Source organism: Mustela putorius, unplaced genomic scaffold, assembly GCF_011764305.1.
Source record: "Mustela putorius furo isolate JIRA1106 unplaced genomic scaffold, ASM1176430v1.1 tig00000765_pilon_pilon_pilon, whole genome shotgun sequence".
Taxonomy (NCBI): domain Eukaryota; kingdom Metazoa; phylum Chordata; class Mammalia; order Carnivora; family Mustelidae; genus Mustela; species Mustela putorius.
In genome coordinates, this window is record NW_025421470.1 from 2,980,916 (window position 1) to 3,121,452 (window position 140,537).

Here is a 140,537-nt window from a genome sequence, read left to right on the forward strand (position 1 = left end):
CATTGAAATGATCCAGTCTGACAAACAGAAGGAAAAAAGATTGAAGACCAGTGGACAGAGCCTATGGAACAGGGACCATAGAATGCATCAAATACAATTTTGTGGCATCTGGGCACTGACAGAGCCATAAAGGAGCAGGGGGTTTTGTGTGTGACTGGAAGTTAACCTGTTATAAATTCCAATTAGGGGTTATAACTTTAGGATGGGAAATGCCATCTCCATGGTAACCACAAAGAAATTAGCTATAGAATATACACAAAAGAAAACGAGAGAGGAACTTAAGTACACTGTGACCAAAAAAGGTCAGTCAAACACAAAAGAAGAGAGTGTTGCGGGAAATTAGCAAAAAGCTATAAGGCATGTAGAAAACAATACCAGAACGCAGAAGTCCCTTTTTTTATCAATAATTACTTTAAATATAAATGGATTAAACTCTCCAATCAAAAGACAAAGATTGGCAGAATAGATAAAAAACGCAGCCAACTACCCGCAGTCCACAAGTCACGTCTAAAGTCACAGAGATAGTCCATGTGAACGGTAATCAAAAGAGAGCAGAGAGCGGGAGGGGCTGCTAGTATCAGACAAAATAGACTTTAAATCAGAAAAGGTTAGAAGACATGGGAAGGATGTTCCAGGTTAATGAAGAGTTCAGTACAGCAAGAAGATACAACAATTGTAAACACTTAGGCACCAATGACAGAGAATCAAAATCCGTAAAGCAAAAACAGAGAGGATTAAAGAAGCGCTTGTCCAGTGCCAGTAGGAGACTCCAGTGTGCGCTCACGGTGAGGGCAGGACGCTCGCAGCGCGGTGCAGTGACCATCCCAGCGGCCCATGCGGAACGCTCCCCAGCAACTGCTCACACGTCCTTCTCTCGGGCACACGGACGTGCTCCAGGATGAATCACTTGGTAGGACACAGGTCTCAACAGATGTAACAAGATACACGGGCTGTGAAGTGTCTTCTCTGTACTGGGATGACGTTAGACGTTCCTGACAGAGGGACCGGAAGGCTCACAGAACTGCGGAACTTGCACAACGCGTTCCCGAACCATCAGTGCATCAGAGAAGAAATGACAAGGGGAATTAGACAATAGTCAGGGACGAAAGAAAATGAGAACACACGAAAGCTTATAGGATGCAGCGACAGTGCTGCTAAGGGGGAGTTTGTAGCTCTCAGTGCCTGCATTGAACACCAAAGATCGGGGTGCCTGGGGGGCTCAGTGGGTTAAGCCGCTGCCTTCAGCTCAGGTCATGATCTCAGGGTCCTGGGATCAAGCACCGCATCGAGCTCTCTGCTCAGCGGGAGCCTGCTTCTCCCTTTGCCCCTTCCCCTACGAGTGCTCGCTCTCTCTCTTTCTCTTCTCTCTTTCAAATAAATAAAATCTAAAAAAAAAAAAAAAAAAAAAAAAAAAAAGCCCAAACATTTCAAATCAACAATCTAAGTTTCTAGGAAAAAAACAGGTAAACGCAAAGCTGGCGGAGGGAAGAAAGTAATAAGGGTTAGAGCGGTGATAACTGAAATGGGGAATAGAAAACCAGTAGAGAAAACGAACGGCACCATTTTAGCTGGACAGACTGAGAAAAAAAGAGAAGACTCAACCTGTGAAAGCAGAAGTGAACGTAGGGGCTTTGCTGCTGATTCGATGGGAATAGAAGGGATTATAAGAGAGTGCCATGAACAGTTGTGCACCAATGAACTGGCCATGTAGGTGGGCAAGTTCCTAGACACACAAAACCTCCTAAGACAAAATCACAAAGAAATAGAAAATCTGAACAGACCTATAACTCGTAGGGAAGTTGAAGCAGTAATAATAATAAAAAATCTCCCAAGACAGAAAAGCTATGGACCCTGATAACTTCTACCTGAAAAATTTCCGTGGTAAATTCTACCAAACAAGTAAAGAAGAACCAGTGTTAGTCCTTCCGAGACATTTTCAGACAACTGAAGAAGTGAGAGCACATCCTAATGCGTTCTGTGAGGCCAGCATCCCTCAGATACCAAAACCAGACACTGTGGGGGAAAAAAACTACAAACCAATATCCCTTGTGAACGTAGATGCAAAAATCCTCAACAAAACACAAACAAACCAAACTCATCATGAGAGGATTATACACCATGACCAAGTGTGCTTTAATCCTGGGATGCAAGAAGCTTTAACATGAAAACTGATCAATGTCATAAACTATTGAACGAAGGGAAAAACCCCACATGATTATCCCAGTGTGGAAAAAGCATGTGACAAAATTTGACACCCTTTTATAGTAAAACACTCAACAAACTGGAGATAGAAGGGAACACCCTCAACACCATAAAGGCCATTTGTGAGAAACCCACATTGAACATCGTACTCAGTGGGGAAAGATTAAAGCGTTTCCTCGAAGACCAGGATCAGGCGAGGAGACCCGCTTTTGCCTCTTTTATTCAACGAATACTGGAAATTCTAACTGGAGCAGTTAGGCGAGAAAAAGAAAAGTATTGGAAGTATTGGAATAAAAATTGGAAAAGAAGTAAAATTATCTCAGTTCACAGATGTATGGTGTTCTATGTAAAAAACCCCCAAGTTTCCATAAAGAAACAAAAACAAAAAAACAACTGTGGGAACTAAAAAAAAATGAAGTCAGCGAAGTAGCAAGATTGAAGGTCAACACACACGAGTCAGGTGCGTTTCTGTGCTCTTACAGTGAGCAGCCTGAAAAGGAAGATACAAAGGCAGTACAGTTACAGCAACATCAAAGAGAGTAAAATACTTAGGAGCGTAACCCGGAGAGGAAGAGACTTGAACAATGAAGCATTTTTGAAAAGAACGTTTTCATCACTTGAACATTTATTTTTGAAAGACATTAAAGAAGACATAAATAATTGGGAACACTGTCCATGATCATGGATCAGAACGTGTTAATACGTCCGTACTATCGTCTACAGAACCCAGTGCAGAAATAGAAAAGCTGATTGTAAAATTCACATGGAATCTCGGGGGACCCTTCCTAGCCAAAACAATGTTGAGAAGGAACGGAGCCAGAGGACTCACTCTCACCGATTCCAAAACTTCTTATAAAGCCACAGTAATCAAAACGCTATGGTATTGGCATAAAGATGGACACACAGACCAATGGAATAGAATAAAGAGCCCAGAAATTACTTTTGCCAGAAATGACCCTTGCACTTATGGTCAGATGTTTTCTGATAAGGGAGCCAAGTCCATTCAACGGGGAAAGGACAGTCTTTTCCACAAATGGTGCTGGGAAATTGGACATCCACGTGCAAGAGAAGGAAGCTGGACCCCTATCTCACACCATATCCTGAAATTAAGTCAATACAGATCAAAGACCAGGAAGTAAGACCTGAAACAGTAATGCTCTTAGAAGAAGACAGTAGGGGTAAGATTTCATGACCTTGGACTTGGCAGTGATTTCTTGGATGTGGCGTCAAAGGCGTTGGCAACAAAAGGACAAACGGGCAAATCAAAGTTCATGGAAAATTTTAAAAAAAATTTTGTATCAGAAGACACGATCAACAGAGTAAAAAGACGGCTACTACAATGGGAGAACATATTTGCAAATCCAATATCTGATAAGGGAGTCCTGTAAAACGACCCAGTTAAAAAACAAAGGACTCGAACAGACCTGTGTCCAGGGCAGACACACAGACATCCCACAGCACATGAGAAGACGCCCCACCACTCATCAGTAGCGCAAGGCAGACCACACCCACTAAGATACCACCGCACCCCCATTAGGAGGGCCGCTCGAAAAAGTAAGTGTGGGCCCCGGAGGGAGCCTGGTTCTTTATCCGTTCGCTTCTGACATGTCCCGTCACTCTGAGCCTCTTGTACTGTCCGTACACGGAGATCTCAGGCTTATCTGCTGCCTCCCCTGCCCACGCCCTAGTGTCCGTGTCTCTCCAGGGAGGCCGGTTCCGTAGGTTGGGGACGGGCATCTGGAAACCAAACCTGGGTTTCAGCAGGGTCTGAGCCCTGCCCTTCACGGCCGCATGCCCCGGGCTCCACCCCAGCCCTGCCTGCTGCCGCTTCTTGATGGACTGCTGAGCGAGGGTCCTGATGGACTGCTGAGCGAGGGAAGGACATGAGGAGGGTCTGTTCATTCCTTCTTGTATTTTGGCTTCACATGCTTTTTTGAAAACGTCACCGAGCCGTCCACAGGCTCAAGCTGTGTGTGTCATTCCTAGGAACTGTTCCTTTGCTACGACTGACGCATTCATGATCCCCGGTAAGGCTCTTTGCCTCCAAGACAGCTTGACCTGGTCTCACAGTTGCCGCATCACCCTCTCCTGTGTCCCCCGTCCCCTTCCTCACTCCTTCTTGTTTCCTTATGGTTTTGGTGCATCTCCTGTAAATGGCCGGTGGCTGCAGTTTTTTCTTAAGAAGTCGGTCTTGCCATTGATGAGCCGAGCGCGGTTCTCTGAACAGTGATTACTGGTCTGCCAGCCCCAAGTTGACCCCTCTTGTCTGTGTTTCCTGTTGGCTGTATCCCAGGCCGTGGGCGCCTCCTCCCGCCCCCCTCCTTCCAGGGGACGGCGCTCCCCCAGCCCCTTGCGCTCTGCCCCCGCCCCCTTCTGCCGCTCATATTCGACTGGACTTCTCAGGGCGCAGTCTGGTAAAACAGAGGACGCCTGTTAGAGACGGAGACCGTAGCAGGTTAGCAAGCTCTTCCTGGATGCGAGTGATCCCTCCGTCACCCTGAGCCTGGGGTGACCGCCGCCCCCCGTAAGCCCTGGGAAGACGGGATGGATGCGTGGGGCCAGGCTCAGCCTCGGCAAACCTCTCCCACCGGGCGCGCCCCTCCACATGACAAGGACGTGGAAATCCATCTTCTGCCTCCCCCTGGAGTCGGCCTTGGAAGCTGGATGAGGCTGGGGATGGCGTGGGCTGGTCTGCGGAGAGGGTGGGAGTGGGTGGGTGTGGACGGGCACACGGGATCGTTGCTCCGGCATCATCTTCCTGGAGAAGGAGGAACAAACGGCTCAGGGGCCAGGTCCTGACAAAGCCGTGATTCACTTGTTTAAACAAAGGTGTTTTCATTTGTCAGAGAGAGGGCGAGCGCTTGTGAGTGCACAAGCGGGGGAGCGTCAGGTAGAGGGAGAAGCAGGCTTCCTGCCCAGCAGGGGAGCGGATGTGGGGTTGATCCCAGGACCCCGCATCATGACCTGAGTCGAAGGCAGACGCTTCACAGACTGAGCCCCCGAGGCGCCCCTGCACGTTTATTCTTGGTGATGGAATCTTGCTTTCAGCGAGGCACGTTTTCCAAACATGAGGGGAAATGTGTTCTCTCTTCCTTCACGGCATGCGGTGCTATGGCTGGCGCTCTAGCAGCTATCTTGGCCCATGAGGCACTGCACAAGGATGGCAGAGCAGGAAGACGCTTATTTAATAAATACGTGTCTGGGCCCCCTAGGTGGCTCAGTCGGTTAAGCGTCCAACTCCTGACCTCAGCTCAGGGTTGTGAGTTCAAGCCCCACGTTGTGCCTGCTTAAAAAAACAACAAAACATAAATATGTGTATCTTTTTATGGGGTCTGCTGTTCTCTGGACCACTTCCTCCCAGCCCGAAGTAACTCGATGAGCTACAGAGAAGAGCCTGGCAGGTGGAGGCAGGGGCACCCTACTCCCCCCCAGTCTTTGCCCGTACCTACTTCTGTCTCCATCTTTTCTGCGCCGGCTCCTCTTCAGATGGGGAATGTGAGTCCGTCTTATCCTTACGTTCGTCTCCCATTTCTTCTCTTGCCTGATCTCTGCCTGAAGCTCCGCGTGCCCCCTGCTTCCACTTACCAATTGGGAGACAAAAATAAGATCCTAAAAGCACACAGAGAGCAAAGCTGAATGTTGACTCAGCTGTGGGCTAGCAGCTGGCATCTCCGGGGCCGTGAGGACGGTGGGGATGTGGTGCGGTGATCGAGGTGCAAACCGAGGGTTGGTAGACGTGGCTCAGTGATCGTGAATGAAATACAGACATTTTCGAACAAGCAAAAGCAGAGGGGGCTCGGCAAGACAGAAACGGTGAAGCCAGAGCAGGCAAGCTGCGGTGCAGAGAGGAGTGGGTGTGTAGGGGCGCGTGGACTGTAGGGCCCGGGCAAAGGCCCCGAGCTGTTCACGGGCTGCAGGACGGTGAGCTCGTGATGTCACACGTGTTGAATCTAAGCAGACAGTTAAAAATATACGTGGTCCCACTGGGAAACTAGGGAGAGGACAAGGGTATGACTCTCAAAGAGTAGACAGATGGAGAGAAAAACTTTTAATCCAGACAGTGAGAGGACGACACGGGGAGAAAGTCCCTGTGAGGAGGTGGGGGAAGGCCTGTGAGCGTCTGTGCGTGCTGGACCGGCCGATGCTCTGTCTTCTTACAGACTTAGCACCAGTGATGGGGGTCCGTCTGCCCCGGGCTCAGTGGGTGCTCTGTTCTGCAGACTTAGGACTAATGATGAGGGTCTGTTTGCCCCGGGCTCAGCGGATGCTCTGTTCTCCTGCAGACTCAGGACCAGTGATGGGAGTCCGTTTGCCCCGGGCTCACAGGATGCTCTGTTCTGCAGACTTAGGACCAGTGACGGGGGTCCATTTGCCCCAGGCTCACAGGATGCCCTGTTCTCCTGCAGACTTAGGACCAGTGACGGGAGTCCGTTTGCCCCGGGCTCACAGGATGCCCTGTTCTCCTGCAGACTTAGGACCAGTGACGGGAGTCCGTTTGCCCCGGGCTCAGCGGATGCTCTGTTCTCCTGCAGACTTAGGACCAGTGATGGGAGTCCATTTGCCCCGGGCTCAGCGGATGCTCTGTTCTCCTGCAGACTTAGGACCAGTGACGGGGTTCCATTTGCCCCGGGCTCACAGGATGCCCTGTTCTCCTGAAGACTTAGGACCAGTGACGGGAGTCCGTTTGCCCCGGGCTCAGCGGATGCTCTGTTCTCCTGCAGACTTAGGACCAGTGACGGGAGTCCATTTGCCCCGGGCTCAGCGGATGCTCTGTTCTCCTGCAGACTTAGGACCAGTGATGGGAGTCCGTTTGCCCCAGGCTCACAGGATGCCCTGCTCTCCTGCAAACTTAGGACTGGTGACAGGGGTGTGTTTGCCCCGGGCTCAGAGCATGTTCTGTTCTCCTGTGGACTTAGGACCAGTGACGGGGGTCCATTTCCCCCGGGCCCAGAGGATGCCCTGTTCTCCTCCTGTTTTGGGACTAGACATAATGGGGGTCTGTGTTCTCCGGGCCTAGTGGATGCCCTGTTCTCCTGTTTTGGGACTAGACATGATGGCGGTCTGCAGTCTCTGGGCCACGCGGACGCTCTCTTCTCTGCTGGTGTTAGGCAGGGTGATGGGCACTGAGGCCACAGCTGGAGACGGGGTGGACGTGGCATGGATCCCTTCTGCCTCCTGCAATGATAAAAGCTGTGTCATGAGTCTCTGTGTTTGCTGCTCAACTAGACGGAGACTTGAAAGCAGGGACATATTAAAAATGTGTATTTATATAAATCATCTCTCAAAGACTGCCCTGGAGCGCCGTTCGAACATACAGCGTTGGGCCGGCGTGTGAGTGTGTGGGGAACGTCAAATACACAACTGGGTTTTGAAAACTTCGTGTGGAGAAAGGAATGTAAAATATCATTAATAATTTCTATATTGATGTTATGTTTTCCGAGATAAAATTTACATAACATAAAATTCACTGTTGTAACGTGTCTAAGTTCAGTAATTTTTGGTAGGTTCGTCTTGTTGTACGTCCCTTCCTACTAACTCCAGACTGTTTCCGTCACCCCGAAAGGGAACCGGCACCCGCTCAGCAGTCGCTCTGGTCCCCCTCCCCGCGCCCCAGCACCCGCCGGTCAGCTTTCTGCCTCTGCTTGGAAATCAGCGTCTGCTGGACACGCTCATCTTTACTTCTGAGGCCACAGCAAATCACTCTCCAGGCTGGATGCCGGGGCACGTCCCACAGTTGAGTTCAAGGCCGGTACTGGCCAGGGCTTGGTCCCACGGACTGCCCTCCAGCCAGCAGGGCGTCCCCAGTGTCGGGGTGCGCCACCCGCCTGGCGGGGGCCTGCAGTCAGCAACCTGGAAGGTCTCTGAACTTCAGCGAGGGTTTTTTACAGAAGCGTCAGTGCAAGGTCCCTGTTGATTAAATCATGGGCCATCGGTGATCACCCTTGACCCCTCAAGGATGGCCGCAGGTGATTCTTCCTCCTCTTTCAAGCCCTAGAGCTGAAGCCCAGGAGGTCAGCAAAGGACGACCCTGAACTTGGACCCAGTTATCACTGTCCCGTGGCTGCACCAGGGAGCCCCTCTCCCCGCCCCATCCCCGCTCCCCAGGTCCCTTCCCACTGAGAGCCAGCAGTGTCCCGAGGAGGTCATTTCAAGGGCATGTGAAGAAGCGCATTTCCAGGCCCTTCCCGAGGCGGCAGGATGATGGATCTGTCTCCTGAGAAGCCCTTTCTTGTCAGCAGCAGGCAGACGTGATCGGAGGACTAATCCCCATTAAAGTGTCAGTGATGCATCAATTTCCATTTCTTTTTAACCACGAAAAAGTTTCCAGTCTGAGAATTTCCTGTTCTTCCTTCCGTGTGTTCTAGCTTCTCACTGCGCAGTGAAAGCAGGATCCGGCCTGCCCTTGCTCCTCTGCCCCCCGCCCCGCCCCGGGGTTTTCAGTTTCTCCTGGAAGGGATTAGAGAAGCTTTCAGTTTTTCCTGTGTGCACTGGGAGGCACCACTGGCTGGGAGAACCCCGGGTCTGGTGGGGGTGACCCTTCCTTTGTGGGGGGCTGGCTGCGGGCCGTGCGGAGCGGGTCCTCCGGAGTAGGGGTGGGAGGCACCTTCTCACCAGGCCGGCCGCGGAGAAGACAGAGCCCCGGGAAGGAAGGGCAGGAGGCATGAGCGTGTGCGTACAAGTGCGTGTGCCGATGGGCGTGCACACACGTGGGCCTGGGCGTGCACCGCATGGACATGTGTGTGCATGGGTGTGCACCTGCGCATGTGTGGGCGTGCACGTGTGCACACCTGCGTGCCTGTTTGCAATGTCTGGACCCTTTGCTGGGGAGGAAACGCACATGGCAGCCTTCTCAGTTCCTGAGGACTCGGATACGTTGGAAGAAGGGCCCCAGAGCTCTGGAGGGGCTTTGAAGCCCCCTGTGCTTGCTCCTTCCTGCCACACCAGTGTCTCCCCAGTAAGACTCCTGCTTGGCCCCGCTGCCGAGGGGCTGTCCCGACGGCACATCTGGTCTCCCGTATGCAAAGGACCCGCGTCCATGCATTTCCGGAGAACGGAGAACACCGTCTCGCTCCCGAACTCCGTGATCTTCCCGTGTGGCTTTCATTTCCTCCTTTCCCGGGGACGTAACTCCGCATTTCCACGGGCGCGAGTATTACCGGCAGAGGCAGGGCTCCCTCCCGGGACGGCCTGAGTCTGGTGGAGAAGAGAAGCCACCATCCCCGCTCGGAAGCCCCGAGGGTCTTCATGGACACGCCCACCCTGTCGAGGTGTGCTTCTGCTTGAACGGCTTTGCACTTGGGTGAACTTGGCACTAAACGCCAGTTCTCTGAGAAGCCCATGGGCCAGGCGACCGACTCCCTGCTCTACTGTCTCCCGGAAATGACTCGCCTTGGCCGAGCAGGTTTCAGTGCGCGCTCGTACCCCATCTTCGGACTGCTCCCTTCAGTCTCTGCCTCAGTACGCTGGAGACGGAGGGACAGGGCCGGGGGTCGGGGTTAGGAAGGCACCGGGAAGCACGTTTTCTGCATATAACGTTGGGTATAAAGAGTTCTCATCAGCTGGTTCTTTACTGGAAGAGTCGTCATAAAAACTTCCTCATTGAAGAGTATATTCTTAGAAATGTATCCCTCCCCCTTTTCCATCTGAGAAAGAGGTTGCGGGGCACCTGGCCATTGTCCATACTCCCTTTTACCTTTAACAGAAGCCCCCTCTTTGGTGGGGGGCATCACTCTTCTCCATAAAGAGGTCTCATCTCCCGGCTGCAGGGACCTCCCAGTTATAGTGGGGTGCGGTACTGGAGGGGACAGTCTTTCTCAGGGCTCCCGGACCCTTCAGCTTTTAGCTGTCCCTATAGGATGGACCCATGGAGGGAAGGTTCCTCTGGAGGCTCTCACGTCCCCTGAGAACCCCCGCGGTCTGCCTACGCCCTGGGGGTGTGACTGTTTGACGCCTTTCCCTCTGCTAAAGGCTTTTGCCTGTGAGAGTCTGGGAAGCCTGTGGGGCCTGAGGAGCTACTGGTCACTCCATGCACTCCTGTGTCACCCAGAGGTCTCTCTGTTCAGGACTGCCATCTCTTACCAACGGTGATAGGATCAGCCTGTTAGGACGTCTCAAAATTTACCTGAATTTTTCTTGTCCATCTGTGTGGTGGTCACATCTTTTTTCGGTGTCCCATCAAAGATGAAACGGTTCCTGCCCTTTCTCTCTCTCTCTCTCCTTGAAGGGTCTCATTCCTTTTCGGAATTCAGTTACTTTGTTCCTTTGTGACTCATCATCTGACTTTCACCGTTGCCAGCGTGGGAGGAATGTTCTGTGCAGCTTTTGGCATTCTGAGTAGAAATGTAAGTCTCTTATGTGCTTTATTGGAGCCCAAAGCTAACTATTTCACTCTCTGAGTTCATTTTTGGTGGGAATTTCCGCTGTAGGAGTCCAGGGTAATTGCAGTATCCCTCTGAGATATGGATCTTATCACGAGGCCACAGCAGGAAACAGATGGCATGGAAAACTGGGTCACGGAGGGAAGTGACAATGAGGGGGCAGGGTTAGAGAGCCCGGTATCCTAGGGCTCCCAAGAACACGTGCTGTGGCATCTGGAAGGGTAAGCTCTGCCAGGATGAGGGAGGGAACTTTCTGGGCTCCAGGGGTATAGCCACACAGAGAGGACTGGCAGCAGCTGTGGCCCTCCGTGAAAGATCTCAGCCAGTTTGAGGCAAGACATAAAACAAGGGAGGATATAGAACTCAACTCTACTACCAACCAAGAGGACCCAGTCAGCATTCACAGACCGCTTCCCCCAACCAACAGCACAGAACACATGCTTCTCAAATGTTCATGGGACATACCCCAAAGGAGATGACATCATGAGCCATTAAACACACCTCAACGAATTAGAACAAATCAGAGCTAAAATTAGGACAGAGTGTGTTCTTGTGCCACGGCACAATCAAATGCAGCATCAGTGACGGAAAGCCAATGGGAGACTCTCCAGACAATTGGAATAAACCAACACACCGCCGAAGAACACATGGGTCACAGAAGTTTCAAGGGAAATAAGAGAGACACTGGACTGAATGAAAGTGGAAATACAACACATCAAAGCAGGGTCAAGAAGGGAACTTTTCAGCACTAAATCCTTACATTAGAAGAGAGGGAAAATCTTAATAGTCTGGGCTCCACCCTCAGCAAGAAGAGCAAAATAAACCCGGAAACAAGCAGAAGGAAAGAGACGACAAAGAGATGAAATCAGTGAAACTGGAGTTAAACAATAGAGAAGGTCAACAGAACCAAGCTGGTCCTTTAAAAAAGATCTCAAAACCTATAGCGAGACTGATAAAGACCCAAGGAGAGAAGACACAGCAGAGTCCAGGACAGAAGTGGGGACATCACTACAGACCCTGTGGACATGAGAAGGATAATAAGGAACACTTCAAACCATTCCACGCAGTTTCACAACTTGTATGAAATGGACCACTTCTTTGAAAAATACAAACAAGCAAACTACTCCATTATGAAATATATACTTTGAATAGCTCTGTAACTATTAATTTATTAATAGTTAATACTGATTTCTTAATTTTAATACTGATTCAATTAAACCAGTATTAAAATATCTCCCCACCCAAATTCCCAGACCCAGATGTTTACATTGAAGAATTCTTCCAGGCTTTTAAAGAAGGGTGAACACTAGTTCTATGCAGTCTCCAGGAGAAAATCACAAGAAGGAGGCTCTTCCTAACTCATTTTATGAAGTTAAACAAAAACCAGACAGACAGCACGAAACAGGAAAGCGACAGACCAACATCCCTTAGAAATACAGATGCAAAAGTTTCTAACAAAGTATTAGCACATACAATCCAGCAATATGTAAAAAGAATTAATCACCACGACCAAGTGGAATTTATTCCAGGGATGCAAGGCCGGTTTAATATTCCAAAACTGATCAATATAATCCACCACTTTAACAGAAGAAAAGAAATCATGCAGAAGAAAAGAATCATGATCATATCAGCTGATGTGACAGAAGTATTTGAGAGAATCTAACAGCCATTCTTGATCACGGCTCTCCAAGGAAGAGGAATAGAGAGGAACTTTCTCAAGCTAATTAAGAATGTCTACAGAAATTACCCTTACTGCTGAAAGACTGTACGCTTTTCCCTAAGATCTGAAAAAAGGCAAGGATGTCTTTTCTCACCGCTGTTATTCAACGTAGTTTTGGACACTCGTGATAGTACAATAAGGCAAGAACATGAAAGAGGGACCCTCGCTTCCAAGTGGCGTCCCGGGGACTCCAGTGGCAGCTACTGTGCCAGTGTCTCCTGGGGCACAACAACGGAGAGACAGCAGGGTTCCTTCTGCAGAACTGGCCCGGCCTGGGAGGGACCCAAGGTGCAGCGTACCAAGTCTACACTGAGTGTTCAACTCTGACCCGATGACCATGGGCACCTACGAGAGTGCTCGAGCTTGACCCCCGTGAGCACACCGGCAGAGCCCCGCACCTGCCACCTCTCTGCCTCCACCCAAGCCCCAGCAGGCCCCGGCAGGTGGGTGTGAGCTCTGTCCCATGATCTCACCCTGAGGGGCCTCCATCCAGCACCTGACCCTGGGCCCTGCCAGCAAGCCCTTGGGCCTCCTACACCCAGGGGCCCTACTGTCACCTCCACTGCCACCTTACCTCAGAGGGCTCTGGCCACGCCAAAGCCCCCAGTCCTTGCCCCACCCCTGATGAGTTCCGTGCCGCCCCTAGCGCTGCCTCTTCTGCCCCCAGCCCTGAGCCTCCAAAATGCACCCCCTCCCAACGTGGCTGTTTGCCTGAATTATTGATATAAAACAGAAAAAAGCCAACTAACAAGGAAAAGAGAAGCCCTCAAATCACAAATACCTGTACATAGAACTCTTTTGTACAAATGTAGCTATTTTCTTCTCCGTGAAGCTGGGACACGAAGAACTTGACAGTACAACTTGAACCCCAGCCCGCAGGGTATTTCTGGAGTGACGCGGAGAGAGGCAGGGGCACCTTGAGGAGCTGTGTCTGCAGACTTGTCCCGCCTGAGACAGAAGCACAAAACTTGGCAGGCTGCCCTCCTACTCAGCCTCCCACTGAACTTGCTGGTTTTGACAAAGATCAAAATCCCAACTCGGAGGCATTGTGCGATTTTACCGATCCAAGAAAACAGGAGTTGCTTTACTTCGTAGATGCTTATGTGCATTTAATATCTTTTTCTGCAAAAAAAGACTCAGCGCCATGTTCAATAAAGGTTGTTTTTAAACACAAAAAACAGGGCGCCTGGGTGGCTCAGTCAGTGAAGCGTCTGCCTTCGGCTCAGGTCATGATCCTGGGGTCCTGGGATTGAGTTCCATATCGGGCTCCGTGATCAGTGGGGAGCCTGCTTCTCCCTCTCCCCCTCCCCCTTCTCGTGTTCTCTCTCAGTCACACACTCTCTCTTTTGTAAATAAATAAAAATCTTCAACCCCCCCGCAAACAAACAAAAGGCATACAGTTCAGAAAGGAAGAAAAAATTAAACTCTGTTTGCTGATGACTTGATTGTCTATAGGGAAAATCCTAAGATATCGATAAAAATGGCTTAGAACTAGTATGGGAGTTAGTCAAGGTCATAGGGTACAAGATTAATACATAAAAAGCGACTGTATTTTTGTAGACTAACAGCAACACGTGAACGCTGGAATTAAAAATATAGTACCATTTACAATCATGCAAAACCAAAAAGAAGTACTTTGGTGCCATCTTCCCAAACAGAACTTGCGTCCTCAGAAGGACGGAGCTCCACTGGAGGATATTCGGAGACCCAAGATAGGGATGCACCATGTTCATGGATGGGGAGACACCGCTAGTTCTTCCTAAATCGAAATACATATTTAAAAAAATTTTTTAAAATTTCTTTTCAGTTCCAGAATTCATTGTTCATGCACCACACCCAGTGCTCCATGCAGTACGTGCCCTCTGTAATACCCACCACCAGGCTCTCCCAACCCCCCACTCCCTGCCCCTCCAAAACCCTCAGATTGTTTCTCAGAATCCACAGTCTCTCATGGTTCATCTCCCCCTCCAGTTTCCCCCAACTTCCTCGAAATACACATTTAATGCTCCCCCTGTCAGAGTCCCAGCAAGATGTCCTGGGTCCCGACAAGATCACTGTCGCATTTATATGGAAATGAAAGAACCTGCAGGAGCTAAACACTTTAGAGAATGCAGATAACAGGAGAAGATTCAGCCTGTCTGGTTTTAAGAGTCATTGTTACAGTGACCACAGTGAAGGCTGCGTGACATTGCCAGAGGGACAGACAGCGGTCAGTGGGGCCCCAGAAGACCCAGGCGGAGGCCCACACCAGCGTGGTCAGCTGACTGTCGGGAATGGTGCAGAGCCAGTTCCCAGGAGGAGGGGACAGCCTTGTCCCCGAGGAGCGCTAGAGGCCCGGGTATCCAGAGGCAAAGACACCAACCTCAACCGCAGCCTCACACTTACACAGAAGTTGGATTGTGGTTTAAAAAGCAAAACTGTAAGACTTCTAGAAAAATCCCACAGGAGAGCTGTGGGACCCAGAGTCAGGCACACAGTTTCTAGGCCTGATACCAAAGCAGGTTGGCAAGAGGGACAGCAACAAATCCAACTGAACCAAAGAAGTATCTGCCCTTTGGAAAGCGCTGGGAGGGGGCTACAACGTTAGGTCAGAGACCAGGGAGAACCTTTGCAGGCGGCTCGGGGGGCAGAAGAGTCGTATTCGGGATACACAAAGCTCTCTCGAAAGTCGACAGTGAAAACAGTGAAAAAACCCAACAGCCCCCAGGTTTGAGAGTGGGCGAAAGAGAACAGCACGTGTTTCCCCCACGAGGATTTACTTCTCTGCAGGTTCAACATCTCAGCCCTCACGGAGACGCAGATCAGAGCTCTCCTGGGCTTGTGTTTCACGCCTGTCGGAATGGCTAAAATCAAAGTGACAGCCCCAGGAACTCACGGAAACACGGAGAAACGGCCTCGCTTTGGGGACAGGAAAGTGGGCCATTCTGGAAAATGATTTGGCAGTTTCTTTTTTAAAAGATTTTATTTATTTATCAGAGAGAGGGAGGGAGCACAGAAGCAGGGGGGAGCAGCAGAGGCAGAGGGAGAAGCAGGCTCTCCACTGAGCCGGGAGCCCGACGAGGGGCTCTATCCCAGGACCCCAAGATCACGACCTGAGCCGAAGGCAGACGCTCAACTGACTGAGTCCCCCGGGGTCCGCAGATCTGATAGTGTCTTGAAAGAGTAAACATGCAGTTGCCCCGTGACCTGGTGATCACCCGCCGGGCGTCCCTCCCGGAGAGGCGGGAAGTGCCGTGCACACACAAGCTGTTGACGGGGGTGCACAGCAGCTCTGCAGAACCAAGCCAGAGGCAGCCCCCATGTCCTTCAGCTGGTGAATGGTTAAACACCCCACGACCTCAGTGACAAAAGGGAACGCGTTCCTGATACACGCAGCAGCCCGGATGGATGTCCAGACAACGGCTCCGTGGGCAGAGCCGCCCCCCAAAGGTCACACACACCGTCACCCCATTTATAGAACATTCAGGAAATCACGAAACTACAGAGACGAGGAAGAGATAGTGGTGGCCGGCACAGGTGGAATGACAGGGGTGCGGCCTCAAGGAGGCGGGCGGCGGGAGGGACCCCGCGGGAGTGGGGTGCTCTGTACCTGCGCCGTGTCGCGTCAGCATCCCGGACTTAGAGCTCTGCAAGGTGTCGCCGCTGGGCAGAGGGCACGTGGGATTACTCCAGCTGCATGGGGACCTACGGTTATCTCAGAATGGAAAGTTGAATGTAAAAGATCATTTTCTTGGCTATAACGAGACGTGTTGAAGAGAAGTTAACGGATTAGACTTTGGTGTGTTTCCCAAGCATCCCCGTGCCGTGCGGACGCTGTAAGCGCCACTGAATCCCTCTCCCGTGCCAGGCACCTGCTCATCCGGTCCTGCCCTCAGCGGTTCAAGCAGGAGTCGGGCCGGACCGTGGGGACAGGAGTGAAGCGGGGACACTGCAGAGAATACAGTTCACTTCTTGACTTCCATGGTGTTTCCCAGGATTCGGGGATGGTGGGGACAGTCTGTGCCCTGGGTCTGTGGGACGCAGTCTGCGGAGGTGTTGGTCCCTGAACCCCCTGCCTTGCCAAGGAGGGTCTCTTGTGCCCAAGTCAGCATAGACTGTCCTTTGGGGAATTTACGAGAACCACAGAGGATCCCGCGGGAGGGGATCCTAGGGGCTTGGCCCGCTGCCACGGATGCTCCAAGGGGCTCCAGGCTCGTGCCCAGAGTCACCGCGAGAAACAGCGCAGGAAGGACAGACCCGGCGTGTCGCCTGGAGTGGGGGGCTCTGGCTCCCCAGGACGCAGTGCCGGGTAGAAGTGGCGAGTGGCACCGAGGTCCTCCGTTACCCTCCTTGGGGACACAGCCGGTGGGCGTGGTGACTCACTGACTGGGCTGACCCCGCTGATCTGCGACGGTGCAGAGACCTCATGGGTTGGCTCACTGCCCACCTCCCCCAAGGGGCTGTGTGACCCCACCAGCCCCCCGCGCGTCGGACTGTTGTGGGGGGTGGCAGGAGGCCCCACATGGCGTGGGCCCAGTGGAACCAGCTTTGTGGCTGCGAGCCTCTGTCCTGTTCCCTTGTCCCCACTGTGGCTTCTCCACTGCTGACGGTACTGCCTCCTTTTGCCCTGGAAATGACCCTTTACGACCAGGAGAAAAGCCCCCCCCCATTCTGCAGTAGCCCTGACATCCTCCCCCCTCTCGTCCTTCCTTCCGGACCAGAGCCCATGTATTTTCCCGAAGACAAGTTGAGCATCTACTTAGGGACATGGCGGACAGTGGCCCGTCACAGCGGATCAAGATAATACGGCGGGGGGTGGGGGTGGCGGGGCACGTGGGTGGCTCAGTGGGTTAAGCGTTTGCTTTTGGCTCAGGTCATGATGTTGCAGGGTGGCGGTGGGGGGGGGGTCCCTGCTGAGCAGGGATCCTGCTTCTCCCTCAAGCTCTGCCCCTCCCCCGCTTGTGCACGCGTGCTCTCTTGAATAAATATCTTAAAAACAGTAATACGGCACGCTTTTCCGCAGGGACCTTGCGGACTTCTCCCAGAGCCGGCCGGTCTGATGTGCGGGAGCCGCAGCCTCCGCTCACGTCTGATTTGCAGGCATCTCCAGTCCCAGAGAGAAGCATCAGGATTTCAGAGGGCCCAGGGCCCAGCCGGGGCGGCGATCGGCCTCAGAGTAGGGCTGCCTTTACCTTTGTGGGGGCGGGGGTCTCTCGGACAATAAACATAAAGAAAAAATCTCGTTACCGCCCAACCGGAGATGTGAGTCTTACCGTCCTCGCTCGGTGCTGGCGCCCATCACAGGGGCTGAGCGCGGGATTTGCAGCCTCTTGTCTGGGACCTAGTCTGACCTCTGACCCCCGCGCCTTTGGCGAGGCTCCCCGGGAAAACAGAATATTGCTCTCGGTTACATCTTCTGCCTAAACAGACTCTACAAGCCGTTCTGCATCCACTTCACCCAATGTAGCATGACCTTTTTTCTCTTTGTTTTTAAGATCGGTTTATTCGAGAGAGAGAGAGCCCACGTGGGAGGGACAGAGGGAGAGGGAGAAGCAGGCTCCCCGCTGAGCACAGAGCCCAACCTTGAGACCTTGACCTAAGCCGAAACCAAGGATGGACACTTAAGTGGCGGTGCCACCCAGGCGCCCCCTCCGGCGTTACGTAATGAACACTTTTCAGTGACACGAAATGCCCTTGAAACACACATCAACTGCTTTGGCCATGGTGGTCCCCACCTTCCTCAGAGCTGCCCGAAAACTCCAACCTCCCCCGAACGTCTTGGAAGGCGGAGGGGCCCCGCTGTCCCACCGCTGGAAAGACCAAACATGACACTTTCCGTGAGCTCTTAGGCTCAGAATGCAGCCGTGGCCTCACGTGGAGAATCCCGTGGTGGTACACCGTCGCCGCAGGGGCAGTGGTTAAAGCAGTGGTTAAAGATTGGGCCACGTTAGGTACGTCTGCGGGCTCGGTACTGTGCGTAACCATGTGTAGACGTGGCGACAGCACCGGAGATGAGGAAAGTGCCTTCTGCCTGCTCGGCATGTCTCGGCAGGTTGCTGTCCCCGACCTCCCGTGGTGGGACAGACGTTGCCCAGAGCCGGCGGGAAAGCTGGTGACAGCCCACGAGGTATGTCTGGGCAGCCCTTGAGGACCACACGGAAGCTTTTGAGAACATTGGAGCTGAGCCCCTTCCGTGGGAGTGGAGGGATCACAGCAACGGGATGTCAGAGAAACGGTTCGGCTGCTGCCCATGGGGGTTGCACGTGCCTTTAGTCCTGAGGTCACGCAGGAGAGGAGGAGGGGTTAAAACAGGCAGCCAGAGGCCCCTGGGACAAGGCTGCTCGTGCTGTGTTTAGACTGTGGGCCTCCTCACCCCAACAGATGGCCATGTGCGTGTCCCTCTGTCATGAAGTGGGGTCCTTCCCTGCCCCCCTTGACCCTCTCCTCCACACCTGTCCCTTGTCCCGGGACGCAGCCCGAATGACCCCTGAGCATCGGGTCTGCAAACGGAGCCCCGCACGAAAGCTGGCGCTCGCCATCGTTTCAATGTCCTCTCTCCACTGGGAGCAAAGCCGGGTGCACGAGAGGCGCTTGTAGGCCTACAAACGTGCATGCGCACGCCCTCACACAACTACACACCCCTGCAAAAATGCCCCCGCCCCCCGTGAGTGCCCACGTGCACACACAGACACACGCACTTTGCAGCGTGATTTCTTACGCGATTCTTCAGGTTCGCGACCCCACACTCCGACCCACCCACTCTGGCCGCCGCCCGAGGTCCTGGAACGTATGTCACCAGCTCTGTCCCTCCAGTGCGTGGAGTCCTAGAGATCACTCGCGTAGGGTGTCTGTCTTTATCAACAGCTCGAGTCACCCCGACCCAGCTTCTGGGTCTCTGGGACGTCACCAGGAGCCAGGCTCCTCCTGTGTGTCCGGGCCACGGAAGGCCAGTGCACAGCAGGGCCCGGTCACCCCTGGTCAAGCCCGCTCGGTGGTGACCGCAGGTGGGCACCTCCCTTGTTCTCATAAGTGACCGCCTCAGTGACCCCTCGGACCCCGCCTCCCTCTTTCCCTGATGACACGGGGAGTCTCCCTCTCCGGCCTGTGGCGTCTCTGTGTAACTGTTGCGCGCAGACGCGTTCCAGAAGGCTGGCGGCCCAGGCCCCGCCCTGCCCCCCGTCTCGCCGCTCTCTCTGGCGGCCCTCCCCGCGCACCCCAGCTTCACAAGCCCGCTGCTTGTCCCGGCTGCGGGGCCCCTGTCCCAGCGAGGCCCCGGCGTGGATGCCGGCCCGTCGGATCTTCGCCTGGGGCCTGGCGTTCCTCACCCCACAGGACACAGGGCCGGCGGCAAAGCTGAGGAACCAGGGGACGCTGTGTGAGTCCCTAACATCCTCGCCCGGCTCCTCTTGGCTGCTGATCGTGAACAGCCCCCCCCAAATCCAGAGCGACAGTTTTCTCTGCCCCCTAGACTACAGTAAATTCTTGTGATTTTAGCTTTAAAAACTCTCCCAGGCGATCCACACTGGAAGAGCCCGCCCCGGAGCGAAGCCTCTTGTCCAGCGCGTCTGCCGGGCGCGTTGTCCCTCGTCAGCCCTTCCCAGGCTGGGGGCCGCGGTGGTGCCTGGAGACAGGACGGAGTCGGGCCACTCCTGCGGGGGCACCGGCCGGGCTGCTCCGTGGCCCTTGGCTCGTGCAGCGGCAGCGAGCCAATGGCTGTTAGCCGGAGATTAAGTGTTTTCTGTGTTTAGTGCTCATTCAGGCGTCCTGAGAATTGGTTTTCTGACGTGACCGGGTTAAAGATGCCAGAAGCCGAGACGGTCACGTTGGTTTGGGATAGTGTGAGCGGGGGAAGACGCAGAAGGTGCCAGTGGTCGGACACAGGACAGGCAGTGTGGGGTGGGCATCGTGGGGACGTCGGGCCTGGGGGTCCCCATCCCAGGTGGGAATGACAGAGGTTTCTCCATCCGTCGCTCCTTACCCTTGAGGTCAGTGCTGAAGCCGTGGAAGGCGTGCTGGCCTCTGCTCAGGGGAGACACGGGGCGTGGGGCGCTGGAGCTGCATTCCCAAGGCGGCCTCTCTCCAGCGCCCAGCCGGCACGTGTGAGACGTGTGCGCTCTGTCCTGTCCCGTTCTGGACACACGCATCACTCCTTCAATTGCTAGAGATCGGTGGGGAGAGAAACAACAGAGAACAGCATGTTCTTGTCTCCTTGGGTGAACACGGGGACGGAGGCGTGGCCGGTTTGCAGGAAGGTGCGGGTGTCTCCCTGAGACGTGGTCCATAGGACTGTGGCCGTGGCCGGCTCTGTCAGGTTCTGGAAAGCGCAGGGCATTGTGTGTCTCTCGATGGGCAGTGCAGCTCTGGACCTTTTGTCCTTCACGCTGACTTGACGCTTGTCCGCATCTGACCCCTCAGCCTCCAGTCCCGAAGCCGTCCCTGACTTGGCCCCATGTGTAGGGTCTCCTGGGGCAGGGCTGCTTGGGCTCTGGGTGAGCAGGCTGAGCCGGGTGGCCCCGTCCATGGCCTCCAGGGCTGGCCCGTGTGACAGAGGCTGACCGGCGGTGAAGGGGGGGCGTGCCCATACGGCCGGTGACTCAGGCTGGGGCGGCGTCCCCACGGGCTCAGCTAACTGGGTGCACACGACCCGAGTACAGAGACGTTCTGGAGGCAGGAAGGTTGGAGGAAGCACTTTGCAGGGAGCAGACGGGTGGTCTCTGCGGATGGAAACCGGCTGCCAGCGGGGGTGGGGACTGTCACAGAGGTGCTGTCCTTACCTGCGCCTCTGAGATGCTGAGCTCCGCGTTCCAGGACTAGTAGAACCTCAGCCCCGTCATGCAGACAAAGTGCATTGGAGTGTGTGTGTGTGTGTGACTGTGTGTGTCGTGCACGGACGTGTGCACGTGTGCACACACGCATGTGCATGTGGTTGTGTGTGTGTGTGTGCAGCAGAAGCACGGACTTCAGTGAGGTGGGCCCCGGGCACGGCCCAGCGGGTGGGGGGCGTTGGTCGGAGAGGCTCTCGCTGGGGGAGCGAGTCACAAACCTCTCGAGGGGGCGGCGTGCGGCGGGAGTGCCTGGCCTGCTGGGGTCGTGTACGGTCACTGGAGCTGCCCCCGCACTGGCTTTAGCGGGATGGAAATGAGACACAAGACCGTGAGGGGAGAGCCCGAGGCCCCGCTCCTACAGCCCTGGATTCAAGAAGGGACGCCAAAGGTCACAAAATGTCACAGAAGAAATGAAACTCGGGGACGGGGAGCAGTGTGCGGAGTTTGCCGAGAGGGAGTGAATGTGTGGTGGACGCTAGTTACACCGGAGGTAATGCCCGCAGAGCTCAGAATATGCGGGGCCTTTCCAGACTTCTCAGAGCGGAGCCTCCTCCGTCCGGGGAGGGGGCAGAGGGCACGTGCGAGGCCCAGGACGCACCGAGGCTCTGAGCGCACGCGGGGCTCTGGGGAGGGCTCAGGGGTGTGCTGCCCCTCAGAGCCTGCCTGCTGTTCTGCGGGGGTCGAGTCTCCCTTTATGCTCACAAAGCCACCCCGAATGTCCCCAGTGCTTGTCCCCAAAACAAAGGCAGGACGAAGGGACGGCTCTCCTCCCCTGAGACCCTCGAACGGGCTGAGCACAGTCTGTGGTTTGAGGTGGTCAGTGCCCACCTCCCCGTGCGCGGGCATCAGCCTGGTGGGGTGTTCACAGCCGGTCCCACAGCCGCCTCGGCCCCTCGCCTCCCCGCACACAGCCGCCGGCGCCCTCGCTGCTCACAAACAGGACACGCTCTGGGCACTGCCTGAGGTTTAATCGCGAATTTACACGGGATGGGGCAACACGTGACACGGGAGCGCAGGTCTGGGATACACGTGTGGGGGAAGCACAGTTCCTCGTCTCCGCGTGGGGCTGGGGGCTAGGGGGGGTCCGGGGACTGCCGGAAGGAGCCCCAGGATGCAGAGCACTACCAAAAAAAAAGTACAATACCCGTTTCCGTATAAGAATATATTATTTAAAAGACAGTTTAAAAATAAAAATTCTGTACAGCATCATGAATTTCCTTTTTTTTTTTTTTTTTTTTTGTATCAGTGAACAAAACAGTTCTTAGAAAACACGGTCTTGTGGGGTCAGGCCCTCAGAGTCCGCTGCCCCTGCTCTGTCGGCTCCCACGAGGCTCGGCCGGCCTGGTCCGGAACCGCCACCCGTGACCGAAACGCCTTCTTCAGGCTCCGCCTGCTTGGAAAAGGAAGAGCGAAAAGCTTCTGTTGAGACTGAAAACGCCGTCGAGCACATTTAGGCCAAATAAAACAATTCTGATCCCTCTTCTGAACCCCCGGAAAATACGATGTGCCCGGGCGATGAAATGCCCGTGTTTACGAGCCCAGGAGGCGTCCCTGCGTTCTGCTCATTCAGTGGACAAAACCATAGTGATGAGATTATTCCCGCTGGAGGGGAGAGTCAGGCTCGGGGGCTCAGAGAGGTGGAGACATTTGTGCAGATCACTCTGCTTGTCCTAAGCTCAGTGGGGCCTGTTGGGGGCCCGTGCCTGTCCCTGCCCCTAGGTACAAAGTCAGACCCTGCCTCCCATGCCCTGTGCCCGGCATTCTGTGTAGCCGAGACACTCTCCAGTGACCGTCAGGCCGAAGGGGCTGGTAGCCGTGTAAGCGACACCGCGTTTCTGGGAAGCTTTCACGTGCTGTCCCTTGTAGGTGGCCTGTGTGTTCTGACCGATCCTGTGCTGAGAGCCAAAGCGTGTCCCCTTTCTTCAGAGCCGCGGTCTGTGAACTATAGGCGAGGAGTGAAAGTCTCGCTTATCTCAGTGCCGTCGGCCACTCGCGTTTTCCGCCCTCCCCTCCTGTCCGGCACGCCCCACAGACCGCCGCTGCCGCCCGTGTCTGTCTGAGTTACCGGAAGCACCAAGATATCAGTTCAGGATGGCCCTCTCTTCGCTCTTCCTCCTGTCTCTGCTTCCCTCCCTGGGTGCGTCGGTGTCCCCGGACGTCAGGCCCTGCGTCTTCTGTAAGCAGGACAGAGCAGGTGGCAATCAGGTTCCGGGAGCCCACGAGTGCCCCCTTATCTGCTGAAGAGCTTCCCGCTGACTGAAATGCTGACAAGTGTCACCGAGACGGATGTCGGCAGCCACCCACGCCCCCGCCGCGGGAGGCCTCGCCGACTCGGCCACGGTGCGGAGCTTGATCTGCTAGCTCGCCCGGCTGCGGAACCCCGAAGACTGGCAGGCAGGGTGATGACGGAGGCCGCAGCCCTTTCTCCTTTGTGGGCCTGTCCTTTCTGGGGATAGGAAAGCACCCTGGGGCCCGAGGGGCCTTTATAGTGAGGGCTCTGGGGCAGGGAGAGGAACGCCAAGGTGCTTTAGCAATCCTGCCGGGGGCCTTGCCAAGAACACCTGCTCCGACATCACTGTCTATACTGTTTGCTTTGGAGTCTCAGGACCTCTCCGCAACCTTCTGGTAGTGGGACCTGACGAGAGAAACCGGCTGCGGGTCTGGACGGCCCGTCGGCCAGCAGGCAGTTCCTGATGACGCACTGTACACAGCAGTTTAGGGGACGAGAGCGACACGGGGTGCCTGGGAGGCTGCCCGCTGCTCAGCGGCACAGGAGCTCCCAGCAGCAAGGCCGGGGGCACCATAACTAGGAGCCCTGGTGGATGGGAGCGGCAGAGACCGAATGTGGCGGGATGTGTGGCGCGGCCAAGGCCGGACCAGGACAAGTGTGGGGCAGCAGGGACACTGCTCAGGTTGCCTCAGGGCCCCCGGGGAGAGGGGCAGCGGTGGACCAATGCAGGCACACCGCGGGTGGCTGGACATCCGGTGGGGGGGGGTCCGTGTGGGTCTCAGGAAGCAGGGGTCCCCGAGCCCTGGCACACCCCGAGGCCCTGGCCGTGCAGCCGCCTCTGCACCGGCTCTGAGCATGTGAGCTGACCTTCCTGGACCCAGCACCGGACCTCACAGCGCCCTGACCCCGAGCCGCGGTGTGTGAGCTCCGGGATGCACGTAGTGGCTTCTGTCCTGCGGGGAGAGACTCGCCCCGCTGTCCTGTCCCTGAGCAAGGTCAGCCTGGGGCAGGGGGAGGACAGGGGACACACAGGGGACCAGGGCACTGCTCTGAGGGGGCCCGGGACGCAGAGAGATCCTGGCCCCTCCGGTGACAGCATGATGACTGGGGTGCCGTGACCCCTCCAAGGGCCGCGAGGCGTCAGGGGAGTTTGGTCTCATGAAGGGTATAGATTTCCTGGTTTTCCAGGGTCCGGATTTTGGGGGAATGGAGATGAGCTCCGGTCCAGGGGGCGCCCCCCACCGCGGCGCCCGGGCGAGGGGAGGAGCTCTTCCCCCGCCACGAGGAACGAGGAACGCCACCCTCCTCACGCGGCACGTGTTACCTCCTTGGCCGCGTCGTCCAGCTGCTTCAGCTCCTCGTAGCGATCTCTGGATTCCCACAGGGGCTGGAGCATGAGTTCCTCGGCCACAGGGAAGAGCTGGGAGAGAGACACGGGGTCACAGTCCATCGCTCTTAGGGCAGCAGAAAGCGTCTGGGACACCGGGGGTGGGGACCACACAGCGGCTGCCACCTGCCGCGGGGTCTCCGGTGACCGTGGTTCTGAGTCTGGCTGGTCTGTGGCTCCTGGAGACCCGCAGGCCTCCCCTCGCGGCACCCACCTCCAGGTCCCGCTCTGCTTCTGTCCTCTCACTTCCACGGACCTGCCCACGGCCCACCTGGCCCCGAACGTCCCTTGTCCAGATGCCAGCCTTGCCGCGAGTCTCCCGACAGCCCGTGGCTGGAGGAGCCAGACCCTTCCCGTGGCGCAGCCTCGACCGCCCTGCCATCCCTGCCCCGCGGAACCCTGCGCACGCAGCTCTCAGCCCTGGAATGGCTTCCGTGCGTCCCTGGTCACATCCCGGTCCTGCTGCGGGGGGAGGGCAGTGCCCATGTGGGTGGCAGTCCCGCGCCCCTGCACCTGCTGGCCGGGATAAAGGCCCGGAAGTCCAGGGAAGGAACGTATGGGGAGGCAGGTCCCCAGAGAAGGTGCAGTGAATGGGGTTTTCGGGAGGACGCACTGAGGTGGTTCTGGAAGGCTGGCAGAGGCCACAGGGCAGAGGCCACCGAACGGGCGCCCCCCGAGGTGGAGGCTTGAAGAAAGGGGAGGACTGTCCTGCAAGAGGCTTGCGGGGAGGGCGGGGACTGTGTGCGATGAGGGGGCGGGGACTGTGCGATGAGGGGGCGGGGACTGTGCGATGAGGGGGTGGGGACTGTGTGCGATGAGGGGGCGGGGACTGTGTGCGATGAGGGGGCGGGGACTGTGCGATGAGGGGGCGGGGACTGTGTGACGAGGGGGCGGGGACTGTGCGATGAGGGGGTGGGGACTGTGCGATGAGAGGGCGGGGACTGTGCGATGAGGGGGCGGGGACTGTGCGATGAGGGGGTGGGGACTGTGCGATGAGAGGGCGGGGACTGTGTGACGAGGGGGCGGGGACTGTGCGATGAGGGGGTGGGGACTGTGCGATGAGAGGGCGGGGACTGTGCGATGAGGGGGTGGGGACTGTGTGTGACGAGGGGGCGGAGACTGTGCGATGAGGGGCAGCTCTCCCTGGGTCGGGGGCATGGGGAGCCACGGAAGGTGCAGGGGAAAGGCAGAGACGGTCTCCTTGCTGAAATCCACCTGGGGACAGCCGTGTGCCAGGCAGAGTGGGGCCGGATAGAAGGGTCTTCTGAAGGCAAAGGGGCCCTGGGGGCAGAGGGCCTGTCGGTGGCTCCGGGGGGCACGAGCTGGGGAGGCCAGAGGGTGCGGGCTCCGGGGATGCTGGCGGAGGGGCCTCGGGTCCCACCTTAGATCGCACACGGGCGTGCATGGGAACATGTGTGCACACGCCGTGTGTCTCTCCATGCAGCGTCCTCAGCATGTGGGGACAGTCACTCACCTTGGTCACCATTTCGAACATTGGGATCAGGACAAACTTGATGAACCCGATTTGGGCCGTGGCTTTGGTCACTTTGTCCCGGTCCATGAAAGGGGCCACGGGAAGGCCCTCGGACTTCTCGCGGTCGCTCTGTGGGGTGCAGGGAGCCGGCCACAGCGTTAGAGAGAAACACCGTGGACTCTGGGGACCCAGGGCTCGGGGCGTGTTCCCGGGCCTCACCCGACCAGACTGCTCTGCTGGGGCCAAACTAGCGACAGGGAGGGAGGCGGGATCTGCTGCGGCCACCGGACCGTTCAGAGGGCATGTGGGGCGGCCGTGGAGATGAGGATGGGGACGGGGACGTGACACAAGCTGCTGCGTGGCAGAGGCGGCCTGCAGGCCCCCCGGCCTCCTTCTGGGGTCCACCTTGCTGGCCGGCTGGCACGGCCCATGTGGGCTGGCTGGGTTCTCCGAGGGCCTCCCCAGGGCTGGCAGAGACCGCCGACCTGCTTGGTGTCCCCTGCCCCTGGGGGCCCCTCCTGCCTCTGCCGCTTCTCTTTCAGGGCCACTCGCCAGACTTGTCCACCCCACGAGCCGCTCAGTTACTGGCAGGGGTGGCGGGTTCCAGCGCTCGCCTTCCCAGGCTGCCCCCGTCTTCCCCATGTCAGGGTGGACCCGGTCATCTCGGTGTGGCCCTGCTGCGAGGGCTTCCTGGAAGCTGGGGAAGCCGTCTGGGACCCGCTCCGCTCGTCCCCCTGGGCACCCCCTGTCGCTCTTCTAACACGGAGCCTAGAAAGGGCCAAGCTGGGCGGCCGGAGGTCCTGAGGGTGGGGGTCGCTCCTACCTGCATGAAGTACTCCTCCAACAAGCAGTCCACCCAGGGCTCCGCGACTTCCATCGGACGGACCTCGTTGGAGATGTCACAGCATTTGATCAGGATCATCTTCAGCTGGAGGAGAGATCTGGGATCAGGCGTGCAGCATGGAGCGGGTCTCGCTGCTGCTGTCTGGGTCTGGACTCGCCGCCCCCAGGAGAAGGCGCTGTGGGCTTCCGCCCTCTGCTCCCGGGCCCGTGTCTCCCCTGGGAACCCGCGCTCTCTGCCCGGCGCCCCTGCCCTTTCTGCCTGAGCCACACTCCGGAGAAGCCTTCCCTCCCCCAGCCGCCCCCTTCCATATCCTGCTCCTTCCAGCCTTCCTGGCCACCCCCCGGTGCCAGATGGTGTCCCCCAGCTCGGCCGCCTGCTGCCACTTCCTCCCGGGGGGTGACTTTCATCCCCGGAGACTGGCCCTCTGGGCCTGCTGAGGTTCGGGCCTGACGTGGGCCCTTTAGAATGACTGGTCGCGTCCACAGTGTGTTCACTAAGCCCGAAGGTGAGCGCCTTCAGGACTGGCCGGAAGGCTGGCTCGGTGTGGCCTGGCACGTGACGGTCCCCAGGCGTCACCGACGTCCCAGGACAGAGCGTGGGCCCCAATCAGGGTCTGAAGGTGACCCAGCAGGAAGTCCCCTGGACACACCAGCGAGGGCTTGTGGGCCCTGCGTGGGCCTGAGCTCTTTGCACCCGGTCTCTGGGAAGCCGCCGGGAAGCCTGACCTGGCAGTGCACCTCTCCGCTCAGCTCAGCGTCTGGCCCCGCCCCTAGCTGAACCCCAGGGTGACCAGTGGCCCTTTTCCCTGTCCCTGATCAGCCCCCTTCCTTATCGAGCCCAGGAGTTGATCCCCGGCTCTTCGAGGTGGCTCCGGAGCTCAGGCCGTGACAGGGCCCTGCTCGGCAGGCCTCAGGGGAGCTCGCCTGGGGCCGGGGACACGGCCCAGGCACTGTGTCCTGGAGGGAGCCGTGCCGGGACCTCGGGCCCCAGCCACACGGGGCGCAGCACCCAGGCCTGCTGCCGGGGGTGTCGGCAGAGGCCCTAAATCCATTCTGACCCTTTCCACTCTGGGGCCTTCCCCTCTTCCGCTGCCAGCCCCCAAGTCCACCAAGAAGGGGGTGCTTGGGGGGCTCCCTGGCCAACGCACGGGCCCCTGGTCTGCCCACAGGCCCTCGCTCTGTGAGGGGGCAGAGGGCACCCTGCTCCCCTTACATGAACAGCCGGCGGGAGGCAGTAAAGCAGTGATGGTCGCTCCGTGAGGCTCATCGTCCTGAAGGCTCGACCTCTGGCCTCCCGCCCGCGAGGGCCTTTCCTCACGTGTCACAGGGGGAACACGGAGGCCCCGAAGGGGCACGGCCTACTAGCCTTTCCTCCTCGCCCTGCCGTGGGGGACAGCACCTCCCACACGCCGCTGGCTTTTCAGGAGCCAGGCCGTCCCTCCAACATGACCGCGTCTCCCCGTGTCCGGCCCCATGAAGGGAAGCCTGGGGAGGCCCTGGCTCGTGGGGACACTTTCTCCTGCTGTTACTTATGGAAGACGTGAGGTCCTTGCCCCACACATTCTCTGTGTTAGCTAGAATCCCGGTTTGGGACGGGGTGGTCAGGGCAGCCCGATCTCAGAGGGCTGTCCTGTTTGTCCACCTCTAGGGACGGGAGGGGACCGCCAGTGATGCGGGAAGGAGGCCTCACACCCAGACCAGGCTCAGCGCCACCCCTTCCCTGCAGGCGGGGAAGGACGTTTCCCTGTGTTTTTCTCTTGAAAGGGCAGGCGCGGCGCAGACGTGGGTGGGCTGTCCTCACGGCGGAGCTCCCCTTCTCGGGACACCGGGCCCCCGCCGGGGAGGGGTGAGCCGGGAAGGGGCCCTGGGATCCCTGACCCGCCCGCCCGGAAGCTGGTGTGCAGAGGGCTTTCTGGGGCTGTGCCTTCGTGGGGGGACGGGCTTTACTCTCAGCAGCCAGAACAAGAAGGGCCGCCGTCACCACTCACCGCCTCAAGTCAGAACGAGAAGCAGCATCAGACATGCCGCCTCTCACCGGGACACGGGCTCGCGGGGGGCTTTCCAGGCCAGCCTGGGGCCGGGCGCCCACGTCAGTCACGCCTCGCTCCAGGGCCAAGCGAGGGTCGGGGTTCCTTGGTTCCCAGCCTGGGCCGGAGGGCGGGACCCCCACACCAGCCCCGAATGAGCTCAGACAAGCTACTTACGAGGGTCATGTGCTCCTCGTTGCTGTAGTCAAAATTCTCCATCGTTTCTTTGAAAGAATCCATGATTTCTGCGTGTCTTGCCATGTCAGTGGCTAAAATTAACGTGATCATCCCCTGAAAAGCGAAAGCAGAACGTTAATCCCGGAGACCGGCCCAGGATCTGTCTGCGAGTGTCGACTGCGGGCTGAGCCCCTGCGCCGGGGGGTCCCGGTTGATCCATGTGCCCACCCGACGTGTGTCTCCGAGAATCAGCGTCCTCATTTTCAGGATGAGGAAGCGGAGCCTGGAGGAGGCTGGGAGCCTCCCAGGCCACGGCTGGCGAATGGAGGTGGGGCTTGAAACCCGGGCGCGGCGAGCGAGCCCCGGATGCCGGGTCCAGGAGGAGGCAGCCCGGCCGGGCCTGCTTGCTTGGAGGCGGGAGGCTCAGCGCATTGCTTCCTGTGACGGCGGCTTTCAGGCAAGGACAAAGGCTTCCCTTCAATCCAGGAATCCAGGAATCCGGCTGTTCCTTTCCCATCGCCTCGTCGAGGTCCAGAACGATTTTCCGGGAGACTTTTCCCCGCTATCCAGTCCGTGCCTTTGCTGCTTGGGAGCATCAGAGTCCGGTCACACTGGTCAGCACTGTTCCACTAGCACAGTTGTGAATGACGACGCCATGATTCCTTAATTTTTTTTTTTTTCCAAGTAGTCTCCAGGCTCAGTGTGGAGCCCAACGCGGGCTTGAACTCACGACCCCGAGATCAAGACCTGAGCTGAGATCAGGACTCAGACCTCAATCGACTGAGCCACTCAGACATCTCAAGGATGTGGTGGGTTTTTAGGATATAAATATTTTATTACCTTGTTAGTAGAGGTAACAGGATGTGAAGCCGTGACCTTCCGTGCACCCTGAAAATGTGTGAGGACACACCTCTGTGCTGTACAGGGGCTGTACTTTCCCCAGAAACGGCTGCAGCATCTGGTGTGGAACTGAAATCGGGCGCCTGGGGGGCTGCACCGGCGAAGTGTCTGCCTTTGGGTCAAGTCATGATCTCAGGGTCACGATATCAGGGTCCCACGCTCGGCGCGAGGAGTCAGGTCTTGCTCTGATGGTCCCCCGGGGGCGGGTCGTGCATGAGGGGGACCCGGCTGCTGGGCGTCTCTAGGCCGGTCCCTGCAGGAGCTCCTCTCTGGGCTGCCACGTTGGGGGCTCTCCATGACCTGCCCCTTCTCACACTTTGGAGAAGGACACACCTCGGCTCATCCTGACTCTTGTGGCACCCGGCCGGGAGGCCCCAGAGCGGGGGAGAGAGGCGGGGTAGGCCCCAGAAGAAGGGGACACAGCTGTGCTGGGAATTGGTGACTTAAGGGTGACCGACCTTCGGCACTGCCCTGCGCTCTGAGCTCCCGGAAGCAGGGCCGACGGGTGACCCTGGTTTATGAGGCTGCGGTTCTCGATGGAGGGGCGTCATCAGATCTCCAGGAGGGAGAGCCCGGACTCCGTCTTCATCAGGTGCACCTTGAAGCCAGGCCCTGAGGCGTCGAGCCGGGGAGGGTCTCATCCGTGGGACCGCAGAGCCTGGCTCCTCCACGTGAGGTGGCTCCCGGCATGCGTATCCTGGGCTGCCACACACGTGCCACTCGCAGGGTGACGGGGACCCACAGGAAGGCCCCGCTCACAGTCCGGAGGCCAGAAGTCCCAAAGCTCCGCGAAGTGTCCTTCCTGACTTTTCCTGCTCCCGGCGGCCCTAGGTGCTCCCTGACTCGGGTCCACCTCTCCGCGCCGGGTTACGCGGCATTCCTCTCCACGCACGTCTGCCCTTCTGTCTCTTCTGAGGACACTTGTCATCGGGTTTAGGGACCACCTGGACAATCCAAGCTAATGCCCTCCAGAGACCTAACTCAGCTACCAGCAAGGGCTCTTCCCAAGCCCAGTCACATTCACGGGGTCCGGGGCAATGTCTTTGGCAGAAGGGGGCCACGGTTCAACCCACACACTCCTCTAAGGGGTCCTTCTGGTCTCTTCCCTCCCCCGGAAACATCAGAGGCAGCAGCACCCAGAGCTGTGTTCGGTGGGGAAGGGGGCGTCGCTCCCCAGGGAGTGGGACGATGCCTCAGGACCGGAGGGTGGCGTCCCCTCCCCCAGCATCCCTTGTCTGAACCTGCGGTGGGGCTGCCTGGGTCGAGGGGGGGGGTTCGGGAAGCGGCCAGTTGCTGGTAGGTCGGGTGCAGCAGGCGGTTCTGTCCAGGGCCTGCACGAACTCAGGGCGGCCGCCGGTGACTGACCGGCCTCTGGAGCCCTCCCTCTCCCGGGCTGCGGGCTGGAGAAAGGCCGGATCTCTTGGGATTCAGAGTCCGCAGGGTCCCGTGTATACGTGCGGAGGGCTCGCCTCTCCCAGGCGAGCCGCTGGCCTTGTTGGGGAGGGGTGGGGCCGGGAGGGCAGCCCTCTGCCGCCGGAGTGAGGGGCTGCCCTGGGGCTGTGCTCATTGTCTCCCCCACCCCGTGCCATCGGGGGCCCTTGGCCCCGCACACCTGTCGGATCTGCTTGAACCCGTCGGGCTGCACGTTGGCAAAGATGTTGCACTCGGGCCGGGCGAGGATCTGAAAGGCCACGGCACAGTGATGGTTCTCCAGGGGCGAGATGTCGTTGTAGCGGACGGCCAGCTCCGTGCGGGCGTTGATCTGGTACCTGCCACCGGAGGAGAGAACACACCAAGCCTAGGGCACCCGTGGGATCACGCTCCCCCGGGCTCTCCTGACTCCTGCCACCCCTTTCCCCAGATGCCCTCAAGGTCTAACAGCCCTGGAGCTGGACGTCCCCAGCAGCGTTCCCCTGCTCCAGGGACGGTGCCCCGAATGCGCTCCGCGGTTCCTTCTGGGCTCTCGCCACATCGTCACTCTGCGCAAAGGGCAGGTGTTTGGCGGGGGGAGGGGCACCAGGGCGTCTTCCCCTTTGAGCGGTGGCAGCGACCCTGGGCTGGACTGGGCTTCGCACATGGTCTCCGGTGTGAAGGGAGGGAGTGGACGTGCACGGAGCCCCCTCGTCGGAGGGGCACGAGTGCCCGTACTGTGGGGGTCTGCGCTCAGACAGACAGTGAGCTCTCGGCCACACAGATGCCCCTGCTCGAACAGCTGCGTCACCCGGCCACACGGCCTGGCAGTGATGCGGGGTGTCCCCCAGAAGTGGGGCCGGATGGCTGCTCTGTGGAGCCTGGCCTGTCTGCCTGGGACCCCTCCCACCCGCTTCCCCTCTGCGCTCCTTCTCCGCCTCGGTCCTACTGCAGACAGGCTGGGGAGGGGGATCTGGGGCAGGCATTATACCTGCTTCGGGTGGAGGGGAGGTCTGGCACTGCAGGGCTCTGGTCTGCTTGAGCAGATCACACGCCACTGCGGGTCCCACAGAGCAGCACGGCAGCCCCTGGGGGCTTGGGAAGCTGGAGTGTCTGTCCCAAGAGGCCGAGACCCTGGAACCAGCCAGCCCCAGAGTGTTAGCTGTGTCCTAGGAGGCGGGGGCAGGGGGAGCTCGGGGCTGCTGAGGCTTTGGCGCACAGCTCCAACCTGCCTCCGGCCTGCGTGGTAAGCTGGAAAGGCCACTCTGATAACCAGAGAGCCCTTTAAAGGGGAAAAATGAAAGATCGTGTACGTACGTGTTGTTGTACCCCGGGTGGTCCAAATCATGGCAGATGGCGGCGGTCATTAGAATCAAGATGTCCATTTGGGAAAACTTCTCCTGCAGAGAGGGTGGGCGCGGTTGAGAAGGAGGAAGACCCGGGGGCCGGGGGTTGGGGGGGGACCTGCCCCTCTCGCAGAGCAGCGGCCCCACGAGGGCGCCGACCGGGACGGGCGCAGGTGGGGGCCGCGTCCTGAGCACGGTACCCGCCCCCCGAAAGGGACCCACCTGGAGCCCGCAGAGCCAGACCATGCTGTACATCATCTGGGCCACGCAGAAGCAGTGCCGGAAGTTGTGGAAGGGGTTGTTCCTGTAGTTGTCCTGCACGCAGAGCTGCGGGAGACGGAGGCCCCGATGCCCATGGCCACGGCCCTCACCACCCAGCTGCCCCGGGTGGATCCCCCCGTCCGTGGGCCGGCTGGCGGCTGGTGATTCGGGGGCGCTCTCCCAGAGCCCAGCAGCGTTCCTGGGCTTGCTGGAGGTAGGGGCGAGGAGGCCCCGGGGGAGCCACCCTGCAGCCAAGGGCCGGGGCGACGGGCTTTCCCCCGGGCTCCCGGACACGAGGAGCCACGTGGGGACGGGATACCGCGGGCACGGCTGGGGGCTGTCGGGCGGCTCTGGGGCCCGGCCCTCCTCACACCTGTTCCCATTTTAGTGTTTAGCATCTAAGCTGTCCACGCTTGGTTCGAAGCAGCACTTGATTTAAAGTAATTTGTGGCTAAACACACACACACTCCTGCACGTGCCCCACCCGCACGCACACGGTCCCGCACTCACCGCACACATGCAGTCATCCGCACGCGCGCGTCCCACGACCCCTCACGCATACGCACGCACGTCCCACGACCCCTCACGCACACACGCGCGCCTCACGACCCCTCACGCACACGCACATGCGCATCCCACGACCCCTCACGCACACGCACGCTTCGTCGGTCCCTCCCAGTTCCCCCTATTTTCTCACGCCCCAGAGCAGCAGCCGAGGGGCCCCGTGTGCTCTGGTGGGAGCCGGATGGACACAGGCTGCCCGTCCTCATGGACTGCTCGTGGGCATGTCCCTCTGCGTGCGGGAGGCCCAGCGCCACCCGGATGGCTCCGCTGCTGAGCAACCGGACGACACTGTCCTCGAGGGGCACAGGGGGCCCGCACTTACCAGCCACCTCCGGAGCGTGATGGGGTTGATGGAGAAGTCTCTGACCAGGCCCAGGTCATGGTACATATGCTCCAAGCAGCTCAGCATCTGCGGACACAGCGGCAGAAGTGGGTCAAAGGCAGGGGCGGGCCTGCATGGCCACCAACCCAGCTGATGCCTGCAGGGCCCGGCGGTCCCTAGAGGGTGAGCCCCCGTCTCAGTGGCCCCGAGGGCGAAGCCATGTTGGCTGGGGGAGGGGGTCTCAGGACCCCCAGCAGGGACGTGGGAGCCTGAACGAGCAGCTGGGCCGAGAAGTGAAGGGGCTGTGGGCGAGGGGGCAGCGGTTGGGGGGGACCGCGTCGGAAGTGACTCTGAACTGGGCCGCGCGGGAAGCCAGGCCGAGGTGCTGGGACACGGCTCCATGGGACGCGCGCCCGCGAGCAGGTGTCTGGACGCCCTGTGCTTGCTGAGACTCAACGACCAGACACACGCTGGAAGGCGCCTCTCGTGCGGTCTGCGAGGTAAGCCGTGTTCCTGTCACAGAGCCGTCCTCTACAGAACTTTTGCTCAGGTTAAATGGATTTGTCTTCAGTCCCAAAGAGGAGTGATCATCGGCGCTACTGTCTATTTAAACGCCGCTCGGGACCGCGGCGCTAATTAAGCTGGGGCAGAAGGACCAACGTGAGTGTCTGAGAGCGCGGGCTCCGCTTCCCGGGAAGCCGGTCTCGGTCTCGGACGCAGGCCCCGGGAGACCGGAGACCCGCGAGGCGGGGACTGCTAGACACCGCCTGGTGGCATGGGGCATGACACCAGCCCACGCTCCCCGGCTCAGGTGTGTGGCCCTGCCCCCGTCCCGTCCGCCAGCTCCCTGGGGCCAGCGCGGCCACACTCCTGGGTTGCCCCTGGTCACTGTGTGACCTTCTCTTCCCAAAAAGGTATGTTATGGACGGAACCGCGGCGCCCAAATCAGTGTGTTTAAGCTCTAAACCCTGATGCGACTGTGTGGACAGAGGGCCTTTAAACCTGGTTAAGGTCCAGTGAGGTCATCCGGGTGGCCCTGGCCCATTAGGATCAGTGTCCCCATGAGGAGAGGAGACCGAGACAGACATGCACACAGGGACAACCATGTGAGGACACGGAAGGCGGCGTCTACATGCCGGGGGACAGGCCTGGGGGACGCCTGACCTCGGGCCTCCAGGAGTGCTCTTGGCCCGTTGTGCGTGTCGCAGCTGCCTGAGCTCAGGACTACAGGGCCACCAGAGACCCGTCCTCGTCACACGGCACTGGGACAGCTGGGAGCACGGAGAGCACGGGTTCTGCGGGTCCAGCCCCGTGCCTGGAGCGTCCCCGAGATGGTGGTGGAGGGAACGCCGCGGAGCAGAGACCTGTGGCATCGCCGAGTTCAGTGGGGGGATGGGAAGTACCCCACGCGGGCACATGCAGGAGCCCACGGTGTCACAGACGGGTCGTCCTTGAGGGGACAGGATGGACGCAGACTGCGTAGTGGGCAGGCCGCCAGGCTCTGCGGAGGAGTCCGCGGCCCTGGCGTGCGGTTGGCGTGATGGTGCCCATTGTCCTGGACGCTGGCGCTCGGGCCGTGGCCCCGCAGCACCCTCTGCTCTCCACCCCGCGTGCACACACGACTCCTGCAGGCCCCGTGAGCCATGGCGGTGGTGCTGAGGTTGGGAATCCACAGCTGGAGGTGACCGGCAGACGGGACCATCTGGTCCCACCCTGGGACGCGCACAACATTTCCTGGGCACCTGTTCCCGTGGACACTGGGCAGTCCCGGCCGGGTGGCCGCATGGAGGTGGCTACAGGCACTTGTCAGAGACTGTGGCCCCGCGGCCTGCGAGCCCCATGCTCTGGGCTGGTGGCCGTTCTAGGAATAGCTCTGGCACGTCAGCTAGTGGGGGACAAAAGCACAGGAAGCCATTTCCTCTGTTTCGTGATCCCGAGGACCCTGGCCGGGGCAGGGGCTGCTGGGCACAGCGATAGGCCCCCACGAAGAAAGACACGTTTCCGGACATGAGCTGCTTTGTGGGAGGCCAGAAGCAGCTCTGGGGGCCTTCACCGTCCACAGTCCCAAATCCCCGGCATCCCCAGGTTGGCCGGAGGCCGGGGCTCCTGTCTTTGGGCACCTCTGGCTTCTGGCCGCGTGCCGGCCGCCTGCCAGAAACCCCGAGACCGCTGAACAGCCCGCCCCGGGCACTGAGGGCCCACCCAGAGGCCGGGCCCACCCAGAGGCCGGCCCCACCTGCGGGCTTCACCCCGGCCCTGACGCCGTGGGCAGGCGGCCTTCCCCTCGTGGCTGCGTGACTCCTTCAGCCTCTCCGGCCACGCGGGACTCCGTGGGAGACGCAGACGGAGCGGGCAGCGAGGGCCTGGTTCCAGGCAGGCTCTACCCTTGGGGACTGGGCTCTGCCCTCACTCCCGCACGCAGAAGCCAGAGCGATTTCCAGCAGCGGTGTCTGTGCACCCGCCGGAAGCAGGAATCTGGGCGCCGAGCCATCCTGGGTGTCCTCTCGACCACGCGAGGCCTTCCCCGCCCGGGTCCCCTGCTTGGACCTTGGTCCTCGGACTGGTCTTCAAGGATCCACCTCCCGTTTCTCCCGGTCACGCCTCCTCCCACCCTCTCCAGTCCTGCAGGCTCCCGGGTGCCTGGAGGATTTGGGGCACACGGGTTTGGCCGGGCGTGTGCGGTGGGACGGTCCCTGGGCCGCGGGCCGGCCCGCACTGGGGTGGAGGCCCCTCTCGGTGCAGGAACGAAAGCTCGAGAGCCGGGACTTCAGGGACCCCAAGTCCTGGCTGGCGAGACGTGTCCACGCAGGGCGCAGAGCCCTCTCTGCCTGTCCCCTGCAGTGAGCTGGCTTGGGGGGGGGGGCTTTCTGCGTGTCTGTGTTACCAGAAAGCCGGAGGAGTCGCAGATTTGGTGGGCGTCGTGTCCTTGTGTTCTCGGGGATCAGGGATGGAGGAGTATGACTGATGTTACTACATTACACCGAACAGACGGAAATCTCCATGTTAACTGTTTTCTCAGCAAAAGGGGACACTGGGAGAACGGGCTTGCTGCGGCAGTCCTGGGTCTCCCCCTGGGGGACCCGGCAGCCCGGAGGGTGTGTGGGCTGGGGGTGCACCGGCCTGCCCGAGCCTCTGCTCTGACACCCCCTGCCTCAGTCCCGCGTCCACGCCCTCCTGAGCCCACCCAGAGTCAGACTCAGGGAGGGCCTGGGGACTTGAGGCCTTCAGCAGGTGGAGCTGCAGGGGCCCAGGCGGGTCCCCGTGACGCTGGCACTGGGGCACTCACTTACCTCGTTGGGCTCCCAGAGCCAGACGTCGAAGGTGGGTTTCCTGAGAGCTTCGATGGTCTCCGGAGAGAGCAGGTACTGGGGAGGACAGGGGGCTGGTTAGGCTCTGGGCTGGGACGAAGGCCGGTGACCTCGCGCGGGCCGTTTGCTCTGTGTCCTCCTGCCCCCGGTCACCTGCGCACGGACTCCAAGGCCACGCTCTACAAGGATTCTGTGAGGGCCGGGCTCAGACCTTCTGTCCGCGGCCAGACGCGGGGCCGTGGGGTGACAGATGTCCCCCACTCAACAGCTGCCTAAGTCTCTCCGAAGTCGCAGGGACAAACTCTGGGTGACTCTGGGTGAACCGCCTCTCCATAAACCCGACGGGAAAAGCACCAGAGTGAAGTCAAGGAAGAAGAATGAACTTGGCCTAGATTCAAATACTGGCCAGGAAGCGATTCGGAGTTTCTGCCTTTGGCTGCCGGCTAACACGGCACAGCCGGCTGGGGCGAGGGGCTGCGGATGGGGGAGCGCCAGAGTTCGGGTCAAACCGTCACAGGGAACAGGCTGTGACCTTAGATGTAAGACGGTCACGGCGCTCGGGGATGAGATGGGTCTTTGGTTTGCTTGGTTTTTCCTTCATTCATTATCATTATTATTACTCAGAGAGAGAGCGGGGGGGGGGCAGAGGAGCGAGAATCCCAAGCAGGCTCCTTGCTGACCTCGGAGCCCGAGGCAGGGCTCGATCCCGGGACCCTGAGCTAAAGCCAAGAGCTGGCTGCCCAACTGACCGAGCCACCCGGGCGCCCGTTTGGTTTCTTGTAAGGAGCTGCTACGGAGGACAGAGGACCGACACATTTTATTCTGGCCGTCGGCGGCCTCGTGGGCCCCGGGGCAGGATCGGGAGAGGCTGGTCATGTGTTCCCGTGAGATAGAGGCCCCAGTGCCCATCTGAATTCCTCGGGCGGTACGCCACACGCGTTTGGAACTGGGTTGGGAGAACCCCTCACAGGGCAGCTCTGGGAGGCTCTCTGTCCCCGCAAGGACTGTGGGCGGTGGTGGGGGGGTCTGCCCCACGCCAGGCCTGGGACGCCTGTCCCCGTGCCAGCACGCCAACCCTGACTCTAAGCGCAAGCCCGAGGGGACAGTCTGCCAGGCTAGGGTCTCGCGCACTCAGCTGAAGGCACGGCCGAGAGGGTCACCAACATCACAAGACCCTGCTCTGTGGTGGTTTGAAGCCCCCAGCCCCCCAACTCCCTGGTCACTGGGCCCTCCGCCAGGGCCTGGGCTCTCGCAATGGAGAAAATTTTAGAGGCAGAAAAGCGAAACTTCTCATGGTAACTACATACAGCTCAGGGCAGGAGACCCAAGGAGACGGAGGTTAGGTGATTTTAGAAACAGAAGCGCCTGGGGGCTCAGTGGGTTAAGCCTCTGCCTTCGGCTCAGGTCATGATCCCAGGGTCCTGGGATCGAGTCCCGCGTCGGACTCCCTGCTCAGCGGGGAGCCTGCTTCTCCCTCTGCCTACCTCTCTACCCGCTTGTGCTCTCTCTCTGTCAAATAAATAAAAACCATAAAAAAAAAAAGGAAGCTCCTTACAGTACAATCTGAGTGTAAACACCGTCACCCAGTGGGCGAGGGGCGGACAGCGGGGAGGGGCCGTGACCTGCTGGCCTGGGGTCCCCTGCGGCTAGCGCACGGCAGAGAGAGACAGCACTGGGCCTGAGAACGGTGAGGGGTGGGGGTCCCACAGCCTGGGGCCACGGCGGGAGCTGCGTTTGCAAACGTGCGGACAGACCAGATGGGGCCTGGCCAGGAAGTTGGGGTGGCCGAGGGTCGGGGGCCCGGCCGGGGGCACAGACCGCTTCTCCAGAGCCAGAACTTCCTCTCACCTTGGGGTACGTGGGGACATCACGCGGAGGGCTCAGCTTCTTGTCCACAAAACTGTACCTACAGGGACAGCTGGTCCTGCGGGAACAGTCAGAATTAGCTGCGGACGGGGTGTCCGGTGGGGGCCCCTCCGCAGAACGACACCAAAGAAGCCCCAGCCAAGCCCGGACGCCACGGCCCCGTGTCCTCGATTGTTACGGGAGCGTAAGTCGGCAAGCCTGTGATCTGTTGTGGCGAACCCGCAGGGACCCTGCCTGGACCCGGGGACACCGCTCTCTCAGAAAACACGTCAGCTCCGCTTCAGGCAAATACCTAAAAAATCTTTTAATGAGGGAAGTAAAACACTTTTATTCTAAAAAACTCAAACAAGAGGGAAGTCAGCAAATTAAAAAAAAAATTACCTACTTCTTTCCTCTTAATCTCACACCCTGGAGATACCTTCTGTTAAGTTCGGGGTATCCTTCCAGAATTTTCCTTGGGCACAGACACACAGGTTCAATGCCTTGGATTTTTAACAAAAATGGAAGTGTCCCAAACTCACTCGTTTGCTACTTGTTTCTTTCACCTCGCTCGCGGCAAACTCTCTGCTTTTGCCCCCAGAGCTCAGCTGCACACGAAGGCAGGTCCTTCTGGGGTGCTTCCCCGGGTGGGGGGGGTGCCGTGCTGCCATTCCGGTCCCCACCACGGACTTTTAGGATGTTTCGAGTTTCCCCTGGAAACTACCTTTGAGAGATGAATTTGCTCTCGGGCTCCTGACTGTTTTCCTTCACTTCTTAGTATCAAGGCACCTGCCCCCCAATAAGGTCAGACCACATCGAGCCAGGCATGCTGCGGAGGGAAGCCACCGTCCGGCGTCAGGGGGAGAGTGTGCTGACCTTGGTGGTACCCGGGGGCTGGATGTGGCCCCCTCCCTACCCGGGGACCCTACTTTCCTGGAAGGGAACGTCCTCCCCATCCTTGGACGTTACGCACTTTGTAGATCACGTCCTATCCCCTGCGAGACTGTAAGACCTCAGAGTCAGAGCCACGACCCATCCCTGTCCTGTAAGCCTGTGCGTCTGCGTCTACACCGGGAATGCATTTTAAGAAAAGAACCAGATGCAAGCAAACCCTTCCGTGCACGAAGGCATCCCCGGCAACGTCCCCTGTTGTTGAAAAACGCAACAACAAACCGGAAACCACCTCGCTGTTGCCGAGAGAGAAGGCATTTACACCCTTAGACCCCATCCAACAAGGACGGCTGTGTGTTAAGATGATGATGAGAATTATGTGACGTACGAAGGATTTGGGGGAACGGGGAAGAAGAAATGTCGCACCCAGGATAGACTGAACGGTAATGCAAAAAAAAAAAAAAATCTAGCAAGGTTCGAGGAGGAAAGGGCAGGTTTGCTGGGTGGAGATGCACACGCTTGTGCCCCCCGGGAAGACGTTGGGGCCGGATGTTGGTTCCACGTCGATCCGTGTATAGCTCACGGTATCGTGCGCGAAAAGAAGATCACGAAGCGGTTTTTCTTTTCAAAGTCTCCCTACAAGAAGCACGGTTGTTTCAGCTCGGCAGCCGGCTCTCTGTGGGGCTCACCCCCCCCCCCAGCTGTATCGTCTGGAGGTTTAACTCCGGGGGCCACACTGCCTGCAAACTCAGAATAACAGCTCTGTTTCCTTTCTGACAGAGGGGTCTCCAGTCCAGTTTTCTGGGGCTCCCACTGTTCTTCCCCTCAGTGCGATGCTTGCAAAACATCACGCTTCGTGCGTGGAGGGGATTTCAGCAGAGCTTCAGCAAAAGAGGAATCAAGGAACCGCTCAAGGGCACAAACCCGGTGCCTTCCATCGCGGCCCTATGAACGAGAAGTCACAGCCCGCAGCTTCCTGAGCAGTGACGAGCCTGGTCCGTGCGCACCATCGCCCGGTCCTCCCCACGCTTAGCCTCCTCCGTGCACGTGTGACATTCCCGGCAGGGTGGGAAGCTTGCACAAAGCAAGATGGTTTGCCTGCTGGAAGCCAGCTGCTTCCTTGAAAATCCCGGTGTCGGCAGCGTCTGCTGGGTGCCCGGGGACTCCCACCAGGCCCCCGTGCCCCTGCTCGGCCAGCCCCCCCCCACCCCCGCCTGCTCCCTCTGTGCCCCGTTGCCACGGGAACCGGCATCCTCCAGCGAGGGAGCAGCTGGCACGGTGCCTTTTCTTTTCATTCTATTTGGGGCTGATTCTGACTTTCATTTCCTGGGCTCCCAGCCCCCCCACCCCCATGGCACATCCAGTGGACAAGGCCACTTGTTTGGGATGAAAGCGGAGCCCTCGGGAACCCTCCCCGCCCAGGTCAAGCGGCCAGCTCTGCCCCGTGCGCAGCGAGGCCTGGCCCTGCCCTGGATGTGAGCTGGACACCGGACCAGGAGGAACAGCACGACCCCCATCCGCCGCTGTCCCCAGAGCGGGAAGGCGCCTGGTGCGGAGACCCCGCTGGCTGGGGCTCCTGTGCGGGTGAATGTGGGGCTGCCCTTAGGCCCGTCGCCATCTGTGTGGACACAGGCCTCCATCTGTCCTTCCAGACAGGCCGACGGCCGCCCAGCCGGGTTGCTCCCACCAGGAAGGGCTGTGCGGGGTGGTCATTTCTCCCGCCATGTCCGGGCATAGCCCTGCATGGAGGGGCCTGGTCCCAGGGGCGCGAACATGTTACATGGCGTCTCTGTGTGACGGAAATGGAACCTGACAGACAACACACAGAAGGGGGCACCTGCAGCCCCATTTGCCATCGGGGTTCACTTCTCCTTTGTGGGGGGCCCAGAAGGGGCTGCCGGGCTCCCGGAGCACGGCCTGGGGTGGGGGGCTGGGCTGTGGGTTAGACCCGGGCCCAGGCCACCGGGATTCTTTTTCCCAAACGTGTCAGCCATGCTGGAGAGTTTTACCCCATTCTGCGTGTGCCTGAAGAGTCCCATCTACCCGTCTCTCACCTCCGTGGGAGGCTGTGAAAACCGTCTGCCAAGAATATCGCCTCGAGAAGCAGTCAGGGCCCAGGGAAGGCTTCTCTTTGGATCACAGCACCGAGAGCTCTAAAAATGGACTTTCTGGGTGGTGAGGAGCAGCGCTTCAGCCCGTGGCTGGGCCCAGCACCCGCCACGCCTCGGCTCTGCCCACTGGGCCAGACGGGCGCCCGCGGGTCACGGTTTGCCTCTTGGCTCCCGCGGGGCTGCTTTCCTGTGCTCTAAAATGGGGGGTATCCTTCCCCGGTGCTGTGCTGTGGGGTGAATTGTGTCCCCGAAAGTGAGAAAACCCCCAGGACCCGGCACGTGACGTCCTTCGGAAGGAATGTCATCGCAGGTGTGATGACGTCACGTGTGGCCACAGTGGGGCACTGAGGGGACTGGTGTCCTTGCAGAAAGCGACGTCTGGACACAGAGGCACAGGGGGAAAGGCCACGTGAAGACGGAGATGGAGGAAGCATGGACCTGCCAGGAGCCCCCGGGGCTGCTGACAACCATCGAAGCTTGTGGGGGGCGCTGGGGGGGCTGGGGTAGATCCTCCCTGGAGGACGGGGCGTGGCCGTACGGACACCTGGATCTCCGGCTTCCGGCCCCGGGCCTTGGTGCCACTTTGGCTGCCTTGGGCCTCTGGGACTACCCAGGCTGGGGGAGCTCTCCCTCTGCAGCCCCAGTGGCCGGAGCAGGGCCGGCAGCCGCCCCGGGACGGCACACGCCCCCTTTCCCGGGATGGAGAGGGTGCCCGGCCCGGGACGCAGCAGGGGACAAGGCCAGCGAGGGCGCGGGGCTCGTGACTCAGGCCGGTGGCTTTGGGCAGGTGGCAGGCCTTAGTCATTCGAGAAGGGAAGAGAGGCTGCCTTCTAAAGACTCTCCCACGGGCCTCTGTGGGCTCCGCGGGTCGGCACGTCTGTGAGTGAGGAGATGCCCACAAAGGCAGGGAGGGACCTCGGGGACCCCACCCCCGCCTGGGAGACCCCCTTTTGGGCGGCATACGTGTCAGCCAGAGGGCGATCCCATGACCACCGCCGCGGAGGGCCCGAGTTGGGCCCAGCCGCCTGCCCCGGCCGACTCCAGCACCTGGATCCTGTCCCACAGGGGGCTCCGTCTCCGGCCCCCAAAGAGCCTCGTACTAGGGGGACGTCCGGGACGAGTCACTCACTTGCAGTTTTCTGCGAATTTTCACGAACGCTTTTGTCCGCCGTCCCCGAGTCCCAGGGGAGGGGACCTCCCCAAACCCGCATCAGGGGCCGTGAGGGCGTGACGTGAACGTGCGTGGTGCCCGTGAAACCACACTCCTGTGGCTTCGAGCCCACCGGAGGCCAGCCAGGCCCTCGGCGCCCACACGGGCCGTCAGCTTCCCCTTCACCTCCCGCCTCCCAAGAGCCTTTCCTGCCGCCTCCCTCCCTAAGCCGGTCACCCTCAGACCTTTAAGATCTGGGAATGATCTTCAAACCAGCAGCTGAGCTTTCGAAGGTGGCCTGGTGGGCGAGCGCAGGGCTGTTCTTGGGTTCCTCGTCCCCACTAAAACCACCCGCCCCGGCCCCGAGCCCGTGCTCTGCCCTCAGCGCTGCCTGGTGGGGCCCCATTGGACCCACGTGTCCTCCTGGGTGCACAGCCATGGGCGGGGGTTGGGGGATCCCGCCGAGCGGCAGGTGGACGCTCCCCACGGTGCTGAGCAGCAGGTGCGCGCTCCCCACGGTGCACGGGCTCCGAGCGCGCCCCTCCCTCGTCACCTCCACGGTCGCCCCGAGTGCTTGCTGGGACCCCAGTTTCAGCAGAGGTTCCTGCTGTGCCAACACCCACTTTCAAGCGGGGAATCGGGAAGCCTGGGGTGTTTTTCCCATGAATTTTGGGAAAAGAGCCCCAGGTTCTGCCCGACACCTGACCTGTGCGGACAGCGGTCGGAGGCCCCGTGGGATCTCTCCTGGGACCGGCTGCTCTGAGCTCTGGGCACGTCCACACAGGAGCCTCCGGGCACCGGGACACCCTCCCTCATACGCCAAACGCCTTTTCCTCTTATTGGGCCCCTTTTTTTAGAAATCGATGCCAACGTCTCTGGAGCTGGATAAGTGAGTCCTAACGCTTTGATCCGTGGGACGGTCACGTCCCCTTCACGTGAAGCCCGGCTCCTTGCCTCCGCAGGCCCTCGACTCTCTCTAGCCGTAAGAAGGCTGCGTGGCCGACAAGCAGACCCCAGCCAGAGCCCGGCCGCCTGTGCCCTGCGCTCCCCGGGGCCGGCTCTGGCTGTGCCTCTGGCTGGGAAGAACAGCTCAGAGCCTCCTCCGGGCGCACGCACGGGCCGTTCCTCCCAGGCCTGACTTACCTGCTGCTTCTGGCCGCCAGCTCCTCCCGCATCTTTTTGATGTCACTCTTGCATTTCTCGACCTCCAGCACTTTCAGGCCTTCCACTGGGACAAAGAAGCAAGGAAGTACCATGGAGACACGTGGAGGCCCTGGCGAGGCTGCTGACTGGGTCCGGCCCCGGGAGGAAAGCTGGAGCTGGGCTCCCTCCCGGGTCCCGCTGCCGAGGGCGCCGGCAGCCCAGGGACAGGGACTCTGGCCTGGCGGGCCTGTCTTGGCCCCGGGACAGGACAAACGCCGCACCTCTCCCGGAGGTTTCTGCAGGGCAGAGCCCCTACTCCTCTCTCCCGCATCCAGAGTCAGGCACCCACACCCCACTTTCTCTCTCCAGGCCTCTAAGCAGCAGCTGAAGACACGGGACAAAGAAATCTCTCCTCCCAGGAAGAAAAGGTGGGAACAAGGCCACCTCGCATGAAAACAAGACGAGAAGCCCAGCGGGGGAGAAGCCCGGGTTCGGGGGGAGCCCCAGCCTTCCCGGAAAGGATGAGCTCATATTGCGATAAAACCTTCGCATGTTAAGAGCCCGCTGGAGCAGTTAACAGGGAGGTGTGGGGGGACCTCCTGTGGGGGGACTCTGAACAGGCTGGGTCAAGGGGAGCCCAGCTCACTCGCATTCTTGAAGCCCCACTCCAGAGGAGGGCCGCGGAGTCCGGACACACTGTTCCCCCAGGAAGGCAGGGAGCCCATGCCTCCCAGCGAGCACTCCGCTTCCAGACCCTCCCTCTGGGGGTGCACTCACCACCCCAAAATACTGCTACTGAGCAAAACACCGGTTTCTGAGAGGCCTTCAGGTTCAAGTCAGTTTTTAGGAAACAAGAGAGGTTTGCTGTGCTACTCTGCAATCACACCTCAATTTTCAGGCAAAAAGAGACTTTCCCACGATACATCTCTAGCCCCTTTCCCTCAAGCGTGTTCTGATCCCTAACAATACGATGTGAATGATTTCTCCCGGAAAAATGCCCTGCCACCGGACGGCAGAGCGGAAGCCCCCGGCAGCCTGCCTGAACCCCAAGCCCCCCAGGGCAGCTTTCTAAGCCTTTCCAGGGTCAGGGCCCGAGGGGGCGGGCAGGGCTACTGAAGATATTGCTTCTTTCTGCCCAGAGTTGTGGGAATCTAGAGGATTTGATAGTGGGACATGGTCCTGGTGACTTGCTTCCGTGCCACGCGGGGATGTTGTGCTGAAGGTCCCCCACCAGGACACGGGACCAAAGCCCGGGGCTGTCAGTGCCAGGGGCTGGAACCAGCAGGTGGTGCTTCTGGAACAGGGTGTTCTTAGCCCTTCCTTGCCTCACGGGCCCATGGCAAGGTGCTGGAGACCACAGGTCCTCCTTGGAGGAAAGCCCACCAGCTCGCCCTCCTGCTGCTTCGGCCCCCCCAGAGGGCCGTGTCCAGACCCCGGGCCACACTGTGGGAGGCTGGTCCAGCTCCAGCTGCGTCTCTCACTCGGACGCTGACCTCAGCACAGGGCGGAAGCGACGTCCACGGGAAGGAGCTCGGTCTTGCTGACGATGAAGGGCAGATGATTCCAGAAGCAAGCCGATCGGGAGAAGAGTTGTGGTCTGTGGTATAGACTTTGATCCTCAGAGCAAATAGACATGCGTGTAGAGTCCACACCGGGTGGCTGTGCCCTGCTGAAGTCCACGGTTGCAATCACTATGTTTTAAACATACGCAGGAAATTCAGAGCATCTCCCAAGAAGAATGTTCTACGGTTTATCTACGGTCCTATTAGCCCAGAGAACAACGCGTTTATTATGGGGAGTGGTGTGGATCTTTCCAGGCGTTTCTCTCCCGCCCCCGTGAGCTCGAAATAACTCTCTGTCCAGCCGGAGTTTTGAAAAGACAAAATTGGGATCGTGCCGCGTGTTTTCTCGCTGCTTCTTACCATCATCAGTAAATGAAGGACCCGCCCGTGTTCGCAGCCGCCTCCCATGGCCTTGGGTGGGCGTGTCATGTTTGATTATTTGGTATCGGTTCCTGTAGATCAGATTTCTGGGCCATCTCCTGGGGCTGATGCTCAAATTAAGCCTTTTGGGCGGCACGGCACAGTGTCACTAATCCGAATCCCAGAGATTCAGAATTTATGGCGATTATGAAGGGCCTGGTTGCCAAGGAAATGGATCTTGAGTAACAAGACGGCAAAGCGGGGCATTAATCAATGGAGAGAAAAAACATGTCACAGGATTAAAGGCGGAACACGGCAGGGAGGGGCTGGGGAGCCTGGTTGGGGGGGCAGCTGGAGCACCCCACGCCCGCCACTGTGGCTCCTGTCCCTTCCAGGCCGCCTCTGGAAGATTCCACATTCGGCCGGTCCAAGCCCCCGTCCCACAGCGGGGAGAGGGCCCAGCCTAGGAGGGGAGCCCACCCCTGAGAAGTCCTGCACAGACCCTGGCGACAGCTCTCGAGTGAGGCTGGGTGTCAGGTCCCTACAGGGCAGGCCCACCCATCTCCCTGCGAAACGGGGGCCAGAGCAGAACCGGGAACCAGAGCCCCGGGGGCTGCTGGAGCCCCCCGACGAGGAGCTCTCCGCCCCCGCGAGCCGGTGGTCCCCTCTAGGGCGTGTTCTGAAAGTCCCAGGTCGCCCTGAAGGAGAACCTCTGGAAATGATTCTGGAAGACGGGTGCGGCTTCGGGGAAGGGGCTCAGGGGGCAGAGGCAATAGCATCCGCCCCAGAGGGGCTCTGTGCCCTCCTCTTATCCACCGCCTCGCTGGGCTGCCCCGGGAGGCCACCGCAGCCGCAACCCCTCCTGCAGCCGCAGAGCCATGGAAGCTGGTTAAAGACACGGACGGCCACGGCAGTGTTTGCAACACCTCCTCCAGAGGCTCCGGCAGAGAATGTGCCCAAGCCTCATGTCCCGAGGGGCTCAGAGCAGAGCGTGGGTTTGTGTGTCCTGGCGTTCCCCGCTGCCCCGTGGGCCAGCTCTGCCGGTGTTTGGGGTCTGGTCCAGGCCTGGGTCCAGGGCCACGGCCACATCACATCCGCAAACAAGGAAGGAAGAGGAGCCCCCGTGGGGTTTCTGAGGATCCGGGTGTCCCGTGTCCGGGACTTGAAGAAGGAAAACGACTTACATGAAAAGGGAGAGAAGCTTCTAAAGTGAACTAAGAGAAATTCAGATATTCGTATTTGATTCGGAGGAATTCTGTTCGAGAAGGTAAAAAAAGGGGGCAGGGGATTGCACTTAAGCAAGTCAAACCGGCGTCATATGGCTACACAGGACGGGCCCTGCCGCAGGGGCGGGAGCACGTGCGCGTGTGTCTCTGCACGTCCGTGCGTGTGTTCGCACAGCGCAAGCCCGCGTGCATGCGTGTAAGCAGCCGTGCCTGTCTCTGCGTGTTCATGCACTGCTGTGTTCGGTGGCTTTTTGGAGCTCACGGCCCCTGGGACTCAGCCCAGGTGAGGCACCCCGCTCCTCTGTGCTAGGGGACGGGGGGCTGGGGGGGCGCTTGGAGGCTGGGAAGGGGCCAGCCAGAAGGGCCAGGACGGGACACGCCTGAAGCCTGACAGAGTTCAAGGAGGAGGAGGGCTTGTCGGGAGCCGAGGGCGTGTCCCGGGGGGTGTTCCTGCTGGGAGGGGGAGCCGGGAGGTGGGGATGCTGGGGCTGTGGGAGGACCCCCGCTCCCGCCTGCGCCCGACCACTGCCAAGTCGCTAGCTCGGCCCACCGCCCTTGGACGTCTCTCTCCTGGCTCCCTGCGCCCGCTGCTGCTGGGCCGGGTCTCTGGCGCTGGGAATCAGAGGGCTAGTGACAGCACGCGACGGCCACGCAGGCTGCCTGCCTGAGCCGAGCCTGTGCAGGGGTATCGCACCCTCCAGGCAACTTGTGTGCATTTGCACGATTTACACGAGGGCCTCCGGATCCTGGGGGATTCGGGGCCAGGCCAGGCAGGGCAGAAGGTCAGAGGTGCCACGGCCTGTTGTCCTCGGTTCACACACCACTTAGAGGCAAAATCAAAACACCTCTCGGCCCGATCACAGTCTCCACGGCCAGAGACCGGAAGCCTCACCAGCTGAAGTCAACACAATGTTCTGTAGGAGTTTTGAAAATTCATTAATGGCCTCCTTGGCTTTCCTGTTTGCAAGTACTGGCGGGAGCTAGGGCTGGCTTCAGGGAGAGGAGGGGGGCGGGGAGAAGCCGGCGCGGGACCAGGGGAGACCAAGAGGGAGGCACCCGCCCCCCGGCCCCCCGGGTGCATCTGGGCGACTCTGCGCTTCTGTAAACATCGAATCAGCAGCAAATGCTTCTGTGTCCCTTGGCTGAACCCCTTCCCGCAGCATCTGGAGAATTCTCTACCTTACGGGGCTCAGTGGGAAGCGGAGCTTGCCTCCCGCTGCAAATGCTCCCTCTAGCGGGTTGAACTGTGTCCCCTGAAAGGGGATGTGCTCAGATCCCGACCCCAGACCTCACGAGTACGACCTTAGAGAAAGGCTCCTGCAGATATGATCGAGGAAGTCTATCCAGACGGGATCGTCCTGGCTGAGGTGGGCCCTACATCCGAAGACGGGTGTCCTTCTGGGGCCTGAGACGCAGACACGGCTGGAGGGGCCGCGTGAAGACGGGGGGAGGGTCTGGGTGGTGGGACCACAAGCCAAGGCTTGCCGGAGCCGCCTGCAGCTGGAAGGGGCCGGAGCGGACACTCCCTCAGAGCCTCCAGAAGGACCTGGCCCCTCTGCACGCCCTGGACTTCATGGTCTGGGGCTTCTGCCTCCACAGCTGTGAGACGACCTGTTTCTGTTGCTTGAAGCCTCCCCGTGTGGAAGCCACTGTGCTCCACCGCAGACACAGCGTGGGCACCTGGTCCAGCTCCGTCCAGACGTCAGATCTGTGGCCAGGGTACGGGCGAGCAGCCTGAATCTATAGCAGGGCCCGCAGGGCCGCGGGGCGCCCGGGCCTGGAGCTCTGGGTGCCGGGGAGACAGACAGTGTGCGTCTGGGGCTCAGACGCCGAATCTTCACGGCGTCAGCTCTGCGTGGGTATTTGGGACCTGCAGAACCACCGAGCGGGCCCGCTGCCGAGACCTCCCAGCCACCTGGGAGCTCCCCAGCATCCTTGAGGATGAAGCCCCTTTTCCACTGAAGGAGCCCCAACTGGCCTGCACGGCGGCTTCCCGACCTGCCCGCCCAGGTGCCCCGGGGTCCTGCGCGGCAGGAGCCGTCCCGGGCTTATTTACTTGTCCAATCTGCTGGCCGAGCTTCAGCGGGTCACTTAATCTCTCTGTGGCTTCTCCATCGTCCACGAGGGACATAAATCGGTTCTGAAGACAGAACACCAAACGGATTTCCTAAATGTCAACATACTCTGGGAAGCGGGACCAGGTACGTCACGCTTCGAGTTATTACGGGGAATAGGTTTTTGCATGATCCTGAATATTCTTCTCGAAAAAAGTCCAAGCAATTCATACGAAATATGAAAAGTGACCTTCACGGAGTCCTGCGAATGCGAATCAGCCAGACACCATCTGGGGAAGCCACAGATGCCGGCCTCGGGCTGGGATTTCTCCTTGTCATCCCCGAGCTTAATAAATGGGCTGTCCTTTGCCTTGACATAGATGAAGACGCGGGACTTTGATGGGGAATCGTGAAGCCTGAGAATTCAAGCAGGGCTCCTTACTTTATGGACGGGGACACTGGGGGAGAGACGCGGAAGCTGTCCCCTCCCGGGTTCAGCTGTTCGGTCCCCGAGTCCGGACCGCACCGACTCCCCTGAGCGGGCTGGAAGTGCCTCTGTGGGCCTCGGTGCTGACGGGGAGCCAAGAGCTAGAGATTTGGCAGGCGTATCCCAGAAACAGTCGTGCAGGCGAGGAGCGTATCGGCTTGCCTCCATGTGAAAAGAGACACGAAGATGCTCAGCAGAAGGTCCTCTCCCAAGGGGAGCTGCTCCGGGGGTTTTCATTCCATCGTCTTCTGCACCGAAGGAGCTGACCTCCTCCACTTGCCACCAAGGGTACCCCCCGCCCCCTCCACCCCCAAATCCCTCCACTGCCCTATGCGGTGACGTCATGGGTCACCAAGCGACTTTCACTTATGAACAGACCCTCACAGTTCTTGCTTCCATTAGCCTCAAAGGTAATTTTGGGGGGGGGCACCTGGGTGGCTCAGTGGGTTGAGCCTCTGCCTTCGGCTCGGGTCATGATCCCGGGGTTCTGGGATCGAGCCCCACATCGGGCTCTCTGCTCAGCGGGGAGCCTGCTTCCCCCTCTCTCTCTGCCTCTCTGCCTACTTGTGATCTCTGTCTGTCAAATAAATAAATACATCTTTAAAAAAAAAAGTAATTTTTGAACATTTCACAAAGAGAAGACATTCCGCTTACCTCCAGGCTTCACTCAGCACCAGGGGTTGGGGGGAGGTGGGAGGGCGACGCAGCTGATGTAAACAGAGGTTAAAAGACAGAGAGAAAGGAAAGGAGGCAGAAGCGTCACTCACAGTCCACTCGCTTCTCTAGCTCGGCCAAGTGGTTCGCGACTTCAGCTTTCAGTTCGTTGATTTTAAATGCTCTGGGAATGGGAAAAAAAAAAAAAAAAAAAATCCCTCTTAAAATCATCAAAGGGGAAAGGGGCGTGGCAAACGTCTGCTGCCCCCTGCCCTGGGCGAGGCCTCCGGTGGGCGCCACCCCTGTAGGGGGCACAGGACGCCGGGGATTGCTTTTAAGGTGCTCCGGGCCTCCGAGGGGCGGGGAGGAAAGAGACACACCCTCAAACCATCTCCAGCGCCTGCATTCCATGACGGAAGGCTGGGGGGTGTGCTTCCCTTCCCACGTCGGGGCGCTGAGCACCTGCTGTCCAGGGACTATGCATCTAGAAGGTTCTGTACCTGGAGAACTGCTCTGCCACCTGTGTCAGCACGCTCTGGATTAATTCTTCTTTCTCTACGGACCAAAAAAGAAAGACAGATGGAGAAGGGGAAAAGTCTGCTGATCACCATGGCCCAAAGTGGAATGTCGTAGGCAGGCGACGCCGACGCCATGGCGGGGAGACCTCGGGGAGACCCTTGCGCCCACCGCCAGCAGCCAGAGCCGCTCCGGGGCATGGAGTTTCCCCGCCCACCTTCAGAGGCTCTTTCCCACCTGGCCTGCCCCCACCAGCCCTTCTTGGTGGTCTGTCGGCAGAGTGGCCGGACTCTGGTCCTTCCCTAGTCTGCACCAGCCATAAAATGCAGGCAGGACTGGGTCTCTAAATAGGGAAGTTTTCACGTAGTGCCCTGCTCCACTTTATGGCGGGCAATTACCAGGACAAGGTGAGTTCAAGGCATATTTCAAACGTAAAACACAGTGTTCTCATGGCAGGTCCTGGAGAGAGGAAGCAGGCCGGGCTGAGCGAGTTTGTCCCTTTGTTGCCTGGCACGTAACCCTGGGCTGGGTGGTGGCTTTACAAGGTTCAGGTCCCAGGCTGAATATAACCTGCCAGTTTTCCTGTTTCCTGACTGGGCCCCATGCCAGAGGCTTCATAGGAAGGCACAGATGCTCACAGCGCTGTTCTTTCCAGCACTCCCTGCTCCTGGGAAGGGACAGAGCAAGCCCTGGCTCCAGGTGGCCATTTGTTCACGCCCTAAAACACTGAGAACCTGCACGAGACCTGCTCCTGAGTCATGTAGTCTCTGCTGGCTGTATGCCTAGCCCTCTGCTAAAACCAAAACAAATGAAAACCAAACGAAATCTGCCCGAACAAACAAAAAATCTCAATTTTCCAGTAGGGTGATGGGGCTTAAGAGCAAAAAATACCTTCCTGCGTTCTGCTCTAATGCCTCCATTCCTAGGAAGGAACCCAGGTATGCACATAGAAGATGTTCATCTTGGGGTATTTTAACCCAGTGAAAATCATAACAGCCCCAGTGTCTATGAGATGGACATTGAATAAATGAGGGTGCATCTGGCCTGTAGAGATATATTCTGCTATCAGAAATAATATTTTGGAAAATGTTCATGTCTATTGTTAGAGTTAAAGGAAAAAAGAGATCGTAAGACAGTAATACAGTGTGATCTCATTTTTTAAGATATTGGGAAGATACACTCTGAAATCATGATAGTAGTTATTTTTTGGTTGTAAGATTGTATATACACTTCTCCCTTATTTCTGCTTTTTTATATCTAATATACTTCTATAATGAACATATGTTAATTTCATGAGAAGTGTTTAAAAAATGATCATCCCCTGGAACCTCTCATCCCTTCACTTGCCACATGAATGGGTGATGACCTAAGGTTCCGTCTAGCTTTAGAATTCTAAGACTGGATGAGAAGAAGAAAAACGATGTCCTGTTGTAGGTCCCGAAACCATAAGAGTAAAATTTTCATAGAGCCCTGTGTGGAGCTGCTGGCTGACCCAAGGCCCTATCCCTCAGCAGGGATAGGGCCTCCACCAGGAGAGAGAAATGGTGACTCTGATAAGAGCCAATGGTGAGAAAGTTTCACAGGCTTCCTTGGGGGAACTCAGTCGGATTTTTAGATCACTTATTCTGAAATTCTTGGGGGAAGTAATGTATCACATGACCTTTGAGAGTTAATGAACTTGAAGCCTTGACATAAGTTGAGAAGCCCATCAAACCAGCAAGAGACCACTCCACTTAGGAACAGCAGAACACATATTCCTTTCAGATGCGTAGGAAGCACAGACCGAGACACCATATTCTGGACCACAAAGAAGACCTCAACAAATTTAAAAGAAATGAAACCATGTAGAGTATGGTCTCTGACCATAATAGGATCCAACAGGAAATCAGTAACAGAAAGATCATAGGAGAATCTTGGAAGTTAAATAATATCCCCTTAAGTAATTCATGGGTGAAAGTGGAAATTTCAAAAGAAATAAAAATGGACCCTGAACTGAGTGAAAATGAAAACAGAATACACCCAAACTTAGCCGTAGACATGGCTAATGCAGTACTGAGAGGAAGAGTTATAGCACTAAAGGCTTACAGTAGAAGAGGGGAGAAACTCATCTCCATAATCCAAGAGCCTAGAAAATGAAGAGCAAAATCAACCCAAAAGAGCAGAAGCAAGGAAGTAATAACAGAAATCAAGGGAAAAGAAAATAGTAAAACAACGCAGCAAATCAATGAAGCCAAGAGCTAGTTATTTAAAAATATTAGTAAATTGACAAATCTCTAGAAAGACTGGCAAAAATACCATAGAGAGAAGACACAAAGTTGCAGTATTAGGAATGAAGGGGGGATATGACTACAAACCCTGGAAGATAAGAAAGGAACACGACACAGAACTCCACACGCAGAAATCTGAAACCCTAGAGGAAAAAGAGCAAGTCCTAGAAAAGCGTGAACTACCAAACTCAACCAAGACAAAATAGGTAATTTGAACACCCTTAAACTATTAGGAAAATTGAATTTCTTTTTTTTTTTTTAAAGATTTTATTTATTTATTTGACAGACAGAGATCACAAGTAGGCAGAGAAGCAGGCAGAGAGAGAGGAGGAAGCAGGCTCCCTGCTGAGCAGGGAGCCCGATGTGGGGCTCGAACCCAGGACCCTGGGATCATGACCTGAGCCGAAGGCAGAGGCTTTAACCTACTGAGCCACCCAAGCGCCCCAGGAAAATTGAATTTTTTATTTTAAATCTCCCCCAGAAGAAATTTCCAGGTGCAAATGGTTTCACTGGAGAATTCTACTAAACATTTAAAGAAGAATTAACACATTTCTAATCAATTTCTTCCAGAAAACAGAAGAGGAGGAACACTTTCCAATTCATTTTATGAAGCCAGTATTAACTTGATACCAAATCCAGACAAATACAACAAAGGGAAAAAGACAGACCATTATTCCTCTTGAATACAAATGCAAAAATCCTTAACACAATATTAGTGCTTCGAATTCAACAAAATATGAAAATGATTATACGTCAAGGTCAAGTGGGGTTAATTCCAGGGATGCAAGGCTGGTTCAATCTTTGAAAATCAATGAGTGTGATCTACTATATTAACAGCTAAAGAAAAAAACAGATGAGCGTATCAATTCAAAAACATTTGAAAGAACGTGACACCTGTTCATTTCATAAGCTCTCAGGAAAGCAGGACTAGAGGAGAACTTCTTCACGTGGACAAGGAACGTCTACCAAAAACCTACAGCTTGGTGAAAGACGGAATCTTTCTTGCTTCACCAGTGACAAGGCAGAGATGTCTGCTCTCACTGTCCTCACTAAGCATTGTGCTAGGAGTCCTAGCAGTGCTACAAGGCAAGAAAAGGAAAGCAGATGAGAAAGGAAGAAACAAAACTCAGTTGGCTGATGCCATGACTATCTACACAAAAAATTCCAAGGCATTTACAAAAACTTTCCTAGAACTAAAAAATGAGTTCAGCAAGGTCACAGGACACAACATAAATATGTAAAATAATTGTATTTGCAAATATTAGCAAAGTGGCCATGTGGACACTGAAATGGAAATCACAATACCACCGTACAAACACTAAAAACAAACAAACCAACCCAAAACTTGGGTGTAAATATAACAGGACAGACACGTCAGTTGTAAGCTGAAAACTACAAAACCCTGATGAAGGAGATAAAAAGAAATCTGAATACATGAAGAGACATACCATGTTCATGGTTTGGAAGACTTTACATAGTAAAGTAAATTGACATACGAAGATGGCATATAAAGATGTCCGTTCTCCCCAAAGTGATCTGTGGGTTTAACATAGTTCCTATCAAAATTCCAGCAAGACTTTTGTAGAAATGGATGCAATTATTCTAACTTTTATATGGAAATGCGGAGGAACTAGAATAGCTAAAACAACTTGAAGAAGGAAGATAAATGTGGGTTGAATCAGTCTATCTGGTTTTAAGATCTATTTACGGGCACACATGGGTGATATCTTGGGTTTGGGTTCAGACCACCTCAATGAATTCAAATATCACAAAAAACCGAGTCAAAATGAATTGTTTGGCTTCCCAGTGTGTATGAAGTTTCTATTCACACTACACGGCGGTGTATGAAGTGTGTAATTTAATACTCCAATTAAAAAATATTTTGTTGCTAAAAAATGTTAACTATCATCTGAGCTTTCAGTGACTCCCAATCCTTTTGCTGCTGGAGGGTCCTGCCTCCGTAGGGAGGGCTGCTGACTGATGAGGCTGTGGTTGCTGAAGGCTGGGGTGGTTGTGGCAATTTCTCAAAATAAGACCACAGTGGGGGCGCCTGGGGGGCTCCATCGTGAAGCATCTGCCTTCGGCTCCGGTCGTGATCCCAGGGTCCTGGGATCGAGCCCCACGTCAGCCTCCCTGCTCAGCGGGGAGCCTGCTTCTCCCTTCCCCACTTCCCCTGCTTGTGTTCCCCCCCTCTCTCTCTCTGTGTCAAATAAATAAATAAATACTCTTAAAAAAAGACAGACCGCAGTGAAGGTCATCGCGCCCAGACTCGTCCTTTCAGGAAAGATTTCTCGGCAGCATACAAAGCAGTTTGGCACCACCGTGCCCACAGCAGAACTCCTTTCAAAACTGGAGTCCGTAATCCTCTGAAACCCTGCCCCTGCTTTATTAACTAAGTGTATGTGTATTCTGAATCCTTTGTTATCATTGCAACAATCTGCACAGCATCTTTTTTGTTTTTTAAAGGTTTTATTTATTTGACAGAGAGAGATCACAAGTAGGCAGAGAGGCAGGCAGAGAGAGAGAGGAGGAAGCAGGTTCCCCGCTGAGCAGAGAGCCCGATGCGGGACTTGATCCCAGGACCCTGAGAGCATGTGACCTGAGCTGAAGGCAGAGGCTTTAACCCACTGAGCCACCCAAATGCCCCTCTGCACAGCACCTTAATCAAGAACAGATATCATCTCAAGAAACCACTTTCTTGGGGCGCCTGGGTGGCTCAGTCTGTTAAGTGTCTGCCTTCGGCTCAGGTCAGGATCTCAGGGTCCTGGGATCAAGCCCCGCATCGTTGGGCTCCCTGCTCCGTGGGGCACCAGCTTCTCCTTCACTCTCTGCCCCTTCCCTGGCTTATGCTTGCTCACTCTCTCAAATAAATAAATAAATAAAATCTTAAAAAAAAAAAAAAGGAACCACTGTCTTTTTTTTTTTTTTTAAAGATTTTATTTATTTATTTGTTAGAGAGAGAGAGAGAGTGAGAGAACACAAGCAGGCAGAGAGGCAGGCAGAGGCAGAGAGAGAAGCAGGCTCCCCACTGAGCAAGGAGCCCGATGTGGGACTCGATCCCAGGACCCTGGGATCATGACCTGAGCCGAAGGCAGTGGCTTAACCAACTGAGCCACCCAGGCGTCCCAGGAACCACTGTCTTTGCTCATCCACGAAAAGCAACTGCTCATCTGTTAAAATTTTATCATGAAATTGTAGCAATTCAAATATAATAATAATGAAAAAGTTTGAGCTAGTCCAAGAAGAACTGAAATGTGACACAGAGACAGCTAGGCAAGGCTTCTGGAAGCACCTTGCCGACAGACCTGCTTGGTGCAGGTTTATCAGAAACCTTCAATTTGTAAAAAATGCAATTATCGTCAAAGCACCATAAAACAAGGTGAACCCGTACACAGCTGTAATAATCAGGACTGTGGGATGTTAGTGGAGGGATAGACACAGATGCCAACGGAACAGAGAATGACAATCACACCCATACAGATATGCCCAGCTGATCTTCGACCAGTGTCTGAAGGTGATTCAGCGCAGGAAAGGCCGTCTTTTCAGTAAATGGAGCTGAGCAAGTGAATGGTCACAGGCAGAAAAATAAAACTTGACCTAGACCTCACGGTTGATATGAAAATTAACCCAAAATGGACCACGGATATAAAATCCAAAGACAGAAGGCTTTTAGGGGGAAAAAAAAAAGGAGAAAATCTCCAGGTTTGGGGCTAGGCAGGGCTCTTAGACTTGACATCACAAATATAACTCGTGACAGGAAAAACAATGGACTGAATTTCCTCAGAGGTAAAGCTGTCGCTCTACAGAGGACGGGCCAGAGGACGAAAGGTCAAGCCACAGTCTGGGAGGAGATGCTTGCAAACCGCATCCGACAGAGGCTCGAATACAGGGCATGGAAAGAGCCATCCACACTCAGCAGTAAAACTCTGTGAAAGAAGCTTCTCCAGAACCTCTCAGCAGTAAAAAACAAAACAGCCCATTTGAAAAGGAGCAAGGGACACTAGCAGACAAGTGCATGAAAAGACGCTGTGCATCGCGGGCCATTAGGAAACGCCAGCTAAAACCACACCGAACTATCAGGGCACACTTCTCAGAAAGGCTAAAACAGAAAAAACCAAAAACGATGACAACCCCCAAAGCTGGCAACCATGTGGAGAAACTGGACGACCTACCCCGCGCTGGTGGGAACACCGGCTTAGCAACTGCATCCCAGGGCAGGGAGAGGAAAACCAGCCCAGGATGCTCAGGGCCACTTTCTGGGTGACCGCCTCGAACTGGAAACAACTCGGGAGCTCTTGGATGGGTGACAAACAGTGGTCTGTCCACAGCGGGAAACACTACTGAGTTGCAGAAAGAGCCGAGCTAGTGCGGGAGCAACACGACACCGTGGAGGGATTTCCAGGGACTCACGCAGAGTAAAAGAAGCCTGTCCCCAAAGGTGCCCACTGTCCGGCCACATTTGTAGAATGCTTCTGGAATGGCACAATGACAGACGTGGAGGACGCAGCGATCGCCAGGGGTTCTGGCGGGAAGAACGTCGTGGGGACAGAATGCTGTGCCTGCGTCTGGACCGCATCGGTGTGTGCACGGCCCAGCATGGCTTCTTACCGCCTTCGGAAAGATGTCACCACGGGGGGAGGGGGCAAAGGGGCCGTGGGCTCTCACTATGTGTTTCCTCACAACTGTGTATTATTCTATAATTATTTTAAAATAAAAAGCTTAATAAAAATTGTATAGATAGGATGGATTCTCCTTTTTCCTTTGGACTCTAGAGGCGAGATCCTTTGCGCATTGCAGGATTTTCACACCAACGTTTTATTTCCAGCCCACGTAGTAGTTAGTAATGCTTTCCAACCCTTCCTCCTGGGCCTTCTCTGCCTCTGGCTCAGTCCAAGGGGTGGACATTCGTGCTCCGGTCCATGTGACAGCTACGCCGCAGCCTGACTCCAGCGACATGTCTGCGGTTCCCAGAAGGGGCTCAGCAGGAGGCTGAACTCCTCGTGAGAGCAGCCGCTGGGCGCTGTCACCAGGGTTGCAGTGCACATACTGGACGCCCTGACTGGAACAGCACCCAGGACAGTACCCGGGGCTCTGGAGTGCTTTAGGAATGGCACAATCTGCATTTTTTTGCCAGGAGACGGGGCAAAAATGCCTGTGTGCACAAAGGTCGACCACACCCGCACATCCATAAACAGAGCCCTGACCAGGAAACGGGGGCCTCCCCCTCCCCAGCCCGGCTCTCTGGAATTCCTGCCGCGGGTACTGTTTCCTCCCAGCGGATTTCAGAACTGAAAATGAACTGCGATTTCATGCGTGTGGACGCGGCCTGTGTTCGCCATTGCTGCTGCCGGCCTGGATGGCCACAGGTCCTCTGGGACACCCTATCCTCCTTCCGTGCCTGTCCCGGGGAGTCCCAGCCCCCGGGGAACAGGCCAGGCTCCGGGGTCCACGTCCTGCCCGCACCGAGCTGAAATCTGGGACCCTCGGACAGCCCTAAAGCCCTGGCTATGGGGGCAGCAAGCAGTTTCCCATCACAAATGTTAGTCTTCCCGGCACACCTTACCAGAAAAATCTGACATAATGCAGGAAACCCGTGCCTTTCCCCTAAATGCTGGATGGCATGTACCACGTTTCATAAAAACTAGTGCATATTCAGGCATCTTGCTTTGAGAATTTCTTCATTGCTTTAAGAACAACCCACTGGGCCGAGGGAGGCTCTCCTGGGAAACGGGGAGGGTGAGACGCAGGGTCCAAGGACACAGGAAGTCAGGATGACGCGCCGATGGGGGTGGGGAGAGCCAGCTGACGGCCACGGGCAACCTGCACGCTCTCCGGAGAAACCTGTGCCAGCCGAGCGGCCTCCAGACTGTCTGGAAGGGTCCCCGCCGCTCCGAGGGAGCATGCCGCTCCGAGCTCACTGGGACTCAGTCCTCAGCTCCCAGGGCTCCAAGACGGGCAGCGGGTCGGCCGCCCAAGCGACCAGTCCTAAGGACGGAGGCTGCGGCAGGCTCGCCATCTGTCTCTTACCCCCGGACTGGCCACCGTCAGGGCATTGGGGGCACTTGTCCCTGGCTGCTCAGGCGGCGGGCACCGGAGGGTACATGCTCCCGCCAGCGGAGTCGCTCTCACAGCAGAGGTTCCTGTAGCTCAGGTCATCTCCGCGTCTGGCGGGGGGTGGGTCCGGCTGCTGGGACACCACCACATCAGTCCAGATTCAGGCCATGGATCCACCCTCAGGGGCCCCAGGACCCGGCCCGGGGGCCAGAGCCAAGGGGACTCCTGGGGCGCAGGGGCAGGACAGGAACCTTCCCCAGAGCGTTCACCCAGCTGCTGTCAAAAGGGACCCGGGAGTCCCGCACGTGCCGCTGCTCCGAGGCCCGGACGGTTCAAGGAACCCGCCTCCGCCTCTCCCAGCGCTTCTAGGAGTTGTTCACTTCTTCCAGACAGATCCCCAGTCCCCCCCACAGCCAGGGCACAGAAATCTGGTTCACCCGATCAATAAGACAGTCTAATCTATAAATTCTGCCCTGAAGAGTAGTCTACACGAGGCACTAACTCGATTGGCCAGCCTGCTGCCGGGCACTTCTCTTTACCCAGTGCTGAGCGGAGTGACAGTGGTGACGGCCGCACTCTTGTCCCCTGCACACCTGCGCTGGCCGGGGCGTGGGCCTTTCCTTCTCTCCGTAAACAAATGCAAACAGGCCCTAGTCATATGGGGGCCCCAAACCTGCACGGGGAGGGCAGGTGGCAGGGGGACCTCAGCCCAGACACCTGATCCCCTGGGACACACTTGCCTGGGAGCTCCCTGCTGGTCTGCCTTTCTGATGCGTGGGCACATGTTGTGCAACATCAAGGCTGAGCCCTGGCTTGGACGTGACCCTGGGCGAGCGGGACTTCCCCTGACTCACCCGGAAGCAATGTGGTGAGATACTGAGCGTCCTTCCAGAAACATTTACCGAAGAGTCCGCTATGGCTTCAGAGAGGGGCGTCTTACTTCGCAGTGGGGAGACTAGTCCCCACTACCGGCTGCCAGATGGATACCCCAAGGCCCCAAAGGTTCATTTATGGCCACTCTTGTCTGGGGCTCTGCCGAGGGGGATGTGGAGGGGGACCCCTGTCTGCCCCCCGGCCCCCTCCCTCCTTCTTGGAGGAGGGGTGAACTCACCTCTGCCCCACTTTTGCTCTCCTGGCCCCTCTAGCTGGGAGAGGACATTCTGGCCCAGGGCACAGTCACGGGCAATTCGGGGTTTATGGACGTCATAAACATAAAACATAAAACGGATGAGCAGAGTGAGGATGTTTCTCTTATAACCCGGGAGCACAGTAAAGTTACATGGTTACCCGTGACCTCACCTTGCTTCTTAAAGGCACAGGTGCCCTTTCCAGGACGTCTTACCGAGAAATCACTCATGTTTATCAGCACCCGACAGGATGCTTCCCTGTGGCTGGTGGTGACCTTGACTCATGCTTTCGCCTCCTGTTAGCCTTCAGAGGTAGCAGAGAAAGCAAGGTGGACCGAAGCGCCCTGATGACCACACCTGAAATTCTGGAGCGGGTCTTGTAGCCGCCTCGCTGGGGGATGGGCCGGGTCAGCACAGACTCACGGCACCTCGGAGGCAGGAGTAGGGCGCAGCTTTTCCCCTTTTGGATTCGGAGAGGGGGATTTCCTATTCTGCGTAGTTTGATTTGATCCCAGATGTCTGCATACAATTTCTCCCTCTGCCCTTCTCCCGAGGCTTGTTTTTCAAGTTTTTCAAGATAAATGCTGGTAAGGGGAGTTGCCTCGGGGATAGCTCGGAGTGCAATTTTCCTTTATTGTTTTATAGATTACAACAACCGTAACAAACAACCATAACAATTTTATTGAGCTCTTAACTACAGTCCAGGCACCACTTTAAGCGGCTTGTACTGATGGGTCATTGAGCCCTCCTAGTGACTTGACGTGGCTATGTGATGTAGACAGAAAGTTGAGTCACGACAGGGCCAGAGTCTTCTGCCCTCTCCCCCAGTCATATTCCCACTCAGGGCTGCAAAGGCCAGAGAGTGTGGCACTTTCCCATGGGGCAAGGACACTCCGCACACACTCCTCATCCCTCAGAAACACCCTCCCCCATGGCTGATGAGGTGTGGTGTACTTTGGAGGGAGAAGGATGTGGGTACGATATTCTGGCAAGGATGCCCCGGGCGTAGTTGTATCTGGCAACCAGCAGTGGGTCATACGTGTTGGGGGGGGACTCTGTCCGCCATATGCGTATGTCAAGATGATGCCATGAGAGCAGTTTCTGGAAGAATTCTGTCAGGATAAAGTCTCATCTAATACACTCATCAATTATGGTGCCAAGGACAGGACTTTTGCAAAAATCTATTGAAGACGGAGGCTTTTTTGCAAACTAAAGGCTTCTCTCCATCTGTGGAATTTTGCAAGTAGCAAGAGGAATAACAAAATGGCTGACTGTAACGACCAAAGATGGGCAACAGCGTAAAGATACCCCCCTGGGGGCACTAGTTGGATAAACGGTGCTTCATCCATGAAGCTGTGCTGCTGGAGAAGGCAGGAAGGAGATTTCCATGCTCTGTTGTGGAGCGGCTTACAGCGCGTGAGGTGGCTGGAACTGGAGCAGACCACTGCAGGCTCACTGGGTTGCAGGTTCAGAGGGCAGGGTCTGGGGTTGTCGGGGAGGATGGAAATGATAAGCAGAATGCCCAAAGGAAGAAGTTCTAGGAAAGCTCTCCTATCCCTCCCCTGATCCGTCTCTGAACTGCACCTGCAGGTGGGCCTATGAAGATGATGGAGCTTAGCAGAGATTTCAGTGCCGCCCGCCACTGGGGGCAAAGTCTGAGTCAGACAACAACGAGGGCTTTGACAAACCCTCAGGCTTCCTGTTGAAGCCCCGGAAGGGCCACACTTAGAGATGTACCCTAACAAAGCATAAAACCAGGCCTCCACAAGTTCAAAGCGATCACTCAATAATTTAACGACCAGGTAGAACAAAAAAGATCAACACTCTTCAGAGGATGGTAACAAAATCCAGAATCTCTGCAATGTAATATTCATAACGTCAGTCCACACCAAGAAAGAGACAAGCGAAGTAACGGGAATGTGACATGCAGTCAAGAACAAAAAATCACCCAACAGAAACCCTAGATGACTCAGATGCTGAAATTAGCAGACCACACCTTTCATGAAACAATCACAGTTGTGTTCAAGGACCTAAGGAAAAGGATGTTAGTAAATAACAAACAGATCGAAGGTTATGAGGCAGAAATCTATGAATAAGAATCAAAACTGCAGAATTTAAAAGCGTATCTCAAAACATTCACAGACAGCTAATAGCAGTTTTGAATAAGCAGAAGAGTCAGGAAAATCAAGGACAGATGGACATAAATGATGCAATCTGTAGAACAAAAAGAAAAGAGACTAAAAAATAACAGAGCAACCCCTTGAAGGACAGTGACAACCTTCTAACAGAGACATTAGAATTTCAGAAGGAAGGTGGGGGCTGGGGCAACTGGGCGGTGGACATAAGGAGGGCATGTCGCGTAACGAGCCCTGGGTGTTCTGTAAGACTGAGGAGGGACACCGGGGTGGTCTAATAGGCATCTCCCTTCCACTCAGGTCATAAGCCCAGGGTCCTGGGATCGAGTCCTGCATAGGGCTCCTTGCTCAGTGGGGAGCCTGCTTCTCCCTCCCTCCCTCTGCCTGCTGCTCCCCCTGCTTCTGTGCACGCTCTCTGGCAAATAAATAAAATAAAAAAACCCCGATGAATCACTGAACTCTACCTCTGAAACTAATAAAACACTTTCTGTTAATTAACTGAATTTAAATGAAAAAAATAAAAGCTTCGACTAAGATTGAAAAAGAAAAGAATTTCAGAAAGGAAGGTGAGATAGAACGTTGCATCAAATACATTTAAGGAAATAAAGCTGAAAGTTTCACAAACTTGGCGAAAACAGGAGTTTATAGCCCACGGAAACTCCATAAATACCAAGTAGGACAAACAAAAGAATACCAGAGCCAGGTACAGCACAAGCACATTGCTGCAACCCACAGACAAAGGAAAAGGACCTTGAAAGCGGCCAGAAGGGGGAAAAAAGGCAGAAATCTCTGCAGGGGAATAAGGATCAAGTAAAAGCTGATTTCTCATCAGAAATGATGAGGGCAGGAAAAAACATGATTCAACATCTTTAAATGTCTTTCAAAGTACAAAAACAAAACCAAACCACAAGTGCAGAATTCTATACCCTGAGAAACCATCTTTCAACATGAAGGCAAAATAAAAACACGTTTGGATAAGCAAACGCTGAGAGAATCCCTCACAAGCAGTCTGGCCCTGTAAGACATGTTAAAAAGGAAAAAGAAATTCTTCAGGCTGAAGGGACATAGCAGCAGTGAGAAGTGGGAATCCACAGGAGGACATAAAAGCACCAGAAATGACATACAGGTCGGGAACTATAAACATTTCTACTTGGCTCAGTTAGAGAAACATATGACTCTTGATCTCAGGGTCGTGAGTGTGAGCCCTCCTTGAGTGTAGGGATCGCTTAAATAAAGAAAAACTTTAAAAAATCATCTTTAAAATTTTAATTTCTTGAAAAGACAACTGGCTGTTTAAAGCAAACACGATAATATTGTATCATGGGGTTTATCATGTATGTAGATGGGCTTGGTCTGTTCGGTCAGCTCTAACAGGACTCCACAAACTGGTGTGGATTTATCTCTCATAGCTGTGGCAGCTGGAAGTCCAAGACCAGGACGCTAGCAGACGTGGTGTTTGGGGGGGCGGCTTTCCAGTTTATGGGACAGTGGTTTCCTCGCTGTGTCCTCAGATGGTAGAGGGGGAGGGTGCTGTTTGGGGTCCCTTTGGTAAGGAAACAAATTCCATAACCTCAGCATACAAGCCTAACAAAGACATTACAAGAAAAAGGTTACAAACCAGTATCCCACTTGAACACTGACACAAAGATTCTTAAAAATTCCTAGTAATTATTAGGAGACCAAACTGAGCAATATATAAAAGAGAATACATCTTACATCAGGGTAGAGGTCCGGTGTACCCTTTAAAAAACTCATTCCTAAGTATTTTTCTAGGAATCCAAGTGGGGTTATCCCAGAAAAGCAAAGCTGTTTTAACATTTGAAAACCAGTCATTGCAACTCCCCATCCGAACAGAATAAAGGAGAAAAATCATCTGATCATCCCTGTAGATGCCGGAACAGCATGTGACCAAACCCAACAGCTGTTTGTGATAAAAACCACTAGAAACCCAGGAATAAAAGCAGATCACCTCGACCCATCTCAACAGATATGAAAAACACCTGACGCAATTCAACAAAGAATTTTGTCAAAAAACAATTGACAAAAAAGAACACTGGGCAAGCCAGGGGAAGAAGATGCCCTCAGCCCGAGAAGGGGCACGTATAACACAGCTGTGGCTCACGTCATACTCGGCATGAGAGAGAACGCGTCTCCTGGGGTAAGGTCGGGTGCCTGCTCTCACTTTTACTTAGCAGCACTGGGGTTTCAACCAGGACCACACAAGAAGGGAAAGATAAAAACCAAACAGACTGGAATGCTAGAAGTAGAAGCATCTTTATGATCAGAAGACAATGATTGTCCCAATGGGAAATTGCAGGAATCCAGAAAATACCCAAACTAACCAATGAATTGAGCAATGTCAGAAGAGACTATGTCAATAAGCACAAATCTGCTGTATATTTTACAAACTAGCAGCAGACAATTGGGCAATTCAGACCCTCTTGACAGTAACACCAGAAAACAGAAGATGCCGAGGAACAAATATAACAAGAAACGCAGGGCCTTCATCTTGGATGCTATGAAACTTTACTGAGGGACTCTGAGGAAGACCAAGTACGGGAAGGGCTGTATCACGTTTGTGGGCTGGGAAACTCCATGGAGGTAAGATGTTCGTGTTCCCGAATTAATCTCTTCACTGGATGCAATCAATCGAAGTCGCAGAAGGCTTTTTAAAGAGAAACTGATGGGTCGACACTTAATTCTGAAATCCACAGGGAAAAGAAAAAGAAACACCAAAATAACGGCAAAAGAAGCACAAATATGGAAAACTTCCTGATTTTAAGCCCTAGCGACTGAGCCAGCGCGTGACAGGCGTCCCGACGGGCACACAGATCAATGAGACAGAACAGAAGCCTACAAGGAGGCCCACACATAGACAAATAATTCTCCAGAAAGGGGTCCACATGATTCGGGGGGACAAGGCAAGGGAAGTCTTTTAAACAAAGGGGGTTATAACAATCAAATGCTTGTGTAGAAGAAACGCTGGTCAATCCCTACCTCACACCACAAACAAAGTTCATTTAAATTGGATTGTGGGCAAGAATAGAACAGCTGTGAGTCCTGGTCTTCTAAAAATGTATCTTCTCTTTCCACCTGGGGGCAGACACATGGTTCTTGGAGAAGACACAGAAAATACAATACGTAAAAGAATAAACTTGTTAATTTAGACTCGATCACCCGAAAAACTTCTCATCAAATGCCCTCATTAAGGAAATGAAAAAGGTGGGCCATAAAACGGGGGAAGATGTTTGCCATACATATATCTAGCAGGCGAATTATACCCAGAGTATATGGAATTTCCTACAAACCAGTGATTAAAAACAAAAACAAAAACAGAACAACAAGCCCATTTACAAAATGAGCAAAACACAGAGAACAGACACGTCACAAAATGAGATACTCAGAGAGCCAGTAAGCGTCTAAAAACATGCTCAACCATCATTACATCATCTGAGAAATATAAATTAAGACCATAAGGAAAGACCTACGTACTTGGTGTCTAAAATTGGAAAGCCTGCGACAGTCAGCTTGGGCTGCGTGTTGAGCCCCAGGTCCCCCCTGCATGGCCGGGTAGAGGGTAAACCGCACAGCGGGCGACCTCTTATAGAGGGAAGTATCCATCTACCCTATGAAGCAGCGACATCACTCCTGGGTTATGACCCGAGATAACCACAGGTATGGCCACGGGAAGATCCGTATGACGTTTACTGGGGCTGACACAGGAGACTCCCCAAGGTTGCCCCTGCAGGATGCACGGTGAGCCAGCACTGCCTGCCCGTGCGCTGGAATTCTGCTCAGCAGCACGGACGTGAATAAGCGACGGGCACGCGTCCTGAAGACACGCTGCTCAAGGGATCCAGAGTGAGACCGTCCCTACGGGAGGCCTGCCCTGGGGGGGAGATCCAGGACAGGACAAAGCGGGCCCGCTCACGCAAGCAGAGCTGTGGCTTCTTGGGGCGTGTGGGGACAGGCTTGGAAGGAGGGCCGGGGGACTCTTCCCGGTGACAAAGCTGCTCTTCATCGTGATGGGAAGGTGAGGACACGCGTGTGAGTGTTCAAACCGGGGGCTTCGGGTCTGTGTGGGCCTCGCAGCTGCATGGGTCGTGGGTCGTGGGCGCGTGTGGCTCTGCAGGGCCCTCCTGGGGGCCCAGAGGCAGACAGCGGCTTGAGCAGCTGCCCTCCGCTGACATCCTAGAAGAAATGTTCCAGCGCCACCATTCCCGTGTCACCAAATTCTGTGGTCAGGACACAGACTCCCCAGGCCTCAGAAGACCGTGTGCCACCCACGCGTCTGCCGGCGGCAGCTAGGTGCTGTGGCCTTTGCTGGAGGGACCAGCCCAAAGGGGGCAGGACGCGCCATCCCAAGACAAGATGGCAGGAATGCGCTGAGCCCCTCGGAGGCAACCCAGGAGAAGGGCTCATTTTCACGGCCCACTGCATCCCTGTTTCAAAAATCGTGCAAGTCAGGATGATGGAGGCTGATTATACCATTCCTGGCAATGAGGCGGCACTAAGAATAGAAAACATTATTAAGGAGCTTTATTATCCTGCGTGAGCAAACGCACTGGTGCTCACATTCCAAGCACGCACTTGGCTGGCGAGGGACGAGAGCCAGCACCCCGTTTGGCCGTCGACCTTTGGGGCGTTCCTGTCCTGCTGGCGGTCAGCAGGGCCAGGGCGGCGAGACCTCAGCTGCTCAAAGCCGCGCTCTGGGTCATTCCCAGCGACAGCTACAGTTTACTGAGCACGTACCAAGGGGCAGGCGCCGGGCCAAGCATTTGGCACCAACGGCCTCATTTGTCTTTGCAAGAACCCCGTGGGGTGTGCTTTCCACTTCCGACTCTGCAGGGAATGGACGGGCGGTGTGGCGAGAAGGTGTCTCGAGGCTGTGTCATCTAACTGACAAGTGACTGGGGGCAGCTCTCCCAAAGACGGGGAGCTGCGTGCAGCACGGACCCCGGGGAACCCCGGAGTGTGCAGGACAGAGGCGAGCAAGGGAAGAGAGCCGGCCGAGGGTGGGTCAGTGTAGGGCTATCGTGGGGGGGCAGAGGCCATCTGCAGCTCGTTGGGTTGGGGGGGCCCAGAGCAACGATGTGTCGGTGACCTCAGAGACCTGTCTGACACCTGCAAGGACACGGTGCGTTTGTCCCTGGGTTCTCTCTCTCCCTCTCTCTCTCGGAGGGACTGTCCCGGGCGGTGAGCCCTCAACACGTCCCACAGCCTTGCGCCTGGGCGGGGAGGTCTGCAGGCAGTGCGGGGAGGGGGGTCTCAGGTTGGAGGAGGCCGGCCCGCTGGTGGCACCGGCAGTCTCTGATCTGTGCCACTGAGCACACGCCGGACTCTGAGAATGTTTTAATGTTTTATGTGACCCAGTAGATCTCAAAATATACTTCAATATACATCACACGAAACTGTGCACACCCACGTCCCTGTGGCGTCACTCCCGGCAGCCCAGAGGGGAAGCCACCCGACAGCCGTCAGCGGGTGTGTGCTCATGCAGAAGGTGGCTCGTCTCTGTGCCGGGACGTGTTCGCCCATGAGCAGGAATGACTGCTGACACAGGCCACAATACCGAGCAGCCCCGTACACGCTGTGCTCCCGGGGCAGGAGGCCAGACGCACAAGAGGACCTCCAGATGGGCATCTCCATGGCGACAGTGGTTGCCAGGGACCGGGGCGTGCAGGCAAGAGGACTGAATGCCGATAGGTGCGGGCGGCAGAATGCTCTGGAGTTAGACGGTGGTGGTGGTTGGACAAGGAAGTGACTGTTACTAAAAACCTGGAACCGTCCCCTTAAAACGGAGCATTTTGTGTTTGTGAACCGTAGCTCGCTGGGAAGACACGAAACCAACCCGAAACTGATCAGCGGGTGTTTTACATCCTTTCCCAGGGGCAGGGTCTTCACTGTCCCGTGTGCGTTTTACAGTTAGAGCACCAGGGTTTGGATGGTGGGGGCCTTCTCCAGTGCGGCCCCCTCCTGCCGGAACAGCTCACTGCCCGGAAGCCCCTTCGCCTTCGGTGTCCCGTGGTGTTGGCATTGTACTGAGCCGCTGGTCAGCCAGGGCGGGTCCCTGGGCACTCACCGTGACTCCTGTTCCGTAAGCGGTGGGGAGCTGGTCCGGGGGCTCGCTTTCTCCGAGTCCCGAGCAGACAGGGCACCCGTGGCCGGATCCAGACGGGCCCTTCTGGCCTGGCCTCCCTGAGCCTCAAGATGGGGGGCCCAGCCCTGGAGCTCTGAGCCTTCCTGTGGGAACAGGGCAGGCAGTGCCCAGCGGATGGGGGTGTCTGTGGCCTGCTGGAATTCTGGGCAATGTCCAAGGTACAGCCAGGCACCCTGTCACTCCCGATCAGCCACCTGTCATCTCTCCATGATGGCTCCTGCTCTGTGCTTCTGGCGCGCTTTCCTTTTCTGTTCTTGGGAACAAGGATGATGAAGTTGTGAAGCAGGAAAAGGCCTTGAGCCACCCATGACCTCTGCCCAGGGTGACAGAAACAAGAGTCAGGCTCAGGCGCAGCCTCCACAGGGCCTCCCTGTGAAAGCACCAAGTGAGGCGGCCTTGGGTCACTTGTGTCAATAGAGAAATGATCCCTGACGCAGACCTGCCCCAGACGGATCCTTGTACCACCCGCCCCTGCCTCCCGCACCGGAGGCTCAGCCCAGGTGAGGCCCAGCCTGGGCTCCGAGGCCTCTGCTTCCCTTCCCGCTCTGATCACGGTGCTGGATCGGGGCGGGGGGGGACGCCGTTCCTCCCATGATCCCTCCATCGGCTCCTGCAGGCAGAGGACGCCCCGCAGGCACACGCACGGGAACTGGCTGGACACTGAAATAACGCATCTGATCATCTGGAAAACGCCCTGTTTGGGCTTGAGCCGCTCAGATCCAGCAAAAGCGACGGGCAGCTCAAGGCTGTTCAAAAGACTCCGCTCCCTTCTGGCGAGAAGATGCATTAAGTTCCCTCCCGCGGTCTTAGCGGTTCCTATTTATTTTACCCGTAAAAGAGGGAAAAACAGTCTGTCCCGTGGTTGTCTCCCATACCCGGGCGAAGAGCGTGTCTTTCTGACAAGGTGTTTGGTAGACACAGAAGCTCCTCGTGTACGGGGGACGTCACGCTTCCTGTTCCGCGACCCGACGCCGCGGGCGTCCTCCATCTCCAGCACATCCCTGCACTTGCCATGGGGGTGGGGCCCGACCCTTCTTTTCTACGGAAAGTCATGTTTTCCCCAATACTCCTCGCTTCCCTGTTTCCAAACACCGAAGTCACAGACCTGCAAGACTGGGCATTTCCACACTGAATGTCTCTGTGAGGACGAGTTCGGGGCATTGATTGAAACGTGGGGTCGGCAGGAAGGACTGGGACCCCAGGGCTGGAGGCCTCAGCAGCTGCCTGGAAGTCTGGACCCCAGGCTCCCACCTCCTCTCCCGAGCTGCTTTTTCTTGCCATTGTGAGTGTGGCCTGTGGAATCACAGACACGGCGGCTACTTTGCGCCACACTCAGGGCTCTGGAAGCAGCTGGGCTGGGCGCTGATGCACGGGCGATAGGGGTGTTTCCCCGCAGAGAGCGGGAGTTAACATTCATAGAAAAAGTTCCAGAAGGAAAGACAGAGCTCCGTGTCCTTGCTTGTCTCAGGAAGACTCAGGCCGGGGGGGGGGGGTCTGTCCCCAAAGGGAAAACCTAGAATTCCAGTGCCTTGGAAGAGAAGGGGTCCTCATGCACCAGAGCCGGGGCAAGGTGGGGTTAGCCTGACTGTCAGTGCGCCCAGAGTGGGGGTGGACCTGCCCCAGGCGGCGGTGTTCGCGGTGCTGGCGAAGGCACACCTTTCGAGGAAATCCACTTCTTACAGCTGCAGAGAACCTGGCTCCCAGGTTCCCCAGACAGCCAGGGGCACTCACACCGGCTCCAGCTTTTGCTCAGTTCTTTCCCTTAAGGGGCACAAACCCACCTCCGCTGGTCCACGTTGGACCCCAAAGTTACGCAGAAATCCCTCTTTATTCTTCCTCCAGTGACCGTCATGTAAATATCCGTGCACGGCTGCCCCGCCCCCCAGTCGTCCTCCCCGAAGCTCATTCCCGTCTGGTCGGCCCCACGCTCAGTTTCGGCTTCTTTGTTCCTCAAAGGCTTCATTCTTCTGGCCCCTCTGTTCTGGATGGTGACAAGAAGCCAGTGTCCGGCTTCCCATGGAGTGCTGCACCCGAGTGCTGGGTCTCAGGGCTCCGTCCTGGGTCCCTCCTGCCAGCTCCCTTCCTCTCGGGGGGCGGGGAGGGGCTTACCAAGCCCTGGCAGCAAACACTGCCATCATCATCACCGTCACCAGTCCCACGACACACCCTCCGTGGAGAGGGAGATTAGCCTCCTCCAGACACATCAGCTCGACACTGGTCCCACGGCACGCTGCTCCAGTATGTTCCAAAGTGGGCTCCCTTCTCCGGCAGCCATGACACCCTCAGCTGGTTCCCTGTGGGAGGTGCTGTTCCTTTTTGGTGACCCTGGAAGCTTCTCTGACGGCTCTTTCTTTCACATCCCATGTCAGCTCGGTCAGGAAAAAAGCTGGGGTCTTCCCAGCTGGGAAAAAAGCTGGGGTCTTCCCCAGAACACGCCAAAATCTGAGCAGTCCTTACCACCCCTGCGGCCCCCTCACTCCCCTCTGCCTATAGAATTAGAGCAGTAGCCTCTCGATGGGCCTTCAAGGTCTCACATGATGGGCTCCCGATGTCCCCCAAAGTCATCTCCAGGAATTCAAGGGAGCTCCCAGAGGCATTGCATGTTAGCAATAGGACTGAACCATCCCTGGAGTAAGGGTCCTCTACAATTGTCCTAGCAAAGCCTAAAAACGGGTCTCAAAGCCATCACACTGATTTGTAAATAACTCAACTGCCTGCCAGGACAGAGCTACATTCTTAACCGACTGAGCCACCCAGGCGCCCCCCAGAGCTACATTCTTTAATGGGAGAAAACGAAACCCAGATGATCAACAACATGCAAAAAATGCACATATGGGTCTGTACAAAGAAATGCAGAAGAAATATAATTGACTGTGGAAAGCAAAAAATGATTAACAGCGGGTTATGGGGCTTAAAACATAGGCCGCATAGAAGTAAAATGTATGACATGGAGCACTGGGGGGGAGAAATGCCAGGACTCTAGTCCAGGACCCTGTGTCATCAAGGCAGCATAGTAGAATTTGTGATATGTTATTGCTACAGTCTGTGAAACCCAGAGCAGCCAAGGAGAAATAGAGGAAGGACAGCTCAGAGACAGAGTGGAGAAAAAAATGCTCGGGATCTAAAAGATATAGGAAAAGAGAGAAAAAAGTGAAAAAAAAATGAGATGAACAAAATGAGTAGTAGATTTAACCCAACTGTATCTATGATTATGATGATTATAAATGACTTAACAATTCCATCCGAAAGGCTGAAATTGCCAAAATTGGTACGTGGTGTCAATCAGAAACAGCTTCAAGGACGGAGACACAGATAGTCCAAGTAAAAGGACGGAAAGAGGGCACCGTGGGGACGAAGCCTATGGGAGCCCCATAGCTGCATTCGCAGGAGATGAGGAAGATGCTCAAACCAAGGATAGAACCAAGGATAAAGGTCCCATTTTCCTAAGGATAAAGGGATTGGCCCATCCGGACGACACAACAGTTTTAAATAAGTACGCACCCCATAACAGGCATTGGAAATGCATAAAGCACAGCCTGACAGACTGAGAAAAGCAACGAGCACATTGCAAGGGCTTGGATGTTTCGGTGCCCGTCTTTTAGTAATCGACAGAACGAGTAGACAGAAAAACAGAGATACGGGAAACTTGTGCTACTTATCAGCCACCTTGACCTGAGGGATCCTGATGGAATAGTCCACCTAATAACAGCAGGATACGCACCCTTTCCAGGTGTCTCTGGAGCCGTCACCAGGATACCTCATGCCTCTCAATAAATTAGGAAAGATCAGAGTCATACAGGCTCCACTTTTGACACAATGGAGTTAACTTAGAAATCAGTAACAGAAAGGTAACTGGAAAATGCACAACCGTTTGAAAACTACACGACACTCTTCTAAATGACAAGGGGGTCCGAGCCGGGAGCACAAGGTGAGTCAGAAAACACTTTGAGCTGCGTAAGTATGAAAACACAGCACATCAAAGCCCACGAAATGCAGCTAAGTTGTACTGAGAGGTGACTTTCGCTTCAAATTACTATGCAAAAAAGAGAAAGATCTAAAATTAATGACTGAAGCTTCCACCTCTGAAAGCCACAAAAAGAGGAGCAAACTAGGTGTGGGGTGGGTAGAAGGAAGGAGGTAAAAGGGTCGGAGGAGAAATCACTGAAACAGGAATCAGACCCACAATAGAGAAAACCAATGAAGCTCGGAGCGGACTCGTAGAAAAAGAAGTCAATAAATGTATACGTCAGACCAATTCACTGGTTGAGAAGAGAGAAGATATAAATGTTCAGGATCCCGAAAGAAAGAGCGGGTCGCACTCCAATCCCACAGACACAGACGAGATGGCAAGGACTTCCCGAGCTCCAGCAGAAGGGGCACCACTTCCCAAAGTCAGTCCCACGTACGCAGAAAACCCGGGCGTACTTCCCTCTTAAGGACACTGAGCTCATAGTTTAAAACCTTCCCACAAAGAAAGTCCAAGCATGGTGGACTCACTAGTGAATTCTGTGAAACACGTTCCACCACTACATGAAGTCTTCCGGAAGGCAGGAGGGCAGAGCACGTCCCCACTCACCCCCTGAGGCCGACATCACCGTAAAGCCCAAACCAGAAAAACACACTGTGAGAATATAAGACTGGATCTCTTGTGGATACAGATACAAAAATCTTCCGCAAAACATTTGCGAACTGAATTCAAAACAAAAAAGATACTATGCCATGGCCAGATGGAGTTTATACTAGGAATTCAGGGTTAATGTTTGAAAATCAATCAACAGACCCACCACGAACAGAGGAGTAAAAAGCATGATCATCTCCAGAGAGGCGGAAAAAGTATCTGACAAAATCCAACACGAATTTATGGTCAGAACTCTCAACCAATGAGGAATTCAGAAAACAAAGCCCTCAACCTGGTAAAGGGAATCTATAAAAAACCCGACAGCCAACATTGTAACTGATATTGAAAAGACTCACATTCTCTCGAAGATGAGGACGGAGTTAAGAACCTGCATTCTCACACCTTACACTGACTGCTCTTGTAGCTAGACACCCTAGCCAGGGCAACACGTCAAGAAAAAGAAAAGAACCAAATGACACCCAGATTTAAAAGGAAGAAGCAATTCTCTGTTTGCAGACGTAGAAAGTCACAGGAAATCTGCAAAAAGGCACTTGATCTGCTAAGAGAATTTAGCGAAGTCAATACACAAAGCCTGTTATATATATGTTTTTGATTTTTTAAAATTATTATTATTAACACATCATGTATTACTTGCCCCAGGGGTACAGGTCTGTGAATCACCAGGCTTACACACTCCACAGCACTCACCATAGCACATTATATTTTTAGAAGCTAAAAGCTGCTGGGACTTGACCTAAAAATCCATTGATAACAGCATTACAAAGATTAAATCCTTAGTGATAAATTTATCAACATCTCTTCAAGAACTTTGCCCTGACGACTATAATATATTGCAAGATATTAAGAGAAACCTAGATAAATCGAGAGAAGCCACATTCTGAAGACTCAACATTATAGATCATCACTGTAATTCTTTTCTTTTCAAGATTTTGTTTATTTATTTGACAGAGAGAAATCACAAGCAGGCAGAGAGGCAGGCAGGGGGGGGCGGGGGGAAGCAGGCTCCCTGCCGAACAGAGAGCCCGATGCGGGGCTCGATCCCAAGACCCTGAGATCATGACCTGAGCCGAAGGCAGAGGCTTAACCCACTGAGCCACCTAGACGCCCCTTTCATAATTCTTTTCGAAGCGTTCTATGTATTCAGTACAACTTCAAAGTCCCAGCAGACTTCTTTTTTGGTGGTAACTGACAGACGGAGTCTAAAATTTATTTGAAAATAAAAGGAACTTGAAAAAGAAATAACAGGAACTTGGAATAAGTAAAACATTTTCGACAAAGAAGAAAGCAAGCGGCCGACTTGCGTTTGCTGGTTTCAGCACTTCCTGTGAATGCACAGTGGTAAGACGGCGTCGGGGGCCGAAGCCCGGACATGAACTCGGCGGACGGGACAGGACGGCAAGTCTGGAGAAGACTCACCCGTACGGGGACAACTGAGCTTGGACGAGGATGTCACGAGAATTCGCGGGGGGAAAGGACTGTCTTTCTGACAAACGTCCTGGAGCACGTGGCTGTCCTCACAGAGAGAAGGACCGGACGGTGGGCCCGACGGAGCACCGCCCTCCGAAGAGCAGGCGGAGGGAGGGAAAAGCAGTCACCTCCCTGCGGAGAGGCCAGGGAGCCAAGGGGATGTCCTGGACCCCTTAGTTCTTTCCCCAAATCCACACCCCCGGGCCAAGCCCGAGGAACACATCTAACCAACTTGGCCTGGGGGACATTCTACAGATGCTCTGGGACCAAACAAGGGGAGTGGGAGCCCCTGCGAGACCAGGGCCGACCCGGAAGACCCAGTGATGAGTGCGCGGTGGGCTGCGCCGCCGCTGGGATGCCGGAGCGGGAAAGGGACCTCAGGAGAGAAGCTGGGGAGATCCGGATAAAGAATGGGGTCTACTTCATAACGACGTAAAAATAAAGATCATGTGTTTTTTTTTTAACCACATCAGGGCTCGAGTGCCTTTTATGTTAAAGAGGAATTTTCATCCTAGAAAAAGTGAGAACTCCTACTTTATTCTAACACCTGCTATCGAAACAGCTGCTCGGGCATTGAAGAACATTCAAAGGGACCAGGGCCCCTGTGTCAACACTGTCACTTTCAAGACGAGAAAAGGCCCAGACGACTCAGTGTCTCGTCACCCCGCCCAGCACCCGACCGGTGGCTTCAGTATTCTGTTCTCCAGAATCTTCTGAAAAATCTGGGGCGCTTGGGTGGCTCAGTCTGTTAAGCATTTGCCTTCGGCTCAGGTCATGTGATCGAGCCCCGCATTAGGCTCCCTGCTCAGCGGGGAACCCACGCCCCCCTCTCTCCCTCGGCTGCTCCCCCTGCTTGTGCTCCCTTGCTCTCTCCGTCAAATAAATAAATAACATCTTCAAAAAAAGAATCTTACAAAAACTCAATCTTATAAAAATCAAAATTAAATTAACCTCACAGTTTAGAAAGAAAAGCCTCAGCGTTTGGCTTAGGCCATACAGTAAAGGTCAACTTGAAACGGATCACAGACCGAAATGTAAAAGCTAAAAAAATAAGATAAAATAAAACCTTCAGGAGCATGGAGCATGCATGGCCAACGACCCCACGGGCAGGGGATGAACTGCGATTTCGGAGATCGGGCACCCAAAGCAAAACCATAAAAGAGCAAAACGGATCAACCAGGCCTGAGCAGAATCTGGTATTTCTCCTCCCTGAAAGGCTCTACCAGGAAAATGCAAGTGAGTCAGGCGGGAGAAACCATTCCCAGGACGTCTGAGTAACGGGGTGTGTCAGAACGACCGGGAGCGCTCACGGGTCGACCCACGGGAACTCAGTCTGGACGACTGTGACGGATCACGTAGGAAGATCCATGACCGGTTAGTAAATGCTTTCTCCTGGTGAGTCACCCGGGAAACACAGATGCAAACCCAGTGCAGGGCCACCACCCACCCGTCGGAAGGGGTCACATAAAAGGGCAGACAGTTCCAAGTGCAGGCGAGGAGGGCGCACACGCCGTGAGTGGGAAGGCAAAACGTTGCCGCCACTTTGGAAAAAATGGACTGGATTTTATTTTTAAGTGAAACAAGCACAGTCCCGTTCATTCCGAGAGACATCGGAGTACGTGTCCCCAGAGAGGCACGCCCTTGAGTGCTTATAGCTGCCTTGCTCATAAAGTCCCCAGTCTGGAGGGGACCCGGGTGTCCTCTAACGGGAGGCCGGGTCATCACGCTGGGTCCGGCCACACCACGAAGCCTTCCCAGCAGTAAGAAGGAATGAGCCGCTGGGACGCCCCACACCGTCCGGCGTCAAAGACGACAGGCTGAGTGAGAAAGGAGTGCGCGCTCTGCGTGGCGGGCTTTATACAGCGCTCTGGGAGAGACGGCTCTACGAGGTCAGAGAGCGGCTCGGCTGACAGGGAGCGGGGTGGGGGTTCTGGGGGAAGGGGCACAGGAGAGCCCTGTCAGGTGACGGAAAAGCGCTGTGTCTTGATTCTGGTTCACGGCGACGAGCGGGATGCATTTTTCAAAGCTCATCAGAGCCTACATGTAAGTGGGAACAGTTCATGGCACATGAATCATCCATAAATAAGGGACATAAAAGATCCGAAAGGAATTGGGTTTTGGCAAAACAGCACCGCTGGCTTCACGAAGCATCCCGGGGGCTCGGGGGCTGCAAAGGGCCCACCTTTGTAGGTCACAGTCTGAGTGAGCGGGACAGGCCCTGCGTCCAGGAGGACGCGGGAGGGCGCGTCACCGAGCGTCTGCTGAGTCTGTAGGGACAGCAGGGGAGGGAGGCTCCTGAGGGACTTCCGGGGCGGGGGGTCTAAGATAGGGATTTGGGTTCTGCAGTCGCACGGGGTTTTGGATTCAGATGCTTACCTAATACACATTCAAGCACAGGGGCAGTCTGGAGCCTTCTTTTTTTCTTTTAATTTTAAAAATGATAGCAGGGCCTTACCAGACAGCTGCTTGACGGCCACGGGTCTCACTTTGTAGGGGGTGCTGCAAGAGAGGGGACAGTTCGGACGTGAGATGCCGTTCAAGGTGCTCTCGGCGCGCCTGCCCTGGGAGATAAGCTGCTCGGGATAAATTAGAATTCAGCGGATTAGGGTTTTTTTTTTTTTTTTTCTTTTTTTCTGAAATTAGTTTCTTTGGCTGTTCTGAGCTTCCTCGTTCGGAAGAATTCCAAATACTTTAAGTACAGCATTTAAATGATGAACTCCCTCTGTGATGTTCGTGTTTGGCGAGCTGAACACAGTCTGTGATCGGTCCCGTTGCTACTCGGGTGCAGGAGGCCCCTGCGACTGGCAGAGACCCCAGGGCTGCCCGAGTGCCCCCGACGCCCGACGGACGCGGGGAGGCTCTCCGTCCTCGCCCAGCTCGAGCCCGTGGCAACCCCATCTCTCAGCTGCACGAGGGAAGACGGGTCTGTCCCATCGGATGCCACCCTGGTCGTCCCGAGGCCAGAAGGGATGGGAGAGTGTTTGCCCTTGACACACAAGGACCTGTGGCCGAGGGGGCGGGAAACCACAGGAAAGAGGTTCAGGGAAACGCAATCGCTGAAAACAGTTTTTAAGAAAGCGTCCTCAAGAGAGATGCTGTTTTTTACCCAGTGGTTAAGCGAAATTTCAAGCCTGCGAACAGGCAGGCCAGAGGGGACCAAGGAGACAGGTGCCCTGGCGTCGCCGGCGGGAGCACGCACGGCCATGGTCCTGGGGTAGGTGTCCTGGCGGGACTGTTAACAGGAGAATACGCAGTCCTCTGACTCAGCCCACGGATGTAGGAACAAGGGTATCGGATGAAACGGGCCTGTGGGACACCGTCACAGGTCACTTGTCTGTGTCAGCTGTTTGCCTGGTTGGTCATTCAGTTTGTCACAAGTGGTGACATCTGGGTCAGGGACGGGTGACAGAACAGTGGACGGATGAAACGCGCCTGTCCTCGGGCACCTGACAGTCCACATGCAAGTTCACACTGAGGGGGTGGGTGTCACTGCCCTGTCCGAACGGCTAAGCTCTCGAAATCCTCGGGCCCGGTCAGCAGGGCACGGAGGATCTGTTCGCTGTGCCACGGAGTGTCCGTCTGTCGTTGAAGAGGGAGACGCATGACCCGAGGGTCTGGGAGGGTCTGGGAAGGGGCTGGGCTTGCTGTGGACCCGCAGAGAACATGCACGGGAAACCCAGTTTCCTGTGGGGACTCTGGCGTACCCAACGGCACAGCATGCCGGACGGGGCCTCCTGTGGCTCAGCAGTCCCAGGCCACATGGAAAACTCTGACAGCTGAAAACATGAATATAAAAGCTGGAGGGCCCAGCTACCCTGGGGAAAGGGCGGACAGCGCCGTGGGGGGTCCTCCCGCTGCAGTGTCGAGAAGCGAGTTCATGCCCGCCCTGGGCCTGCCCCACTCTCGCTCAGGACAGGGCCCTGCTTCAGGAGATCTTCTGGAAGTCGCTTACATGGAACTAGGGATTCATCACCCTAGGCACAGTGTCCTAATGTGTCTGGGTTCTGGCAGCTTAGGTCACGCCTGGTTTCCAATGCGTGTGGGTTCGAGCACTTCTCATGTTTTCCACACTCTCCACCAGCGGCGCTCGCCAGGGGCTGCACCTGGAGTCGCCCGGTGAGCTCTAAGCAGTCCCTCAAAACTCCGCATTGGACGGGTCCTAGCAGGGGTCTGGGCACTGGGGCTTTGTGGAGATCTCTGGTGTTTCAGTCCTCAGCAGGGCTGAAAGTCACTGGGTTGGTGGGACTGGTCACACTAGAATGGTGGGACCCCCAGGCAGAGGGACCAGAGAGAACCAGAGCAGACGGGGCCTTGCGGGGGGTGGAGCAGAGACCCCTGAGTGCACCTGCCTCCCCGGGGCGGAGGGTCGGAAGCAGACACAGGTGGCGGGGAAGCCAGCGGAGGGAGAGGAGGTCCATCAGCCGAGGGGCAGAGGGGTCCCGCCCAGCATCCCCACGACCACCTCGGCGCCCAGAGAAAAGCCAGTCCTGGGGCCCAGGCCCAGGGAGAACCTGGGGGCACAGAGAGGGAGGGAGGAGGGCGGCCTCCCGCAGAGCTGGGTCGGGGCTGGTGACCTCTGAGCGGATAACCAGTAACTCTGTGAAGAGAAAACGCCAGAGCATCTCGACCTCGGCCCCCCTGGCGTTTTAGGCAGTGAGTGTCTGCACTGGGGCTGTCCTGAGTCCCTGTCAGGGCCTGGGAGGCTCCTGCACCCAGCCCGGCTGGGGGGAGCAGGTGCACAGACCTTGGGTGGGGGGGACCTTCGGGGACCTACAGTGAGGGTCTCGGACCACCCCATCGCAGGGATGCCACATCCTACACGGGCCCTCCAGCCGCTGGGGCACAAGAGGGGTCTACCCGGGACATGTTTTTTCCTTCCAGCTCTGAATGGCCCAAAGGGCTGGGCCCCCGGGACGGCCCGACGGCCGGATTAACAAACGTCCCTCAGAGCAGATACTGAGCCACCGACAGGGGAGCTTGAAGGGGGTGCCCCCCCATGGGCCCTGCTCCCTGGCCTTGCACAGCTGCAGACAAGAAGTGGGGGCCCCTGGGACTCGGCAGGCCGCTGTCCAAGGGGCCGCCCAGCGAGGGGAGGGGCTCTGCTCGGACGCCTTGTCCTTCCTCCGGCCCCACGATGGGCGCTGCTGACTCCTCGAACCTTCACTAACCCCTTTCCCCTGCCAGGCCTTTCCGGGTTTAGCTCCTCGGGACCCCGGGGTCCCCACTGTCCCGGGTGGAGGCGTCTAGCGGGCAGCCCCAGGTCCGCACCAGGACCCGGCCCAGTGGCAAACACAACACCCCCAGGGCCACGGTCTGGGAACCTTCCAGAGCAGGACGGGGCCGTCGGCATTCAGCCCGGGGCCTGGCTCCTCTGCTCCTCACCAGACTTCGGGGTCTCAGTTTCCTGTCCGTGCCTCCTCTGAGGACCCTTGTTGAGGGCAAGCCGTCCCAAGGGCCCTGAGCCCACCCGCGCCCGTGATTATCTTGGAAAGGGACCGGTCTGCAAAGGACCCTCGCACCCCTGCCCCGTCTTTGGTTTCAGTTTGGCTTTTCCTACAGCCGTGAATTAAGAGGACACTGTGGGGCCGGCCCCCCGTGTGCAGGGACGTCTCGGAGGGGCCACGAGGGTGCTGAGCGGCGGAGGCCACTGCTTACCGTTCGGAATTGGCCGGCATGGTGGGGTCGATGGACACCATGGCGTCGTCCGCAGTCAGCAGAGAGATGGTCGTGTTCCTGGAAGACACACCGTGTCAGTGTCCCTGAGTCCTAAGGGACAAGTGGCCCGGCCCCAGGGCAGGGCAGAGCCTGTGTGTAATTCCAAGGGCTCCATCCGTTTTTGAGGGCTTTAAAGTAGGAAGGGGAGGCAGTCTAAGTTACGGAGCAGGGATGAGACCCGAGCGTGGCTGCAGGTCAGCAGGGAGACCTCTGCCCTCAGCCTCACTGCCCCTGGGAGCCACGGGGGCGGGGACCTCTCCTAGGAAGCAGTTTCTAGTGGGGAAACCGAGTCTCCACACCACCCCCCCCAACCCCTCGTCCCCGGGCCTCTGCTGAGCTGGTGTGTGTGTGTGTGTGTGTGTGTGTGGCCTTGGACACGTGATTTAACCCTCTCTGGTCTCCGGTGGCCTGCAAAGGTGTCGGGGGGGGCACTCGAATCTCCGGTCATTTGCGAGAACCGAACGAGTCTGTTTCCCAGCGCGATGCTCCAAGACGCCCAGGCCGCGGCCTGTTTTTGCCGCTGCAATCTGCAGTTTGCGGTAAGGTCCGGGCGACGCCTCGGCCTGTCCTCCCCTGCCAGTGACCCCTTCCTCGACCCAGGTCGCCGCGCCGGGCTCAGGGGCCACACAGAAGGTGACCCCGACCACCCTTCATAGTCAGAACGTCACAGAAACTGCACTCGGACAGACCGTTCGCCTCGGGAATAACCTGCGAATTCTGACGATTCTAGGGGGATTTCCGCCTTTTCAACTGTTTTCTGAAAATCTGTCTTTCCCAAACAGGGCTCTGCGGCACCCCGCCCAGCCGCCTCCCCCAGATAGAAAATCGCGCCCACAGGATCGTTTGGGGCTGGGGGACCCAAGCCAAGACACAACCCCCTCCTGGGTCCTTCTTCAAATAAATAAAAAGGGGAAATGACCCTCTTAAGACGGTGATTTCTGTCTAGTTCCGCCCAGCGGTTTCCTGCAGGCATCGCCGGGGAGGGGTGGGGGGGTTGGGGGGGTGGAGGCCGCTGCGCCCTCCTGCAGGTCTCACTCACTGACTGGGAAGGGTCCCCAAGTGCGAGGTGAGCCACGGCGCCCTGGCCCACCCGTCACCCCTGGGACCTGGCGGCTGGCCCTCCCTCCCAGACAGGGTCCTCTCTGGAAGCCAGTGCCCTGCTGGTGGGGGCGGGGCATTCTGGGGGCGGGCCAGGGGAGGGGTGGCCTGGGGGGCGGGGCGTTCTGGGGGCGGGGCGAGCTGGGCCACTCACCGGGGCAGGCCGGTGGCGATGCAGAACAGGTCCATGATGTCACTGGAGTTACAGTACTTGCTGAAGACCACCTGCAAGACACAGCCGCAGGGCATGAGGGGCGGTGGGGGGGGAACCGGTTTCCATGGCGACGTCACCGCACCGGCCCCTCCCGCAGGTCCGCAGCCGCGGCCTGGAATGCCACCCAAGGTCTCCTCACCCAGTCCATCCATACAGACCGTGACACCGGCCGTCCGTTGTGCCCGAAACGGTCGTGAAGGCAGAGCTCCCGCCCACGAGACAGCCGCCCGGGTCGGGGCCGACCACGGCCACCACCGCCTGACGCACAGACTGACTCCCTCGCCTCCCGACAGCCCACCGCCAGGAGTCCCCGGGAGTCCTGGGGGCTCATCGGCTGGACCCGTGCTCGACCAGAGCTCCCTGCTAAGCCAGGCCCAGGGCAGAGGCCTCCTGAGTTCCGTGGAAGAGCTTTCCAGCGGGACTTTCCGCGGAGAAACGGAGCTGCGTGGCCAGCTGGCCGTGCTCAGGGAGGGTGTAGAAGGGCGTCGTCGCCAGCCGAGAGGGGACCCGAGTGAGGGCCAGGGCTCCCTGGTGTCCCCTGCCAGCTTCAGGCTGTGACCTCCTACCCCGGACCACTCCTGGCTCACCACACCCCACCTCTGCGAATCTGAAAGGTGTGGTATTAAGCCGGACAGTAAGGAGGGACTGGCCCGGCCACATACCTCCGGTGACCAAGCCTGGGCTGCGACGCACACAGGCTTCATGCAGCTCCCGCTCCAGCCGGGGGAGAGAGGAGCTGGTGTGCGCCGCCCACCCCTGCACTCCTGTCCCTGCTCGGCACCAGACGGGGTCAGGGCAGGACCAGCCACGGCTTCCACGTCCACTCCGGCTCTGACCATGCGTGGCCATGGCTGCCAGAGCGTGTTTCCCACGTGGAGGTTGCGTCTTGCTCCATGGAGCCTGGAGCCCGGGTGGGCCCTGCCAGTGGCGGCTGCTCAGGGGACCCTGGCTGCCCTGGGTGGTGGCGGGAGGTTGGGGGGGGTTGCCGTACTCCGTGTCTGCCCGACACTAGCCCCGATTTCTGGAGCGCGCATTTACCGATGTGCATTTCTGGCCTGGAGTCCATGTGCGAATTCTCAGACAAAGCAACATTTAAGGAAAGCCGGTCTTAATACGCACTCTCCGTCCTGCTGTGGTTTCTCCCCTTCCCCTCCTTAAGAGAGGACGACGGGCAGCCGCGGGGCTGATCGGTTGACAGTCGGGCAGGACGCGCAGAGGCGCGGTGACAGCCGTCTGTTATCTGGGTGTCGCAAACAGATGACTCGTGGCTCCCCCCCTGCTTATAACCCAGCTGTGGCGGGACCCGTCTGCCAAGAAAGTGACTCCGTCTTCGGGGCCTCGGGCTCCGGCAGGAGTAGGAGAGCCTCACAGAGCAGAGTGGGCCGAGTGTGCCAGGCCTTCGAGTGCCCGCCGGGCCCTTGCTCTGGGCACCTACATGGGAGAGCAGACCCGGCCCAGGCGGTGGGTGGGAGGTGCCTCCTGGCTGCTGCCTGAACGGCACTGATGGGTTTATCACATTCTCGTGGGCGTGGGCATGAAGTCAACCGCCGCTAGCCACTGGGCTTCCTGCTCAGATGCTGGGTGCTGCGTCACCAGCCGGTCCCCATCCTGACCAAGGAGAGAACCACCTGGCAGTGAGGTTTGGGCTGGGTTTTACAAGCCGGGAACGACAAAAGCCAGCACAATCGCAGAAGAAGACATCAGTATGTGGATACGCCCAGGAGGGGACTAGGGACTGGGCAGGGTGGGGGTCGGGGCAGGTGCCCCCTCGAGGGGGCTGAGCATCCCTGGGGAGCTCCCCTGCGAGGCTGACTGCCATCTTTATCACCAGGGGGACAATCTCAGATGCTGGCAAGCCATGAGGGCCCTCGGCAGCTGTCGAAATCACAGAAAATGTCTGTGGGACCTCTCCAAATCATTAAGAAAACGATCTGCATCGGACATGTCGTGCTTTGGGGGCTGGCTGTTTGAAAACAGGCGCTTACGTTCATTGTTGCTGTTACTGTGTACGCTGCCTGTGAATTTTTTACTCAATTGCCTTAGCAACAATTTTCACAGAGCTGTTTGGAACCGGCAGTAACAGATCTCCAGCAACATGTCCCTCACTACGATTCCTCTCCAGTGCTGCTCCCCGAGTGATTTTACGGGGCTCCGGCTGAAGATGGAGAGCCAGACGTGTAGACAACACACGGCTGTGGACCGCGGGGAGGAGGCGGAAGGGGCGACGATGCTGTCTTCTGTTGAGTCGCCTTCCGGCGGAGCAACAAGTGAGCTCAGGTCCTCGGTGCGGGGACCCCGCTCCGTGTCCTTCCTCTGCTTGATCGGAGCTGATGCTTCTGGGACGTTCCCTGCCCCTTGCACCAGCGACTCGTCCCAGCCCCCTGGACGTTCTTAAACTTGGCGGGAACGTGTCGTCCTCCGTGTATATGCTCTTGTCCTTCCTGACGACGCCTCTTAGTTATAAACGTCGCAGGGACTTCAGAAATCTCTATCCAACCCAAACAAGGGTGCTGACTTCTGAAAACGGTCATCCTGGCCTCTCAGGAAACGGCGGGAAATAAGCAAAGTGACGAATCGTGGAAAAGGGGTAGACAGCCCAAGTCTGGCGTCCCCGGATGCCCTTCTGCGGGGGAGGACATCGCACCGCGGGTGCGTCTGCGACGCAGAACACGGCTCGGCCACAACAAGGAGTAAATCACCCATCCACACAACTGGATGGGTCTCCAGGGGTTTGTGCCGAGTGAATAAAAGCCCATCCCCAAAGTTCCCACACCGTAGGGTTCCATTTAGGTGACGCTCCCGAAATGACGTAACTGTAGAGATGGAGAGATTGGCGTGAGCCGGGAGTTAGGGACGAGGTGGGTGGAGGAAGCAGGTGGGCGGGTCTGAATGCAGAGCTGTCCAGCCTGTCCCCGCGGTTGTGGCTGCAGGAACCTGCCCGTGGCATGGGACTGTAGAGACTTGGTACCCACAGTCAGACACCACAGTAAAATAGGGGAAATCCGTGCATGGTGGTGGCTTGTCTCGCGGTCAGCAGCCCAGTTGTGATACCGAACCGTAATATCACAAGAAGCTACCGCGGGGGCCACGGAGTAAAGGGTACCTGGATGTCTCTGCGTTATTTCTTAGAACGGCACGTGACTCTACAATGATCCCCCAGCGTTTATGTGGAACAGCTCCGGCTGGGGGTGGCGAGGGGGTGACCTGCCTGGACTGTGTGTCCACATGGCCCCGGGAAAGGCAGTTGGGCAAGGTGAGGAAATAATAATGCCGAACATGAGAATAAGAGCATTTACGATGTCGCAGGCTCCACTCGGGCACCTTCCTGACCTCGGCCGCCGCCCCGTAAGCAAAGACACGTGGCCCGGAGGGTCCTCTCATAGGACGGATCGCGCAGAAATGGAATTAGGCTAAACATCCTACCAATGACGGAATGATTCCATTTTAGGACGTCTCCATGACGGAACATTATTTTGGCATGAAAATCGTGTTTTCTTAAGACTCCCTAATGCTATGTTGGAAAGTACTTGCCGACGCGACACCGAGTGAAATGATCGGGATAAAACATCACGTAGAAGAGAGCCGCTTGCACGCGCGTGTGCACACACACACCAGAACGCAGGAGAGGTCCCGAGATGCCTGGATTCTTTTTTTTTTTTCTTTTTATGTGCTCTGCGTTTTTCAAAATATTCAACAATGAATATGCAGGACCTTCATAAGCACGAGAAAAGTGATCTGGATCTGGAGGCGAGGCTGGTCACTGATAACAGAACTTGCTGATGAACGTTCGTTCCCTCCTGATAGCACGTGAGGCATTTACATAAAATTCTTAGGAGAGAGAAAACATTTACCATTTTTTATTTGGAAAGAATATTCTTTGGCATTAAGCCAAGCAGATGAGGAAATTAATCAGAGGACAAAACCCAGAATTTAAATAGCACTCAGCAAGGGGGGGGGGGGGGGGTGCTGGGGAGGAAGGGGAGGCACCAGGAGAGCATCAGGGAAGTGGGGGGTCGCAGAGACAGTGTGGGGGTGGCGGAGGAGGAATCCAGAGCAGAGGCGAGGCCCAGTGCCTCCTGGGATGGAGCGGGGCGGGGAGGGGGTCCAGGCCTCTGGGCTGGCCACGGGTGCACCAGTCCTAACCTGGGGGACTGAGGGGGCCCTATGTGGCCCCGTGACCCTGGGGGGGAACTGGTGGTGGCAAACAGCAGGGAGAGGGTGGGAAGGGGGGGGTCCCTCCCCAACAGGTGCTCTGAGGGCCTGACGCATGCCGCCAGGCCTCACTCCCCATGGGCCCAGGATTTCCAGGCAAAGAATTTCCGAGCTCCAGACCTGATGAGAACGTCCCTCAGGTCCACCCATCTTCAAGACCCTGCTGAACTGAGGGTTCTGATGACCAGGCCGGGTGTGGGGGCCTGGGCACCTCTCTCAGGAGGCTGCAATGAGCCTGGGCAGGGGCCTCAAGGGCTCCGGGCCAGCAGGTGAGCTGAGAGTGGCTCAGGTGGGGAAGCCAGGACGGACTTGTGAAGGGGCCTGGGCTGGGGCGTGGGGCGTGGGGCGTCGGGACAGGATCCTGGTCCCCTGGGACTTGGACCTCCTTTAAGTAGCCTGTCTGAAATGCCTTTGGACATCATTACAAAGCAAACCCTTAGGTCTAATGACCTGAATATCAGTGATTGGAGACGGGGGACACATTATCTTCGGGGTCAGGCCTGCTTGGCTGTTACCTGCGAGGTTGCCCATGACGGCCATCCTAAGTCCTGGTGGCCACCAGGCAACGTTCTGGGGGCTAAAACCCGAAGTGAAGGCAGCTGTGGCTGAGCTCATGAGCCGGCAGCCGCCACTCTGAGCCCCTGCCTCCAGCTGCGGTGCCCGCTTCCAGCTGCGGTGCCCACACAAGGACCCTCCCCGTTTCCGTTAGTTCTTCGGTGGGCGCTATCGATCTGAACTTCCAGAACAAACACGTCACTAACTCCTTATATAACCTTCTCATATTAGGATTGCTCGTGAGATTTTGTGGGGGGAATGAGTTCAGCTGCCCACGTGGTGCAAATCAGAGCACCAATTCTTCAGGCCATCAGGGCAGACAGCGGGTTAGTGGCTGCTCTCCGCGGGCTCCTTCTGAATCGGCAGGTCCTGCTTCGTCTGGAGGCTGTGCCATTCCAGCTGTCTCACAACCCCTGGGTCACCCCTGGCTGGTCTCTGGTGTCGTGCACTGCTCCAGGCACGGGCAGGGCAGAGGGGTGCGCATGGAAGAGTCAGAGATGTGAGTTTTCTGAACCGCTCCAAGGCTCTGATTCTCCTACAAAAGGAGGAATGGTCCTTTGCCCGTGGAACGTTCAGAGGGTTCGTTATGACACAGAGGGCCTGGTATGCACTAAGTGCGAAGTTGTGCGGCCCCTGTGATTACTGGACGCGTCCCTGGAAACCCTTCCCTGGGAAAGGGGATGGGGAGGCTCCTCCTTGACCCTTTAAGACCGTTTACCCCAGCAAGAGGCACCAAGGGCACCCAGCCCTGACTCCAACACGGCGGCATTCCTCTTTCAGTAGAGGACGGCCGAAGGGTGTGCCATCTTGGGAATGCTGCCACAACGCAGGCACCATTGCTCTAACCGATACCCCCGTGCTGATTATCAACCACATTCAACTCTATCCAAACTGCAACAAAAGTGGGGTCAGAGCAATTCAAATACGTATTAATCAATTACCAGAATCAGCAGGTAGGAGTTAAAAAAAATACTCTGATAGACTCCGTGATCCCTGGGATTTCCCTGCGTCAGTTTTCTCTTCTGTTAAAGGTGGAAGGAAGTCTTTGGAGGATGAGGCCCCGTGGGCAGAACTGTGGGCAGTTCCTTTGCATCCCACGGAGCCCGGGATCCGTCCATTGGGGGAGCAATGGTGCCCAAACATCCTCCCGCACCAATGAGCTGAGGCTGAAGTCTGCATCTGCTGGTTTAGGTCAGGCTAATGATGCCAGCGCCGCCATCACCACGTCCACCTGGACCTCCTCCGCCACCAGCACCATCTCTGCCATCACCTCCACCACAACCTCCACCAGGACCTCCTCCACCACCAGCACCATCTCCGCCATCACCTCCACCACAACCTCCACCAGGACCTCCTCCACCACCAGCACCATCTCCGCCATCACCTCCACCACAACCTCCACCAGGACCTCCTCCACCACCAGCACCATCTCTGCCATCACCTCCACCACAACCTCCACCAGGACCTCCTCCACCACCAGAACCATCTCCGCCATCACCAGCATCACCACACCACCACTACGTCCCCCATCACTGCTGCCCAACAGGACCGAGCCTATGCTTGGGCCAGAGCCTGAGCCAAATGCCCTACGAGCCCCGTGACCCTGGGTCCTCATAAGAACCTCATAAGCTTGGTGTCACCATCACCTCTGTCTCAGAGAGTGAAGAAGCTGGCCTGGCCTGGCCGGTGTGGACCCACATGCAAACTCAGACCCCCCCCCCCCCCAACGGGCTCTAAGCCCAGAGGCAGAGGCTGTGCCGCCAGGAGAGCTGCAGGAGGTCTGCGTGGGAGGTAGGTCCCTTGCCCATAATGACGTATGCATTCTCTGTTTGCCTTGTTTCCGATTGCCGATATTTCTGATGGCGTACTTGGAGCGGATATTGACTTGGGCTCCTCTCCCAGAGGAAAAATAAAGCAGTTCAAATTCCTTATCTTTTGTTGACCAAGCCGTGATTGTCTTCTGTAGCTTCTGTAATCTACTAAGGTCTTACCTACACTTCTATAAGCTCGCGTAAGACTTTGCCCTAGAAGCAAACTAGAGAATTTTCACTCTGGCTCCTGGATCCCACGTTCCAGCTCCAGGAGTTAGAACTCAACCCGGCCCAGAGAACAGCCAACGTAAACCCATCTGCAGATTCGCCACTTTTCTGTCTTTGGGGGAGTTAAAGGCTTATCAGTGCCCAAGAATCACAAGTTTAATACAGAAGACAGGCTAAGCAGAGACCAAGACCAAAATCCCAACTTTTATGTTTTTAAACACTCTGGAAATAAACGCGTGACTTAACTAAGGCCAAGACCGGAGGCTGGCCACGTCCCTCTCCTCCTGTGCGCGTCGGCAGTGTGTCCGCAGTGCTCCGCTAATTCTGAATTGCACAGACCCGTACGCCTGAGCGTATCCTTCACGCTGTGCTCCTCCTTGTCTAGAGCAGGTAAGGATAACCCCACAGCCAGAACGACTACAGTTAACCGCCAGGCAGGCGATGCCTCAAATGAACTGCAGTAGGCATCACTTCCCTTTCCAAGTCAGGAGGGATCTTTCTGGCCAGTGTGTTTGAAAAGAACATGAAATAAGAGCAGAAGCCGCCTTTTCTTACTACGGGCAGACTCACTGCACACATTCTTCTAAAGAGAAGCCCCGGGGGCGCCCGGCGGGCTCCATTGGTGAAGCCCCAGACTCATGATTCCGGTTCAGGTCAGAATCTCAAGGTCATGAGATCGAGCCCCACGTCGGGATCCGTGCTGGGCATGGACGCTGCTTGAGGATTCTTTCTCTCCCTCTGCCCCTCCCCCGGCATGCCTGCGCGCACGCTCTCTCTCTGTGTCCAATCAATACATAAAATCTTGAAGAAGAGAAGTCCTGTTGTGCGCTGGAGACGCTCCAGTGCCCGCAGCAGCCCTGCCCCCCACCTGCCAGCCCGGCCGTCCGCACCGCCCCAGCCCGCGGGTCCGCACCCCGGCTTCCCTCCCTGCTGGCACGGCCGTGAGCTCAGTGGAGACGACATTCTGCGTCATCTGTGCGCGTCTCCGAGGGGATCCCTGACATTGTGGTTGAGAATCACACGGAGAGGGAGTCAACAACCATCTCCCTTACCCCTCCTCGGGGGTCCCACCTCCATGTCCTCCCACAGCTCTGCGTCTGTCCGGTGCACGTCTGTATCTGCGTCTCAGGGCGCACCGGAAGGATGGATTCTTCACCAGATCAAGGGCAGGGATGGACCAAACACGTGGATGGAAAGAGACTTACAGAGACAGTGGACAGAGGCAGCGCCCGGCCCGGCGTGGATCCTGACTTGAAGACAAGTGTGTGTGTGTGTGTGTGAGAGAGAGAGAGAGTGTGTGTCGGAGGGGGACGGTCCCCTTTCCTTTCTTTGCTATTATTGGGCATAAAACCTTCGATCCTTAAAGCCTGCCTCGGACGAGGGTGTCATTCTTCCCATTCAGTAGATACTAAGGCTCAGAGAGTTTCAGGAACGTTTCCGGCCACGCAACGAGTGAGCGGCGGTGATGGTGACGGAGCGGAAGGGCTTGTGTGTCTGGCATCGGGGGGACAGTTGGCAAGGGAGCACAGAGGAACTGACGGCTCAGGGTGACCAACCGCGTGGGATGGTGGAGGCCACTGGGCGGGATGATACCCAGGACCCCGAAGGGGCGTACAAAGCCTCCGGAAACTGTGGGAGACTCAGTTTGGGGCAAACACAAGGAGGAGGGCAAATATCGTTCTCTCCCCCTGGCAGAGCCCTTCCCTCCTCAGAGTGGGGGTAATGCCAGCCCCACCTGCTTCGAGGTGCCGTGAACCCTCGTGGGGCCGTCTGTGCACCGAGCCCGGGAGGCGGCAGAGACCATCCATCACGTGGGTACACCTTTCCCTGAAGTCTGCCCCATGGGGACGGAGCCCGAAGACGGCTTCCTGGGTCCACCGGCAGCTCAGCCTCGCACGCACCCCGGGGCTTTGGGCAAAATCTTTACTGCACACTCTCCGCGCCTGCAACATGCGGCAGGCACTGGGCGCCCCCGTAAAATCTGGGGCGTCGTGGGCACCGTCCAGAGGTCTGCTGGGCTGGCGCTAACCCCGTGTCACAGATCTGGAGTCTGAGCGTCGGGTCCCACGACTGGCATAGAGCGGGGCCAGACGCAAACCCGGCTGCCCATCCCAGGCCAATGAGGTGATGGCGGGGCAGGGTGTGGGGGGCGAGTGAGCTACGGCTTCGTCCCTCCGCTCCGGCACACGGGAGGGCCTCGGCAAACGTCTACGAGGCCAAAGCGTCTGGGAGGCATAGCCGCTCAGCACAGCGGGAGCTCACTTAACCCGGACGGACAGCGAGGTCTGGCGTGGGAGTAGAGGGACGGGGGAGACCCTGCTAGTGGTGTGTGGCCGGCCGGCAGGCAGGGGCCGCGGTGGTGGCAGCGTGCACACGAACGAAGGCAGAAGTGACCCGTCCTGCAGGAACGGAAGGCCGCAGAGCAAGGTGCACTGGGCTGCCTGTGAAGAGAAGCAGCCGCCCCCTCACTGTGCCTCGCCCCCGCTCCAGACCCACGATCCTGCTGGCCAGTACGGGAGGAGGCTTGGGGACAGGATGTGCAGCGTGGTCTGAGGCCAGAAGCCCGCAGGATGACGCCGTTCTCCACCGTACGGGGCCACGTCTCTGCAGACATGATGAGATGATGGATCCTGGGATGAGATGAGCCCACGGCGGGATGCGCCTTAGTGAAGTCACAGAATCGTATGGCAGCAGAGAGAGACGTGAAGACGGAAGAGAGCGTTCCAAAGGCACCTGAGTGGTGTGGCCACAAGCCAATGTGCGCAGACGGGCCCCAGGAGCAGGAGAGCGAGGAGCGGCTCCCCCCAGGAGCCCCCAGGGCAGTGAGGCTCTGCCCATCACTTGATTTCAGTGCAGCCAAGTGGATCCTGGACTCCGGCCTCCAGAGCTTCAACAGCGTAAGTCGGTGCTGTTTGCTGTCGTGCGGAGAGCGGGAATGCACCGCGGCAGCCCCGGGACCGGACGCCGCCCTGGCCTCCGCGCTCAGGCTGGGCTCTTCGCAGGGACGGGAATCCTTGAACATGCGTGAGGCATGTGCGTGAGGCATCTGCGACCAGGAGCACCCAACGGGAGGGGCTGGGGGTGGATCCTGGATGGGAACCCATCCCCTTGTTCCCCCGTGAGAGCGGATGTGGCCTTGGGCGGGAGCAGGGGACGGGGAGGCTGGGGAAGAACAGTGTGGCCTCGCAGGGGAGTTCCCGTCCGGCCGGCCACGCTCATTAGCACGGCACGGGACACAGCTACGCAGACTGTGCAAACCGCCCTCCAGCTCAGGCCCCAGGCTGCCCCCGCTCAGCGGCGTCTTGGGGCCCGTGTGCCCGCGCCTGCGTCTGTCTGTGAGGGTCGGAGGCCTCCCCCGCACGGAACCCGCTTGTCATGGCCAGTCCTGTCGCTCTTCTGGATCGCTCTGTTGTTTTTCTGCTTCTGCCGTCTGAGGTCACTCTCCCTGGTCACAGAGGACGGATCGCAGGGGACTGAAAATGCAAGGAAGGGTAAGACGTGTGCGGACGCGGCGCTCCCTTCCGAGGACTGCTTCCAGCGAGGACATTTCCGGAGAGGTCTCTCTGGTTTCGGCCGGGTCTAGCTTGAGTTCCCGCTCAAATCGGAGGCGGCTCTCCAAGTACGACCCTTGCATTTCCCCCTGCGCTGGGCCCCCACGTGGCTCTCCCCTCGAGCCTGCGCCCCGCCCCCCAAGGTCTCTCCTTTATCAGGGGCTGAGCGTGGGCCAGTGAGGCCCCTCCCGGGTCCAGACTTCTTCATGCCCGGGGGGAGGGCGGTGGAGAGGAGGGGGAGCTGGGGAGGACCGCCCACAGGAGACCCCAGCATGCAACCCTCAGCGGTGATGGGCAAGGCCGAGAGGGTGACAGCGGGTGACGAGACCTGGGGGAGACCTAGCCTTGGAGGCAGGAAAGCCCTCCCCAGCGGAGACCCCGAGCTCCGGCACCTTGGAAACTGAGCACCACGGCTCCCATCCTCATTCCCGGCAGGAAGGACACAGGGGAGCCGCGGTGTGCAGCCGAGGCGGGGCTGGGTGGGAGCTGGTCCTTCCCGGGGGTCCTTGGAGCAGGCCAACGCGTGGCCGCAGAGGCCTTGGCTGAAGGGCCGGTGCTGGCTGAGGCTGGGTTGAGGGCCGGACTCCGAGGACTCCAGGCACCTGAGGCCTTGGGGCCTGTCCAGGAGAAGCCGTCCAGGCTTTGGGGGGAGGCTGGAGCATCAGCTCGAGCCTCCTTTCCAGGGATTACACGGGGGACTGCGACCTCTCTCCCGAGGCAACCACGCGTCGGCACTATCCCCTCATGCGAGCATCTTCAAGTAATCTTGGAAACGGTTCACCACCCAACCGTCTCGAGGCCCACGCTGGGTCTGCACGGGCGCGAAACCCGGATCCACGCCGCGAGCCGAGCGCGCCCGGGACGAGCTGAGCCGCTCCCACAGCCTTCCGCCCGCCTCCCCGCGGCAGGCCTGGGAAGCGAACCCCACTCCCTCCTGTTAACCGCGGCCATTCACACTCCCCCCGCACTGCTCACTCTCCACGGCCACTTTGTGCCAAGTGCGTGAGCAAGGCAAGCGGAGGGAGGGGCGGGGTTTTACCCAAAGTTCTCTCTCCCGACACATCCCAGTGCGGTAACCTGAGATGCCCTTTGAAAGGACTGCGACAGCCCCAGAAGTTTTGGGGTTGGGACGGACGGGGACACCTCATCCTGCAGCAGTCACGGGCCGGGGCCGGACACGGCGGTGGCAGGGCGTGGGGCAGCGTGGGCAGCGGGCTGCGGTCCCCACAGAGCCACCTGGCGAGCGGCGGCCGAGGACACGGAGATCCGAGAGACGTGGGAGGACGGGCGGGCCGCGGGGGCCAAGTTCTTCCTTCCTGCCTCCAGGGCCTCCTCTTACTCCTTTCCTTTCCCCCGACCTGAAGTTTCGTCAGAAAAACGGAACAGAGTTTCCTGCCAGAAGAGAAGTGTCTGAGTGTGGGCGAGGGAGCCTGGAGTCCAAGCCGGGCCCTGCCGCGCTGCACCGTGTCCCTCAGGGGCTGGCCTCCACCCACCAGGCTGCAGCCTTGCGGGCCTCCTGCGGGGCTGCTGCAGTCGCTCCGAAGGTCAGGGCTCTGCTCCAGGCCGCTGGACTTCAGGCGTGGATGTCACCGGGATGTAACCTCAGCTTGGGGCCATGTCTCCCCAGCCATGCCGAGCCCAGACCTGCGTGCGAGCCAGACCTGCGTGCGGCTCGCTCTTTAGTTCGATGCCTGGGGCTCACAGCCGGGGGTGGAAAGCCGCCAGGCCCTGGCTCTTTCCTCCAGAAGCCGAGCCTGGACCCCTTAGGAGGGGCAGGTGGAGGCAGGAGGCGCCTTGAGGGGCCCCTCTGGGGCCTGGACCCTCCTCCGCTGTAGAGTGGCCTCTCCGGCCGCCTGCTCTGTCCCTTGGGAGGACGAGCTGAGGGCTCACGGCAGGGGCTGAGGCCAAATCAGAGACCCAGCCCCGGGCGGGTGGGGGGCAGGGGAAGTGGAGTGCTCTGGGAGGCATGTAGCCTGCAGCCTGGGCGGCTTCTGCACAACACCCAGGAGGTCCAGGGTCCCCCACCCCTGGAGGGAACTGTCATTCTCAGCGCCTCCTCCTGCAAGGGTGTGCACCCCGCCGACGTCCAGACGCCACCCGCCCGTTTCTACACGGCTCCCCGAGGCTGGCACCCATTTCCTCACCTGTTCTGCCCAGCGCCACCCAGCCCGGCTTCCAGAAATACCTGTGGGGGAAATTCGCGGCTCCTACGCTTCCCCACGCACTGCTGTGCTCTGGGAGCCCCTGGGACCCCGGCTCCTTGGGCCCCTGCAGGCCGGCTTTGCCGCTGGGGCACCGATGCCGTCCCCCACCTCTGCTATCTGGGACACAGCCTTCCAAACGACACCCACAAAATGGGATCGGATACACAGCCGTGCATCTGGGCGGCCCCAAGGGAGTCTGGAGTCTTAGGGGGTCCCAACAGGCCAGGCCTCATTGGCCAGGGCTGGGGTCGAGCTTCCCAGCCCCTCTAATGTCTGCCCCGAGCTCCAGATGCTCTGTGATCGTGCTGGCCAGACGGAGGCCCCAGTGAGCAGTCTCAGAGGATGTGCACCCCTTCCACCACGGCTCACGTCTCCACTTTTCCACGCATGATGTTTATAGAGCACAGGTCTGAGCGAAATCAGTCCGCTGGCTGCTCCCCATTCGCCCCGGAAATGGCTGCTCCAGCCCGGCGGTGGCCACGCCCCGCGGCGGGTCCACGGTCAGCCCCGGTCCCCGAAGATCTCTGGCTGATAACGTCAGTCAGCCGTGGGGCCTCTTCCTCCGTTATTTGCAAGCCTATACAAGTTTTTAAAAGCGTTCCCTAAGGCAGAAGCTATAAGGATAGAGAGGCTGCTTGCAAGACACATCAGCCCATGCGCGACCAGCCCTCAGGACTCCGTCGCGGCTGCCCAGCCCCTCCCTTTGCTGGTGCAGGGTGGCCGCGATCGGGCTCCACGGAGAGAGTCTGTGCCAACCCCCGCCTCCTCCCGCCATTCCACCGGAGGCCTCTGACTTTGTTTCCCAGAGCACCCAGCCCTCCGTCTCCCCCAAGGCTGAGCAGCTCCCCCAGGCTGCACCCCGGGGGCCCAAGGGCCTTGGCAGGGGGTGCGGTCAGAAGTCCAGTGGCAAGTGAAGCAACGAGCCCCCCAGGGCCGCCACGGACCACGGCTCGCCACACACTCCACAGTACACGTCCCTCCCACAGCAAAGTCACGGCTCGGAGCTAGGGGCATCGCGACCGCCCTCTCTAGCAAAACAAATGAGCCTGCAGCCGGGCCCTCGTGCACCAAGCGCGGGCGCACAGGCGGGGCTGGCGGTCCCGGTCCACCCACGCCCCACCGCCCTGCGGTCCCCCGGGCTCCAGCTCTGGCACGGAAGAGAAACGAAAGGCATCGTGGGAAGGAGGGTGGACCTGGGGCTACCCCGTGGGGGGGGTGTGGTATCACAGAGCGGGGAGCACCGGGGGCAGGGCGGGCCCTGGTGTCACAGAGCCGGTGCCTCCACACGGGGCCGGTGCCGGACCGACGGCCGGCTGCCCCAGAGCCACTTGCCCACCCGAAGCGCCAAGCCGGGGGTCTCCGTCAGGCTCTCCCAACAAGACACGGAGCTCTGACTGCCTCGTAGCCACGACGCGAATAAATAATTAGGAACAAAAAGATAGAAATACCAAGGCCTTGACGCAGCTCTCGCCACGTCCCGGCCCTGTTTCCGCACTGGAGGCGCATTTACACGCGTCGTGAGAACGACCGCATCGGGGAGGCGCTCCCGTCACCGCACGTCCCAGACGAAGTCACTGAGGCGCGTAAGGAACTTGCCTGCACGAGACCAGCTTCAAAACCGGACGCGCTTGCCCCCGAATCCGCGCTCTTGACCGTGACGTCCGCTGCCAGGGCCACGCCCGCGAGGTCCCTGCAGCCCAGGGGGGTCCCCTGCCTGGGGGGGGGGGGCAGCCGCCTTCCCTGAGCAGTTCGCTGTCCCGCCCGGACGTGTCCCACTTCCCAGGCCACACCACACCCGAGTCCGCGGATTCACGCAGCCGCGACCAGGACACCGCGGAGGGCTTGAGGGAGAGGGCAGTTTAGAACACACAGGAGCGGACCCGACGCCTAGACCCGGCTTTGCTGGTGAGGAAACAAGACCGGGGGAGATTGAGATTCCCGGACGAGGAGGGGTTCGCGGAGGGTGGACGGATAAACAGGCCGTGGAGAAGACACACGACGGAGCAGGGTCCAGGCTCAAAAAGGAGGCCACATGCCACGCCGTGGACGAAGCTTGAAGACGCCCCGCCCAGTGAAACAAGCCAGTCACAGGACAGATGCCGTGGGACCCGCTCACGGGAGGGACCCACAGGGACAGAGAGGAGCTGGCGGGCGCCCGCTGCTGGGGAGGGGCCTGGGGAGGTCGCCGTGACTGGGGACAGAGATTCAGTCTGAGAAGATGGACTTAGGACGCATGGTGAGGGCTGCACGAGGAGAGCGCTCAGGGCCACAGAACCCGGAAACGGTTAAGGCGACAACGTTTATGTGTATTTTGTTATGATTAAAAAAACCAGTCACACGGGCATTGTCTAAATCCAACGGGCACAGACGTTCGGGCTCTATCGTAATCTCGGGCCGCTCTTCAGCAGGGCTGTGAGTGCCTGTCGGGCCGGGGATCCCAGCGGGGTCCGGCTCAGGGATCCGGGGAGCAGACGCAAGCCGTGGCGGAGGTGGGGGACGCGTGGACTGGGCTGGAGGCGGTGGAGGTGACGGTGGAGACTGTTGTAGTGAACGAGCCGAGAGCTGAGTACGGATCATACCCGGCCCACGACCGGCCTGTGCACCACACGCCAGGGAGACACGCGTGTGCTCTGCATGCTCCTGCGGCTGGGGCTTTGTGCACCGTGTCCTGGGGATGTTTTCCTGAGTCCGAACCTGGAAATGTAGACACTCAGCATCCAAATGGGGAGGAGACAGCCCAGCGCGCTGAGCGAGGGCCAGTAGATCCATCTCACCCGTCCGAAGCCGGGTGGCGCATGCCGGGCTGTCTCCCCAGGCTGGGGCACGTGCTTCCAGGGACGGGGGCGACGCTGGGCCGGGTCGCGACAGCTCGGTGGCCAGCTCCTATCTTGTCACCCACGCGGCTGAGCAGGAAGCCAAGATGCAGGGGGGCGTCCTTCCCTGGGGCGGGACCCGCTGGTGAGCTACTGCTGTCTTGCTCAGGTGCCTGCCTGGGGGTGCCTTTGTGTCCTCCGGGTACCCTCTTATCCCTTCGGTGCAAGACCCCCTCCAGTTCCCAGGAGCACCGCCTGCTGGGCCATCGGGGACCTGGAAGCAGGGACTGGGTGTGGAGGGCTCATCCTTGTGCCTTCTGCGGTGGGAGGGGCCTCGGGGGCAGCAGAGCTGGGGCAGGGGTAGGGGGCCAGCCTCCGGGGCCAAGGCACCCCCTGCGCCCAGTCCTGCTGTCTGACCGCGGGGCCGTGTCCTGGGCTCCCCGGGGCTGGCTCTGCCGTCACGCTCTGCCGAGGGCGTTTCCTCTTCCATCTGCTGTCGGCTCCCGTCAGCGGTGTGGGGACACTGCGCCGGTCACCTTCTCTTGCTTCTCTTCCCTGACCAGAGCTGCACTCCGCCCGTGTCTGAGGCCGGCAGCCCATACCCCCCAGCAGCCCTGGAGGACAGCTGGCCCTCCCACTCAGGACTCCCGGGGTTCTGTTTCTAGCAGCGTCTGCCAAGTTGGAGACGAAGGGTCCCGGACCGTGGGACCTGGGGGCCTGGGGCCTCAGTTCCGGCTGGCAGCGGGCTCGCGGATGGGAGCCAGGGACAGGACGGGCTGCCTCAGCTCCCTCCACAGGGCCCCAGGGGAGGCAGGGAGCAAGGCCTACATGCACGCGCTGGCCCAGCCCCCCACGTGGCCGGCTCGCCCCGGGCACTTTGCACATCACTCAGAGCCATCTGTGGTCACCCGATGGGGGCGTCACTGTCGTCCCCACTTTACCGAGGACAAGGTGACTTCCCTTGGGCCTCCGAGCTGTCAAGGGACAGAGCTCGACCTGCGGGGCTGTCTGTCCCTCCCCACTCCGGGCGGCCACCCCTCCAAGGCAGAGGAGCTGCACGCAGTCTGCGAGACCTCCGCGTCATCTGTCAATCCTGATGACATCAGTGGGGTTCAGCCACACCCCTGCTGGGGCCTCCAGATGTTGGGGACGAGCTTCTGGGCCACGGCACACGGGAAGGCGGGGGGAGGCCAGCACGCCCTGACTTCTCAGTGCCCGGGGCTGGGTAGAGTTCGGAGAGGCTGTGTTTCCAAGGGTTTCTGTTTGTACAGCACCTGTGGGCAGCGCAGGCCGTGGGGGTGATCTGCTTGTTGAGTAATTGGCTGAGCACACGGAGTTCCTGTTGAGCCTCGCCTCCCAGCTCTGACCCAGCAGGAGACAGACGGATGGGTCATCGTGAGCCATGGTGAGCTGTCGTGAGCTCGGGGGCAGGGGGGCAGGCCTGGAGGCAGAATGCCTTCCCCATCTCTGACAGCCCACCTCTGGTTTTACGCTGGAAACCAAGACGGTGTCGGATGACCCCCCCCTCCAAACTTCCCTGCCTTGCCATTGGCCTCTGTCACCATTTCAGTCCCCGCGTGAATATCTCAGGCTATCAGCATTTAAAGGAAGATACACAGAAGGTGCTGGAACAGCTGGGGATGGCCGAGGGGAGTCCCCGTTACCCGGCAGGGACTCGGGGTTAACAGAAGCGCCCGAGCCCAGGGCACTCGCCCTGAGTCTGCCTGGCCAGCGGATCAGCCCTGTGCCAGCCCAGGGAGACCGGCCCCCCGCCCCCGGCTGGCGGCTCTGCTGGCCCAGAGCGTGGACGGAGCAGGTGCACACATCTGAAAGTGAAAGGAAATTGTCACTGGGCTTGGCCAGGTGGCAGGACAGACGTATTTTCCAGGAAGGGGAAAGGTGCCCATGGTTCGGGGGGGAACTCAAGGACCCGCCGTGCCGACCACCAGGGAACCAGACAGGGGCAGCTGCACCCCTTCTTTCAAAAACAGGAAACAGGACTGACCCGAAGAAGAGTGGGCAGCTCGTGTCTGCGCCAAGGCAAGCAGCAGAGGCAGAGGAGCCTGAAGTCCCTGGGAGGGCTCAGGGCTGCAGCCAGCGGGGAACGGGAGGCAGTGAGAGGGAGGGAGGCGGCTGGCTGGGCTGCAGAGGCCTGGACTCCAAGGGCGGGGGAGGGGAGGGCCTGGCCACAGAGGAAAGCTGTGGTCGGAGCCCTGTAGGAGCCTGGGGAGGAACCGGGGCCCCGAATCCCAGCCCAGCGTGCCCAGGCGGCATGGACGCCGGCTCCCTGGGAGACTGTCCTCACCCAGATGCGGCTTCTCCGCGGCCCCAGCCCCAAAGCGGGGCCCGAGGTCACATGAAACCCTCCCTCTTCTTCACCGGTAAGGCATCAGACCCACAGCTGGCCGTGCTAGCGGGCAGGGCCCCTCCACCTCTCCCAGGCCCAGGGCATCGCCGGGACAACCCAGCTGAGGGCATCCTCTTTCCGGAGGTACCACGGACGAGCGGGAGAAAGGACGTGTACTGAGGCCGGGGCCAGCGGAGGACAGAAAAAAGCAAACCTTCTGGGCAAAGAGGAGAAGCAGCAGCTTCTAGAGCAGAGCCTTCTGGAGCGGGGTCCCCAGCTATCTAGCTGTGGGGCCCCCGGCTCCCATTCCCTCCTCCTCCAACAGGAGCAGGGGATGAGGCATGAAGGGGACAGGTGTGTGGGCGTGAGTGAGGCTGTCCCCTTGGCCACGCAGCCGTTCCCCACCCGGGTCACCCCGAGGCCACCCTCCCCCCACCCCAGGTGTCCCCCAAAGCCAGCCTTCACCAAGGAAGGGAGCCTATTCCTCACGCCCCCCACTTCTGGCATCACAGCCCTGCCCCACCAGCGGGGCCTGCCGTGTCCTTCTGTCCGTCACTGGATGCCCTGCCACAGCTGTGGTTTACTCTCTGTGAGCCCGTCGCTCTGCGGAACAGAGTCGTGGGTGTCGCGTTCACACGGGACCCAGCCCCCCGCACACGGTGGCTGTTCGACAGCTCGTCTGGAGAGCGGGCTCAGTGAGGTCTCGTCCAGCCGATCCTATGACAGGAAGCACTGCGGGCATCCCCACCTTACACGGAGACCGGGGACCTCGCCCAGGCCACGGGGGCAGCCGCACAGCTCTCTGCTGCTTTGTGGGGACCCCGGGGGCGCAGACTCGGACGGTAAGCCTCCTCTGCCCTCCGGCCCCTCTGCAAGCCGCTGACGGGAAGCCCGCAGGCGCGAGGTCGATCCCCAAACCCCACTGCCGGTCCTGCACTGTGTCCTGCACTGTCTCGAGTCTTCTTCTCGTCCGAAAGCACTGAACTCCCTATCCGGCGGCGGCAGTGGCTTCTCCAAGGCCCCGGACGCCTCCCGTGTCATCACCCCAAGCACGTCCTCAGACCGGGCTGGCGGCCTCCCTTCAGACGATGAGGGACCGTTCCCCCAAGCTTGGCTAGAGCACGTGACACCCACAGCCATCACTGTCTCCCACACCTGTGCCCTCGTGGGGGGAGCGTGGGGTGCCCGAGAGCAGGGTCACTGGAGGGGCAGAGCGCAGGGGAGACAAAGCAGGGGCTCAGCCCCTCCCCCGCCCCCAGCGCGCCTGCCCGCCCCTCGGAAGCCCCAGGGCTCTGTGTCTGTGACCTTCCTGGGAGAAGCACTCGGAAGGACAAAAGGGAGACAGAGCAGGACCGAATCCAGTGCCCGGGACCTGAAGGAAAGAAAGCGCGGCGACAGGCGACGAATGTTCTCAGCGGAGACATCTGTGGTCCCCACCATGCTGCTGGGTATGAGGTCCACGTACCGTGGTCCTTTCCCAGCCCGTGCCTGGAAACCCCAGATGCCTGCGCTCCCAGCCAGGGCGAAAAGTCCAGCTCTGAGGCTCCACCAGTGTCAGCAGCAACGGTCAAGAACCACCACCAGGTGTTGTGGCCGAGGGCGAGGCTTCAGGACCACGGCCTGCCTGCACCCCATGCTGCCGTCTCTATCAGCAAAAGGCCACTCGCGGACAGAGAGAGGGACTCGTGCACGATGCCCACCCTGTCCCCGCAGTGCCCTCCACACTCTGGTCATACAGTCTCGTGTCCTTCTCAGGACAGCCTATAAAGCAGCAACCGCTGTCCCCCTTTACAGATGACGGGGCCAGCCCAGAGCCGTCGGGGGACTTGCTTGAGACCACAGAGAGTGGGGACGCCAGCACTCGGCAGCAGATGTGGCCCCTCCCAAGGCCGCCCCCCCCCAATGCAGCCTCCGGGGCTGTTCTTCCGGAGGTCACCCCTACCTCAGGGGTGTCGCCTTCTACAAGCCAGCCTGCCTGTCACGGCAACGCTCGCCAGCCTCGGCGCGCTCCTCCCGTACCCGTGGTGCCTCTCTGCTGCTCCTTACCCACTTCCAATCCAGCTTCGGGGGGTTGGGGGGACCTGGGGGAGTCCCCGGGAAGCAGCTGTCACTTCTGACCCGGTGGTGGCATCTCATCCCACCTCTTCCAGAAGGTGGACAAAGGGCAGTCTTGGAGATTCTCTTCTGGTGTGGTAGGAGGGTGTGTGCGCGTTTGCACGCGTGTGTGTGCTGGCACGGGGCGGGTCTGTGCCTGTGTGTGTGGCTCGTGCATGTGTGTGTATCTGTGCGTGTACATGTGCACACACGATTTCAGGCACGCGTTGTGTGTGGACACGCATGTGCGCACGTGTGGGCACGTTTGTACGCGCGTGTGTACACTGCGCGGGATGGATGGCACCGAGGATCATTCCTGCCTTTGAGGGGATGTTAAATTCCGGTTCGGTCACAGAAGTCTGGGGACCAGGGTCCAGTCCTCCATCTGCCGCTGACCAAGTGCCTAGCCCTGATGGAGGGAGAGGCTTGACAGCCTGGCTCCCAGAGGTTTCCAGCTCCCCACTCTCGGATTCTATTACCCCGGGTGATGGTGGGGGAAGGGGCTTCTCACTTCCTGGGATGCAGTGGGGGATGGGGAGAGTGAGGCTGGCTTCTGGCAAGGCTCTCAGCTGGCAGAGGCACCCCAGAGATCTCCGGAGCCTCCCCCTACCCCGACCCCAAGCCTCCTCCGTGACCAGCTGGGGGATCCCTCCCTGGCATCCCGGCAAGGGGTGCGGGGTCCTTGAGAAGAGCAAGGGGAGAGGTGGGAGCGTCCCTGAAATGTCCAGCTGAAGTTTGGGAGCCGGGAGAGATGCCTCACTATGGCTTTTCTCCTGGGGGGGGGTGGCACAGAAGGAGCTAAATGCCCCCTCCAAGCGCTCTCTTATTGTTCCTCTCTGCCAATCAGAAGCCTGGGTCCAGGACGCTCTGGACTCAGGCCAGGGGCTCAGAAAGGGAGGGGCCGGGGACAAAGGGGGTCCGAGAGGGACGCCCCTGCTATGAGAGTCAAGTTGGTTAGGGGCAGTGGACATCTGGAGGGCTTCATGCCTCCAGAGGGGGCAGAGGGGCCCGGGGCTGGGCCAGCCTGTCCCTCAGTCTGTCTGTGGGCCCAGGAGGCAGAGCAGCCTTGAGGGCCCCCTCCGCCGTCAGAGCTGACCATCTGCCCAGGGGGGTACACGGGCGGTGGGGGTGGGGGTGCGGGGCACAGCCCCTGCTCCCCAAGCCCCGCCCCCCCGCACCTGCTCCCCGCTGGCCAGGAAGTACTGTCACTGCCTAGGGGTGGGGGCGGCACCGCCGACTCGGCCCCCTCCGTGCCTCGGTCACCGTGTCCGCGGGGGGGCCCGACCCGCAGGGCAGCCCGGGGCCCCGCTGCGGGGTCGGTCAGAGGGAAATGAAAGGCTTCCTGCACCAGCCTCTGAACACACAAACTCGGCCTGATGAGATTTGTTGCAGAGCTCTGCCCCTGAGCTCTACCCCCTTGTGGGTCGCCCCTTTCCACGAGGGGGAGGGGCGCGTGGGGACCGCAGCGCCGCGGAGCCCCCCGCCCCCAGCCGAACTTGTCAGAGGCTGCAGCCCCGACCCAGGACGCGGACGCGGAGACGACGGCCCCCACCCCGGCCGCCCGCCGCCGCCAGGTTCCCCCCCCCACCGCTGCCCCGGCGACCCCCTCCCCAACGGCGCCGTCACCGGGAGGGGCCGCCCAGCGGGATCGCACGGCGGGGGTCCAGCGCGGCGCGGCGGGGGGCCCGGGGGGAGGGCGTGGGCGCCGGGCGGGGGGGGCGCCGCGGGCGCCGGCGGCCGCGGTGCGGAGGCTGGGGAGGAGCTACCTTCTGGATGCGCCCATCGATGTCCAAGTAGATGGCCTTGGGCCGGTAGCTGGAGGAGCCGGACCCCATCTCCCCGGCCGCGCGCTCGGACTTTCGCTGTACTTTCCCGACGCCAGCCGCCGCGGGGAGGGCGGGCCGTGGGAGGCGGGAGGGGGCGGCGGCGCGGGGACGGCGCGGACCAGCCAACCAGCGCCCCGCAGCCGCCCCGGTGCGCCCGGCCGCCGCCTCGGCGCGCGCGGCCGCCGGCTCCGCCCCCGGCGCGGCCCCCGCCCGCCTCCGCCCGCCTCCGCCTCCTCCCCGGTCCCCCCCCCCCCTCCCTCCCCCGCCTCGCTCTTCCTCCCCGCCCCTCCTCTTCCCTCCCTTCTCCTCTCCGCCCTCTGCCCCTTCCTCCCTTCCCACACTAGGGCACGCCCCCTCTTCTTCCGTCGCGCTCCGGCGCTGGGGGACGGGGCCAAGCGTCCAGCCCATCCGCAAGTGACCTCCGGGCAGGTGCCCGCAGCCACGGACCCCTCCGGCTACCGAGGCGGTCAGCGCCCCTCCCCACCAACCCTCCAGAAAATCCCCAGAGCGACCCCGTCTGGCTGCAGGGCTGGTCACCTTCCCACAAGGACAGTAGCTCAGCGGGACTCCTTTGCCCCAGGGGGGCTAATCAAGCATGGGGGCGGGGCGCTTGGGGCCCTGAGCTACGGGGGGTCATTAACCGAACGCAGGACCGCTGGGCCTGAGGCAGCTCCCCAGGCTCAGCCTCTCGGGCCCTGACTGCCATCCTTTAATCTGACTAGGAAATGGGAAAAGTTGCTTCTCATTCATGTGCATCCTTCCCTTAAGTTTTCTGTACATTCTGGGAATGACAGCCTCTTTCCAGCTGCACCCAGAGCTGAAATGGCAATTTTATTTCTGTCCTTAATGGAGCGGGAGAGAGGATTACCCAGCCATCAGCTCGGGCTGGGTTCAGCCGGCTCTGCCCACCCTCCCCCAACCTCCTTAATTGCTGCAGGGAGTATGGTTTAAGCAGGAGGGAAAGAAGGGATTTCAGGCCGGTGGCGACCTGTAGATCACTGGGCAGGCTGCTCCCGATTCTGGGCTCTCCCAGGGGGACCCAGATGGGGGGAGGGCTGGTGAGTGCTGAGTGGCTCCAAGTGCCTGTTGCTTTTGGAAGCGAGTGTCCACGCAGCCAGAGAATGCGCTGATTGTTCCATTCTCTGTGAATTCCAAGCCACTGCCTGCCATCTGTTGAATGTCTGGGTTTTGCGTATTGAGAGAGTGCCTGGTGCGCACAGGCTCCTCCCTCCCTCCGGGCTCTCCCGGGCCAGGCTGACCACCGCCAACCATCACTGCTGTTCCGCCCCTGGCCGTCCGGCCTCGCCCCGGCGCCCAGGCTCTCCAGAGTCCTCCAGGCCACCCGGAGCACAGGTCAGCCTGGAGCCCTGGGAAAGACGGGCCTCCTCATCTTTACGGGGCGAGTTCTTCCCCGGCCTCTGGACAGTCCAGTGCGTGTCATCTCGCGTCCACGGCCTGCTCTGGGAGCGGGAGTCAGCTCTCAAAGAATGACGATGGCTTTGCCCTCCCCTCCAGCCCAGGAAGGGACCATGTCAGAGCCTGGCACCAAGAGACTTGCTTTAGAGGTGACATGGGGACCTTTGAGATGGGGGTAGCCTCCGTTGGGGTGGTTATAGCCGGCCACTTGGCTCACAGCTGTGATAACGTGTCCCCAGAAAACTGGAGCAAGCGCAGTGATTAGGGTTTAATGTCGAATGCTCTGACATTTGGGCCTAAGCCAGTGACAATCGGTAGGGCTGCTGTGGAAGTCTCACCACCCGGCAGACGGCTCGTTAGCCCGGGACTTACTTACTCCCCGTGTCTCATGGGCATCTGACCGGGCCCGCTCCAGTGGTCTCCTTCGGGCGCCCTGGCAGGACGGGCCTCCGCAGGCCGCGTGCTGCTCTGCAGGGCGGCGCACCCCCGTCGGGAGCTCATGGGGCTGGGATCCCTGGGGTCGGCCTCCTTACTCGGAAGAGTCATCACTCTGTGAGTGCGTGATGGCCGGGGGCAGCTGCAGATCCCGCTGGCGAGACTTCCGTGGCCGCCCCAGAGCCGGGCACCCGCCTTTGCCTCATTCCCGCGCGGGCTGGGGGTTCTGGCCCCCGGCAGCACGGTCCTTGCTGTGTGTCCGGGCCTTGGGAGAGAACACACCCAAGTCTGTGGCTGGGGGAGCTGGCGTTTCACGGGGAGACAGACAAGACGGGACACGTGAATGTAGCGTGTAGGGTGTTGGCTCATAACGGGTGCCAAGGAGAAAAGTCACGGGGAAGGAGATCCCAAATGTGGCGTGCGGGGAGCTGACGTATGAAAGAGCCCACCAGGCAGAGCACACAGGAGCCCAGAAGGAAAGAACCTTCTAGCAAACAGTGAAGCACCTGCAGGCCAAGGCCCCTCCCACGGGGCTGGTGCCCCTGGAGGGAGGAGGGGGAGGGGAGGGAGGAGGGGGAGGGGAGGGCGGAGGGGGAGGGGAGGGCGGGGCCTGCCATGGGCGTGAGGTGGGGGTAGGGCCCCGCGTGGACCCAGTGTCCCTGTCCTGCATGCGAGCCCCACCGGCGGCGGCGGAGGAGGGACGTGGCCTCCTCCTGTGCGGGTGTTTTGGCAGCATCGTCATCGTCCGGCTGCTGGTGGCAGGGCTGTAGGAGGGAGAGCCACGAGGACCCTGCCGCAGGAGCATTTGCCAAGAGAGCGGGGGGGCTGGACCGCAGCAGCGTGAAGGGGCTGGATTCTGCGCTCAGCGGGGCCGACTCTCAGATTTTTCCTCTGCCGAGGCTTGGGCTCACGATGTTTCTGCCGTTCCGCTCTTCGTCCCGCCCGGGTCATGTGGTCCGGTCTGAACTCGGGCTCCTTCATCCTGCACAGCCCCCGGGCTGCCGTCTGAGGGGCCAGGCCTCCCCCTCTCTGCACCACATCAGCCCAGGCGCCCCGTGGCGTCCTTGACCCGTGCTCCTGCCGCCGGCGTGGCCCCCGGGAATGCGGCCCACGTACGTTCCCAGACTCGGGACGAAAACGAAAGACACGGCTGCCTCTGCCTCTGGGCTGGGGGCAGGATGAGGAGCCTGGGCAGAGCAGGAGGCCTCAGAGGGTTGTGGGAATTCGGAGCTCACGCAGCCCCCAGGGAGGTCACGGGGAGCCTGGGACCCCCGCGCGTGGGAGATCCCGCCTGAACCTCACCGGGAAGGGGGAAGAGGGGAAGGAGCTCCTGCAGGGGCAAAGCCACTGGAGGAGAGGACAGGGCCCTCAGGGCTCTGCGGGGTGGGCGGCCTCCAGCCGGGGGCGGGCTTCGGAAGGAAGGAAGGCCAGGGCACGGCGGAGAAGCCCAGGACGTACCCAGCGGCAGAAGCAGACGCGCGTCCGGAGTGGCTGGGCCGGGCCCTCGGCGCGGGCTCCCTGTACCTGCCGCCGACCCGTCCCGTCCCCAGAGCATCCTTCCTCCTGCTCACTCCTCCGTCTACCCGGTGCTCAGTGACAGCTCTGAGAAGGACCCAGTTGCCTCCTATGACAATTCTTCTTCCCAACCAGGGGTGGGGCGGAGGGCACAGCCTGAACGTGTGCAAAAGGGACAGGGTGTTAGAGCCGACTGTATACACGGCCCCGAGCGGGTCTTCTGAAGGGAGGTTGGAGCCCCAGGGGCGGGAGTAAAACCAGGGCCGCAGGCACGACGCCCCACACTGCCGGCTCCGCGGCCGCCTCTCGCCGCCTCTCGCAGGGGTCAGCCCGCTTCCTACCCGCATAATGAAGGGACACCCCACAAGGTGCTCTGACCCCCTGGGGAAGCTGTTTGCCACGGGCACCAAGAGTTCGAGGAAAGGTCTGCCCCCAGCTGGGGCACGGAGGGAGAAGGGCCGGGCGCGGCCAGCGCCACCGCGACCTGCTTCACACCCACGCGGATTTGTTTCCCTTTACGGCTTGGGTAACTACGAGATTAAGACCAGTCGTAAATATTTCCAGCGCTGCGGTGGGAAAGGCAGAGTCCCACCCCGATCGGAACACGGCGATGCACCCCGTTCTGAATCCTCGCCCTGTGGCCCCCGTGCGCCCGCGGACTTCCCTGTTACCGGCTCCCCGCGCGGGCTGGGGGGCGCGTCGCGGTCTCCCAGCATCGTGCGGGTGTGAGCCGTGTGCCGGCAGCCCTCGTGGGTACTCGTGCTGTTATCCTGTAGCCCTGGTTCTCGGAAGTACGATTTCTGGGCGGAAGCCACGCACACTCACATTTCTTACTTTGCTGAGCTGCCCTCTGGAGGGTTATACCAAGGTTTGTCCCCCCACCGCCAGCGAGCAAACAAAACCAGATAGCCCTAACTCTGTTTATATTTTCCAACCGAAAAAGAGAAGCAGCATCTTGTGGTTTTTTTTAAAGGTTATTTATTTATTTGAGAGAGAGAGAGAGAGAGAGAGAGAGAGAGGGAAGGCTCAAGCGAGAAGGGCAGAGGCAGGAGAGAGCATCTCCAGCCCATGCCCCACTGAGCGGGGAGCCCAGCACGGGGCTCCATCCCAACTTGACCCGAAGGCGGACGCTTCACTGACCGAGCCACCCAGGCGTCCGTGAATGTTTTTTATTGCTGACGTTCTCCAGCTGCTTCCGTGGAAAGGAGGGCGGCTCCCGGTCCCCTACGTACCTTACAAGCATTTCCGCCAGGTCCGTGGTCCATCTTTCAACTTGACTCGCCGTGTCTTTATAACGTGGCTTCCGTGGACGCGTTGATGCGGTCGGGCCTCTCCCAGTCTTCCCGTGGGCACTCTGGGTCGCCTCTCAGCTTAGAGAAGTATCGTTTATAGTAAAGCAATTTTTTTTAAATAAGGAAAGAAACGACCTACATTTGCAAGGATCAGTGCGGCTGATTAATGCGGCGCCTTTGTGGTGGGGAGATTCTAACACGGCAGTGATGATCACGACGGAGTACACGGCCACATCCACACGCGGAGCGCTCATGCCTGCCCGTGGCCCGTCTGCGTGGCCGGAGCTGGACGCCAGTGTGGTCGGAACCAGCCTCTCCCGCTCAGAGCCGGCCCACCAGGCTTGCGCTGTGAAAACCGCCACAGGGCTGCGCCGGTTTGGAGAAGGGATTCAAAACAGGGGTCGGTGGGGAGAATTCTAGGCATTTTCTTTCTCAGAACAGTATTTTTTTTTTTTTTGATTCAACACTATTACTTTTGCCATGAAATTGGGAAACGAGAAGCCAGCGTGCAGGCGACGCACGCAGAGCGCGGGCCATCAGTGCTCTACAAACACGGTGCTGGGAGCCGTGGTTTTACGGCGTGGAGTGGAGTTGTGCTGCTTCCCCGGGCCGTCAGCGGGCCTCACTCTCTTCCCCGCCTCCTGGACAGCGACGGCCTGCGGGGGAAGCTGGCTGGAGCCTGGCCCTCGGGCTTCCTCTCTCGCGGCCCATGTAGCAGCCTCGTACCAGGGGGCCTGGTTCCTTCTCGTCTTTCCCCTGCTCATGTCCCCTGCAGCTTCCCTGCGGGCCACTCCGCTGCTGTCACTTCCCCTGCTGGCCTCCGTGGGGACCTCCCCTCACCTCCCAGATGCCACACCTGGCATCTTCCATCGCCCTGCCTCTCCCCATTCACACCCCAAGGAGACACCAGATCTCGCTGTCACGTCTGTGACTTTGCACCTCCTTTCAATGAGAAGGGTGTCCCTTCCTCTCTCCTCCCCGGATCACCTCTTTTTTAAGATTCATTAAGATCACCTACACAGGGCCGGCTTCCCTGAACCCCCTGACCTCTGTAGCAGGGTGGGGAGCGCCTCCCTGGGGGCCCTAGGTCCCAGCACACGTCTGCGATCCCCTGTGGGGCCCTGAACAATTGTGTGCTGCCCTGAGCCTCCGCGTCCTCCCTGACCGAATGGGGGTGACAACACTGGCTCAGCGCGGCCTGGAGATGCCCTGGGAGCACAGGCTGAGCTGAGAGAATCCGTCGGCCCTGGGGCCTGGCGCGCAGTAGGGGCGCGGGCCACACTGCTGTCCTGTTAGGGAGAGCCGTGTTGCTGCTGCTCATGTTGTGCCTGGAGCTACCACTGTCTTCTTCGCTGATTCATGACCCTGGGAAGGAAAGACTGAGTCTCGAGGGTATTTCCGACAGGGGCCAGCCCTCCCCCTGGAGCCAGGGGGACTGTCAAACAATGTTCCATGAAGGAAAGCCTCCGGACGTAGCAGCCAACCTTCCTGCTGCGTGTGGCCTGTGCTGAATTTTGAACACACCTTAGTTGGCATTAAAACAGTAGTGAGAGCCAGCAGTGCCCTCCTCGCCGCCTTGGGCGACAGCGGCATTTCTTGGGAGCAAAGGGCTGCCTAGTGCTGACCCCGGAAGGCCTTCCACCTCCAGTCACGGGGTGAACTGGGTTCCCATCTGTCCAGCCGGGCCGGAGCCCGGGATACACCACGGTCAAGAGGTGCACAGCCCGGCAGCATGGGGGCCAGCTCAGCTGGAGGGCGAACACAGGGGCTCTCCGGGGCGCCCTCACCTGTCCCCGTGCAGGGTTGCTGGGCAGACTTTCCAGCTGTCTGTGGCGGCTTGATTCGTCCCCTCACCTTCCCGGTCTGCCGCGTGGGCCAGTGCCGACCGTGGCCGCCGCGTGGGCCAGTGCCGACCGTGGCCGCTCTCCACCCTTTGAACCCCTGTTGGCCTTCACCTGGTGATGCTTTTGAGTGATCTCGGCCGGTCCCTCGGGCGGGTCCACCGCAAGGGGCTCTGAGCTCCGGTATGAGCGTGACTGCCCTGCGCCCATGGTTGGGGCCTCCAGGCCCATGAGGAGGGGAATGACCCCGACCCTCTCGGGACTGTGTTTCCACGATTGGGTCTCTGGCAGAGTGGTGAGCTCATTCCGGTTCACAGACTGACGTTAACTGCGTGAGAACGGCAGAGACCAGCATCGTCAAAAAAGTTGAGAACAGGAGGAGGTTCTCGGTGGGTGGACGTGGGGTGCGTGAGGGCTTGGTGTTTGGGGCGCAGTCCCCGCCGAGGTCTCCGCCGAGCAGCCAGCCCTCCTGCTGTCATCATCTCGTTCCCCCAGCCCCTGAGGTCCTTGGGCAGGGCGGGGCGGTGGTCGCCCACGGACGCCAACCCAGCAGGCGGGCCTCTTTGTGTCTGGGCCCCGGACGGGTTCTGGGAGAGTGTGGGGGGCATCTGAGTCTGTCCTCAGCAGCCCCTGCCTCCAGCAGCTCCCACGGGGACCGTGCGGGGCGGCTGCGGGATTTGACATCAGGATCGAGGCTGATCGAGTAGCCAAGTGACGTCCGGGCCCATGCCGGCTCAGCATTGAGTGTGTCGTGGTAAGTGGAGCCCGCGGCAGACTGACGATGTCATTTCCAGAAACAGGACACGAAGGCCTCATTGTGGATGCAAACCTGACCTTGCTTGTTCCCCGCTGGCCTGGATCTGCCATCCTGGCAGTCCCGCGGAACAGCACTCCTCCTAATGGTTCTTAGGGAGGACAGTCGTGTCCTCTTCATTTTGGGTGGCTTCCATTACACCTTGGAATATGTTAAAAATATACCCAGTGCTAGTAGTTTGAGGGGTCGGGGCTGGTACGTATTTTGGTGGAGGAAAGCCTTCCATGAACTCCGAGTTCGACCATGACCGTGCCTCCCGCACGTCTGCAATTAGTCTCCTAACTAAGCGCCCGCCGGCCCCGAGCGGGAGGTTCCCCTGAGAGCCGCCCTCTCCCTCCCATGCGGCCCAAAGCAGGGGTTTACAAGGCTTAAAGGGAGGGGCCCCTGGACCCTCCAGCAGGGAGAGGACGGGGTTCCTTCCGGCCCAGTTCTGCTACACCTTCCCCAGAAGGCAAGCGGGTCAACCCCAGGAGCCCGCCTTCCAACCGAGGCTCACGGAGAGTCTCGGGAAAATTCTGCCCCTTTCTTCTTCCTTAGCAGAGGCCTTTGCTGGTATTTGCTTATTTAAATGATTTGGGCGAAGCTCTAGGGCCTCTGCTTGGAGACCCCAAGGACAACTATGGACCCCGGTGCCATCGGCCGCTTCCCTCAGGAAGGTCCTCTGGTCTGTGACTCCCCAAACTGCGACTGGGCTGGCGTCACCCCTGCAGAGGACAGCACCCCAGAACTCCGCCTCCCTCTGTGGTCTCCCACTTCCTTTCGATTGGCTCCCCCAAACTCCGTCGGACACGGGGAGTTCCCCGTTAGACGGCTGCTTTCCTTTCGCTGGCCACTGGGGAGAGGCTTTGACATTCTCTCCAGGAGCCCAAGGTCACTGCCTGCTGGGGAGAGGCTCTGGCATTTGGTCTAGGACCTTGAGTCTATTGCTGGGTCTGGCCCATTCTCACCTCCACCGTCACACTCGTAAACGAAGGAGAGCACTTTTCTTGGTCAGTGTCGACCAGAAGAGCCTGGAGATTTTCAAAGATGCTTCTTCTAAGAAATTAGGTGAGGTGGGAGACGGAGGGAATTAGAAGGGTTTACCAAGTGTTTGGAAAAATGAGCTTTAGATGGCCTGTCTCTGACCAGAGCTTCATGAAGGCCAACCATGAAGCAGGTGGACAGGCAGGACCTACTAGGCCTTCCAGCCTCTGGGTCTGATATCAAACGAAGATCACTGAGCATGCGTCAGGGTGATGCTGGGGGCAGGAGCCGGGAGCTGGGGTTCTGGAGTGGGGTTGGGGCAGAGATCTGTGGGGCCAGCCCTGTGCTCTGGTGAGCTCATGGGAAGACAGAAGAGGCAGGTATGTGAGCCAGAGCAGATACTCCTTCTCCCCGGCCCTCATCCTGCACATATGCACGCTATAAACTCTCTCCAGGGAGGTTTGCAAAGAGGCTTGCAAAAAGCTCTGAGACTTGCAGATTTCTACCAGCCTGAGACTTCTATTCTGGTGGGGAGACATACCCCAAACACCCAAGTGGGACTTATATTCTGGTGGGGAGATAGACAAGAGGAAAAAGTACCATTATACCTGCTGTATAAATCAACGTACAATGCCAGGGCAGAGATAAGACCTGTAAAGTCAGGAGAAAGAAGGTAGAGAATTCCTTGGCTGCTATTGAAGATGCTGTGGTTGGGAAGTCATCACGGAGGAGGTGACATTTGAGCAGAGACATGAATCAAGTGAAGGAGGAGACTTGTCAGAACGGAGGGGAGCCGCGGCTGGGAAAGGCAGAGGCAGCCCGTGCTGGGGCGGGGAGGTGGTGGGGGGCAGAGGCACAGGCAGGGAAGGATCAGAGCAGGCTGAGGGCACGGAACTGGGGATTTTATTCTTGGTGCGAGGAAAGCTTCCAAAGGAGCAAAGGCTGAGGAGTGCTCAGAGTGACGGGGACGCAAGCTGACCTGTGTGCACAGGGGCCGGGCTGACCGGTGTAGCGGCCGGGCCAGTGGGTCCCGGGGACTGGCCAGCTGGGGCCAGAACCCAGCTCTTCCTCACCGGGGAACACTGGACAAGTTGCTTATGCTTCCTAAGCCTCAGTTTACTGGTCTATAAAATGGGCTCCCAGGGCCTTTGCCAGGATCCGAGGGCACAGGTGTAGAAAGCGCTCCGTCACACACGCAGCACGACCCGGTCCGCGCCTTTCTCCTCCCTTGTCCTGCAGCCTCATGCTTTCCAAGGCACAAGGAGGATCGAGGCTGCGGGCCACAAGCTCTGGGAGGCTCGCCTTCTGTCTGACAAGCACAGGTCGCTGTTGTCACGGCAGCTGTGGTTCCCCCCACCCTCCCCAGAGCTAAGGTCCAAGAACAGCTCAAGACGCCTCCTTACAGCACGTTGAACACGACGGAAAATTTCTGCTCCCCCTTTAGGGCAGTCGGTGTTGTCCCGGAGACGACCCGGCTCCGGGTCGTGCCCGGCTGCTGGGAGGGGAGGGGGCGCCCCCTGGCCAGTGGGAACCCCCCGGGGCCTGGCGTGGGCTTCCCATCTCCACCATGCCTTCTGCCTTTCGGGACAGGAGCCGGTCCTCTGTCGCAGGGACACAGCCCCGCAGGGACGCCTGGGCGCGTGCAAGTCTGCCCTTTCAGAGGCTGTCTCCCTGGCGACCAGGACATTCGTGTGGGAGTAGTTCTGTCGCTGGGGGCTAGAGCCCACCTAGGGTGTCGCTGGCGTTCACGCAGAAACTCACCGCCCCCTCCCTCGTTTGAATAGATCCCGCAGCCCACAGAACCTCACACTGTCTCCCGGGGCCCCCGGCTGCGCGACAAGCGCGGTGTGAGCAAGGGTGCTCCGCCGCTGTGCGCAGGGAAGCTTGGCACTTCGGAAGAAAATACGCTTGAGCTTCTTGTCTAGGAGGGGCTCCACCAAAATTTCAATTGTCTGGGGCCTGGGGTGCCTCCGTAGGGAAAGCATCTGCCTTCAACTCAGGTCAAGATCCTGGGGTCCTGGGATCGACCCCTCATCGGGCTCCCTGCTCCGTGGGGAGCCTGCTTCTCCCTCTCCCTCTGCTGCTCCCCCTGCTCGTGTGCCCTCTCTCTGTGTCACATAAATAAATAAAATCTTTAGGAATAAAAATTCAATTGTTTGATGATGCAAGACGTGGCTCCCTGAATTTCTTCCCGTTCTGAAGCTCAGGACTTCGCAGAGGCTGAGACGTCGCGTTGGGGGCCCAGCGCCGGGTTTACGTCTGCGGCAGACCGGGACCCTGGCATTTTCGAGGGACAGGATCTCAGTCAGAGGAACGTGTGCCAGACAAGGACTGCACTGACTCATAACGAAGCATCCGGGTGAGGGGAGGGGGATGCAGATAGATCCAGGGTCGCAGTCTGTGTGCGTCTGTCTGTCTGTGGTCCCTGTTCCGCTCTCCCCATGCCCCCACCCGCCCCGCGGCCAGAGCCACGGCTGGCTGGTGGCCCACCGCTCACGTCCTGCCGGCCCTGTGACCCGCGTGGAGGGTAGCCCCCAGAACTGGGCGAGACACAGGCTCTAGGGGCCACTTGCGACCCAGCATGAGTCACCGCAGCAGGACCTGGGTGCCCCGACTGAGGGATCTGGGTCATGGGCCGAGGCCGCGTAGGACAGTCCATGACTCACAAGCTCAATATGTTCCTTACAGTTTAGAAATTAGTCTTTCCGGCAGAACTCTTTGAGGCTTCCAGAGAATCGGCAAAGGCCGTCCGCAGAGTTCTCGCACAGCCCGCGCCAGCCTCCCCGTGACCCGTGTCCCCCCCGCAGCGCGATGCCCTGGCCACGGTCAGAGAACCAGTATTGATCCGCGTTCTTGACGCAGCTCCGAGCCTGGCTGGACGGCCTTGTTTGGGTTTCACTTTGTTTTATTGTGTTTTCCTGACATCCTTGATCTGCTCCAGGATCCCCGGAAAGCACCAGAGAGCTCATCCCCTTTCTCCGGAGGCACCTCTGGGCCAGGACGGTGTCTCAGATTTTCCTGGATTCCAGTGACCTTGACCGGTCAGAGGAGGGCTGGCCAGCTGTTTTGCCCCATAACTGAGATCCGTCTGATGTTTTCTTCGTGGGTGGACTGGGTGGGGGTTGGGGAAGGGCAGCCGGAGGCGACCGGCGATTTGGATCGCGTGAGGTCCGCACGCCCTGCCACCGTCGGCGGGGTCGGTCCCCTGGCTGCGGTGTGTCTGTCAGACACCCCACTTTCCCTCCCTCAGCATCCTCCTTGGGAGGAGGTCCCGTGCCCTGTCCCCAAGGAAGGAGGGGGGCCGCGCTCCCTGTGCATCGACATAAGTCACTCTGAATCCTCCATGGGAAGGTTGTCTCTTCTCCGCGACGTGGGATGGTTGTTACTCAACCGCTTATGCTCATCTGTCTGGACTCATGGATAATTGACTGTGTTTTTGGGTTACAATCCAACGCTGCTTTATTTTCTTGCTCAAATTGTTCCAGTTTTGGTCGCTGGGAGCTCTTTCAATAGGCTCCCGGGCCCCTTGGACATTCTCTACACGAGCTTTTCCATCTCCCTCCGTGGCTCGCTCTTCGTTGTTCTCACTTTCGGCACCACAAGAGGCTCCGCTCACCTGGCATGATTCTTGCCCAATTTGTGCATCAGCCTTTTCCCCAGGAGCCCTGGTTTCTTGGCCTGCGGGATGGTGTCTGAGACCCACGTCCCGGGCTGGCTGTGCTCATTGCTTCTGGGCTGTCTCCGCTGACAGAACAAGAAAATACGTGTGTATGTCCTGACCCGGGAGCAGACACAGACCCACAGCCTCTGTACCTGCAGCGCGCCAGATGTGATCACACCGGCATCTTCAACTCTAACCCGCTAGTTCCCGCACAAAATAACCTTTCCGCCCCTCCTCTTGCCTACGCACCTGCTCCAGCTCCCACAGCGGGAAGCTGGCTCCCGTCACCCACTATCCAATGCTTAATCGTGGAAGCCCCGTATCCACGTGTCCTGACGTTTGGTGAGCCTGCCAGGGGTGCTGGGATCTCAGGGCCCAGCCACCCGGATGCAGAGGTGAGGAGGAGGGGTACCCAGCAGCAGCAACTGCTCTGCTCCTGGCTCTAGGACCGTGGCTGTGGAACATTCCAGGCTCCCTGCCCCGCAGTGTCAGGAGTTAGCCTTCTGCTGTGGCATTCACGGGCCGTGGAGATGCCGCTCTGTACAGCGTTTGGTGAAGGGTCTGGACAGACCAGACGCCCTTCTCCCCCGCCGGCTGGGGCAGAAAGCAGAGCCTGCAGAAAGCCGGAGACAGTAGGAAGGATGTTCCCGTGAGAACTTGTGTGGGCGGCAAGGGGCTGCCTCGGCTCCAGAAACCGGGACGGGGCTTGCGAGAGAGAATGAATGAAGGCGCTGGGAGGGATGTGTCAGACCAGCCGGGGAAGGTCCTAGACCCAGGCGGGGCCCCCACGTATGCAAGGAACGAAGACTCTGCACGTGCTGATTTTGACTGCAGCCCCGACCCTCTTGACAGGAGGCCCCAGGTGGAAACAGCAACTTTGAAATAAGCTGTTGAAAGCTGGCCCTCGTCTTGATCTTCATCCAAAGGCACCTCTTCAAAGTCTCCAGACCCAGGTGGCTTAGGCAGGGCCCCTGGGAGCCCACCTGGTGAAACCGATGGTTTTATAACAGTTTGGGGGGTGGGGTCTGTTTCTGGATCTGCAAACATCTTTAGGGACTTCTGCAAGGCTTCTTTAGAAATGCTCCTTAACTGAATTTCGGTGTTTGCAGAATGTTATTAAAATGTTAGCCAATAGGGCATTGTTACGGTATGAGTGTTACAGAGCCAGAAATCCATTTGCTTCCATGGAAAGTTGGTCACTCTGGAATAAATATCTAGTAATTTGACAATGTAAACCTCTCCACTCACTGACTTGATGTTCTGTAGACAGAACTTTAATAAATCATTGTTAAATCTACTTAGCTGCCTCATGGAGGAAGGAGAAAATGATCTTTAACTGAACAAATGAAAAACAGAGACTCTCTCAAGCTCTCTGCCTTCTGTTCTTTGCTTTGACAGGGGATGGGAGGTCAGAAAAACTGCCACACCATTAGGGCTCCCCTGCCTGCCCACCCTGGGGCGGGCATGAAAAATGGTCATCTTGGGTCCTTGGTCAGTGAGAAAGCCACCTTGCCTCTATGTGGAGATGGGCTATGATGATCTAAGATACAAAGCTTTCTTGGTCCAGGGTGCCTGCATCCCAGGGTCCCAGCAACCTCTAAGAAAATAAGTCAGAGGATGAGTCAAAGACAAAGTTAAGGTCATAAGCCACAAGAAGTGAGGCTGGTGATGAAAGGGATGAGAATATATCTTAAATGGGTGGATGGGTAGATGGGTGGATGGGTGGGTGGGTAGATGCTCGGGAAGATGAATCATGGATCACAGATCCTTGGATGGATGGATAGATCCTGGACGCTTGGAGAGGTGGAGGGATGAATGCTTGGATAGATGGTTGGGTGGGCGGGTGTTTGCATGGATGCTTGGATGGATGGATGGACAGATGGTTGGGTGGGTGGGTGGATGGATGGATGGATGGACAGATGCTTGGATGGATGGATAGGTAAGTGCTCTGGTAGATGAATCATGGATCTCAGATACTTGGGTGGATGGATAGATCATGGACACTGGCATAGGTAGGTGGATGAATATTTAGATGGACGGATGGGTGGGTGGATGATGGGTGGACCATGGACACTTCATAGGTGGGTGGGTGCTTGCGTGAGTGCATGGGTGGATGAGTGGATTCTTGGTTATATCTATGGGTGGATGCATGGATGCTAAATCATGGATCACAGATCCTTGGATGGATGGACGGATGACCGATGCTTGGATAGATGGGTGTGCGGGTGCCCAGATGTCTGGATGGATGAATTGACAAATAAAGACGTTTGGTTTGGGCAATGTCAGCACCTGCGATCGCAGAAGTCCAGGAGGTGGGTGGGCACACATTCACGCGGTACTCACTTTCTGACAGGCACAGTGCCGGCATAAGGCTTAGTTCTCAGAGCGTGAGGACCTGGTGGTTGGAAGAGGGTCAGAAAACATCTGAGGAGATGACAGCTGGCTGAGCCTGAGTGAAGATGGAGCTGGCCTTCGGCAGGGAGAGGTCAGAGCTTTCCAGCAGAGAGAACTTCGGTGGGAACAGCCTGGAGATGACGTTGGGCTTCGCAGAGGCCTGCAAGTCTGTAGCATGGTGCCATGGGGCTACGCCCTCTGGGTCCGCCCTCTGTCCCTTTTCTTCACCTGTCCTGGGGCTGGCGCATATGGACACACCAACAGGCCCCCTTCTCTTCGGGCTTCTGGTTGGGTTTAGCCAACACGGAGTCCTTGCGGGAGCTCAGAGCTGGGTGAAGAGGTCAGGGCCTCAGTCTCTGAGACGTTGCCCTCTTCAGGCTTTGTCTCCCGTGACTGACAGTCACTGCTCTGCTCAAGGTGTCCTCCTATACGTGGCTGTCTTCTCGCAGGCTCCTGGTAAGCGCTTTCCCCCTCCCTATAACCCCTCTGGTGGTAACAGCTCCAGGTTACCACATCATCTCTCACATCCCCGATGCCCTGCCCACACCTTTATAACTAGTTCTTTGCCAAATAAGCCCAAATTATCCCGATTCTGGAGTTGTTTCCTGTTGAGACTCTGACTGATAAGGTAGTTAGTACAGGGAGGGGCACAGAAAACAGATCCTCAAACAGGTTCTCAGAATGGGTGGGTCACATATTCCAGGAGCTCAGGAGCCATCTCCTTGATGACACAGGTAAGCACAGGTGCAGCGACATCTTGGTGATTCCAACAATCACTGGGGTCAACGTGGACTGAAGTGCAGTGGGGAGGGCAAAGGGCGAGGGCGGAAGCCCTGCTGCGGCCACAGGGATGAGTCCCGAGAGTTTTAGTCTCTCGGCTTCATCCTATTTCCCCAGGGAGAGGAAAGACTTAGATTATGGGACAGGCATGAGGTAAGGGTCCTGGCAGGCAAAGAGAGGGACACGAGACATGGGTTGAAGACACGTCTAGAGCCAAGAATTTTGAACTTCCAAGTTCCCTGAGCCTCCTTTCCCTCTAGAAGCAGTGCTCCCCTTTGTCTAAGGACACCAGCCCTGCTTTTCCCAAAAGCCTTTCAGGGACTAGACTTGGCAGGTGCCCCCTGAGCAGATGCTAAGTCACCTTGTTCCTCCCCTCAACCTCTCCCAACCCGAACCACCTCCGTTCCCAAGAGGTGCAAATCAGAGTGGGGTCGGCTCTCCCTTCTCATGCTTCCGTGTGTCTGGGAATCTTCAGGGGGTTCTGTTAAAAGGCAGATTCAACTCATTGACTCCCAACAAGCTCCTGGCATTGCCACTGGGCTGTGGATCATGGGTTGAGCCACAGAGAGGCAGGCTCAACATAGTCCTGCTGGGGAGGGAGGAGGCACGTTACCCACCAAGAGGTTTCAGGACCTTGGCCAGTTATCAGCCGGAAATAGGGGAGCCCATGTGAGGGACTCTGATGGTATAAGACCAAGTAGGGATATGAAGCATTGTGAGGCCCGACCAACCCACTGGCCCATGTGGGACGGGTGTCATCTGCCCTCTCCAGAGATTCTGATGTAATTATCTGGGATAGAGTTTGGCATTCAGAGTTTTAAACATTCCTCAGGAGAATCTGATGGGCAGCCAGGGCTGGGAACCATCGGTCAGGTGTGGCTAAAGGTATTGTCTTCATCAGCAGACGGCTGGGTTGCTCATCGGAGCCTAGACTCAGTGATGGTCTATAGAAGGGCTCTATGAGCCTGTGACTCTGCATTTCTAAGAAAAGTCCTAGAGTGGCAGAGGCCCAGGGCTTATCCGTCCGAGATAAGTGGGTTCCACTTCCATATCCAAATGGGAAGCGTGGTCTTCAGAGTGTTTGGACAAGCAGGATGTGCAGCAATGGCTAACTGATCATGGAAACTAGAAATGAAACAGGTGAACAGCCTCTCAAGATGTATGTATGTAAGGAGGAATATTCTATCTATCTATCTATCTATCTATCCATCCGTCTCTCATCCACATCATTATCTATGATCTATCTATATTGATCGATCTGTGGAAAATTCAAATTCTAAATTGATAGGCAGAAATCCAACTTAAATCACCCTAGTAGGGATTCATGACCCAGATCCGGACCTAAAGGCAATTCAGAGATCTGCATCTCTCCATTGATGGGGAGGCTGCCTTCTGTGAAGAGGATATTGCCATGAGGCGCAGGTGTATAATGTAGAACTTTCCTCAAACCTTCTCTAGAGATGTCCATGTCCTGGGACCAATGCAAGGACCATCCTTTGGGCAATATTAGATATTGATTTAGAACATACACTGATCCCCAAGAGATACAGTGAGCCACTAAAAAAAGGTAGAAGAAGCTTCTGGGGGATCCTGGGGGCTTGTTTGGTTAACCATCTCCACTCTGGCTTTCAGCTCAGATTCCTGATCTCACAGCTTGTGAGACTGGGTCTGAACTCAGCAGGCGTCTTCTCTTTCTCTCTCTCAAATAAATAAATAAATAAATAAATCTTAAAAACAAGTGGCAGCTTTTGGTAAGGTGATGATGGCGTCTTGGCCCAAATTCATCTCCCGTGGAACCCAGTGGACCTACAGATTCATTCCGGATTACTTCCCTAGACTCGGAGTATACAGTGGGGATAAATAAATGTGCTTAATGTCTCAGCTCAGCGTGCCGTAATCAATACTATAGACCAGGTGGCTTAAACAGGAGACATCTATTTCTCACAGCTCTGGAAGCTGGAAGTCCGAGATCTGGATGCCTACAGATTCAGCGTCTGGTGAGGTCTCTCTCTCTGGCTTGTAGAGACCGCCGCCTTCTCGCTGTGTCTGCACACGGCACAGAGAGAACCAGCGCTGGGGTGTCTTCCTCTTCTTATAGACACAAGTCCCCCACGATGGGGTTCCACCTTCATGTCCTCATCCAAACCTAATTATTTCTTTTCTTTTTCTTTTCTTTTTTTTTTTAAATATTTATTTATTTGAAAGAGAGAGAATGAGAGAGAGGGAGAGAGAGCATGAGAAGGGGAGGGTTGGAAGGAGACGCAGACTCCCCGCCGAGCAGGGAGCCCGATGCGGGACTCAATCCCAGAACTCCAGGATCATGACCTGAGCTGAAGGCAGTCACTTAACCAATGAGCCACCCAGGTACCCCCAAACCTAATTATTTCTTAAAAGCCCTACCTTCAGATACCATGGCACTGGGGGTTAGGATTTCCATATACGAATTGGGCGGGGAGGGAAATGCAGACATTTAGTCCATGATATTCAGCAACTGGCCCAAATGCCCGTACCGGTAGAGGGGGCCCAGGAAACTCCATCCTCTACACCATACCCCTGAGAAATAACGAATCATACCCACAACTACATCGCAGGGAAACTGAAAATCTGGGCCACCAGCCCCCTTGGGAGAGGCCGTGGTAGAGATCTGCACGGCCAGCCCGTGTAATACACCCACTTAGCTGGAACAAAAGTCAGATGGATCCTAGAGCACGATAGCGGACTTTTCACAGACTCGGAGGTGATGGGGACTGTGGCTCAGCTATGTCTTTACTGGGGAAAGTCAGCGCAGCCCCCGGCACCTACAGATTTGTAGGTGTTGCCTCGAACACGCCTTGTTCTCGGTTCCGCTCACTAAGCAGAATCACGCGCCGTCTGCACTTACGGTGTGCACTAGGTCCAGCCACAGGGTCCCCCTTTCCCCAAGCTGACCTGGTTACCACCATGGCTGAGCGCTGACCCCAGACCAGTGCCTGGTCACCGTGATCTCCACGGGGACGAGCTGATGACCTGCTGGCTGGCCGGCTGCATACACCAAGCCCCGCCCATCGCAGAGGAGCCGCCTCTGCTTCCGCAGGAATAAAAGCTTCGTCTGCCTCGCTCGCCCCCGTGCTCCCCAGCACCACCCCCCACTCCGCAATCGTCTGCGATCGTCCCAGACTTGACTGTGCCGTTTGCACCCCATCGCCTGCAACAGCAACACATTTCATGGCGAGCGGCTGCTGCCATCCCTGAAAGAGGTCACCGGCTGATCGTGTGCCCCAACCGTGAAATTGGATACACAAACAGAATTCCATCCTGGACTGCACGTTCTCGTGGGGACGCCGGGCAGGGGCAGACCCTGAGGCACACGTAAACTGCATGAGGGGTGAGCTCAGGCTTGAGGGACCCCTGTGCTGCTTCGTCACCTCTCCCTCAGCCTGCACCGGGGGCCACCAGGGGCATCTCCCGTGGTTCATGGAGAAGGAGCAGCCTGAGCCTGGTCAGGGGAGAGTCTGCACGTGGTGGAAGTAGTGGCAATTCTGGGCAATCAAGACGTTGCCCAAAAGGACGATGATGAAGGGAAATCCTCCTGGTGGGCAGGACTCCACGGAACACATCTAGGTGTCTACCTCGTGGAGGTGCGGAGTTTGCCGAAGGCTCAGAGCTCTGTTGCGTGATGGCAGTGGGGGCGCGGGGGTGGCCAAAAGGATGGGCCAGTCCTCCAGAGCTGTGGAAAGAGCACAGATAAAAACCCGGGGACAAGGCGGGTCCTGGGGAGACGTCTGTGGATCTCGTGGAAGGGGCCGAGTGTGAATTATTTGTACCTGACGTCAGTATCCACTGGGGGATGTGGGGCGGCCCAGGATCCAGGGTCATGGGTGACGCATCTCACGGAATCAGCGAATCTCTGTCTTCAACCAGCCTCGTTGTTGATCGGATCCATGCCAGAGAGGCAGTGCACTTTTAAAAGGATTAAAATTAATGCAAACAATCCACAATACACAAAATATCAAAGTTTAAAATACAACCCGGTGGGACCCATGTATATTCTCCCGGCTCTGGAGGGAGAGCCTGCTCGGGTCTCTGTCCCACCGCTGGAAGGCGGCTGGAGGTTCTAAGGGTCCTGGCGGGAGGCGTCAGCAATGCTACCTGCGCCTCCTTCCTCACGTCTTTGTCCCCTCGGTGCGTCTCGCCCCTTCTCTTCTCTCGTAAGGACGATCATGTTGGATTAGGGCCCCTCCCAGTCCAGGACGGTCTCATTCCCAGACCCTGGATTTAATTACATCCGCCAAGACCCTTTTTCCAAATAGAGTCATCGTCATGGGCTCTGGGTAGCTCCATCCGGACGCGTGTACCCCTGGGGCTCATGAAGCAAAACATCAATCACGTACCCCAGACTGACTCGTTGGCTGATCTGATTTTTAACGGAGAGAATTTCCCTGTTTGACGATTTCTCTTAACTGAGGGGTCATCTTAAATAATTTTTAATCAACTTAAGTCGAAGTAAAATTATAATACATTTTGTTTCGATATAAACAAACCAGTGGCATTCTGGCTTTCAGTACACCTACTTCTTAGCTTTTTGTTATTTTCCTGCTGCTTTAACACTCGGGAGAAATGACCAGGTATACATATGGCAAGCTTGTCTATGGGGCGCACGCGCTTCCCCGTGTCACGAGCCCCCTGGGTTGGCGCAGAACTTCTCAGGAGAGAAGGGGCAGGTGTCGGCAGCCAGAAGCCAGGCTGGGGAGCGCATGGGTGTCCGCTCCGTCCCCATTCTCTCCAAATCTAGTCTGGGCCCCCCTTCTCGGTGGGTGGCGGCATGATTTCAGGGGCAGGGGCGGGGGCTGCGGGGCCGAGGGCATACGGGTGTGCCTATAGCACCTGGAGAGCGGGGCAGGCTCTGGGGGCCGGGGTGGGGGCTGCTGGCTCCTGGACATGGGGGCCGTGGGAGCCTGGCGGGGGTCCACTTCGCCCCCTGCAAGGGATGAGGCGAAGGGGGCCAGGCCGGCACCGAGGTGTCGTTCGGATCAGACTTCCGGCCGGCGCTGTCCCCACTCCAGGGTCTCCTCCCGTTTGGGGAGGACACACGCCCTGAGGACGTCCCGCTCAGCAGCTTACAGAGGAATCCGGGTGTGATCAAGGGCCTCGGGGGCCATGGGAACAGGCACAGCTGCCCGTCTGACCCCGCGTGGGGCTTGCTGGGTCCCCTATCAAACTGCCACAGCTGAGGCCCTCATGGTGCCCCCTGACAGGCGAGAGCCAGGCCCCAGGGTGCAGACGCTCCCCCCAGAAGCTCTGTTTGGCCTGCCGTCTGGGCACGGCTTCCTGGAGCCCCAGGGACATCTCGCCCTCCGAGGATCACGTAGATGAGGGACCCTGGGACAGATCGCGTGTCTCTTCCTGGTCCTCGGGGGTGGAGGGAAGGAACACAGGTGATTTTGCAGCAACACGCACTGAGAACATAGAATTGAACAGCTTTCAACTTCGAGCTGCCTTTCTGCGGGGTTTGTAGAGGCTGAGCAAATGTCTCCGTTCTGTTTTTAAACTGGGCCCCAGGGGTCGGCTGAAAAGATCCTGGAAGGAAAAGCCTGCAGTGGACAGTGGCCCGTCGGCAGCCTCCTTCCACGGGTCCACAGCCCCCGTGTGCTCTCCTGTAGTGCCACTGAGCTGGGAGCTGGGACACCCTTTGGCCGCCAAGACCACAGCTGGAAGTCCTGTGACGGGGCCTCCACCACTCCACCGAGCGCCACGGCGTCCCGCGGGCTGGGAGCTGGGGTCCCCGTTACAGGAGATCACACTGGACCCTGTAGACGCTCAAGCGTGTTAGTCACCAGAGGGGCCCAGCTCAGGTCCGGAATGCACCCTCGGGAGGACCATGAGGAGGGAGACAGAGAGCGAGTCCTCCCCACGACCGGAGGGCTCGTACGCTGCCGTGTGACTCGGGAACGCGGTTGGACGGTGCGCGCTGAGCCCGTGAGCATCCCAGCACCCAGCAGTCCACTCCTGTTACACGCCCCGAGAAAATGCCCTCCAGTGGCAACCAAGGACATGGACGCTGTGCACCAGGCCACGGTTCGTCTCAGCCACGAGCCAGGAACTGCCACGGAGCCTGTGACCAGCAGGATTAAGGTCCCAAGCCCTGTGTACCCCTGCGCAGTGGTGAGAGTGGACGGTCCCGGGGCGCAGGTGACATCCTAGCGGAACAGCACAGACGTGACGCGGGGGCGGCAGACACAGCGGACCCTCCTGCGGTTCACCTGCTAAAGGGGACGTCGGACGGTCCGTGGTGCCGGCTGTTGGGACGTGGCTCTCCAGGGAGGGCGCGTGGTGGCTGGAGGGTCAGGTGGGATCGTGGGGGGTGAGGCTCTCCCGCTTGATCTGGTGCTGGTGCAACAGGTACATTCTCGGTGTCAAAATCCACCACACGAAATACGTAGGATTCATACATGTCGCTTCATGCAGGTCGTCCCTCAATAAAGAGCTGAGATAAAATGAAAGAGGAGATGACCGTGGGGGTCGGTGCGGGGCGCGGGGCGCGGGGAGCGGGCGGGGCTACAGCCTGAAGACCTGTCTCCATCAGGTCCCCAACGCTGTCACCGGGCGGCATGGACGGAGGAGGAGGGCGAGGAAGAGCAGGGCCAGGCTCTGGGGGCACGGGGGGCTGCTGGCTCCTGGACAGGGGGCAGTGGGAGGCTGGTGGGAGCCCCCTCGCCCACCGAGGCTGGCGGTGCTGTGGGAGGGAACGAGCGCCCCCAACTCTGGGACCAGGGGAGGCCGCAGGGCGGAGCCGGGCCGCCCGGGGGGGCCGCCATGGGACCGTTGGGAGGGCGAGAACAGGACAGTCAGGGACCGGACGGAGCGAAGGCCCAGGACACGGGGGGAAGAGCCTGCAGGCAGCTTCCTGGTGGCAGAGGGGCACGTGGAGGCGGGGGGTGGAGGGGTCTGCTGGGGACCGTTCATGGCCCAGGGACGGTGCCGCTCTCACGGCCCCTCAGCTGCCCCTTTCATCCCTTGCTTGGAAAAGCGCCCATCCTAGGTGCCTGCTGCCACAGCCCCCTGGAGGACGTAGCCCCCCACCCCAGCGGGCGCTTCCCAGCCCTGTGACTGGCAGCTCCAAGTCCCACACTGTCCCCTTCTGGATCCTCGCCCTGGCTCACCCTGGCCTCCGTCTCTCGGGTCTCAACGTGGACAGCGCGCGGTCCCCTGCTGTCGGGGGGCCTTCGGGTGCTCCTCCAGCTGCCGCAGCAGACCCCGAGGGGCAGAGACTCCGTGGCTGGGCGAGACCCCAGCTCAGCCCCCGCCTTGGCTCGGCCACCGCGGGCTGGACGGGGAGGGTGGCTTCATTCTGCTCAGCCTCTTAGTCTGCGCTTGGCCATTGTGGGGCCTGGAGAAAAAGGGTGTGATTCTCTCATGCAAGGGGTGTGAGGGTCTTACGTTCCTCTGATCGCAGCCTGGAGTTCCGTGGGGAGCTTCGGTTACTTGATCAACAAAGCAAACGTGCCTGTTGGATCCAACTGTCTAGGAAATCAACCTTTTAAACACAGAAATTCTCGAGCTCTTTCGAACGTTCCCACGCTGGAAATAAATTTGGTACAATTTCCACTTAACGTCCCCGTCTGGAGCAGTTCCTGCTGTCTTAACTGAAAGAAGGAACCGGGGAGCCCTTCGACGGTGATGACAAGCTCGGCCAAGTCTGGAGATCCGTGGGTTCTCTGACGTCAAGAGCAGGACGAGGAGTTTGATTTCCTTAAAATTTCTGTACGGGATTCCAAACATTTCAGCTGCTGAAAGGTCCTGAGATGGGGTCCCTAGAAGGCCTCCGAGGAAGCAGGGACATATTCCCAGGCCACTGTGGGGACAGCGGCGTCTTGTTTCCATGACGACGTTATTGCCCAGGCTGACCTCGGCTCGTAGCCTGTGAAAGCGGAGGTCTCATTTTCAAACATGACTTATTGTAAGAGTTCGATGTGGTTTCGCATCGCAGAGGTTCACATCCGCCTGGCTAGGTTTTCCTGTTCGCCCCCGGAGGGTTCCCATTCCACGGAGGCCGCCGCGTGCTCCCTGCCAGGGGGCGGGACCTCCCTTTCTTTGGTGCTCCCGAGACTACAACAAGACACGTTTCCAAATGGGCACACAGTTAGGGAGAACAGGGAGCCCTCTGTCCCCACGGTTAGTTTCCGAGCACATATCTGATGCATTCTCTCCCACTTCCTTCCCCTTGAACTTGACCGAGCCCTGCGCTTTCTGTCCCCACCCTTCTTTCTTAGGGATGCTGAAGCCACGTGTCGTAGGCAGCCCCTCGGCCTGTCCCCCCTGGCCTGTTTCTTCTTTTCCCCCATTGGGCTGCCACTTCTAGAGGAGAGACAACGATCATGGAAAATACCGTAGACGTCCTGAGGAGGAGGAGGAAGGAGAGGGAGGGCAGACAAGGGGAACCCGCTGGGTCACAGGCCCAACACCTCAGCCGCCATTCAGGTGGAGGGCCGAGCGCCAACGACCTCCGACGGCCTCCGACGGCCTCACCGGGAAGTGCCCAGCGGGCGCGGGGAGCGTCTAGACCCGCTTCTGTTTCCTCCGTCACCGCACTCTGCCCTGCGGCTTCGGGCAGGTCCCTCCTCTGCAGGAAGAGGGCAAGGGGCGCGTGTCCTGGGACCTCAGCCTGGTCGGACGCCCCCAAAGCACACAGACGGCTCATCGGCCTGGGGGCAGGTGCGCTGCCCGCTGCCTGGGGCCCATGGGACACTTGGACTCGGGTGTCTGCTGGAGACCAAGCCCCCAGCAGGGCGGGATGGGGTCTGCCTGTCTGCTGTTCCGCGGCCGACACCCGCTGTGGGATGCCAGCCACAGACGGAAGGATCAGCAGGAGAGGCAGGGGGGGTGAGTTTTGAGGCAGGAGGAATCCTGGGTCTCGTCAGCCATCAGTTCCAGAACACCGAGGCCCGGAGGCTGCTGGCTAATCAGCTGACCCGGGGCCACCTGACGTCCGGCTCGAACCCGCCCACATTCGTGGAGGTCACCTTGCGACACATTTCCCTGCGGTGCCTTTTCTGAATAATGCTGGGGTCTCGTGGATTCCCAGGAGCGGCTGCCTCTATACCGTGACTTTAAAGCTCACATGTCACTGCAGGGACCTTTTAAATGTGGAGGAAAGTTGATGGTCAGTGGGGTCCTTTCAGAAACCTCCCTGTCCTTAAGATGACAGGCTTGCAAGATCACACAGGACCGCTGCCGGTATAAAGATAAGATCATTGCTCCAGGCTTGCGTTTGATAAACCGTCTGCGGTCTGAAAGCCCTGTCTCTGAAGACTCTTCTCCATGGCTTGTCCTGCCTTTCTCCCATCACGTCAGTGACCATCCGGTTCTCGGTTCTGGAAGGACGGCAGCTTGGCCCAGCCTGGATGGCTGCAGGAGCCCAGCCTCCTAAACAGTGGCCTCTCGATTAGCCTAGGTTGAAAACTGAATACGTTTACAAAAAAAAAAAAAAAAAAAGGGGGAGGGAAAGGCTAGTACCTAATTTGGGGACCCTAGAAGTGAGGTAGAGAAGTCTAGTGCAGACCTTGACTCTGAGAGCCGAGAGGGACCGCCAGCGCCCTCGCACTGGGACTGTGGTGTGTGCGACCGCCAGCATCGCTCATCTACAGAGGGAAGCAGTGTGGCTCCGAGGACGGAGAAGCCCGTGGGCTGAGCCTCAGCACCTCCAAGACCTGAGAGTGACCGGCTGTTATTCCGTCCTGCTGGCCATCTCTGTGGCGATAAGGTACTGAGTTTGCTCCCTCTGGGGAACCCCTCAGACTTCACGTCTGTCTGTCCACCTACGATCGGCCATCAGCTTGGGCTGGTGTGGCCGGACCCTTGGGTGCTGGTTGCGGGGGGGTGATCATGGTACCAGAAGGACAGTTGGAGCCACACCTGGAGAAGACTTCGTTGCTGGCCTCCTGGCTGACTTCACTTTGCAGTGGAAACCCTGGGCAGGACGAGAGTGATGCTGTCAGGGTGTCTCAGTCTGCTTGGGTGCTTGTAGCGAAATCCCAGAGACTGGGTGCCCAAGCAGTACAAGTGCATTTCCACCTGCTTGCTTCTTCCCATTGTGTGCGCTTCCGCAGGGCTGGGGAGGGACAGAGCTGTATTCTCACAAGGGCTCTGGTCCTACAGGGTCAGGGTCCCACCACGAGGACCCCACTGAACCTCGTTACTTCCTTACTCCAAAGACACCCACAGTGGGGTTAACTTCAGCCTATAAGTTTGGGGGTGACACAAGTCAGTCCACAGCTGATGGTAGTTTAGGAGGTTTTATGGGGGCAGCAGAGAAGGGAGCTGGTGGAGAAGAAAAATATTTGAGCAGCTGTTGTATACCTGGCAGTGGGAGGGCTATCGTACGCCTTTTAGAACATCATCCTCTCTTCCTAGTCTTCTTTTACAATAAGGGAAACTGAGGCCAAGGAAGTGGAGGAACTGCTTGAAGGCATAGAGCTCCAGAGTGGGGAATGAGCCTCCAACCCTGTGTCATCCTACCAGAGCCTGGTGCTGTCACGCAGTTGAGGAACAGGGACTGGAAGGGGAAGTGGCGGGTGACAGTCATATGTTTGGGGACGGGGCACAAGGGACAGACACTTTTTGGATGTCTCAGGTTGGGAGTGGGCCATTTTAAGGGTACGGCGCAGGATCTGTGAGAGGGCCAGGTGTCGCCCAGGGAGAACCGGAGAGAAGCCTGGGGCTGAATCGCTCAGCACTTGTTGTGTAACAGACATCGGGCTGCTGGAGAAATCTTACGGTCTCAATGTGGCTCCCAGAGGAGTCTCCTTGACCAGGTGCAAAGATCTTTGTAAGGGGTTAGGAGGGTGACAAGTGCTGTTGTCCACACTTCTTTAATAATGGGGATGTGTTGGGGGTGTTGTCAGAGTGCCGGAGAAGAGGCATGGTTTGTGGGGGGCGGGGCTTGACAGAGGCAACTGCATGTTCCCTGTCTCCGAGAAAGGAGAGTGCACATGCCTGGAGTCCACAGAAATAGGGGCCACAGCACGGCGTCTCGGCCTGTACCCTGCATTTGATTAAGGGAGAATGCCACATCCTTTCAAGCTGTTGTCAATCAATGTGCTCTGAGTACACACGTGAGCTTCCTTGGGAGAGCAAGGGTGGGTTTAAGACAGAGTGTTCCCCAAGGAGGTGGAGGCACTTGGCAGAGAACCCTCTCTGAGCCGGGAGGAATTTCCTATCCTCCTCAACGCAAAGGCATACTTTCAAACCAACCAACCACAATGAGCCAACCACAACCAACCAACCAGTCAGCCACAACCAACCAACCAACCATGACCAACCACAACCAACCAACCACAACCAACCAACCAGTCAGCCACAACCAACCAACCAACCATGACCAACCACAACCAACCAACCACAACCAACCACAACCAACAAACCAGCCAACCACAACCAACCTACCAACCATGACCAACCAGCCAGTGAACCACCACAAACCAGTCACAACCAACCAACCAACCGACTACATCCAACCACAACTAACTGTAACCCACCCACCAACCAACCACATCCAACCAACCAACCACAACCAACCACAACCAGTTCAGCATTTAAACAGTGTATTGCATAGTCTTTCACCCAGAAGTCACAGTCACAACACAAAATAACTCATTGTCTAAAGACCCACATAACAAAAGGGCACCTGTTCCTCCTGGACAGGATGGTGAGGGCCTCATTGCCCAGAGACGTTTCTTGCCCAACACTACTTCAGCTGCCGTGACCTCCTTCAGCCTTGGTCCCCCACACCCAGTTAGGAGGGGTTAAGGGCCTCATCCATGATAGAGATGTAAATTCTGGAATCAAATTCTGCAAGGCCCCGGATACTCTTCCTACAAGCCCACACACCCTTGCCTCAGCCTAGGGATGACTGTTCTGGCCATGCTGGCCACACACAGCCCTCTCCAACCTGCCTGTCCGGGCTGGATTTCCCATCTTGTGAGTCGAAACCGTCTTACCCTGTTTCATTTGTCTGGACTCTTCCCTTGTTTCTCTGCTGCAGACAAGGTGCTAGAACCTTGCCCTCTACTCTTGAAGGCAGCAGAACACCTGGGGTAGTGGTTCCACAGTGGGGGGTGGGGGGGCTCTTCATGTTAGGAAAGGCCATGTTTTACCTTCAGGCTCTTTTTGCCTTTTAGGACTGGGTTGTTTTGGGATTCCTCGCCTTGGATTGAGTCCTGCGTACCATCCCATGCTGGTGGAGCACTCAGTTGCCCTGGAGTTTCTGTCCTGGTGGTCCGAGAGATGGGAAGTTCTCCTGCCGGTCATTTCCATCTGTGGTTGGCTTGTTTTGTGAAAGTTGCACACTTGCTGGATAGGAGAAGGGAGCTGCTCCCGCAGATCCTCAGGCCTGGCAATCCTCTTACATTCACCAGTGGAAGTGGGTTTGACAACTGCTTCTAGGTGAGCTCTCTTCTGCTATTTCTCGGGGAGCAAGAAAGCACACGGGCTTCTCCAGCACCACCCTGTGTGGGGCCCACCTCTGGGGGTGCAGGGAAGCCTTGGGATCAAAAGCAGATTGAGCAGAATCTAGGCGGGGTGGCCACATTGGTCAGGGTTCTCCAGGGGAACAGATAAGTATGTGTTTAAGATAAGGAATCAGCTCACGTGATCACGAGGCTGAGAAGTCCCTAGACTTGTGTCTGTGGCTGGAGACCCAGGAGTTATCCAGTCTGAGTCCAAAGGCCTGAAGCCTAGAGCTCGGGAGGTGTGAGTCCCAGTCTGAGGGCAGGAGTCCAATGTCCCTGCTTAACAGCCAAGCAGAGGGCAAGTCTTCCCTCCCTGCCCTTTGCTCTGTGCTAACAGACTGGACGGGACCCCCACCACACCCTGAGGAGGGGACACTCTGCTCTACCCAGTTGAATGTTCACCTTACCCAGAAACATGCTCACAGACACACTAAGAATAATGCTTAGCCTAATAACCCCAAACACCCCTGGCCTGGTGCAGTTGCACACATTACCTCGACAGTGGCCTTGAAGCCACCAAAGAGAGGCGCTTCCTGCTCACTGGGTCTGAGTCCAGGATCCATCCACTCCGACCTGCTGGGAATTAGGCACTGGTGTCCTGCACTCAGGCAGTGGGGCTGTTAGGGAAGGAGCAGCCGGCCTCTCGGCTGACTGCTGGGGTTGGGTGAAGATGGTGTAGTAGGTCCCCTGTTTCTTGAAACAAGCGCATGTCAGTTTACAAGTGTGTTCACTTACTCGCATGGCCATTGCCGTGACATAACCCTGCACGCAGCTATGCACACTGCCGCCAGGGAGTCACTTAACATCACGCAGGCTCAGGTTCCCAGTGTCGGCCATGGAGACCAACGGGTGGCCCTTCCTGATGGAGACCAGCGGGTTCCCCTTCCTGATGGAGACCGACAGATGCCCCTTCCTGATGGAGACCAGCAGGTTCCCCTTCACGCTGGAGACCAGCAGGTGGCCCTTCCTGATGGAGACCAGCAGGTACCTCTTCACGCAGGAGACCAACGGGTACCTCCTCTCCATGGAGACCAGTGTGTGCCCATTTGAAGATCTGGTGACGATGCTATGAGATGAACTGGATGTCAGCCCCATTCACCTGTGTGGCTGGCGCCTTTAAGGCACAGCCTAGCTGGGTCTACACAGCAGGTTTGGTTGTATTGCCGTGGAAGAGTAGGGGCATGGGAGGTGGGTGACATCTAGCATTAAAGAGAAGTTGGCGTACTTAGTTAAGTGTCTGAGTCTTGATTTTGGTTCGAGTCATGATAGAGGTGGTGAGATCTGATGCAGCTTCGGGCTCCAAGCTCAGTGTGGAGTCTGCTTGGGACTCCCTCTGCCTCTGCCTCCTGCTCTCTCTCTTAAATCCATAGATAAAATCTGATAAAAAATAAACAGACGTTTAATAGGTGCTTCTTGAAGAAGGAGAGCATAGGGGATAACCCCCCCCACACACACACACACCACATGGTGGCTAGGTGTTGACAAAGCACCAATGGCGAAGAAAGAAGTTCAGGACGTCAGTGCTCTTAGGGTGTGTGTCAGGGGCTCGGCATCCAGACCTTGGATCTGGGAGCACGCGGGGCTGGGAGCCTGCAACCGCTCTCGGAGCCCAAAGGGGACAGGAGTGAATGGGAGCTCGTGCCAGATGTCAGGATGCCAGCCAGTCTGGGGAGAAACACTTGTTTCAGGATCAAAAGTCCCCATCAGTTCTCTTCCTTTGAGGTCGAGTATTGTATGCGGAGGGCTCAGGGCAAGGGAGGTATGGGTGACCTTGAGAAATGGGGTCTGTGGGGCCATCAAGGTGTCTGTGCTGGGGACTCTGCCAAGAGACCGCATGGTTCAGTTACTCTCTCCCTCTGGGTCAGCCTGTGACCAGGGCCACGATCGCCCCAAAGGATAGTCAGTTTTTCATGAATATCATCTACCGAAATAAGAAAAATAGAGAAACGATTGATTAGGGCATAGCGAAGCTGTCGCCTGGAAAAGAAAGGTGCACTGAAGTTTTAGCACCAAAAATGGTCAAGCTGGGAACATCAGCGACATTCCAAATGGAATCCACAGTCCGACTCCACACCTGGAGGTTCCGACTGCATTTTCCACTTCGAGATTCCCCATCATGTGTGCTCAGAAGGCTTTGGCCATCAAAGGCATAGTGGGTTCTTTGCTCTGTGGCCGAGGCTGTGCTGGTCTGAGTCTCACCCGTGTAGATTGTGGGAACCAGTCTTGGGACCAGGTTTACATAGGGTCTGAGGAGCGTAGACTACAGTGGGCACGAAGCAAGCTCCCTGACCTGGGCGCTGGGGGGCCGAACTCCTGCATCACTGTGTTGGGGGTCCCAGCTCTGCGAGAGAGAGCAGGAGAGAGGTTTCAGTTTCCTTCCTCTGCAGGGCTCGAAAATACCACTGGGCACCAAATGACTTGGTTAATCTTACGACTGGTACGGGTGTCTGCGGTACACAAAATTTCACCTTACATGTTCGTAGATGTGAAAAACAGCCATTTTCCCATGTTGTTTTAGAAAAGTAGTAGCTTGGCATGGGCAATAAGGTAAAGTAGTTTGAGAATTTCAGAAGAGGCCAATATTCTAACTCGAGCAAAGAGGTTCCAAGGCCTGGGCTCCAGACCTGGGGACACCGAGTCCAGGAGGAGATTTGTTCACGCTCGGGGTCCCCAGTGCAGGAAAGTGCTCTCAGCACAGTGGGGCTTCTCAACTCTGGTCGCATCAGCATTTCAAAATCCTCCCCAGGAGACACCCAGATCCTGCTCTGGACCAAAAGGAACCAGAATCTCGGAGGAGGGTAGGGCTGGACATCTGTGTTTTACCAAGAGCACCCTGGGTGGGTGCTGAGAGCCACCACATAGAGCTTTCTGTCTGCTGCAAAACCAGAGTCAGCCGGGTGCGGGGGTTGGGGCTGAGATGGTGCAGGGGACAGTGTGGTGTGGCTGGTGAGAAGTGGGGTCCCCTCTGCGGCCGAGCTTAGGGGGGAGCCCCGTTCCCTTTGCCCCTTGATCAGCATTATCGAGGCGGCCAACGGCCCCATGGAAGGTTGGACGGCGGCCCTGCGGGGAGCGTAGAAAGTTGACAAACACTGAGTGGGCCAGTCCCTTCCCCGCAGCATCTCCGCAGCAGACGAGCTCTCATTAGCTCCTCTCACGGTGAGTCATCGCCCAGCGGCCCCTCCGTCAGCCTGCGCCGACCCACGTGCACTTCAGGGAAGTGGTGACTGACGGCTTGTCCCAAAATGGAAATGCAGATGCCAGAAGCGTAATTAAAATAGAACAATCAGGATTTTTAAGCCCGCACACATGCAGGCACAGCTTGCGCTGGAAACGAAGCCGACGTGGTGGCCTTGAATGGGAACGCGCTGGGGTGTAGATTTGTGACGCAGCAGCACCGAAGGAGGGGGGTTGAGGCCTCTGGACTTTTCTCTGCCGGGGTCCCCGACTCCAACCACGTTCTACCCCCTGCAGGCTGGGCTGCGTCTTCCCCGGCTCAGTCCTCACGGCCTCCAGCGCGACGTCCATCTCCCAAGAGGAATTCGGTCAGTGACGTCTGAGCGGAAGACGACGGACCCGGCCTCTGCGGGCCCACGGGGGGCGCATCTCACCGGCTGGGGAACGTCTCCTGCCGCCGCAGGGTGAGCAGGGAGAGGGCAAACGCTGCTTGGTGTTTTCAAGGCGGCGGCGACCGTCCGGCAGCTAGATGGGCCTCTGGGACAAGAGAGTGGGGGGAAGCCACGTCTTCGGGCCTGGCAGGAGGGAGCGCTCCAGAGGCTGAGCCCGGCGTCCAAGAGCTCTGCGCCCTTGCGAAGGACGAGAGGAGCAGGTGGCGGCCCCGTGTGCTCCCGCACTCGTCCCCCCGGCAGGGCTGTCGGGATCGGCAGGGTGACCCGGGCACCGAGCCGCGGCCACGGCCCGTCCTCCTCAAGGTCCCTGTGGAATGTGGACACATGCTCTGACGCGAACATCTCCAACTGCATCTGAGCGATAGAGGTGGTGCGTGCGGGGCAGGGGGACTCTGAGGAGAAGCCCAGCCCGTGCCCGCAGAGGGGAGGCCCACCGAGGGTGGACGTGACCCATCGGAGGCATGAGGGCAAGGATGGGAGAGAACTTTCTTCTCTCCGGCATTGTGGCCACGTAACATTGTGACTGAATTTTAGAACACCAGTGGGAAGGCCCGGGGGGGGGGTGAGGTGTACGTCTTCAGAGTGTCTGAGTAGAGCTGACACCATGCAACAGCCCAACGAGAGTACTGGGCTCCTGGTTTACGACGAAGGAGAATAAAATGTCTACTTTCCACTAAACAACTTGCAAATGCAGCTGAATCTCTAGTCCTGGGCTAGTCTTGGTTCCCGGCAGCCAAGGAGAGTGGAAGCTGGTTGAGGACGACGAGTGGGTCGCTTGGGACCAATTTAGTCACGTTTACTACCGACCCATGCCTTGTGCACTGCGAGTCCCCGACACATTGCAGGAGAGCAAAGGCTGACTTGTCCAAGCCCGCGTGGGCCCTGCCCTGAGACAGTTGCTGTCGCCTTATTAAATGTCTTTGTGTTTTCAAGGTCAGCATTTCTTGATTTGTAGCTTTTAATGGCATTTTGCCGGGATACTAATACAAAGGAAGATAGTTTAAATTTTTGGACGTGCTCTAACGTGTCCATATGGGAGATGGCGTGCCTAGGAACAGATGCTTACATTACTCCTGGGATCTGTTATTTCTACAGATTGCTGCTGCCAGACCAGCATCTCATAATCTTCTGGAGGTAGGGATGCGGATCAGATTTTCTACCGGCATTATACACGCCACGAAAATACTAGAAAGAAGACGCGCTCTGATTCAAGGGCACATTATGTTCTCTGGCCTTGTTTTCAGGGAGGCTTTGGGTTAATTCCTGTCAGCTCAAGTGGCTGATTACTCCAAAGAGCAATGGCCTCTCCGTCTTCGCCTTTACACTTCTTTGGACAAAGATGGGGCTTTCTAGAATATCTGCTTTGAATGAATCACATTCCCGTGGGCCATCTTGTGGCCTTAGCCATCTACTATGACAACAGGTCAAATCTGAAGACTGTCCCCGAGAGAATGACGTTGTCGTCTGCTGGCTACAGGGCCATGCACACATTTCTCCCATTTTAGCAGCGTGAGTCAGCAAATGAGCCCATCTGAGAGATTTTTGCTCGTGTGCACTTCTAGCTCTCCGTGGGGTCCTGTCTACCTAGGAGACCCTGCCGTTGTGAAGATACCCACACGAGGTAACTCAGAATGTGTGTTTCACCTCGATCCCCTGCGACACGACGTGGTCAAGGCAAAGAGAGGGCTGCTGTCTGTGAATTCCGAGGACACCATGCCCCCAAGGGAGGTATTCTGCATTCCCCAGAGCCCTTGACAAAGGGTCTCGTGGTGGTGGAACCCGGTAATTGGTGTGTCCTTCAGAAGCACTTTCCAAGAGGTAATGTCTGGGGCAAAGATGGGAGCCTCCGTACCAAGACACACTCTGAAGGCAGTGACCAGCAGGGGCACCATGACGCAGGCGACGGCCCATGTTGGGGGGCAGCTGGGGACACGTCTTCCTCCTGGACAATGGCAGTGCCCTCCTTCTGATGAAAAAAGTAACTGTAAGAAAGCTCCTTTGTGACAAAACTCTCTTTGATAAGTGCCCTAAAGAATAGAAGACACGGACCATCGTCTTCCGGCTGGTCTGCAACCCGGAGATTAAGTTAATCCCTCCCTCGGGTCGGCTGGACCCTTCGTGGCCGTGAAGGATGGGGCGACCCGGACGCCGGGGCAGGGAGGCAGAGAGGTGACAAACACTGCTCCTGTTACACTATTATTTAAAAGTCCCACGGCAGGTACTCAGTAGCTGTGCACTGAGAGATAAATTTTAATTCTGGGCAGTGAACAATTAGTTTAGATTCGCAAACATCACCACGAGACCAGCGCTGTCCAAGGCTCTCCACCACCCGCTGACGCTCTACTCCAGGACACTTTAATTCTTCACCGCGGGCGGGCGCTGTAGGCTTCTATCTCCTTTTCCCCTGGCTAACAAACCTCAGTTGTCTTTTAAAGATTTTATGTATTTATTTATTTGAGAGAGAGCACACGTGCAGGGACATTCCCGCTGAGCAGAGAGCCCGATGCGGGGCTCCGTCGCAGGACCTTGGGATCGTGACCCGAGCCGAAGGCAGGCGCTTACCTGACCGTGCCCCCCACGCGCCCCCAACAAACCTCAATCTTATTTGAGTGCAGTTTTCCCTGGTCCTGGGATTAAGTATTTTCTGGTCCAGGCCGACCGCAGCTGTCCTGTCCATGTGTCCCAGTGGCTATCTCTCTACAAGTTCGGATGTGACCGACTTCCGGCCAGTGAAATGTACAGGGATCCAGCTGGAACGTTCCTGGGAAATTGTTCTCTCCCTGATTTAAAAAAAAAAGAGAGAGAGAGAGAGCTTTGTGAAGATGCTTTTGCTTCCTCGCCCTTCGTGCCATGGATGCTGTGTGTGAGAACGTGAGGTTGGCGTGGTGGAAGCCACTTGCAGCTGCGGGCAGGGTGCACGCTGGCCTCTGGGCATAGTGAGCTGGACGGCAGGGGATCCCGGGCTCCGTGATTCTGAGGGTCCTCACAGCTCGTGTGTGTGTGTTTGTGTGTGTGTGCGTACACACGTGTGTTTGAAGTCAGTGCCAGGTCACAGATCTGCAAGAGCTCCCTGTGTTGGGCTCACCATCTAGATGGAAACCGGGACATGGAGATCCCATTAACCACATTTTGTAAATCTCTGCACATCAGAGGAACGTCTTCGTCCCGGCTTTGGAAACAAAATCCCACCAGGCGGGCGTGTCAACAAGCATGTGCATTTCTCAGAGCTCCGCAGGCAGGACGTCTCTGATGGAGGTACAGGGGGTTTTGGCTCTCGGCAAGGTCCTGTCCCTGCCTGCCGGTGGCCACCTCTCGCTGTGCACACGTGAGCTCTTTGCGGGGAGCTGAGAGCTCTGGTGCCTCCTCCTCTTCTTATAAAAACGCGGATCTCATTGTGCGGCTCTGCTGCAAACGTCGCCCACATCGGAGGTTAGAGCTTCGCCGATGGATTTCGGGGGCGCACAAATGTTCAGCCCATAAGGGGAGGTGGCAGGGAACTGTGGCAAGATCCATAGACGTCCACCCCAGTTTCTGGAAAAAAAAAGCTCTGTGAGCCCTCCGAGCGGCGTCTCAGGCCGCATTCTCAGGAAGAAGCGGGGCCCGAGGTGGGGATTGTGTGCAGGTGACCTGCGGAAGGCACGTGCTCCGAAGCGGAGAGAGGGAAGCAGGACGGGCCGGGGGAGCCGGGGTCTCGGCTGAGGACCGGTGCCAGCCCGACACCACGGAGGAGCCCTGCACAGCCCCCATCCCTCCTTGAGGTGGGCCGGCTTTGGAACTCTCCGGCAGCCGTGGACCGTGGCTGCAGGGGCTGGGGAGGGTCTGACACAGGAGGGAGCTGGCCCCCTTTCGACTGACCGTGGTTCTTCGGAGAAGGTGGCCCCTCGCCCGGGCCAGCAGCCCTCCCGCAGCTGTGGGACGCGCCCCTTGTCACCTCCTTTTCTGTCGTTGCTCGGGAGCCACGGACCGAAGCAGCACTGACCCACTGTCAGCCCCGTCCTACGGGGGGCGTCACCACCGCCACGGGGGGCTTATGGGTGCATTTCTGGGACACCTAGAAATGATGCCACCAACAGCTCCAACCAAACCATGTCAGTATTTGCCATGCGTGCGATGTAGCGAGCTTTCTCGAGCCAGTGGACAAAGTGCAGAGATGGGTCCGTGCCGAGCACAAGGAACCTGCCACGGAGTGAGTTCATCAGAGAACCTGCGAAAACACTTTCCACCGCACCACGAATCCTGTGCACGCAAATTAAGGGAACAATTTGACACCAGCGTTTATGTCTCAAATTGGCAAAGATTAGAGACACGTTCAAACACACTAAATTTGCGGGTGGCTTCAAAGGCTTCGAGGTTTCCCGACGTGGCCCTTCCGTGCTGGGGGTCTGCTTCACGCAGGGCTGCTTTTTGCTTCATCTCCAACATTCTGTTCCTTTCACGGCTGCCCTTCCCTGAGCTTGGCCAAGTTGTGTTCAGAAATCGGACGGTCCAGGAGTGAACTCTGGCCAGACCCACAGCAGATTATACATGCCAGATATCCCCGTGTCCCTGCAAAGCCCAGAGATGTCCCTTTTGGGGAAAATATGGCAAAGTTTGTTGGCCCCCAAATAGCCCCTTGGTGGATGCGGTTTCCTACTACAGACACTGTGATAAGACAAACCCCGTAAAACGCGAGAGCCGAGTTTGAGAGGGAGATGCAGACTATGCCGCGGAGCCCACGGGAAGGGCTGAACTTGGATCAGTCGCCCTGGGCTGACCCAGAGGGCCTGTGGCTTCTGCGAGCCTCATTTTCTTTGTGAGGTGGGACAAGCCACACCAGTGGTTCTGGGGGTGGGGAGAGTCACGCTGTAGAAGTAAGGAATGAGGAGCTGTGAGGTGCCGCCGGCGCCCTCCACCTTCTTGTAACAGGCGCTCCCGCTGGGGCCACAGGCAAACGCGGCAAGTGTTCTGTTTTATGGATGAATTGAGTGCAAGGGAATTGTCCATGCGGGTAAAGCATAGGCGAGCCAATCCTGCTAGGAATGAAAACTTGACTTTGCTTTGTTTTTAAACTGATAACAAAGAGGCACCTGCATGGCTCAGTGGGTGAAGCCTCTGCCTTTGGCTCAGGCCATGGTCTCGGGGTCCTGGGATCGAGCCCTGCATCGGGCTCTCTGCTCAACGGGGAGCCTGCTTCCCTCTCTCTCTCTGCCTGCCTCTCTGCCTACTTGTGATCTCTCTCTATGTGTCAAATAAATACATAAATAAAATCTTTAATCTGATAGCAAAGAAGGAAAAAGGAAAACAAGGCACCACACAGACACGTTGGATCCATCGGAAGCAAGAGACTGAAAAGCGTGAATCCAGAGAATCCCAGCCTACAGATGCGTGAGGGGAGCCCTGCCCTCTGCCCTCCCCCGTCTCCTGTCCCGGGTCCCCTTTGACACAACGCCAACAGCACTCCGCCCTG

General features: G+C 57.8%; 2 protein-coding genes across 5 annotated transcripts; both read right to left on the reverse strand.

Moving 5' to 3' along the window:
- Positions 1-5,508: 5,508 nt before the first annotated feature.
- LOC123393195 (collagen alpha-1(III) chain-like) lies at positions 5,509-10,438 on the reverse strand. The gene is made up of 2 exons (XM_045084433.1): positions 10,325-10,438; positions 5,509-7,377 (listed from the first exon to the last, which is right to left on the reverse strand). Exon 2 carries the CDS (start codon positions 7,359-7,361, stop codon positions 6,357-6,359), a length of 1,005 nt encoding a protein of 334 aa, XP_044940368.1. The 5' UTR covers positions 7,362-7,377; positions 10,325-10,438; the 3' UTR covers positions 5,509-6,356.
- Positions 10,439-22,053: 11,615 nt separating this feature from the next.
- Positions 22,054-104,039, reverse strand: PDE9A (phosphodiesterase 9A). Of its 4 annotated transcripts, none has more exons than XM_045084437.1 (19): positions 103,810-104,039; positions 82,169-82,239; positions 80,857-80,934; positions 77,657-77,700; positions 51,337-51,391; positions 50,950-51,020; positions 44,494-44,578; positions 39,202-39,277; positions 37,336-37,410; positions 34,046-34,132; positions 33,121-33,225; positions 32,870-32,952; positions 31,755-31,911; positions 29,243-29,356; positions 27,019-27,123; positions 26,196-26,324; positions 24,659-24,754; positions 23,170-23,278; positions 22,054-22,494 (listed from the first exon to the last, which is right to left on the reverse strand). In XM_045084437.1, exons 1-18 carry the CDS (start codon positions 103,876-103,878, stop codon positions 23,186-23,188), a joined length of 1,593 nt encoding a protein of 530 aa, XP_044940372.1. In that variant the 5' UTR covers positions 103,879-104,039; the 3' UTR covers positions 22,054-22,494; positions 23,170-23,185. The 4 variants fall into 4 exon arrangements, with proteins under 4 accessions (XP_044940372.1, XP_044940370.1, XP_044940371.1 ...); XM_045084435.1 differs by having other exon boundaries at positions 22,054-22,497; XM_045084436.1 differs by having other exon boundaries at positions 22,054-23,046.
- Between the last annotated feature and the right edge of the window lie 36,498 nt (positions 104,040-140,537).

Excerpts from the sequence above, each read along its gene's own strand:
- LOC123393195 (XM_045084433.1), bottom strand. The coding sequence starts at position 7,361 with ATGCCACGTCCACCCCGTCTCCAGCTGTGGCCTCAGTGCCCATCACCC.
- PDE9A (XM_045084437.1), bottom strand. The coding sequence starts at position 103,878 with ATGGGGTCCGGCTCCTCCAGCTACCGGCCCAAGGCCATCTACTTGGAC. Across the intron at positions 29,357-31,754 it reads GGTTCAAGCAGATCCGACAG|GGGATGATCACGTTAATTTT; the intron begins GTGTGCGGGGCC and ends TTCGCTTTTCAG. Across the intron at positions 23,279-24,658 it reads TGGACGACGCGGCCAAGGAG|AAGACGCAGGGCCTGACGTC; the intron begins GTAACACGTGCC and ends TCCTGCTTACAG.